Raw genomic sequence first — 144179 nt, forward strand, 5'->3', positions numbered from 1 at the left:
GCAGCTCTGCCCTCTGTGAAACTCCTGCCCTGTGCCTCACGGAGCAGCTCTGCCCTCGGTGAAACTCCTGCCCTGTGCCCCACGGAGCAGCTCTGCCCTCGGTGAAACTCCTGCCCTGTGCCCCACGGAGCAGCTCTTCTCTCGGTGAAACTCCTGCCCTGTGCACCACGGAGCAGCTCTGCCCTTTATGAAACTCCTGCCCTGTGCCCCACGGAGCAGCTCTGCCCTTTATGAAACTCCTGCCCTGTGCCCCACGGAGCAGCTCTTCTCTCGGTGAAACTCCTGCCCTGTGCCCCACGGAGCAGCTCTTCTCTCGGTGAAACTCCTGCCCTGTGCCCCACGGAGCAGCTCTTCTCTCTGTGAAACTCCTGCCCTGTGCCCCCTGGAGCAGCTCTGCCCTTTATGAAACTCCTGCCCTGTGCCCCACGGAGCAGCTCTGCCCTCGGTGAAACTCCTGCCCTGTGCCCCACGGAGCAGCTCTGCCCTCGGTGAAACTCCTGCCCTGTGCCCCACGGAGCAGCTCTGCCCTCGGTGAAACTCCTGCCCTGTGCCCCACGGAGCAGCTCTTCTCTCGGTGAAACTCCTGCCCTGTGCCCCACGGAGCAGCTCTGTCCTCTGAAATTCCTGCCTTGTGCCCCACGGAGCAGCTCTGCCCTTTGAGAAGGACTTGTCGAAGTGCTGGGGGACTTAGCCACCTCCTCTCCACCTCCCTGCGAGAGCCTCAGCAACCCACAGCACTCCCTCCCTGACTGAGACTGAAAGAGAAAATAAAACCAGTCCGTCCAACTTCGGTCAGCTTTCTGGAGCAGAGTGTGTTGGTTTTTCAATCTCTCAGTAGCATGACACTGCTAAAGTGCAGTGGTAAGATGTCTCTCAAAGAGGTGGTACAAAAATGAGTCTCCCAATTCTCATCTGGATGCTTGTAGGCACCAGTCTATTAATGGTGTCTTGTGTAAAGAGGATGCTGTGGAAACATTGCAAGGAGCCAGCTACACAGGGAGACAAAAGTGTTGTATAACTTGATAAATATAGTTCTGATGCTATCTTTGAAATATTTAGGCTGAGCAAAAAATCCGAAGTAAAAACGTCTGCTGTTTTGAAATGCAGCACTAGAATGGAGTGGAAGGGAGCTGGCAAAGGGGATTTATGTCTCTTCTACAGGAACAATGTCCTAGTATAAATCCCTTGTATTGTGTGTAATCACATAGGTTACACCTTTTGGTGGCCAAAGCATCCAGAATTCAGTTTTATCACTGCTCATCATAAGAGACTGAAAGGACAAAGCTACATAAAGAAGCTGGCTGCCACCAGACCACTGCACTGACAGTAAAACTAACAGCACTTTCTCCTCTCCAGTTTTGAGCTGGCTTAAGGAAACAAACCAAAACCAAATATTGGTTATTGGCAAAATTCAACTATGACATTTTCAAATATGCTCACTCGGTTTTGCACTGCACATCAATAATTGCTTCTTAATTCTGCTCAAATTATGCTTTCCAAAGTGAACTGCTTACACTTTTCTGAGAAGAAATCATAACATATTTGATAACTTTTCTTAAATTACAAGAAGGAAGACAAAGTGATCTGAGATATTTTTAGCTTAATGTATTGATGAATGGAAATGTAAAACCAAGTGGATTGAAACGAGCTATAATTAAATTGTATTTAGGAATTTTACTGCATGCTATTTTCCTTCAGATGAAACTGAATAAATACAAAAGGAAGAGATAAAGCCATATGGAAATTCAAAATAAAGCTGATTGAAAAATAAGGGGCTTATAAGAAAACACACTCTTGGTACAGGGATGGCTCCTGTGTTCCATCAGAACCTTATTTTTTTCATGAAATGTCGTCACCAGCTGAAATCCAGAGACAGGCATATGAAGGGAAGAAAGCTTAGGGCAACATTTGAAAGAAAATTTCACTATGAGTAACAAAAGCTTTGTCCAGAAATTAAGCCTTATTTGGGAACATATGAAGCCTCAGTGAGAGTTGGTGTGGTGGGCAGGGCTGGTGTGATGAACAGGTGATCAGGGCATGGCATTTGGGTGTGCAATAAACAGCCTGAAGCAAAGCAGCCAGCATTTACTCAACAGTGGCAACTTGAGAAAAGACCTACAGACCCAGCCCCATGGATCTTTACAGCCTGGATACTGTTTTGAGGCCTGGAAAATAAAGATATGCTTTGCTTGTTATGTTCAAAAAGAAAACAACACATAATGAAGGGAAAGTGTGAAGCAAAGGCAGCACATACATGATTTTTAACTCTTTCATCATCATTTGGATTTCCCCAAATCTCAAGACAAACAAAGGCTCTTTTGGCCTCCTGGCCTTACACACTCCCATATTTCTCATGGCAATGAAAGCTGAAGTGCTATTGATTCCGAATAATTACTAAATTATTAATGTGGTCATTTGTGTCCAACAGCTGAGTTTAAAGACAGTCAGAATTAGGTATGTTGAACGAATTAAGAGATTTGGGAAGACTAGAAACATAGCATGTGGGCATGAACAGATAATGTAACTGCATTGCACAGCTGACCTGCCTGTTATGCTTAAGGAATAGAATTGAATGCAGGACTAGGAAGGAATGAGTTTAAATATTAAAGAGAGGCCAAAAAGACTCATTAAAATATGAACAATTTTTATTACACATTTGCTAGTAATCCAGCCTACTTTTAATGAACAGATACAGCAAATTGCTGACAATGTTCAATAAAATACAAAATACAATTTTTATGGCATTGATAGCAGTTTTTTATAAAAGCAAGTCACTGTTGGTATATTTTCGAGTACAATCTTCATAATATTCAGAACAACACTTTTATAAAGCATTTTCTCATTGCTGAGGGCTATAGTAAAATTTGTATGAGTATTGCTTATGTGTGTGCAATTCTGAACTGTGATAAGTAGGATCAGATATCAAACTCAACTATGCTAATTTATATCCACTGGAGGTCAGATCTAGAAGCAGCTATCCTCCCACCCTCATTGAATTCCCCATATTATTAATTTAATAATTGCACTTCTTCAGCAGTCTAAGCACATAGGGTTTTTTCAATGCACTTATGAAAACACAAGTTGTATTCCAGCTGTGTGTGACAACTGTGCACAAGGTTCTCTGCTTTTTGGATTTTGACTAGTCCTACAGTTATTAAATTCTTGCAGATTCTTAATGCCTTTTTCACAGGATCCAAAGTTGCAGAAAGCACTGAGTATTGGCCTGGGTTCTCCTCCTTATTAAGGCTCAGTCTCCTCTCAGTGTTTAGCAGAACAACCTGGCCTGATCTCCTCACCTACCTGAAACAACAAACCAACTTATCAAACACTACACTTGCTTTTCATCTGTCAGCACTTTTCTTCTGCATGTGTTTTCCACCAAATCCTTTCCCAGAGCTGTGAAGACCCTGTTTCTCTACTTCCACAGCTGCCACCTTGCTGATTTCAATCTGGATTTGGTCATTGCAGATCTCCCTGAGCTTCCTCCTCAGAAAGTCACTGCCCTCTCACACACTTTCCCTCTCTTGCCTCATCCCACTGTTCCACAGGCCTTCCTCCAGAAGCAGCCATCAGCAGCTCCACCTTCTCCTCCTCACTGAGCAGGCTCTTGCCCCTCCTTCTCAAGAAGGTTGCCTATGGATTGCATTACGCCTTAATTCTGCATCAAAGTATTTGCATGAATCATGTGAAAGATGGGTATTATTATTTTGTTTCATAGGCGATAGCTCAGTCAGCTGAATCCAGCACCATTTGGATTATGAATAGCACAACCATTAATACACTGTGGTATATGCTCCAACATCCGTTTTTTTCCAAAACAAATATTACTTGATTTCTGGTCTGATGCTTCATGTAATGACATACCAATTGGATAAGGAGTTTGTCTGATGTTTTTAAACCCTTGGCATTTTCCCCACCAAAAACTGTATTGTGGCTGTGAAGATACAGAGAGGCAGTTACAAAGACTGAATTTTCATTGTCCTTTATTTTGCTAACCACTACAAAATTTTAAGCTTTTCTGCAAAAAGAAAATTTATTGTGCCCATAGAATCAAAATGAGTGTGCTGCTGACTGAGTGAGCATTTGATCGATGCAACACAGCAAAGCTAAAGAGACAGGCTGAGCAAGAGGTACAACGTTTTAAACCAAGGCAGTAACATTGTTATGCTTACTTTGTGAGGCACTATTTTATATAACAGATCCTAATTCCACTCTAGATGGGTAACTACTGTGAATTATAATTTTATTTTCCACTTAGTGGAGCCTATTGACTTGGACTAGCTCTTGCCAGAGAACCAGTTTTGTAATAAAGGCAGTAAATTCTGATTTTGTGCTTGTTTGATAATTGATAGTGAGGTGTCAGCAGCAGGAAAAAATTAAAGTTTTTTTTTCCTCTGCAAGTTATAAAAGATGGGTTGTAAGACAATGACTTTATGCTGAGTGTCTAAGGCATCTTTTACTAAAATGAGTTCAGCGACTCAGTGGAGGTTCTGCTCTGTTTGGGAAAGGTACGTGTGCAAGGCACGCCTGTTAACCAAGCATCCTTGGCCCCAGGCATAAATACAGAGATAGTTATTACACCGGCAAGGATTTTTCCCTCCCAGTGGAGACACAGTTTTTTAGCAACACCAATTTTCCCTTATTGCTAAGACAGTGGGAAAAATAGGTGTCCATGGGTGTCAGTACACATGCTAGTTATAAATATATATGTTTATTATACTTGGAAAAAAGAGGCACAGTAATGAAAATGCCATGTAAACTTGACACTATTGAAGTATTTGTTTATCAACATCTTCCTGTATTTAACAAGGATTAAAATACAAACAATAGCCTTGGCCTTAACTAAGCTAGAGCCACAGCTCTAACAGATGGCTGTGCCAGACAGGCTTTCAGCACAGACCAGACCTGAGCACCTCACAGCAGATGATGTGGGAGCCCTCACGACAACCCACCAAGATCAGCAAGGGGAATTGCCCATGTGTAACCATGAAGCAGGGAGTGGAAACACAATCCAGCCGAGTAGCTGTGTGCTCACAGAAGACAAGGCTACCTCCTTTGAAGTGCCTTACAGAAATACATAGAGGATTAGGCCCAAAATTTAGTGAGATGTCAGAGGATGTCATGTTTCACTCTTGTGCCTTCTGCTGGACCAAATCTCCCAAAATGATCTGTAGCAGAGCCAGGAGGTGAACCTAAGTACCACTGTGACTTTCCCTTTAAGGTCAACTTCCAGCACAGATTCTGTGAACTGGATGAACAAAATGAGCTCCAACTGCAAGAAGTCATACTAGTTCAACCATTTCCCAGTCCAGGGGTTTCTGTACATCCCATTTCAGAGTACTTGTGCCATTGTGACATGCCAAATGTCCTAGCCATTCTGTTATTTTTCTTTGATTATTCAGAAAATAATAATTTGACAAATGGGAATTGTATGACCCATACAGCAAATAGCTAACTGTGAAATTTCTATGGCTAATTGGCATCTGTTGTTAAAGTGCCAAATGCATATTTGCTCTCTGTAGGCCTTCCCACCTGTTACTCCATGGACCATCATACCATTTATATGCTGCCAACAAAGGGAAAGCTTCACTTTCAGGGTGATTTGGCTTTGTCAGAAAATTAAGGTATTAATTATTAAATGAATTTGTTACCCTAGTGAAAATTATGGCAGCAGAACAAGAGGATTGTGTTAAGGCCTGTTTTGTGCTACCTGCATGTTAGCTCCCACCTCCCCTAGGCTGCAGTAAAAGAACCATGAAGAAACGTCTTGAGTTTGCAGCACTTCCAATCCTTTGTCATCCTCCCAATGTCTTTCATTTCCTGTCCCTTCTTGCTCAGCCCTGTCATCCCAGGCTCACCACTGCTCTACCTCAGGAGAAACAGTACACAGAAGGCTTCAGGTTTTGGCTTTTTTTCTCTGATTCTGCCCACAGAGTACATCCACCACATAATGTCTAGGAATTATTTATGGGTTGTACTCCCAACTCCAAGATCATCCAAGAAACCTGGCTACTGCATCTGAATGCAATTCACTGACTTCCAAGGGTATAAGATGCCCAGGTGTTTTCTAAAATCTGCTGATATATGGAAGAGAGAATTTGAAAGAAGGTTAACAGACGTCAGTGGACTCTAAGGAGATTTCCTATAAACCACTGGCAATCAGGTTGGAGAGAAGGGGAGAGAGGAGGAGGAAGAGAGAGACAGGAGGGAGCAGGCAGGCAAGCTTGGTGACTTTGTTATTTATTTTCATCCTTTAAAAAAAATTGCAAAATTAAAGAAGAAAATACTTAGAAGGCAAGGTTTCCATAGGAAAAAAATATTTTTTTTTTTTTAAGAACAAATTCAGTTTGAAACAGACGTGGAATGTGGTTTTCATAATTTTCATTTTCTGGGAACTAATTGTAATGTGGAACTAAAGCAGATTTCAAACTTATGACCGGCTACTTTAATATAGAATGAAACAAACCAAAAAATAAAATTAAAAAAAAAGAAAAAGAAAGAAGAAATTATTTATAACTCAAGCATAATACTGTGTTACTTACAAACTGAACAAAGAAATTCTTAAATAAATATTCATGGTACACAATTTCAGCACAAATATGCGGCAATTTGGCAACCTTTTATATAATTTTTTCCTCAATACAGTGCAAAGGGGAATGACACTGCCTTTAAACAAGCTGTAGCTAAATACATTGCAAAATTCAAATTTTATACAAAACATCTTGCTCAGACTTTATAAAAAACCAACATTGCTCTATATACACAATCTGGTTAAGAAAAGCCTTTTTTATCTTGTTTTCATGTGGGTTTTTAAATTATTTAAAAATGTGAATAAGGCTACTGTAACACCCCAAATCCATATACAGTAAATCTGAACCTATTTACAGCATCTTCACTTAGACATGATGGTGCAAATTCCAATTTGGGTGACTAGGGATGATCATACAAGCAAGGCATTTACAGTAACTTTTCAAAGCTGGACCAACGTCAAAGAAGGGAACAGTTGGTAGATTGTCATAATTCTGCACCAGACACAAAACAGACGCACAGTACATTTTTTTTTCAATTGGTTGCAGGTTGCTCTTGAGCAATTAGTCTGATTTTTTTTTCACAGTTTAGTATATAACTAGAATGTAGCCAACTGATGAAGCATAGATATGATTTAATAAAAATAAGAATCAGTAAGCCCATCTTTTCCCTTCCCCTCCCCCAAAATAAAATCTTAATGACTTACAAGAGAACCTTGTATGGATGGATTCATAGAAAAGAAGGGTTGTTGAAAAGAATTACATATGTACTGTAGTTAGTCACCATGGTAACCTTCCACAGAACCATGGGTTGTAATTTTTTTTGTTTTTTTTGTTTCTCTCTTTTGGACGAACATCCCAACATTATCTTCAGGTTCAGAAAACAAAGAGAGTGATCATTTCTATGACAGATATTTTTATTTTTTCTTATTTTTTAAATTTTTTTTTCTTTTCTTGCAGGTGCTCACCAGAGGTCTGAGAACCCTAAAATGCTGTTGCTACATTTTCTTTCCAAATCAGAAAGCGAAGTGTTACCATAGTAACATGACTATGTTAGAAATGTCTATTTGCATAGCACATATAAAAGTAGAGGTTTTTTTTTTTTATCTCCTCCCTAGGGTGGGAGCTTTAGGGGAATAGCCATGCTAAAGAGAAAACTTTAACCTGAAACCCCCCTCTATGAACCTCAACAAAATCTACAGAACACATCAGCCTGTAAGGCAAGGGAAAACACAACACAGAAAATAAATGCCGGCACATCTTGTTGCTGTTAAATACGTGATGCAGTAACACTGAATTCCTGATATTTTGGACCTTATATTTTCTACTTTCCTCTTACAAGATGCTTTGGAATTTTTTTAAACTATGTTCTCACTGGTGGTTTAGGATAGCTGATTTTTTTTTCCAGAAGTATTTTATTTTTTAAAAAAATATGCGCATATGCATACATACATATACCTACGTATGCATATATACTTATATATGTGTGTATATACATAGACACACACACACACACATATATGTAAAATGATGACGAGTTAAGACTATGCGATTGCCGCAAATGAATTTCACATCTTCTGGTGTAGATTCTGTGCAATCTCAAAATATATATTAGTAAAAAAATCCAAACCAAAAGTAAGAAAGAATGAACAAAAGAAAAACTCTCACTTTATATCCCTTGTGTTCTATACACCTATTATAAATAAGACATATTTTCCTTCTCCATCTCAGTGTCATAATTTATTTTACTCTTACAGACTGCCAGAGGTTTGCCATATGTGCTTTAACATTGCAACAGAGCACCAATGAACTGCTGTGTCAGCCAGTACCTACACTCACTGTGCAGGGACAGCACTACAATAAGCCGAAGTGCCTAATGGGTCAGTCACAAAGAAATTCTGCCTTACTTTCAGAGATTAACAAGGTTCTGTGGTTTGTTGTTTTGTTGTTTTTTTTTTTCCTCCACAACTTTATCAGTGATAGAATTATAGCTCATTTGACCCACTGGCTTATAATCATCTTGGGCACTTGGCTCTCAGTTGTTTTCTTAAATGCTTTCCCTGTGTTTAGTATAATGTGATAGTATAGCAGCTGAGTCTGCTTAAAAGTTATCCAAGGCAGACTATGTTTTTGCTACAGCTTCAAAGCTGTGTATTTTATTGCCAGTACCACAACAGCCCTGCCCCAATACCTCCTCAGTGGCCTGCTATTGTCTTGTCTTCTCCAGGCTTGTTGACTTACTAACAATACCCCTTTGTTCTACTGTATTGAAGGTACTATTTTTTTTTCTGCACACTGGTATTTGATAACTGTGAATTCCTTCAAATGCAGCCTTAATTCACTGCACATGTTATTGTGTTTCCTACTTGCCTCTTAAAACTTAGCATACCAAAGTGCTGTGCTACCTAAATGCATTTTTTTAAAATTCACAACTTCTATTTCTGAGGCAGCAATATTCAATTGCAACTTCAATTAGCCCTTCCCTCCACCACCCAGTCCTGCTCTTGACTTTGTTGACAGCCTAACTTTTTGGCTGGAAGGCTCCTTACTATCAAACACAATTTTTATAAATGCATTACCCATTTGAGTGAGGCTGCTGTAGCAGATGGATGGAGTGTGGATCTCCAAACATTAATGTTCCATTAGTGATTCAGGAGGTGGAGTGAAAGGAAATCTTATGTGAAGGATGGTAGAGCCTTGGATAACAGAAACAAATGGAACAGTGACGGACTAAAAGCAAGAGAACTTTAACAAGTCTTACTTAGACACCAAGGTCTGTGTGACAAATCCAGTACGCACTGAGAGAGACACACAAAAGTCAGAAGATTGCATTTCAAGCTTGATATATCCTAGAGCACCTTCCCAGGATGCCTAGAGCTATTAACATCCACGGACTGCTCCATCTTCCCTTGGCTTTTGTACATGCCTGAATGCCCACAGCACATGGCTTTGAGGATGATGAATGTAACAAAGTACAGCAATCAGAATGGGCATCTTCTACATGAAAGTCTTCCAGCTTTTAGTGAATACTTATTCACCGAGATAGGGATTCTACAGACTAGGTAAGCTGTCCAGCTCGCGTCGGTTCCTGGAGAAAGAGCTGTTGCCTTCTCCCCTCTGTGCTTAAGTCAATGCTAGCGCACAAGGCGTCATCACAAACCCCAACAGAAAGCATTTGACCAGTGAGTTTCCTCTACGACTCAACTGTACCACAGAGCTTGCTGTGTGTTCCTCAGACCTTGTAATAAATGTTTGCTGGACTCTGAGGAGGCATCTCTTGAACTATGTACACCGGATGTCCATAGTCGCCGCTGACCTTTTCATAGTGGGGGCAAAAGACACTGTCTGCAGTCCTTAGAGGAATGATAATGTCACTGGGCTCAGAACCATTGTTGTTGCCACTGCGTTTTGGGGTGGCTAATGTACTAAGTGATAGAGTTGTCGTGTGTTGCGGGGAATGCTTCCTGTGTCTTCTCCGGTACTTCAACAAAAGAACCACCAAAGTGATGATGATGACGATGAAAATGATGCACCCTGATGCAATCCCTGCAAATAAGGCCACCTCTGAACCCAGTATACTGGAATGCCCAGCCTTACTGCCATCTGTGCTAGATCCTGGAAAGAATGGAAATACAATAGACAAAAGTTATTGCCATCCTATGACCCATTTACGTCGCTTAAAAATGTGTAGAGTAAGCAAGACTGGAAGAATTAACTGACAGCTAAACTTTGACAAACCAATTACCCTGTTAGATAGCTAAATGCAAACAGCCGAAGTCAGCAATCGATATAAAGCAAGACTTTGTGCCTGTTGGTCTCACTTTTGTGTTGCTCCCAAACCACTCTGTTTCATACATCATCATCCATCAGTGGCAAGAACTGTCACTGACAAGGCAGCCTTTGATGCACACGGCATCTTTTAACAGATGCAGGCCAGCCCCAGGCACAAGAGAGGGGTGGGATACGACTGGAAGGGAAAATAACACAGGGAAATGACAATTCTCAGAACAACTGTTACTGTTCAGTGCCATACTGTTCCCTCTGCTATTTTATCTTTTGCATATTGACTTAAGTTAAACCATCCTTAGTGCCTCTTTACAGGGACTCCTCTCGCTTGGAAATGAAACTAAGGAGCTTGAGGCAGCATGGGAGACAGGCAGAACAGTTATGGCATGTCTGTTAGTATTAACTTACATTTACTTAAAAGAAAACAATACCACGCTTTTGGTAGTCAGGAAAAGCTCATGTGCTGAACAGCCTGTTGAATATTTGCTGCCTATCACAACATCATATTATTTATCACAAAAATTACAATTACAAAAATTACTCATTGACACTTTTTCACTTCTAAGTTTGAATGTATTTCCCTCCCTTGATGCTCATTCACAATGGAGAAATTATGCAGATGCTATATTCACATAATTGTTAATTCTCCCTATCAAAGCCTCTGCAGGGATCAGCTAAGCCACTCACTGTATCAAAGATTCATTAGCCCAGTAACTAAACACAGAGCTGGCAAGGAAAACTTGAGGCCTTTTTTGGGAAACCCAGAATCACCTGTCAGCAAAGTTTTTCTTTGTAGCATTGCTAGTAACTGAATTTTCTTCTGGACAGCTTAAGTCTTAAGAGTTAGGTTTTCTCTTGTTCACCCTATGACCTGAAGATATTTGTTTCGAAGAATCTATTTATTTTGTTTAGATAATTATTACAAAAAATAAAACCCCAAAACTTTACATTTAGTGGAAGACCAGCCATACATGTCTAGACTTCACATGGTCAGTTAAAACATCAGGACATTAATTATAGATGCCCTGAAATAAATGTTATAAATGGCTGTCAAGAACCACTTGATAATGTATTATGCGGGAAGAGAAAGAGACTCGTTCATCTGTTAGGGTACTAAATGTAAGGCAGCACTGACCACTGTAAAGTTGCTTAGCAAATGTCCTATCCAAAAATTTTCCTGTAAATGAGACATACTGTCAAAAGATGTAATTAACTTCCACAGCAGAGTGGAAGAGGGGAGAGAGCAGCTGTTGCCTAACTTGCAGCTCCCACACATTATCCACCGGAGCAATCAGAACTGGCTTTTGCTTCATCTCACAATGAAAACATTTGTTTTTCTGGCATGTTAATAGTAAACTAAAACATTTGGGGACAAAGGAGGAAAAGATGTTCCAGGACAAAGTCCTACCACACTTACCTGAGTGGTCCTTCACAAAGGGGCTGGTGGTGGAACTCTTCCCGTTGGTGCCAGCTTCCTGCTCAGGGCGCTTGGTGGGATCCGTGTGCCGGGGCTGCCCTGCTGAGTTGGGATCTGGGGAGAGAAAAGAGGACTCATGCAGCTTTGGCACTTGATGAAATGGAGCCTTACAAGCTGGCTCTAGGCACCTCGTGAGACGCAAATGGTTTACCTTTTATACAAAGAACTAGGAGATACAAGAATGTAATTTTCCTTTTAAAGCAAAATGGTTATATTAGTTATTTCAGGTTTAAATTGTTAGGCCATCTGCAGAAACTATAGGGTCTCCTGTAATTGGCAAGAAAAGCTTTGCAGATGACATTTCAGTTTAACTGAGGAAGCTGATTGACTACTAAACCAACTTCTACTTAGAAGAATAATTCTTTCTTCCTGCACAATAGGTTATCTATATGTGAAAAGAGACAATGAACAAAAACCTCTCTGTAATCAGAATTCATAACAAGCAAACTATAGACATATTAGCTTCCCTCTTTTCAAGTATTTTAAATAATTCTGAGCAGCAGAGTTGTGGCTTTTGTTTTTAAAATAAAAATAAAAATGACTGAAACACACTACTCCCAGGTGACCTTTCCTTCTAGGAATCTCTCCTATGAACAGATCTTATTACACTAACCCTCCTTCTGTAGAAATCTGTCAGTAGCTGAGGAAGAGAAAATAGGCTGTGCTTTCAGACTGTAAGGGAGGAATGACCACACTAAGCTTGACTGGCTCTCTGCTCTATACTGCTAAAAGAAGCCTGAAAACTAAAAAGGACATTGAGACCGATCAAAGCGATTTCATGAAACAGCAGATGGTCTTTACCTTGTCCAACTTTCATGAGGATCTTCATGGTTTTTGTCTGGCACACCCCTCCCTCCTGGTTATCCAGGCCCTCCAAAGACCCATTTGATGTTGCTGATTAAAAATAAAAGAAAAATAAACAAAAATAAAAATAAATAAAAATCAGGAAATCAACAGGCAAAGTGATGTGAATATGAGTGTCTGAAAGCAGGGACCTTTCAATCTACCAGGACCTGGTTTTGTTGCTCAGGCTGACCTATGGAAAGTTGTGAAATGTTGAAAGCCAAAGGAATGAATACACTGGTAAGCTGTACAATATATACAAATGGAGGAATGTGTTATCAAGGTTTCAAATTTACCCAGCAGCCTTTTATTTTCCTATGCACAATTGACTGACTGACTTGGACAAAAACACACCATCTTGCTAAAAAGGTGATGGAGTCAGCTGAAAAGGAAGCTCTGGCAGGCTCAGAGGAGAAAAGCACTGAAAAATCACCCTTTTTTTTCCCCTCCCAACAGTATCTTTATAATCACCATGTTACACCTGCTTCCTCTATTACAAATCTCCTGCTGGAATAAGTGAACACATACAAAAGACCCAGGTGAAAGCTAAGATTCTGAACTGATTGGAAAAACCATTTAATATTTTAAAGCACAAGCTCACTTTTCTCAGCATCAAGGAGCCTCTGCGGGGGCGGGTGGCGAAGGGGAGTTCGCTCTACTCTCAGGAAAACCTTTTAGCTCATACAAACAACGGGCTGCTTTCCCCTGTGTGGGGATTGTTCTTGCTTATCTAGGTGCCAGCTGGAGGCACGCGGTGCGGGCGCAGGCTGACACTCCCTTGGAGAGCCCACAGCTGAATCACGGCGCATGGGTGCGCCGCTGCTGCCCCAGCCAGCTGCTGGTTGCAAAACAGCTGCTGGCGAAGGACTCAGCAGCTCCTCAGCAGCAGGTACTGCAGCCACTGCATTGCTCTTGAGGACTCGGCAGCTCCTCAGCAGCAGGCATTGCAGCCACTGCATTGCACTGGCCACCATGAGCAGGGCACAGCTGCAAACGGTGGGCTCTGGATTCACTATGCAGGGAATGAGCCGAGGGTTTTCCTACCCTGGTCGTCCTGGGGATGGAAATTTCACTGTCATTTCTTGAGGCTGTTTATCTGAGGCCCAAAATAAACTTATGAGAGGGTGCACTGGGCCGCCAGTTGGAGAAAACAAATGGAAAATGGGATGTCAGGGAGCTCACTGCTTGGCGTGAGCGTGGTGGTGAACTGCTTAAGCAGCACATGCCTCCCTCTGCCCCTCTCCTTTCAGCTTGTGGGCTTTACACTCTTCAGGTCTTTGTTTTTAATTCTCGCTCCTTCTCTTTCACCTTCCTTGGGGATTTTCTTTCAAACGCAGTCTATGTATATTTCCTTTTTCCTTCACAATGTCTTCCTACCCCCATGGCAGTGTTTTTCTTGCTCTAATCTTCTCTCTAGCCGTAAAGATATAAACCCCATACTGCTGAGCCCTGCTTCATAGCCTTTGATCTGAGTCTTGTTTTTGTTCCACTTCTGACTCTTTTGTGACCAACTCGAATTACAGCCACCATACAAACTTCCCAAACTGTGCTTTCTTTTCCTAAGATTCCCTTCTCCTAATATGTGGTCCCTCCCAGTTCCTCTTCTTCTTGCCCCCCACCCCCGGTAAAAACATGACAATAGCTGTATGGCAAAATGACTTTTCAAAATACGAAAGAGCACGTTGACTAATTTAAGATAAAAGCTGATTTGAAATGTGTCACTGCATTGCCAGGCTTGGAAAATAATGGAGACATATAGTTTTGTTTTCTTTTGACTTTTTTTTTTCCAGAGGGGGAAAAAAAAATCAATACCAAGAACCCATCCTGGACATAAATCAAATGTGTCTTTGCTGAAAGTGTTTTTTATGATCTATTTGCCAATGTACCAGCACAAGGACATAGAGAAAAAATGCAGTAAATAGAAATACCAAAGCTGAGCACCAACTGAATGTACAAATAATAAACACTGACTTTGTCTTGTGGTTTTGTTATTTGATTCTTTTTTTAATCGAGCCAAAGGGAATCACATTTCCTTAAACACCTTCTACTTGATTTTAATTGAATGGAATGCTGCTTCTTCTGAACACCAATGCCTTTTTATTCTTTAAAGGCCTATCCACTTAACCCATGGAGCAGGAGACCTCAACAGGATGCAGAGGATGCAGTCTGACCTCAGTACAGAACAAGAAAGTAAGATGAAAAAAAAGAATGCAAAATTACTTCAAATACAGTCTGCAAATGGGAAGACCCAGATGTACAATGAGTCTGGTTGTGTGCCTACGCCAGCGCAATCCGCCTCGCTTGCTTGCTAAAAGAATGCTTTCATAGCTTTGATGTCAGATGAATGAATTTGCAGAAGTATTCACTTTTTCCACAGTTCTTCAAGGGATTTTAGGAAAGCCTACGTTGTAGCTCAGAGTACAGACTGCTACGTCCTGAGGAACAGGGAATTTTCAAAGAGAAGCATTTCAGTGACAAAGCAAGTTTCCTTCTCAGCTTTTCCTGTAATTAAACTGACAATTACCCAAGGCCACTGGAGGAAATTATTTTTCGAAATTCATTAAGACTATCGAAATACAACCTTGAGTATCCCTAGTGTACCAGGAAGAAAGTGGATAGCTTTAAACACATCGTTTTAAGCTTTGAAAAGCTTCACTGAGAAAAAGAAGTAATCTGGGACAGCAGAGAAAACACAGTTTCATAGTGCTAATGCCCCTTGACAGTGCAGTGTGCAGAAGTCAAACAAGGGAGTGAGTACAAAATATTCCTCAAACACTTGCTGCGGCCTTTCTATATTGATCTCCAAATGAAAATTACACCCACTGTCATTTCAGCTCCTCCACTGCATCCACAGCTCTGTGGGAAAGTGACCCAGAACTTGCAGCTCTGCTCACACTGAAAGGATATTAAAAAAAAAAAAAAAAAAAAAAAAAAGGCATCCCAAATACAAGTTTTGGATTTAAGCATAAATGTAACACAAGTTCCTGGTACCCAGAATGGAAATGTTATCTTCCAGTGTGTTTATATAATTAGATTTTAAACTCTCCTTCCAATTTATTGTTATATACATATATATAAAGGAATTTTAAAAAATTTTGGTCTAAATATGGATATATTTTGAAGTCAGTAACTTAGATGAGCTACCATACAAAGCCCTCTGCTAAGAAGACTAAATACTTAGATATTAACATTAATAAACATAACTAATGATTAATATGAAGTTTCTCATTAGTGTTAGTATGTTCTCAGGATCCCACACTTCACTTTCTATTAATACAGCAATACATAGGAATGTAAAAGTAAGTAAAATGTTGCTAAACAGGTAGCAAAGTATTTTTAAATCTTTTGATGGTTAAATACCTCTGATTTTCTGAGACCTGTCCCGCTCCACTGGTGTCAACTGCAAAACTAATAATTACAGCCAAAACCATATTAAATTATTCAACAGTTTGTCCACACCTAAAAATAAACACATATAATTGTGCTAAAATCTCTACTAATTTTAAGACTTTCTAACAAAATTGTAATAACTTACAGACCATTTTTACAGAAGTTTATTAGACACTGTCTGTCTGCATTCTTTGAATACAACACCAGCTGCCATTTTATAAAGAATGCAAGTTTAGCTTTTCAACATTCAGAAAACACTTATCCGTTATGAAATTATGGTTTAAGAGTCTTGCTGATACACACTTACTTTAGAGAAGCTAGTATACATTTGCAGGTTCATACTACTTGAACATATCCTCCTCCATACACATGGGAGAAACTAAATTCACACCAAAACCCCTCATTCTGATCTGCCTCCCCCTCTTTGAAATACATGAATTGTGTAAAAACAAACAAAACCCCCAACAAAACAAACAAACAAAAAAGGCTGGAACGCATGTAAATCTATGTATAATGATTTACATTTATTTGCTTTTAAAAATCCACAAGAGCTGTTTATTGTACAAAGTGCATTAGTCATAAATGCAGAGGCAGGGAGTCAGTGAGCACAGCAGAATCAGCTGACAAGAACAGTTCCTGGCTATGATTCTTATACAGTCCCCATAGAGAGGAAGTAATATTACATTTTAATATGTCTTCATTTGATTGTTATTACTCTGCCTCCCAGGAGGCTACACCACTGCATGGATCATGGCTGTTTTCAACCTACCAGGTTGGTAACATTGCTCTAATCAGACAGAGAATTAAGCTGCTGGATTTGTGCCTGTATATAGCTTTTCATTCACAAAGAGATTAGAAATGAAGGCACAGCCAAAAAAATTCAACTTCCTTCACTCCTAAAAACACACATTAGTTAAAAAATGGAAAAAAATGCCATCACAATTACTTAAAACACCAACAGACAAAAATATCAGGCTTTTAATTCTGCTACACTTATTACCCACAGTTTGATGTTTTAGGATTATGAAAAACATTACCTATTTGCAAATTAAATAACATATGCTTTGAAGAAACACAACTTTAAAACACATCTATTTCTAGAGCTTGAACATGAAATGGACTACATAGCTGATGAGAGAAATGATGATCATCATATTTAATTTTCCTGTGAAAACTAAATGGACCTTAAACCACAGACTATAGGAATAAATGAGTGATGTCTACTGATGGGCAAGGGCAAAATTGATTTTGTCCCTCCTTAGTGTCCTGGAGAAAAAAAAAAATCATATTAAAGACACGTCACTGATGAGTTCATGAAGAATTAATTGCTGCTGATGTGGATCTGTTAATAATAAATTGAGAATTACAGGTTTTTTAGGGGCAAATTAGTACTATCCAATAGTAGTGATTTTCACAGTTCTTGTTCATTAAATACTGCTTGAATTCTGCATCAGAAAATAGATTTATCAAAATCAGAATAAAAAAAAAATCAAATAATACTAGCCATTTCCATTTTTCCCCTGCTGTGCATAGCAAAAGAATGAAAAAACAGCAGCAAAAACTGCACACAAGCTTTAGATCCAACAGTTGTAAGAAGTTACGCTTAAAGCAAAGTTGCACTCCATCTCACATGCACTCTCAGGATTACCAAGTACATGTAAAGTTTTTGAGAGTTTTTTATTTTATCAATTAATAGAACACTATTTTGGCCAGGCATCACTGTTTGTGCTCTGACTGCTTTCACCTGCTTTTGGTCCTTTTAACGATTCTCTTAGTAAGGCACTGAATAAATAATTCTTTTCCATACATTTAGATAATTTATGGGAGAGGTTTAAGAAGACCAGAAATCACAAACTGCAAAATCACAAATCACTGATCACAACAGGGAGGTTGTTTCAAAACTACCCATGGATGAAATAACAAGATAGCTGAGAGAACAGAAAGAGTGTTTTAATTAAATGAAATTAAATTCTGTCCCCCAACAACAATGCCAGATCTGCATGGAAATCTGAAACAACAAAAAAAATTTGTTCAGGCTTCTCACCAAAGAACAGGTAGTTTGGCACACATTACACTGGGTGAGCTGAAGAATATTTAGAGACGGGAAGAGAAATATGCTAGTTTCAAATAGTAGCAACTAATGTTTTCCCTTTTCTGTCAAAAAAAAATAGATACTGAAACCTTCACTTTTTTAAAAAAATATTAAACTGTCTTCTGAAATTTAACCATCAGCAGTCCCAAACCTGGACTGTAAATACTAAAATGCAAATGCATTATGAATAGTTAAATGGAGTGCTCTTATGTGTTGACTGTGTTTTTAAACAACAGACAATAAAATCAAAACTTTCTACTGATCTTTTAGAGACAAAGAAATTATCTTAAAAAAAAAAAACAACAAACAAAAAACCTGCTGAATTTGCTCAATATAACTTAGGACCCCAAGACTATAATGAAAAATGTATAAAAGCAGCTTACCAATAAATTTGATTTTTTATAATGTCTGTTTTTTTTTAATTGCAAAGTCAAGATGGCAGAATTCTGAGGAGTTTTTCAGCCTAAAAAACATTAAAAAACTCTCATTCTACCTTATTCCACACATTGTTTCAAATTAAGATAATTTTTTTCCCTTAAACTAAGGCTCATGGAGTGTTTATAAATAACCCTGATGCCAGCCTTTTTTCCCCTCTATCCACAAGTGAGGCAGAACTTCAATGAGAGGGAAAGGCAAGAATTCTGTATTCTTCTTTTTCACTTTGCATTCTTGCTTTTTAAATTAAGTCCTATAACGCATGTCCCAGGATTTTTATATAAACAGGATCCACAAATTATGTTCTCTACAAGTAAGTACATAAGCAAGCAATAAACAGCAATACCCTCTCCAGTCAAGCTAAAACCAGAACAAAATAAAGTAAAATAAAAAGCAGGCCTCTTTTTGCCAGGAAGAAGCAAAGGCTCTGCAGTGAAACTCTGTAATTCACTTTTCTAACCACTGATCTGAAATGTGTCTTGTCCAACTGTGAATAGCATGACTTGTGGTACTTAGATGGGACTCATTATACGAGAGTATTTATATAATTCCTCATAATTCCCCATTCTCCACTTGTATTCATATGTTAAGAGAGGGACAGATTCTATTACTGTTTCAGGGACTTTTTGAGAGGGCAATGCAGAGGACATGATCAAGATGGAGCCAATTGGTTTTGTACTGTAATATACTTTGGTATATACCAGCTGTATGATTCCAGGGACATCTCTGGAAATCCATAGACTCTCCTTCCCACATCTCATGTCATCTAACAGCACAAAACAGGGGGAGAGTTGTAAAGTTTCCTACAATCAGAATTACTTTATTAATTCCAGGGAGACATGGGACCAAGAAAGAAAAATATACATGGTTAAAAAAAAAAAAAAGCTGCTCATGTCGACAAAGTCTTTCCATAAAGGTAAAAAGAGACAGTGAGAGAGCTGAAAAGTATAAATATAAACTGTGAATTCTCACTGGTTAATGCTGTCTATCTTTTTAAAAACACCATGATTTTCTCACTGAGTTAAGGAATACCACAGTTGAAGTGTACCGAACAGTAAACTATTTGCTGAATTCTTATCCATTACTGAAGGTCACAGGTTCCACCCACCCACAACAAAATCCCACTTGCTTCACTGCTGTCAAGTGCAGTGCCCCTTTCCAAAACTCCCTGGGAATGATTTAGAGATTATATAAAAACAAACCAGAAAAGCATGTCAGTGCTGTATCACTATGAACGACAAGTCTTTCATTACAGTTAAGCATTTCTAAAAGAATTTCAGTTCTGTATTTCACATACTCAGAAATGTTGTCAGATAATGATCCACTGCACACATGGTTGCTTCTAGTTTACATAAACAAATTATATATTTGTGAGTGCTGAAGTAACTGTGGCAGATGTAAGCCCACTAATTATGATGTATTTAGTGTATACCCAAAAGTATGCATCTAAAACAGATTACTAGTTAGTTGACTTCAGCATTCACAAACAGGTGTTTTACGCAAATTTATCCCTCTCCCAGCATGCTACTGACTAAAGCTTCTCATGGATGGGGAGAAGTGTCTCCCACCACCACAGCAAGCTTTGCTTAACAGTTCAGCTGAACAGAACTAATAGAATTAGTTAGCATTCAAGTTACACTGATTGTTGCTAATGACAAGATGGCTTGCTGGAAACAAAAGCAGAAGCTTTAACATTAAATGAGGATCTACTTTCTGTATCATACAAATTCAACTTCACTCTACAAGGATGTTCACCTGCTTTGAAAATCTCTGGTTTTTTGTCTGTGGCACTTGGGTAAGAAAGGGTTATAGTGAAAGTTCATATTAAATAAATAACAAACCTCTTGCTCATTCTACTGTCACTAATTGCATGCAATGATATTAATGACCCAGTAATTGCTATACGAGTAGCACTGAAGTGGAAAACATCATTTTGAGGCAGAGTTCATCTCTAGGTGGTAGGACTTCACCAGTGACTGAGTTAATGCCTAGTGACAGTTTAGAATATAACACTACAGATGAGAAAATGTGCCAGTCTCACGGCTATAACAGTTTAGATGGACATGATGTTATTTGCTTTGACCACACAGAGTCTAGGAGTAACCCCAATAAAGTACCACAGTCAGACTTTGCCCTGTAGATGAACCTCATTCCTTTCAGGGGAGATGCTCTGTACTATAACAATCTAGAGCAATTTTCCACATGTTTGCTTCAATAAAAGAATACCTTCATCTCCTGCTTTTACATGTAGCACAACAAAAGTGTGCTTTATTGCAAAACACAAAAAGCTATTTACATCATCTAACTATCCTTCAGCAACACAGAGTTTGGCACCTTAGTACTGAGATCAATTATGATACTATTGGATGACTGTACACTTGGCAAAGATGATCAGAAGTTAAGCACTGTTTTGACTGCAGTATGCTTATGTTTGTGTTTAAAGCTGTAAAATACCCACAAAGTAAACCTTAATGAGGGAACATTGCAGAAATAAAGTGATCTGAATTTCCATGGTTCTACAGGATCTCCTGTTCTAATACTTGCCATTAAGAAATTAAGAGGTTTAGCTTCTTTAGAAATTATCATGTAGGCACATCTTGGTTCATTTTAAGAAACTCCAGTGGGATATGCTAATTCCACCAGTGTTTGGAATTTTGAAAAAACACAACTAGACAGGCGAACTGACACTTTTAATACTTATGTTCATAGAGTTTTAAAAAATTCACTGGGGTCTTAACAGTATAACATTATTTAGGTTAATTTTTTTTTCCTGTTGCAATGAAAATTATTTTGCTAATGTCTTGATTCTGCTACCAAACCTGCTGTAGCAGCCTCTGGATGGCATGTGGAACCAACTTTCAGCAAAGGCTGGAGCCAAATACAGGGAAAGCAACTCTGCAAAAAAGCTGTGAGGGTCCTGGGGAACATCAAGTTGACCATGAGGCAGCAATGTGCCGTCGTGGCAAAGGAAGCAAACAGCTCTTGGGCTCGATCTGTAAGGGCACTGGCAGCTGGTTTGGGGAGGTGATCCTTCCACACCACTCTGAACTGGTGAGGCCACACCTGCAGAGCTGGGTGCAGTCACAGGCTCCTCACAACAAGACAGACATGGACTCACACGAGCAAGTGCAGTAAATGTTCATGAAGGTGATGAAGGAATGGGAGCACCTGCAGAGGAGGAGGGGCTGCATCCTTGGGGACACTCAAAACTCAGCTGGACACAGCTCTGGGCAACTGGCTGCAGGTGGGCTTACTTGAGCAAAGGCTTGAGCAGGGATGAGCTCCAGAGGTGCCATCCAAGCCAACCCATCCTGAAATTCTGCCATCAGCTGGGTTGTGGTAGTCTAAAACATTTATGTGCTGATATGAAATACTTGAAAAACAAATAATTTTAAGTTTTCCTGGCAGGATCTGGATTCAGAACTCAGTTTATCTCACAGCAGCCCAATGAGCACATAAGGACTACTTTACTGCTGCAGTTTAGTGATTTTTGCTGTCTTCATATACCAAAGAGAAAACAGATAAATCCTGCTAACAAAGATCCAAACACACTTTTAAAAACAAGCCTTATCAGCTTAATACGGATTCTTCTCCAAGAACAGCTAAGACTACCTTAAGCCTAATCCTGCTTTTACTTCCAGAAAAATTTGCATTATTTCCTTGGGACTGAAAAAAGAAACTGGAAGACTGCCCATTAGGGCTTAGTTTTATAGTCTGATTTATCAGAAATAAATATTCTTCATCCAAAGTTTCCAGGATGGACTGAAGTCAGGAAAGAAAATCCAAACTGACATTTAACCATGGTTTTCAACCATTCCAGCCTTTTGTTTTAATTAATGCAGTTTTCAGTCAGAAGTACATTTCCCTCCATTCCAGCTATGTAAAGACTTTAATGAGGCAAACAATTTAAAGACTTCAAAATGAGTTTTATTAAAGTCTTTATAAATCCTTATGCAGCTCCTCATCTTTAATTTTAGGACTTCAAATACTGCAATATGTAACACATATGATACAAGCAACTGTATAATCATTCCATTGATGAGCTAAATGATCATCACCAAACTTACATACAAAATAAAAATTAAATGTGTTTCAGTCTGGTAGTTCACTCTTAAGTTTCAGTTTAGACAGATATTTTCTTTATGCTTACTCATAGCAGGCCACATCTTTCCAATACACGCCCTCCTGATTTAAACAGTTACTCATATCCTGAATATAAAGGATAAAATACACACTCAGCGCATTCTTCTTGTGCATGTAGTCCTGTTAAGGATGTTTATGCAAATCTAAGAACATACACATTTTGGAGAAGATCAGGGTTTAAGCTTTTTTTTTTTTTTTTTTGCAAAGTACTATGAATACTACATACATAAAGACTTCTAAGGAGAATACTGCATCTTTCTTTGTGAATGCATTATATTTCCCATATTTGTAAACTGTTTCTGAGGAACTATGAAAGCGAGATATAAAAATAGCTACTAAAACTATTAAACAGCTTCTTATGAAATTTTAAAATCTGTTAAATTCTTAAGTACTTCCTGAATAATTTTTTGTTTCAGTCTGAACAATTATTCTTCATTTTCATCTGATGCCATATCTATTCAGAATACTTGCGGGGGTGTGGGGGAAGATAACTGTATTTTTTCCACAACATGCCATCAATTAACAAACTGAGAATTCGTATCTTTCATTTCCTTCCCTTAGGAATAGAGACATAATAACATATTTCCTGCTGAACTATCTCTGTCTACTTTAAAGGAGATAAACGATTGGTATTGCCTAGGTAATGGCACTGAATATGAACAAAGTCCATCAATATAAAATAGCCTTATTCTCTTACAAGACCTGTGTGGTCTGGGACAAAACCCCAAAGGACCATGACTCCATTAATCCTGCAGGTCTTAGACTCTGTTAGAAATCTGAAGCTGCACAGACAGTGATTTTTCTCTCTAATAATATTATTTGTATAAGCTGTATTTATATTTCATTCAACAAGAACTAAGTGGTATTGCTGATACATCCCTTAAAAGACTCTTCAGCAATGTCAAAGACTGACCTCTGGATATCATTTTACACTAAGGAGAAATTATTTATCTAATTTTCTGAGGAAGGATAATGAGAAAGGGAAGAAAAAAGTGATCTTTGTACAAATGGAATCAGAGTGACTATTATCGCACTGGCTTTCATTAACACCATCACCACAAAAAAAAAAAAAAAAACCCAAAAAAAACCCCAAACAACCCAAACCAGTAGATTTCAGGACCACAGAGTCTTTAACAGAAACCAGGAAAAATATCTTTGTTGTAAAAGTAAAGGGATTGAATTTCTGATACAGTATTTGTTCCTGTTTTGGCTAGCTTGGCATTAACAAAGGAAAACCTGTTTACTGTGTGCTTTTGGGCAGCTTTCACTAGGTGATTTGGAGGTTGCAGGGGGCTGCAGGCTGAAATCTGCCTCAGAATGTTTTCAGAATGCCCAGCCAGACAGATTAGCCAGCACTTAAACTGGTCAGAATACTAAAATAACATTTTAATATAAATCTATTTGGCCTTGCAAAGAGATTTATTCTTCCCAGCTGGGCCATATTTCAGGGCACAATCTATATTGTCCTTTAATATGTTCTTCCTCAGACAGTTATTGCCCTTTAATTGTAACAGAATGACAAAGTGAAAACATAAAAAGCCTTGTGATTTTTTTCAAACACAGCTAATGCTAAAGTTTCAGAATGACTGTTTTGATTTTAAAAGCCACAGTACTATTAAAGCAGTTATCCAAAATATAGTGCTACTAGCCAGTACAAACCTTTAAATCAGTCAGGGATCAAATATATATAAATATACGTTTTTTAATTTAAGCCAGAAGCCAATTATGTAAGTGGGTCACTTGAAAAAAAGTTGACAAAAAAACATTTAAGGAAAGCTGCATATTCAATTTTGCCAACGTCAAAGCCAATGAGCATCATCAGCTCAGCAAACTCAGCTAATGAGGTCCAGGCAGAGCAAGCCTTATAGAAGAATCTTTCAGAGAACCATTCTGTAGCGCCTTCCCAGTCCCAAGTCACTCTATTACAAATTTGGAACAGGTGAAGACTTCATTGCAGGTGACTTATTTTTTTAATGTTGATGATGTCAGCCCATAAACTTCACTTATGCAAAAGAAGAGATGGCATGAAATATGTGCTTGCTTGGCCAAACTACCTAAGGAGCTTGACGGTGGCTTGGAGGCAGGCGGCACTGCTCCCTTCCCTCTGGCAAAGCTTCCCACAGGCTTCCCCCAGCACAAACCCAGTGTATCACCAGGTGCTCTAGGCCCTCTGACTAAAGGCCAAGTTTACTGGGAAGGGTTCAGGATGACTCCTGTACACCAAGAGTAAGCACCTTTGGTATATGACATACACTTGAATTATGCTAATGCATCTCTCTCACAAACAAGAAGAATCTGCATCTTAGAGGGGTGCTGAAGCAGTGGCACCATGACCCAAGTACTTGCACATCAAGTACTGAGTATCTCCTCAGTAGTGAGAATATACTCACTGCTTTTTCTGAGCAATTCACAACAGCAGAATATTATTCCCTAACCATGCAAAGACATAAAAAGACTTTTTAATGCAAACATCACAGTTGCAAATCTTCATATCCTTCTGCTCAAATTTGCCCTTCACATGGATATTTATGTTGTTGGGCATAATGTATCTTCCTTCATGCATTTGGCTGAGGATTTCCTTAGACACTTATGGTATGTTAGCTAAATGGTTACATATTTTAGGATAATCAAACATTAATACTTCTGAGATCTCAAGTACATTTGACCTTCTCCAGTTCTGCTGAAAAGAAATCAGGTAACTAGAAAAAGGAATCTACTCATTTCCGAGGAACGAAAAATTGATGATAGTAAAGAAGGGAAAAGCAAGGACACTCTGTAACATCATTTAGTCACTTTCACAATACCATTCAGTATCGTCTTTCCAATTACTGCTGTTCATAGAATTAACTCTTTGGATACTGATAGTCATACTGAGAAATGTCTTGCCAAGAAATGGGTTGCTTTTGTTTTTATTTATTAAAGTACCGCTAAATGTAAAAACAGATATGACAAACTTACCCACACTTTTACTTTTTAAAAAATCAGGAATTGTGAAATGAGAAGATTTTATATGCCTAGGCTTAGAGAAGTACTGAATAGAAAAGATCTTCTGCTACACCTATCATGAATACATCTGGATGATATAAAAATTATGGCTTGAAGAATTCCTGTGCAATCACATGTCTCTAAAGGGCTCACGATGCTGCTTCATCTTATGTTAAAATCCATCCCAAAAGGACTAACCCCCTAATATAAATAGAGATTTTACTGTTTAATACAGCTCCACAAACCACATAGTATTACCTTAGAAAAACAAACTCTGTTTTCAAATAATGGCAAGACGATAAAGGTGCATGAAAATGCACAAAACATTTAAAGGGCTGACAACAGCTACCAGCATAAACAGCGTGAGATTAGGCTGTAGGCACAGCCACAGCAAGAGCTGCAAAGATGCTGAGCTCAGTGAGCTCTTGTGTGAGGTTTGTTTGATGCCACTTAGTTGAGGGAATGCAAGATCCTAAAATACTTCAAAATCAAAAGCTGGCACATAAAATGCATCATTGCCTTAATTTCACAGCTTTTCCACCCCTCAAAAAACCCCAACAAAACAAGCAAGGCAAAGTGCATGGACAGACGGACGGACGGAAGGAAGGAAGGAAGGGAAAGAATTACAGGTCTATAAATAGGAATATATGCTAACAATTTAAAGCCTGATTTGCATACATGACTAAGATGCATTTTATTACTTATAGAAATGACAGCAAATGTCCTGACTACCAGAACTTGCACTGACAAGGCTGTGTCATGAGCTTTTGAATACAAACTAATAAAACCCTACCTAGCTCCAGTACTCTCTCAAATGGTGTCCTAGCTGAGCACTGGCCTAGTTTTCTACGCCTCTTAGTGCTTCTGAGACCAGCATCACTGAGTTTATTATTTTCTCCTTGAATAACAGGAAGGTGAGGGTTTTAGCTTCAGGATGGCTGGGTTTTCAAAGGTGGGGTGCTTTTTTCTCCAGCCTATTAAAATGTATGGGGGTACCCTTGGCTGAAGCTCAGTCAGTATTCCAGCAACAGTGGTAAGTTAGCCATTTGTTTATGTCACAATGAGTAGGAAAAATAATACCCTGAGGCACTCCAGTATTATTGCTAGGCCAGTGTGATTTTTGAGCATTAGACTGAAGGATGAGTAAGTTCTTTCAACCAAGTTATGCTGTAATCTTCCAGGAAATGCAACGTCTATTATGTCTTATTGCTATAATGAAATAATTATACAAAACTAATGAAAATGAGACGTACTTAATAATTCTCTGGGTAAATCCATGACATAGATATGACAGAACTGACAGTGCATCAGAAAGCTCCATTTGTGCCCATAATTTTCAGATAATAATTGTAACAGTGCCATTTGTTCCACTACAGTTGGTCTTCTGTGGATGTTTTTAAAAGCAGAACTAAATAATGAGCACATTTCCTCATTTAAACCAAATATTTGGGCATGGCCATTTTTATGCTACACATTTTCATAGGAGTTATAGATAAGTATCTCTCAACATGTAAATTTGTTGCGTTCACCCTGGCAAACATCTCACTGTATTTCAGTGGGAAGTTTGTCAAAGTTAATATTGTTTAAGTGGAATCCCATTTTTATATAGTACCCAGCTAAACAGAGGAAGTACTCATATTAATCAATCTTTAAAACAAAAAATATGGTTGTTTGTATCTCTTGTAACTCTTTCCTAGAACTAGTAATTAATATTCATAATTAATATTCATAATGCACTGAATTCTTACTTAGACTTCTGTGACATACAACCTTGTTTTATACATTACCATGTACCATTATGGATATAACTGGGAAATTAGCATTAATTTATATTGAATTAATTTCCATTTCAAAAGTACTTGATCAGAGCACTTTTAAAACTGTCCATATTTTTAAATCAGAAATTAAGAAATAATTACACTGGCAGACATTACATGAAACAATTATCAATCCTCCAGTTTTCATGGAGGTGGCAGAAATGTGTTCGGGGACTAATCTTTTAGCAGGGCCTGTTGTGACAGGACATGGGTTAATGGTCTTAAAATAACAAAGGGTAGACTTAGACCAGGCATGGTGAATATATGTTTTACAATGAGTGTGTGAAACACAGGAACACGATGCCTAGAGGGTTGATGGATGCTCCATACCTGGGAACAGAGCTCTGAGCTACCTGATCTAGTTCAAGATGTCCCAGCACATTGAATGGGGCTTGGACTAGATTAGCTTTTAAAAGTCCCTTCCAACCCAAATGATTCTATGATTCTATGAAGTACGACACTCAAGTATCTAACTTCCTTGTAACTGCAGAAAAGCCAGGTATTTGCAGAATTTGATCCATCACCTAATAACAGCGGATACTTGCTCAAGACTTCAAAAGTGCCCATGGGGCTAAATGAGATCCACAGGGTATAATATTACAATGACAAAACCTAAACTAATGTAAATTGTTGTTATACTGCTGAGGTCTCAGCTTATGCTAACTCCTGATTCACATCATTAACTTCACACATCGTAAGTAATTTGAATCACTGAACGCAGTGGCTACCTCCAGACTTGCTTTTAGCCATAAATCCCCAATCAGAAACTTACATAAAGTTTGTGCTGCTGCACAGAGGCCTCTGCCATGCGTATTTGTTTAGCAAGCCAGGAACATGAAAAAGGATAAAATTCAAGACCATGCCAGTGTAGGTTTTACCCAAGAACTCTCCTAGATACTGTATGGACATAGTAGGTATGTTTTGAGGAAAGGCATGTTCAATTACAGGCCCTTGTGAGGAAACTACACTAACAAAATTGGCACCAAAGTGGCCAAAAGATGTTTCTCTGAGAGTCCCCAGAGCACGTGGAGCAATAGCTAGCCACATCACACAGGATGCCTCATCTGAGAACAGCTGGATCTCTGTACTCCTGCTCCTGCCATAAGAGAAGCCAAGGACAAGGCCAACAGTATGGCACATCACCAGGGCTGTGAGTGGAAAACATGTCACAGTTTAGCTGCACACAACTTCTAATGCAAATACAGGACACACAAACCAAGGAAAAAAGAGCCAGAGACCCTTTGGAAATCAGAAACAATACTGAAAATATACTGGCAAGAAATCATTTTCAGATAAAAATACATAAACCCATTCATATTCCTCTTAGTTTGCTTATAATACACAAGACAGCATGCAAAATAATGAACAATTATTAAAAGAATGAACAACTGAAAGTTTGAACTTACATATGACGTAATAATCTTTGTTCTTCTGAAATTCAAGGCCCCAGAGGTTAGGACTGAACTCTTGAAACTTGATGGTAAACTTAACATCTTGATCTGGCTTGGCACAGTTAAGTAGAGGTGTATTGTCCTTTTTAATAGCACAGCTATCTGCTTGGTCTTTATCAACCATGTAGACCTTATAATATTCATATTGACCAATAGTTTTAGAGTCCACCTTTGGGCATATAATATCCAGTTTGTCTCCTATTTGTGGATATAGTACCAATCCTTGTCCAGGAAGGAATCTAAAAGGAAGGAAAAAAAAAAGGGGGGGATGGGGGAAGAGAAGAAGAGATAAAATTTGAGATACTTAATATAACTGCACACAGAAAAGTAGCAACTGCAGTGAACAGACAGGAATAAACAGTTTCCAAAATCAAAATGACAGACTGAGCAAACCAAATCTTAATAGTTTGGGTTTAATTCAATATCAACAAGATGTTTATTTAGATTTTGGAAATTATAGATTGATTGACTCTTTTAGTCCTTATCCCAGTTTTGGGCACACTAGCAGATTTTACTTCTCTGGCAGGCACTGTTGTTTCTTGCGCTGCATTCAGCCATGCAGAGCAGCTAATACAATACCTGGTGAGCTATGATTCTGTTTTTCTGTTTTGCTAATATTTCTACTATTCTTGCACATATTTTGCTAATTTTGGGCATGGGAGAATGACAAAAATAATCTTTCAACCCCCTTGAACAGCCATGTGAGACAGGAAATAAATGTAAGACTTCTACAATAAATTAACATGCTGATAAATATTATGCTTACAGATCTCTGCAATTGACAGAGACCTACCTGATCCATGGATTACACATGCTTCTGGGGAAAAAAATCTTATATCCAGGGCAGTGTGACCATTCCACTACAATGATGTATTTCTCTTCACAAATTCCACCATTACTGTCATTTTTTTAGCTCTTTTTTAATTTTTTTTTTTTTTTGTGCTAGTAGTTAAAGACAGGTGTGTTGTTTTCCTTAGTATGGAAAGACTTCTTACACAAACTGGCAGCGAGCTTTAATATTTGCAGTTAGACATAGTATTTTGTCTTTCCTACTCATATTACTTAACAGGCAAACATGGACACCTCTTTATGGAAGAAAAATATAAATAATTACTTATAGTATTGATTCATATACAAAATGAGGAGTCATGTTCTCACAAGGACAAAAGCCACAGCAGGTTTGTTTGTTTCTCTCTCCATTAAGACATATTTGTTTCAATTAAGGCCAAGAAGTGCATGTTTTAGAACAACAGCCAGAAACACAACCAATGTACTCGAATGCACAGACCTAAAAGACTTTCTTGCCTCTTTTTCCTGCCTGCCAGCATTTTCCAAAGATCTTCCTTAATGGAGAATCGGCCTGAAAAACCAAGTGAAACAATTCCTGTCTAATGAACACCCTTCTCCAAGTGCTAATATTTAAACAGCACACGTAGTAAATGTAGCTTATTCACAGGCAGCCTTCCTGGAAACTTTAAATTAGAGTATCAAGGCCCACGCAGAACAAAGCTGTAGGCGTCAGTGACCTCCAACCTCTGGCTGGGTGAAAGGAGCCACCAGCCTGAAGTACTGGTAGGGAATAACCCACTAAATTAAAGTATGATGCAACACCCCAAATTTTGAATCCATCATTTACAACTGCTTGCTCCACACAATTCAAGTTTATGATCTGTGCTAATTGAGCAGGATTATTTTCACTCAGAAAGCCAGTGTAAGAATTATATTTGTTATGAAGCAGCACGTAGCAGGACAAAGACATGTAATTACAGATTTAGGGAACTAGAACAATGAAATGTTATGGCAAGAAAAGCGACTGTTGATGTATAAATCACTGTGCTCTTTTGTGCTGTGCAGTGTAATTTCCAGACTGCAGAAACTGGGCTTGGCCACGGCTGCTCAAACTGAGACTGAAGTGGAATGGAGCAAAGCTGCGCCCCCTCCTCCAGTTTTCAGACATGCCAAAGGAATGCAGCAACTACCACTTCTGGAAAGTTGAAATGGTCAAACAAATGGAAAGGTGGGAATGCATCCTTGGAGTTAGCAGTCTGGTGAAGGACAACCAGATGTGTGTGTAGATAGGGAAGTGGTTTAGTGATGAACACAGCAGTGCTGGGTTAACAGCTGGACTTGATGCTCTTACAGGTCTATTCCAATCTAAACAATTCTATGATCCTATGACTGAAGGAGAGGCCAGCTCTGCAAGGGTAACAAGAAAAGGCAGGGAGAAGGATCCCAGCCAGCAAATCAGCAAATCTTCTCAAGAGAGAAGCATGTACTCTGATTTTGGCTCTCCTTGGGAATCAACTCTAACCTGGCAAAAGCAAAGGGACAGAGTTTCCAAGCCAACCTGCGTCACCTATAACTGACTTTACCACCTTGTCTGACCACAACCAGACTTTAACTTTGCTCCTGTGCAATGCTGCTGTATCAGGAAGATGACAATCACTCATAATCCCCCATCTGCATCCCAGGATAAAGGCTGGTCACTGTACAATCCCACTGTTACAAATATTTATTCTTACTAGCAATTCTTCTTCACATAACAGGACTGTGTAATAGGAAATGTGAGATTTCAAAGGACTGAATCTTTGGTTGCAAGTTAACCAAGTCAGATTCCCATACATAACAAATATGAAATTCTTAAGGTTAGATAAATGTGCCTGTCCATCATTATCAATAATATAACCTAAAATCTGCCTGAGAAACAAAATACACTGATTCTAATTTTAAATTTTGCATATATACATATAACAGCCACAGTATGTGTTCTCCATGTAAACTCTGAACACAAACAGGATGGGTTGAGAGATGGTATGCCTGGCAATCCTCAGAAATATCTACAGGAAAGAGGGCACACTTGTGAGCCTTAGTTTCAGATAGGAATTGTCCCATAAAAGGTAGAGGACAGAACTGTCCCCAACAGACAGTTTAAACTACATTTTACAAGAGCTTTAAACGAATGCACTTGTTAGACTTTATGGCAGGGAATATTCTTGCTATGACTCTGAAGACTGTACAGTATTAGAACTAAACTCAGTAAATCTCCTTCTACTTGAGTGTCTGAACTTGTAGGAGCTAACACTGATGGGATTAGAGAAGAAAAAAGGCTTAAAATTCAAGGATTAATCTGAGAACTTGATTGTATTGAAATTTTTCCCCACTTTGCAGTTTTGATCATGACCTTTGCTATAAGAGATATTTTTCCAATTTACTTTCCTTATTTTCTTACAACAACAAAGCCCAAATATGGATGGAGTTAATGAAAGTTTCACCTCATGCATTTCAGTTCAACTACAAAACTTACAGTGGCTGATTAGTCGTAGGCATGATTATTATCCCTGCATTTGTGTAATGCTTTTGCTACTGTACTTTTTATAAAGACTTTAAATAAATAATTTGCTGGGTACTAAGCATTTTCTGAAGCTATTTATGAAATGTCAGGAGGATTAAGACTACTGTTTTATGATCCTATTTTTGAAGACCTTCTATTTGGAAAAAAAAAAAAAATAAAAGGACAATGTACATTCAGCCTTAGTGGAGGTTAAAAAAATCAGGATTAATCCTGAGTCTTCATTTCTGCAAGTGTTGATGTTGCCTTAAGTATTCCAAAGTAGCATCAAGACTGATGAAATGATGAACAGTGTCTATAAAAATTAGAGTTAACAAAATGGCTTTAAAAGTCTCATCGAAATGTGCCCTCAACTAATTAGAAAGCTTTTTTTTTTTTTCCCCATCCAAACAGAGATATAATAAAGATGAAGCAAGGTGTTTCCAGAATCCTGTGACTGATCTGGTGGAGGATGTTGCTCAAATGGTGGCTTGAGACAGTGACATGTTCTCCAAGTAGTCAGGATAGTGACAGCACTGGAACCATTGCTTTCTATAAAAACCCTTCTAACTTGCTGCATTTCAGCCCTAAGAATGATTTATTGCAAAACTTAAATATCAACACAGGTCCTTGTACCCCAACAGAAACTTAAGAGAAAAGCTTAGCAAGCTTCCCAACTCATTTCTGTCAGCAGTCAGATACAGAGAGACTCTTAGAGCATTTGAAAAATCCTGCTCACAATAAATAATCCCACTGCCTGCTGTGAGAAAGCACAGGAAAGTATATTAAGTACCATATAAGCTGTACGATGAAATTCATGCACTTTCTGTCTGGCACTTTTCGATACAGATGGCATTTTTACTGTCAGCCCAAAACTGGTGCATTGTGGGCGACATTTGACATCTGTGCAAAAGCCCATGGATGTGAATCCCTCCCACATGTCCAACTAGTAATGCAGCTCATCAAATACGTGCAGAGTTCCCAAACCTTTTTTAAAATAATTGTTGTACTTTACCAAAAAGTCACATGACACACAAACAGAAATTAGGGACAGAGTAGCTCATTCCCTGCTCACACCAATGCCTCAATGATTTTATCTACCACACTTATTTTAAGTCTCAGTAGCAGGTCCTGGCACTAATGCAACCTTACTTGTCAAGGTCCTCAATAAGTTAAATTTGATTGTGAAATTTTACATTTAAAAAGTATGTTAGTATCCAAAGAATTTCTTAAGAATCTACTTATTGTTTAGAGAAATTTAGCACATTCAACCATATTAAATTACAAAGGAATTTTGCTTAATGATAACCACTCAAGCCTGCCTAACCTCATCATAGCAAATTCTCAAAAAAAAGTAGAACTTAACCTGCCCACACTCTCATTCACTGAAAATATTCTATCATTTCTTAGTATACAGAAATTTCTGCAATTGTAAAACTATCAACAGAACAAATTCTTAGAGAAATAAATTCTTAAGAGATTTTGTTAATAGTAGTGCAACCAAGTATTTTGTCAGGGTTTTTCTAACTTGCGAAACTATACACATGCATATATGTACATATACTATGAATATATATGCACACTTAGCTTTAACTATATTCTAGTAATTATAAAATAAATATGATTTTATAAAGTGTCTTAGTACTTGATCCAAGGCTTGTATATTTAACTGGAGAGGCAGTGCCAAATTTCTGTGCTTTAATAACTTAGTCAAACTAATTGGTGTAGGCAGTTAGCTTTAAATTGATGTCACAAAAATAGTCCTAAAAATGTGAACAATCAAGATGCTTCTTAAAATGCAGCCTGAAACCTACTGTTGGGGAATCCTACCCACTTAACTTTATGAAGTTTTAACTATGAGCCTGACTATAAAGTTATTAATTTAAAAGTTTATTAAGGAAATATCATGAATACTAATAACGCAGTGTGTTAGTCCGTTACTTATAAAACTGCAAACTGAAACAGAATACAGAATTACATTCCATGTACAAGTCCTCACTGTCTAAAAAGAGTGGTTATTAAGTAGTATATATATTAATATATATTATTAAGTAGTATATATATTAATCATTAAAATATGACTTTTGAGAAAATAACAACACGTATATTTCAAGTATCACTTTGTCCACAGGAGAAATATTTAAGCAAGGCAGAAGTCCTACCAGCTTGGTGCAAAGCAAGTAGAAGTTTCAGGAAAAGACTAGTGATTTCAGTGAAGTAGCAGAAAAAGTTTCCCGATTCCCAAAAACACTGCACTGCATGAAATCCAAAAACAAAGACCACAGCTCTCTGCAAAAGCCCTAGACAAAGCTTTCACATTTTGGTCCTATTCAATACTATGTACAAAAATATGCATGTGCATATAAGGTACACACCTGGCTGTAAATGCTTTTTGTGCAGAAAAAATCAGACTCATCTCACTCCAGTTTAAACAGATTAAGTGAACATTAATTCAATGAGAACAGGATCAGTAACTGCTGTGGACAGACAGAAAAACAAGCTTCATCAAAAAAATATTAATGTGGAGTCTGTCTCAAAATATATATGTAATTTTATGAGGAAAATGCACTATGCTTCCACAAAATCTTTGCAATACCACAGTATGACACAACAAGATGACAGACTGGCTTTATACACAAACTGACAAATGAAACTTTGAGAGTAAAAAAACTATAGCATTTCATATTATTAAGATTTTTTAAGTGAGTCTTGGAAGCTACTTTTCTTTACCAGTGCAGTCTTATTAAATCATTTTAATACTACAGGAAAGCTTTACACAACATGCTAAACAGGGATGTTTTTAAATTTAAATAAAATTGAAGAAGTTTAATCTGCTAACCTTTATTTATATGTAACATTTTTCCACACAGTTAATGAAATAATTTATGTAAGGAATGGTTGCTGGCATTAATGGGACTTGCAGGCTAGAAACTAAAAGGAATTCAAACAAATAAATAAACAAATATATTCACGCTCATCCCTTAAGATCTTTAATGGCAAGTACCACATTATACAAAGCCAAATTATAACACGAATTGGTAAAGCAGCAAGTCCTGTATTTCTCACTTCTACTGTAAGGGAAAAACCTGTGTTCAGGCTCCCCTGAAATAAACCTGCAGTAAGCTCCTAAGTGCTTTGAAGCAGTTCCCTGAAACCATAGCTGATCTCCACCCTAGGATTTGGGGTACCTCATTTCCTCACTCTCCCTCACCTCTAAAGGAGCCCATCTTTCAGAAAAATGCTTGCAGTGCACTGAAAAAGTGAATGGTAAATAATTTAAGTTGTTTTAATCATAATCCTGGACACAACTTGTCAGTGGTGCCACCATTTCATGCGCCACAAGTAGCCATGCAAATGGACACTGTTCTTGGTGCCTTTTCCTGGACCTGTTCTTACTGGCATTGGTTTCAGCATTTCCATTGACTTCAGTAGGGCAAAATGATGCAGTATGCTTGCAAGTAAATTCTTAATAACCTACACAAGAATAATTCTGTAGCATTATTATGTTTTCTTAAAATTTTTAGTGGACAGGGAATTAGGAACATGTATGAAATTTTAGTCATTTCATTTATCCTTTCATTGCACTACCTTCAGCAAAATACTAGAGGAAAGCAACAAGGGATTTCTAATACGCGTAAAGAAAGGATGGGTTTAGAGTGCATATGCTTCTCCACAGACGAAATATTATTTTGCATGGACCTGCACAATTTGACAGTCAAATTGTACCATCACATCACAATTCTAAAGGCACAGAGCTTCTACTGTACAGAGATACCCACAGACACCATTCGTCTTCAAATGCATCAGAAAATGCCCCAGCTGGTCTCCTAGATCTGTCATGAGCTTTTTTCAACAAATAACTCTTATGACTAGTGCTGTTGCAGAAATACAGACACTTTTTCATTCCACTCAGTTTAGAATCATCCCAAGTCTAAAGGTGCCTTGCACTTGAGAGCACAAACTCTACAGCCAAGATCTGATATTTGGCGAAAGCATACCCCTTTCACCCTTCACCTGCAACCCAGCACCAAGCACATCTTATTGGAGACACTTGAGGAGAAAATCTGTTTCCTTAAGAGCTGTGATGTACGAGGTTACAGATGTGTTCTCGTTCTTCATAAAAAGTTAATAAGCCAAAGCAAATGCTGCAGACTCCCCTTTAAGGCTACCCCAATCCTGGGTTCCAGCAGAGGTAGGTCACTTTGCAGTCCCTCTCCAGGGAATCATTTCATCTCAGGTTGGAATTGTGGCATCTTGGAGTGACCACAAATGCAGGGGCACCAAGAGTCCCCTTTCCCCAGCCCACCACGTGGAGCCAAGGCAGCATCCTGCCATCAGCCACCTGGTGTGCAGCTGCCAGAAAGGTTCTGCTCTTAGGCAGCATATCTGTTTCAAGGGGATGTCATCTCTGCCTGCGAGAGGTGGTTCAGTTTTGCTGGCAAGTTGCCCTTTCCCTTGCTGCTTTGGCTCTCACAGAAAAAAGAAAAAAAACCTCACATAACCAAAACCTTCAGACCAACTTGTGTTTTACCCCTCCACCCCCATTAAATCCAGAAAACAAAAATGAATGCTTGTTTTTCCCCACGTAAAAGTCAGTGACGTTTTTCCCTCCCTTAAAAAACTTCTAAGAGCAAACATTTACTTGTCTTTTCCTATGCAATGGGTTTTTGCACAAGAATATGAAACCTGGCTCAGAACATTTACCACAAGGTTAAGGCCTGAAATATTGCAAAGATACACAATTCAACCTTTTACTAAATCTAATTTTTTTTTCAAAATAATATAGATTTTATATTCTGTTTTCATATATGACCTCCACATAAGGCACTATTAATAGCAATTAACTTTTTGTATTATATGCAGAAAGCCATTACTGCTCTGCTTAAAGTACTTAAAGCACTAGAGAATTCTGATCCATTTACTAAATCAATTCCTGTTACCACAAAAGAACCACTAATGTGCTTCATGACAGTCTTTTAAGTAAGGAGCAAAAAAAAAAAAAAACTATGAGTATGACCAATGTTCTATTTTAAAGTGTATTATATTAACATTTCATCAGCATTTACAGAAATATGAACCTCACAACAGTGCTGGACTTACTCAGCTTCAGCAAATGGAATCATTGCACACTTGCTCTCATACAAAGGCACAGAAACACACAGGAACATTCTTCTTCTTATTTAATTCTATTTAAACAGAAATGTGCTTTCTGTGTAGAGTTTAAAAACTGCAAGTGGCTGCAGAAGAAAGTAGCAGCCAGTCTGTATAAATGGCTTACTCTGAGAAATTTCTGAAAGCAAAAACACTCAGTAGGTGCATTGTAATTAGTTGCTCTTTCTAGTTACCTCTTGACAAATGATGCATGTGGGTCTGGATGAGAGCCCAACTCTTGACCCATGCCACCACTACACACTTTAGTACTTCAAGCAGAAACCCCTAGCCTCAGCATTCTTTTCATTTTGCTTTTTCCAGAAACATGGTGCTAAGTAATGCACAACATGAGAACCAGAGATGATTAGCAAAGCTGGAATTCTTTCAGAAGTGCTTTGTATAGCTACATCCTAAATATATCTGAGGAAAGTTTCTTGCCCTTCTTTCCAAATATGTAGCATGTTTCAGGGCTCCATTCAAGGACAGAAGTACATGGAAATACACAGGACAAACACTACTTCCATAACACTTAATGATACACTTTGGCAACATTTGTAAGATTTTTCAAACAGAAGATATTCTTGTGATCATTACTTTAATATGGGCAATTATAAGACTATTGAGAAATGCAAATTTTGCCACAAAAATATCCATAAAAATAAACATTTTTTTTTTGGATAGCACTTTACTGCCCCCTTTTGCACTTTAACATTAGAACAGGTTTCATTGTGAACATACATCTGAGGAACAGTGTGAAGATATGGGGTAAAACGATAGGACATTATGTTTAGTCACTAATACACTCTCAGGCACTGCTTTAGGGACATCTTTCACTTGCCTAGACTGCAAACAAATGAAACATCTAGCTTCCATTGTTCTTAATCTTCCATGGGAGAGATCGGTAATGGATGGTTTAAATTGCTGTCTTCCATCGCAATCTGAATGTTTATGGGCAACTGGAAAAGAGGGGGATATTGCCCATTAACAGCTGCTGTCTCTAGCATAATTTTCTATAGCAAAGATCATCTGCAACTTGAATTTGGCTTATTCATCAGGATGACAAAGAGCTTTCTAGTCTGATGCCATGCATATGTTAGCAATGCCTCAACTAAAAGGATGGGTGTATCCTTCAGAACAAAACTACACAAACTGGCAGGCAAGAATATTTCCATGAAAGGTGAAGACAAGAAGCCTAGACATTCAAATACCCTGCAAGCCTAGAGGCATAAACCTGTTCTGCAACTCCGCACTGCAATTACAGTCACTACAGAATCAATGTATGCCTGTGTGTGTCCACATAGATCTGCAAAAGGTAATAAATCTATAGTCTAGTGGCCAGTTATTTACAAAATACTAATTCATTATGACAGAGCCAGAGGGGGACCCATCCTGTACCAACCCTCAGCTTCCATTTGAAAAAGTCCATGTGCTGCTGTGTACACTTATATTTAAACTTAATCCATTTTCCTCTGTCATCCTACAATTACAATACAAGTCACAATAATATTAAATTTCAGTGCCTACAGCATTGCACAATTGAACCATTACTGTAATGAAAACTGACTCCCTTTGATATTAACACTGGTGTTTTCTCTCATTTGCTAGCCATGAAATACAGGAAGAGACCAATGTTGTTTTAATTAAAGAATTGTTGCTCAAAATATGCTACTGGGAATATTAAAGTAGTTCTTTGCTCTTATGGCAAAGATAATCAGATATTTATATGGTTTTAATTTTGGGGAAAAAACTAAAAAAGAAAGTAGAATAAAAAAAAATCTGTGCCATGAATTCAGCTCAACACAAAACCATTTGCTCTACTTGACTTGTGCTCACAGAGGCAGGATGTGCCAAACCCTAGAGATGGCACTTTATTTAAAAGCTGCAGAGCAGTAGTTAGCATGGAACAGAAAGTCAAACCAAACCATGTGTGTTTCTTACACAAGTCACTAAAGCCTTTGCTTTCAGAAAGCTAACCAAGAGCAGCTGGCATTTGCCAAAGAACTACTTTTTGAAAAGTGCAAACCAGATTGTTCTATTGCTGTGCTATTCTGTGCTCCTCTCTACTGTTCCTGTTAGAAAAACAAATGTCTTATGTCAGCCACAATATAAGGGTGCCAACCAAAGTTTGCAGTATTCCTTCTCTTTAACTACAGTTTGCTCACACCTGTACAGTCTTGTTTCAAGACACGCTCCAAGCAAAGTCTATAAAAGAGGGCGGGGACTGTCTTGTTAGTTGATGAGACATTAATAATCGGTGATTGTATCTCCAATTCAAAGACAGAATTTCATCTACTTTGCAGTTGTTAGAAAATGTATTATTGCATACCATTTGCCTGAATAAGTAAACACTGGAAGTAGAACAAATTGTTAACTCACAACCTTCAGGAAAAGTTATGCCAAATCAGTAACAGAATTGTGTAACAAACAAACTTTTTTGGCAAATCATTTTTACACCAAGAAGAAAATGTCCTTGAGCATAAATCCAAATTGGAGACCTATAATCAGTCTGCACTTGCATCTTTCCACTAAACCCAAGATTCAGCCACTTGCAAGCACAAAGATCCTATGCTATAACATGAACTACCACCTTTCCCAAGGTTTGACTGATGTGCAGAAGCAGAATAAAACCAGGCGGCCACAGCCACCTTCAAGGCAGTAATAATGTCTGACCTATGAAGAAACAGATTTTGGCCCACTGCAACATCTGAGCCTCTGAAATGAGGCTAAACTACAGCAAAGTAGTTTAAAAAATTCTGTAAACATCAAAAATGTGCATTTGACACAACTGACATCCCTGCCCCAGATGGAAGAGTCCACTGGAGGGGTTCAGCAGAAAGCTGGGGATAACAGGATATCCAGCCACTCTGTTTTAACCCACTGCCCTGCACTCATGAGATACTGCCTTTGGGTCAGCCTCTACTGCAGGGAGACTCAGCCAGTGCACCCTCACTAGGCCCTCGCTTGCAGGGGGAAACCTGGGCTCTCAGGTCACTCTCAGTCATCAGTCTGGCAGTATACCAATCAGTGAGCTAAAAAATGCACAGCAAACTCAGATGAAGCAGGGCTACCTGTGCAGCCAGACTCCAGAAGCACAGGTGATAGATCTGCTTGAGCTCCCAGCTGGCATAAGGGACACACTGACTACTGGCAAGCTATATATCTCTTTCCAAATGCAGACAGGGATGTAGCTTCTGACATCATTTTCTGATTTAAAAAAGGCAACAAAGCTTTGGAGAGATCTGTATTTGTCCAGCCCCAAAAAAACTCTTACACTGGCCTTGGTTCAAGACAGCTCATGCTTAATTCGTCCTGCTTCAGCAAAAATATTCAGCATTCAGCACATGCTCGACATGAGCTTTTCTGAATAAGGACAGTTTCCCAAGTCAGGCTGTAGGAGCACAGTGCAGTGCTGCCTGCCTTGGTGTCACACACTGATCCACAGAACGGAAGACTACAATGCGCTATAAATCTAAGATGCGGCTCTTGGTTTTCTTCAAAAAGTGTCTGAAAACAATCTGATGCAAAGAATGATTACCACTAAAAAACATCTTTTAAATATTTTTTTTTTCAAGCAGTGAAGTAATCTGTATGCCAATGTGACTTTACCTGCTCAGCTAATCTGTTCAGATCAGAAATACACCTTGGAAAAAGAAACCCCCCAAAACCTGAAGGTAAAGTGCTGTACAGTGATTAAGCTAGACTGCTTCTGAACTAAACTGAAATTAATTAAACATGAAGAAAGCAACTGAAGTGTGGACAGAGAATGTTACGGGACTGAAAATCCTCAAAAGGAGTCAAGATGTTCCAAACTCCAAATTTACACTTTCATCTAGTCAGGTATAGAAACCAACTGCTGCTCAGGCAGTAGGTAAGCAGATGGCAAGCACCAAGCAAAAATGAAACTGTGAAACGATGCACCACTGATGAGGAGTCAGAAGAAGCGCAGTTATGTGTGCTTCCACCAGCGCTCACTGCATAGGTTCCTTAAACAAACTGCTTCAAACTTGGAGAACATCAAAAGCCAGATGGGTCTTCCTGAATGAATCTGCAGGCAAGGAGCCAGGATTCCCGTTTGCTGCAGAAATAGGCCTGGACTTGATTTGAGTCTTCTTAGCTCTGACAGGCTGGGGTTCTGGCAGAACTCCCAATCCAAAATAAAACAGCATTCAAGTGATACTGGGCTTTAACTAACAATAATAATAATTAGATTTCAAATCACTCTTATTAGCTTTAAAACGCATTTCTCTTTACAGTGCAGTGTTCACCTTCCCCACTGCTGTTCTCTGGTTTAGGTATATAAATAAAAGTCCTATTCAAACAAAAGCTAAGAAAACACTGAGAAGCAATTTGCAGCATCACAAATTTTTCAGCCTAACATAATTTCACCATCTAACCGTCCTGCTCTGTAAAACAAGCCAAATAATATCTTGTTTTCCATTGACACATGTAAAACTTGACTTTCCTTTAAAGCTCTGATCCTACTAAATAAAGTTTTGTAAATCCCATTTTAGCCATCACCCAAGAGACATTTTAAAAAAACACTAGAGGCAGGAAACCCATTTTATAGTTATGTATATGTCATGCATCAGGAATGATTCACCTAGCAACACAATCCTCTACCAACCTTTATCTTTTTTGGCTTGGAACTTATGTTTAAAACCAGAAGAAAGCATAGACTATTACATCAAAGTTTAAATCAGCTGCATTATAATTATTATGCTGATACCTCAATAAACACTGGGTGTTGGCTGGCCAGGATTGCCAAAAAAGATAGATGTCCTGCCCTTATTTGCTGTCTTTGACAATGTATATAATCACATCAAAGGAAAGTTCTCTGCATCACAGGTAACAGAAAAAAAAAAATCTGTATTTTCTCTTTCCTGGAGTAAAATGATAGATTTTTTTCGTAACACGAAAAATTTAAATTTTGCCTGTAATGAAAAATAATTATAATGTAAAGCCCTTTCAGGCTTGCAGGACTTGCAGTACTCACTGAAATCACTGGAGGTATTTTAATGAAGCTGAACAGGCTCTAGATAGGCTAAGATTAAACCTGAATTTACAAGGACAAAAATAATAACAAAAACAAACAAGCAAACAAAAAAACAACCAACCAAACAAAAAACCAACCCAGATAATTCAAAATTACACTGAAGACACTTCAAGTTTAGGAAATTTCTGTGTACATATATCTTTTTGGGTCTTAAGTCTATCTGAGGGTGGAGGAGCAATGCAAAACTGTTTTTTGTTCTGCCATTTTGTTTTCATACTTGGCTTTCAGAAATACTGAGCTCAATACACATGTTTTCTCAAAGCCTGTCCACTCTTCCAGTATTGGGTTTTCTCCCCCTTGTTTAGAGAACAGGAGTGAAAATTGCAAAATCTCAGTTTCAAATACACCTTCGAGCTTCCATCAGTGAAAACTCCTTCAGGTGATGGGGACCTGGAGGGGAAAAGATTCTGGATGCAGGGAGAGCTGGGGTCACTGTCCAGGATGGGCTCCGTAGATGACTCCCCCATCTCTCCCTGTGCCCTGCCGAACCTGTCCGGCCTTATCTGGGACATTTCTGAAATGTGACAGGCAGGTTCGAAAGCTAAACGTTGGATAATGGTGGGCAAACAAAGGACATCGGTTTTTGCATTATTTCTTTAATTACTTTAACCCTTGTTCGAACAGAAAGCATAAGGCCAGAGTAATTCAGCTTCCCCCTTTGTCATTTGCCTGCCATAAATATGCACCAGTCTGCATTTGAAAAGCTGAAGGAGGCTGCAAGCTTGCTGGACATTTATCATGCTCTGTTCCCTGTTAACAAGCAAATACTTTAGTTGAATGGCCCATTAGCAATCATTGTCAAATGCAGAATGCAAGGTGCTTGAATGTGACCGGCCTGTAAATTAGATGAGGTTGCCCCTGTGCTTTGGAGAATTTCAGCAAATGAATTGGATCTTTTGCTATAGATTTGTGAAGGTTAAGTTTCAACACAGGAAACCCGTCTGAGCACTTCAGGTTCTGTGAATTCTGCCAATCCGTTCAGCTTCCTATATGCACTTGTTTATTTTTCATTTGTTAAATTACATCAGCAGCTTGACAGTTTGGGGTCTGGAGTCCCCTTTTCTGCCAGAATTGTGAAGATTTCCATCATACTATGGGATAGGGTAAGAATGATAAAGTCAAGCATGTAATTAACATCTTTATATAAAAAACCCTGGAAAGAAACAAACACCCAAAACCCAATCCACTTTTTTAAAAGTGTCCAAGCCACTGCCAAACAAACAGCATGAATTCCATTTTGCCGAACTCATCCCAGGCTCATTCCCAGTAAAGAAAGACACAACTGTTATTGTAGGCTTCAGTGTTTTTTCCCCTTGTGTCTAGACTGCGCTTAACAAATGCAGAGTGCTTTCTTCTTCCCCCCCCCCCCCCCCCCCCCCTTAGCAGACAAATGAACAGGCAATAAAGTAGATATATCTCATTTGAATCGTACCCCTGATTTGCAACGTAATGCTGACTTTAAGCTGTGGGCGTTAAGGGTTGTCATTTGGGTAGAAAATAAAGTATTAACCATTTAAAGGCTCTTTAAGAGAAAAAGCAAGAAAAAACACATCCAAGTAGCTGCACTAGGAGAGGTATATTACTACCTTACAGCTCCATATCACTTAAAATAAATGATTAAACAATAGCTATATTGTCTGTCGGCTAAACTCAAGGGGCTGACAGCAAACTCATCCCAGTGATTGTAAATTGGCTGGGGAGGAGGGGAAGGGGGGGGAAGGCAGATGCTTATCTCATTCATTTCTAGATTTCAGCCAGCCTTTCGGAAATAAACACCACCTAGAGACCGAGCCAGAGACATTTGGTTATCTGCAGCTTGACTCGTAAATAGGAATGGATGCTGGTTTGTTTGTGGTTGTTCGGTTTTTGTTTTTCAGGTTTCTTTTATATTTTTGCAGGATGGGAAACACAAGAGATGCTGAAGTATCACCTGGCCTAGGCACAGACAATGCAGCATGTTTATCTTTGCTGCTCCCATGGAGTGTGAGATGGAGACCACAAACTAAAACACAGCTGAAATCAAAAGCTCTCTGTTTTCCTTCCAGATAACCCAAATACTACCTCTCCCCTCTGTTCTCTGTGCCTTGCCAGCATGCTCCTGCCCGAAGCCCAAATAGATTAAGGCAACAAATCCCAAGTGCAGCCAATTCTTCAGAAAGGCTGCTGCTAGGGCAGGAGTTAAAAATGAGAAGCTCCCACACCTCACAACTGCAGCCATCTCAAGTTTTAATCGGCCCCCATCTCGGCAAAAAGCAGTAAACGAAATCTATCTTTACCATATTATACGCCACCAATGAGCAAGAACTGAGCAGCTTTTCTTCACCGCTCCAACCACCCCAAGCCACAAGTAGGCCTTTCATAGTTCCTAATCCCGGCCCCCAAGTTTTGTGCGGTTTTCACATAATACCTTACAGCCTGGAGCAAGGTCCTTAGTTTATAACACCCCTTTCAGAGACGTGTCATTTCTAACATCAAGCTAATCTATATGTTGCCATGGCATCACCCTTTATCTGCCTTTACATCTTATGAACTGCATGGATTTACCACATTATTTTTATCTGAAAGACAGAAAATGGTGGTTTTATTGCCATACAATCAGATTACTGCTGCTAGTTTCTCTATGCCTTTTTACCATACTTCAATCAAAAGGGATCAGTTTCTTTATACTCTGCCCTTGATTTACATTACATCTGTAAAGACCTAGTCTGGGTTGTAATCCCCTTATTAACTATGACCAGGGTTGATTTGCCTAAAAATAAAAGCAAATTGTGTCAGACCTTTTCACTTTGTTTTTGATTCGGAACTACAAAATGGATTACTAAAGAAATCTTCAGAGTTCACACGGCTGGTATAGTACTGAATTTAAAATGAGAATTAAACAAGTTAAACATGGGAGCTGTGTCAACGGTTTACATTTTCCATCATGGGAGAAAGGCTGAACTGCATTTGTCTTTGTGTTCTCTGGCTTTAAGGAGACAATGAAGCCACAGGAGATTTTTCCAAGCTCTCCTAACACTGTCCATTTGCCATCCTCCCTTCCCCTGCTTTTTCATGCAACTCCCCCACAAACTCTTCTCCCTTGCTGCTCCCTTCCCCACTCCACCAAAAAAACTTCCCCTCCCTCAAGACAACAGTGTGCTAGTTAAAAGGCTACGTACTGTGGCACTCAGTATTTTAATCAAAATATTTCAAGCAGTTTAACATTCCTATGTAAGTTTCCACAACGTCTCACAAAGAATGAGCTCATAAGCAAATCCATGTAGATGTATGATAAATGACCAGAAAAACAGGTTTCTTTATGTCAGCAGCCAAGGCAGACAGACATATTAGGCACACATGAATAACATTTTAATCACTATTTTTTTCTCAGAAGAACACTTTCTTCTCATTTGCAACAAGCAATTTCAAGTACTGCAGGTTTGCACGATGCATGAAGACCAGATCATAAAGGAAGAAAGGTCCCCAAAGGAGGCCTGCCTGTGACTGCTGCGCAGGGCTGAAAGTTCTGTCTATGCCAGCATGTCCAAGAGTCACCTCAGCTCCTCTGCTCCTGAATTCCCATGCCAGGAACCTTGGCCGAATCTGAGAGGATCCAGTGTCACACCTCAAGCAATGTGATCTCCTTACAATAAAACATGGAAGAGAAAAAAAAAAAAAAAAAAAGGAAAAAAAGGAGGAGAGGAAGGCATTGTCGTGTGTGGGAAGAGGGAGAACTTAAGTGATTTTAGCATGACTTTTAGTCACTGCTTTTCTAAAGGCAATTACTTCATTACACAAAGTGAAATAACGTAGCACAGCTTACAGATAACATGCTTTAAGATAATTACTATAAATAATATAGCAATTATACTCTACATATAACAGGCTGGGGGAACAGAAAACCAGCTCAAGAAATCGGCCTTCAGTTTATTCCGAATTTATTTTACTAATTCACCTGTGCTTTGGGGACCTGGCTACAAATGCTAGAACTATCAAATGGACTGACTGGAAGCCACCACTCACTCCATCTATTAGCATGCCAAGTGTCAACAGCTATGTTTTGGGTGCAATTTAGGAGCATGTGTTTAAACAATTTTAACCTTCCACTCCTGTTTCTTCAGCTTGAAGCTGTAATTGCATATGTTAGAAAGTGTAGTCCCACAGCACAGGACTCCCAAATAAATTCTTGTCTAGCTGAGAGCCTCCCAAGCATGTTGTGAGATATCGTTTTAGCAAGCTCTTTGTGCTCTGGCTGGCTTGCCTGTCCTGTGAAACAAGGGCTGTCCATTACCTACAGTTTATCATCCTGACAAAATGTGAGGAATGTGGATGTGAAAGCACTAACAATTCCACCCCTGGTGCTTTCTCCTTTTTTCCCCCTCTGTATTAAAACCGACAAGATTAACCCAAATGCAAACTGCAGAGCATAGTTCAAGGGGCTATTCAATCAGTAGTGAATGTGCATTTGTTTACCTACAAAAATAAGAATTTCGGATACAATAAGAAGCAGACTAGTCTATACGCTACTGAATAGAACATTTAGCAGGGTCATCAATTGTAGTTTATTTTATCAGTTTCTGACATGCTAGCATTCATTCAGAGGCAGGCTGTGAAATATCCCATATATAACTGGTTATCAGAGGGAGAAAAAACCAGCTATATAATCTAACTTAATCAGTGTCAAAGGCACCACTTATGTGGATAACCTTCCACATGTCTCAAAGGAGACCCGCCTTGATCGCTGGCCTATAGCACGCAGGGAAACAGTGACGCTTAGACATAAGCAATGCTTTTTTGAATGAGATTTCTCAACTGCTTCACTAAAAGGTGTCCCATAACATTAGCGTGGTCCTGCATGTCAAAAGCAGCACAGAGCCCTGGTGAAACGGAGGCAGTCCATGCTATCTGCATACATTGCTTGTCTTGGCAGAAACAACACATGCATAAAGTCTCCCGTTAAAAAGTGTCAACAGGAGTTAAACATAAGAGTAATTTTTCCCTCTGCGTTTGCAAGACCAGGTGATCTGAAGTTCTTCAGGTAAGTTTATAGTATGCCAAGACCATCTACAACAACGATGTTTAACCTACTAAGCAATAAAGTCAAAGGTGTAATTAATTATGTTATGGAGGTCACTTCAATCTCATGATTTGGCCAAGGCAATAAAGCAGATCTCTAAAAAGGTAAGGGGAGAATAGGGAGGGGAGCACTGTCTTCAAATAGCTACTGTATGCTCTCCATCCCAGCCACCTGCTAGAAATTATAACCTCTAGACTTCAGTGCAAAACCGATTCTGTTTATACGTTCACATTAACCTAAAATTTATTATTTCATACTTCATATTAACCTAACCACTTCTCCCATTTTAATTGCCTACCTGTTCAGCAGATTTTTGCCTTGAGACTTTCAATAGAGTTAAATGCACAGCTTCCCTGAATAAATTAACCAGCATCAAAGATAGTTATTCTTTCAAACCTGGAAAGGAGTTTTATTATTATACCATCTATTCAGCAGCTTTACTTCACAAACTACTACTCAGCTTGAATCCAGACTGAGGACAACCTTATCTAAGGAGAAATGATTCAGGATCCTTCAGGCAAACAAGTGTGAGAAGAAGCAGTAAGATATTCTGCTTGGAAAAGTAGAGCTGCCTCACCAGCAGCAGTGGCAGGAATGCATTTGCAAGCCTCCTCAAACCCCAGGCCTCCAAGAGACCTATAAATCACTAGCCCCAGCAATTGAAAAGACTAATTTTAATAGTGTACTTCTTCACTGTGGTGATTAAGCCTCAATGAATCACTCAAGAAAATTCAATTACATCAGCAACACAACCTATTTTTAAGCGTGCATTTAAGTTGAAAAAGTAATTAGATATTATCATTAGATCTACCATTAACAACATTCAAACCTTTTTTGTAATCAGTTTAGAATTAACTAAATGGAAACACAAATCGTGTTTGACAAAAGAAGCATATCCCCAGGCTCTGCGAGATGGGTTGAATTCAGCTGCTCGGATGCTTTCGTTTCAGTGATGGCTAATAAAAGCGATCAAGGTAAGTTAAAAAAGAAGCGAAAGCAGGTTGGGGCTGGCAGAGGAGAGCCCCGAGCAGCCGGCTCTTCTGCTTTGGAAGAGTGACCTCTGTAGGCATAAACCCAGCGAGGGCTGGGATGCAAAAGCATTCCCCTTCCTCCTAGGCCGAGCCAAGGCTGTTTTCCACCAGCACAGCAGGCCCACTCCTGCAATGCAACCCCGGCTCTCAGCCTTTGCTTTTCGAGAGCCTAAACAGCCTTATAAAGCCCGCTTTATTACTGCCCAGGCCGCTTTATCCTCCGAAGTGACGCCGTGCCTTTCTTAAGCCAAAGAAAGGCTTCAGCTGTGCAGCATCATGGAAGTGCTGAGCCAGTGACTGGAGGTAAATTTTAACAGGCTTCCCACCTGAAGCATACACAAAATAAGTATTTGTCAATTAATATTACAAATAAAGACTCTGAATTGAGCAGTCCAGCGTGGTCCTGCCAATTTATTTTCTTTTTTTAGTTTTTTTCTTTACGAAAGATTAGGAAACTTCTCGGTAAAGAGAAACACAGCAAGTATTAAAAAATAATGCAGGCAGAATCTACAGTGATTTTTTTCCTTTAGTGAAAGCAACAGTAGATGATGATTGTAAGGCAAGGTTACTTGGTAAGCTTGAAATGCTACTCCTAATTCAAACTTTGAAATCTTCAAACTCCTAGAGATCCTGCCACCTGCGCAGGATTAATCCCTGATCCAGGAAATACTCCATTCATACTTGTCTCATCACCACCTAACATTTCCTCTACAAACTCCCCCGGGAAAACAAGACATGTACTTACTGGAGTTAATGGGAAACGCTAAATTCAATTAACACATTGCATATGATTTAATTTTAAATATATATAACTGAAGGTGAAGCATGCATATAAGAAAAGTACTTTAACCCATTTCTTCTTTAAAATTCTCTTCATTCATTGGAGTCTACTTCTTCCTATCGTGATTTTTGTTCTCCAAACTAGTGATTCTAATCACAAAAGTTCAGAGGCTCTCACAAGTGAACAAAGCCAACTTCCATTTTGTATGTCAAAAATCCGAGGAGACAAAAGAGAAGTGTAAGTAGATTTACATCACTGCCTCAGACTTTTCTTTAGAAGAACGGCCCACTTTTCAAAAAGTTCCTCTTTCTAACAGAAATAATTTTGCAAGTTTAAGTAAAGAGGTTGCTGGGTGGGTTTTTTTGTTGTTTTTTTAAGACAACGTATTTAAGAGTGAGCTTTAAAAGTGAGGTCCTGGGAACGCATTACATTTCTGCTTGGGTTTGTTAATGAAGAATGACACTATATGGTTGTGTGATGGGTAATGCTTAGTTCATTACTCACTGACATGTGCCTCGATACCATCAACTCCACAACCAAATTTAGCCCTGTTATAAGCAGATGTAACTTCGCTGGAGTCAATGGGATGAGTTTGCATCTGCAGACGGAGAAGTTGGAGAGTATCACCCTTTCCTGGCAACTCATCGCAGCCCGGTTCCTCCGCTGCTCCAGCCCGGGCGAGCCCGGACTTTGCCCGCAGGTTTTATCCTGCTACCGCCGCACCGCTCCCCAGCCCGCTACCGGTCCGCCCTCCCGAAACCCTCCTGCCGGGGCAAGGGGCGATGGGGCAGCTCCGCCGTCACATCAAACACCCTCCCTGGGAAGGGCCGGATCTCGCCGCCAGCCACGGCCGGAGCCCCCGGCGCCGCCGCTCGGCGCTAGCGCACTCCGGCCCGGCCCCGTGTCTCCCGGCGGCCGCGGCCGACCCACGGCACCGTCCCGTCCCTCCCCCGCGCACGGAGGACAGTGCCGGCCCCCGGGGAGACGGCGAGCAGGAGCGGGATGGAGACTTACTTGGGGTTAGAGGAATTCCAATATATGGGATCTAAAACGATGGACCGCGCTAGTGCAGTTCTGCATAAAACCATCACGGCTCCCCAGCAGTACTTCCAGGCGGAGGCATCTCGCCCCCGCGCTGCCATGGTCGCAGGCGGCACCGAGTCCCTCCCCGGAGCCTCGCCAACTCCGCCGTGCGTCTTCCCACGCACCTGAGCGGCAACAGCAGGGTGGGTGCCTGGTATCCCAACAGACGGGATGATTGATAGGAAAAATAAGAATTAAAAAAAAATTAAAAATCAGTAAGAGTCGACGATGCACTTGGCGAGAGCTGTAAGCAGATCTACTGAGTCATGTATGCCACTCGCATGTAGGAATATCTCCTGTGAGGTCAGATCCAAGCTACCTCCGAAGTAACAGCAATAACAACAACAACAAAAAAAATATGCAAATGCCTTAGTCCTTCTTCTTAGTGAGGGTCTCCCGGCTGCCTTGGAAGATGCCACTCAAGCTGCCAACTCCCATTTGGATCCAGAGCGCCATACGCGTTCACAGTGTCTAAGGCCCGCGCGAAAAGGAGTAAAACAAAAAATAAATTAGGAAAACGTAAAATAAAGGGTGGCGGGGGAAAAGGACGCAGGTTCGGCGGGCGGCTCCTCCTGTATGTCTCTCACTACTCCCCGCAGTTTGCAATCCGCACGGGCACCAGCCCGGGCTGTTCCGGGCAGCTCGGAAGCAACCGCGAGTCAATAAATCCACTCCGAGTCAGCTCCGCCAGTCCCGGGGAGGCGCATCCGCAGGGCTCCGGCTTCCCCGAGGAGCACTGCTGTCCTTGTCGCCGGCAAAGACCACGGAGTGGAGCAAGGAAAGAAGCAGGGGCAGATAATAATGACTACAAAAAAAAAAAAAAAAAAAAAAAATAAAAGAGACCAAAACGGGGGGGCGGAGGGGTCGCAGCGTCAAAGCGTTCCTCTCCCGCTGCGCGACCTGCAGCGCGCGCCGCGGCGGCCGACTGAGAAGGAGGAACGACAGGCGCGGGACTCGCGCCGACGCGCAACCCGCCGCGGAGGAGAAGGAATGGAGCGAAGAGAAGCGGCGCCAGCCACTATCGCTCCCAGCGCGGCGCTTCCAACCCTCGATGCCACCGCTGCGAGTCCCCGGCGCAGGAGCGCGGCCGGCGGCAGCGCGCTGCCGTAGCCATATAAGCGCGGCCCCGCTGCCCCGCCGCCGCCGCTCATAGGGCCGCCGGCGGGCCGCCGCGCTGGTTGGGCGCCGCGCCTGTCACTTACCGCCGAGCGGCGGGCGGGGCCGCGCCGAGCCGGCCGAGCGGGCCGGCAGGTAACACCCCCGGCCCCGCCGCGGGCGGCCTCGGCCCGGCGTGCGCGGAGGGTCTGCTCGCTCTGACTCACACCGGGGCTGTGCGGGAGGCGCGGCGGGGCCAGATGGGGCGAAATCAGGGGGGAGAAATGAAATTAAATAAGCATTAAAAACCAGCCTTTGCTAAAACTGTTTCCCGAGTAGGCTGCCGTTCGCAGAGCGGGGAGCGGCGGCAGGGCCGGGAGCCCCTCACCCTGCCCCCCCGGGGGAGCGCGGCTGCAGGCGCTGCGCGGCTGCGGCCACCTCCGCGCCTCGGGGCGGGAAAGGGCCGGGCCGCGTCCCCACTGGCGCGGAGCTTCGTGCTCAACTTTCTGCGGGTTCCTTGCCGGGAAGGAGGCCTGGGGGTGCTTCCGCGCCAAGTTCCCACCGGCCCTTCCCACGGCTTCTGTGAGTTTTCTAAGTTTATCTGGTTGCACGACAATTAGCCACGGGCCGTCACTGAATAAAGAAGAGTCGGACGTGCGGAGGCTTCAGAGGGATGCAGAACGGCGGGCAGTGCGGGGCTCCCGGGCCGGCTGCGAATTCCCTTGCATTTCTCCGGCGATAGCTCAGAGACTCTTTCTTCCCCTATGTATTTTCGTGGGGAGGGGGTTCGGACACAGACGCTTCGTATCCCAACGGCACGGCACCTTGCCCTTTTATTTCATTCTGTCATTAATTTCTGGCCAGAGGGAGCTACCTGCGGGCAGCACTGGAGATGCTCTCCCCGCGGCCCCGCAGGTCCCCCGGGGGGTGCGGAGGGCGCCGGGGGGTCGCGGGTGCTCCCGACGCCGCGCTCGGAGCCCGACACGCCGCGGCTCCCGCGGCACTTCCACGGGGCCACAGCTCCCACTAGCGGCCAGCGGCTGCCCGCCGCAGGGCGAGCGGCCCCCTCGGCTGTCCCCCTCCGCCGCTACCCCGCGTTCTGCCCGCTCCGGCGCCCACACGCTTCCACCGCAAAAGTCATCGGCAAAACCCAATAGGGGCGGCGGTACCGCTGCCCCGGGAGCTGGTACCGGGCTGGGAAGGCTGCACACTGCGACAAGAGTTGTACCGACGCTAAACACGGGTGGTGTAAATGGCATAGTCGCTCCTGTGAAATTAAGGTGGTTACCGAATTTCTTCCAGGAGGGATTTCTTGCCAAGACAGTATCTGCAGAAAGGATTAAAAGTTAAATCCCAGTAAATTACCGCGCTCTTTTCTGCCATTTCCCAACCTATTAGTCGAGGCATGCAAAGAACATCCTACCAAAAACCCTAATAAAGAGCCAATTTCGCATAATTTTATGCCTGAAGAAATATGTGTATTCACTTAAAAATCGGCTTCGTAATGGTAGTCGGCCGACTTTTAGACGAACGCCAAGAAGCTCTTATAAGGAAAACAACTGGCACTGTAATTTATTTCCCGGATAAATTTTGGAACCCAGTGTTCTCTTTCGACTCCTTTTAAACTAAACGGGTGTTTTAGCCTGGCAGAGCCCGCTCTTCCCGCTCGCAACAGAGAGGAAAGAAATTGGAAGCGCGCTCGAAGCCCCATAGATTTTGAGTTAATTGTGTTCAGTAGTTCTCTAATGGAATCTACCACTCAAGAAAACAAGGAAATCAGTTTGCTTTTCACACAAAACATCGAATACGTTTTAAGTAAACTGCTTAATTAAATTTAATTTGCAGTGAGGAAGGAATTGCAGATCCGGCGACGCAATTTGGTGGAAAAGGATCTGATTCCCGGGACGGAAACTTAGCACTCAAGTGGGAGCTTAGGTATCTATGCACACCGAGGGGCATCAAAGGAGAACTTCACCAGTGAGGGGAGGAAAGTACTTAATTATTAAACTTTTAAACAAATGTGTGGTGTGTAGCCAGTCGTGAGGAGATGTAAACACGGAGCCTGATAAATGCTTCCAGCGACAGAGACGTGTAAAATAGGTCTACCTCATTTTGTGATGCTGCTGCTGCTTCTGTTTGTTTAGAAGCAAAAGGTTACGAGCGGTGTTTTGCAGAAGTGGTGAGTAAACTGTGACCTCTAACTCTTCGTATCCTTGCTTTAAGTAAACCAGAGGAAATGAAGAGCCCTGGTATTGTCTGAAAATATCCTCTTGTAGCTAAATATATCCCACGGTTCCTATTGTCCAATGCCTAATCATTTTTACGCAAATACAGCTGTTTTACTCTACTGTCCAGCATCCTACCGATGCACACTGTAAGAGTATAAAAAGCCACGTTAATAAAATATTTTTTCAGTAAAAACCAAGACAAAACTGGGCGCTAGCTTCCGAGATAACTTAATCAACAAAGATTAAGATATTCAAAGAAAGGCGGGCTCGGTGGCTACTCTGCTCAGGTCACCCTTTTTGGCCGAGGAACCGGTCGCTGCGGTTGGGTCGGGCCGCAGAGGTACTTAGGTTCCGAAGAGGGCCGGGCCGGGCCGGAGCGGGAGGCGGGTCCGGGCCGGGCGGGGCAGGCGGCGCTCGGGGCTGCGGCGGCGCGGAGCCCCTGGGCAGCCGCGCTGCCACCGCGCTCCTTCCCGCCGCCGGCTCTGCGCCCGCTGATCGGCCTCTGCCTTTCCGTCTCCCGTCCAAGAAGCGCCTCGGAGACGGGAGAAACGGGCGAGTAAAGGCTGGGGACGGGGGTTTCAAAGCGAAAAAGACGAGCGTTCGGAACTTAGAAATCGGCTTCGGCCGCCGCTTCTCTGGGGGCTGTTTCGGGAGGAGGTCCCAGCAGACATTTCGGGTTTCGCAAGGAGCGCGGTTTCCTGACAGACGAGCGCACAGGGAGCCGGCTGTGGGGGAAATCCTGCCGCGGCCTGCGGGGCGGCGCCGCGCTCCCACGGCGCCCGGGCGGCCCGGCTCGGCGGGCGCGGATGGACGCACACATGGACGGATGGGTGGATGAGCACTGCCAGCGAGCAGGTGAGACCTGCCTGTCCCTTGCCTTTACTGAAAAACTGAGACTTTGCTGTTTGTGCCGCTTAAACTTTTATTTCCTGTACCTCACGCTGGCTTAAAAATATTAAAATCTGTTCATCACTGAATAACCTCTTTCACCTTCTTTCCAACAGTGATGTCGACATTAATTATGTAGATACGGGCTCTGGTACTACAAAATCTATAATGAAGGGCAACTAATCTGAATGGGAACAGGACTGGGCCCACAATTCCTGATATTCATTTCAACATCAGCCTAAACATGAAATTTTTGAGATGGAAAAGCTCACCATAATTCATCATTACATTAAAATGTACCCATTTTGAAAGTCAAAAAATTGTATCTCAATGGATACAATTACTGCTAAAGTCAATAAAGAGAAACGATGATTGATGCTTATTCACTTAAATGAATTATCGTTTGAACAAAAGGCCAAGTGTGCCAGATACCTGCAACAGCTCTTAATATATTATTCACAATGCAACAGTGCATTTTCTGCACTTATGGTAGAGTAAGCATACATCTAGATGTTGATTTGCCTTCAGCAGGTCTGTTTAGAACTGTAGTTTCGGTCAACATATCTTAGGAAATGATCTTCCCTTCTCCCAGATACAGCCATAGAATTCAAGCAGCCTTGTAATAAAAATCAAAGACATTCATATATCCAAACCATGCATTTTAACTGTTTGATTTGACTTATGCTGATTCTCTGCACCAGTCCTTGAAAACAAAAATATTTACAGTATTCTATGGTGTGTGATATAAGGGGTAGGAAAAATGACCTGGGATCAAGCTTCTGCTACACAACAGGCCTTTTATTGTCAAAGGGGATCTATGTCATTTCAAGAAGAGCTGATGCTGAGGTAGCACAACCCTTGATTCTATGTGTCAGTCTATGGAAGATGATTGTAAGCATGAGGTTGTTTAGTACAGAATGTTGTTTAGTCAACAGAAACTCAGCACACTTCAGCAGACTAAGAAAATGGTGAGGTGGAAAGAGTGGGATAACCCTGAAATGCACACATGGCAATACCAGCATGAGAATGGAACAGATATGCATGAAAGTCATCGTTCAGCTCCTGCTAGACTGGCCCATCAGTCTGAAACGATACCAACCTGGGCACTTCAACCATATCCTCCTGCCCTGGAATGAGTCTTAGGCACACAGGCAGCTCCACAGCTCTCTTCTGAAATAAATCCCCTCTGTAACACAACCTGGAAGGTGTTTATTGACTTCAATTTCACCTGCACTTGCACCAAGTTGAGATCTAGCAATGACAGAGCTAAGGCCCCAAATGCTCTGAAAATGTTTAATGAAATACTCCATGCAGTTAAAAGTGAGTAATAACCAACATCTCCATATTTGGTGTACATGCAAAAAATGGCAGAAACTCAATCCTGAGAGCATGTTAATAGCATTGCAAAGAGGGAGAGATCAGCTTCAGGTCAGGAAGGACATTAGGGCAAGGTGTATGAGGTGGCACATAGCTCAAGAGAAAAGGAGACATCAAATGTTAAACCTTCTTTTTCAAGACAAGATAGGAATGGATGAACTGTTGATACTTTAGTGAGGTTATACATATGAATGCATTTGCTTGGCAGTTTAGACATCTAACGTAATTGTCTATGCTTTGCTAAGCTGCAAGGATGCCATCCCTCCAATACATTTCTCAGGAGTTAGCTTTCAACTTGGGCTTGGGAAAAATATGATAAATGAACATATGAAGTTCAAACGGCAGTTCAGCAAATCACCAAAGTAAGAGCACATGTTTAACGTGCTGTTCTAAGGCCTTCCATGCTCCCATCTTTGCCAGACACACTGTTTCATATTATAATAACTATTCAGGACATTTATGACCAAGTTTGGGAACACTAAGATATCTTCTGTTCCCATATAAGGGAAATCAATACTGCACAAGGCAGGTGGCAATGAAAATGCCTACCTGCCTCTCTGGGATGGTCAACAACATAGAAAACTCCAGAACAACCCAAAACTTGCCTAACCAAAATTTGAAGTTCAAACTGTAATGAAATAAAAATTAAACATTGAACACAATCACCAACAGCATTTTCTCTATGCAGACACATGCAGGTGGCTTATGGTTAAAACACTACGTGTCAGTCTGTATTTCTGCATACTTTGCATTAAAAGGATACATATCCCAAGTTCTTACCATCAAATGTCAACTTGCCCCCTTTCCAAACTATATGCATCTATAGTTTTCTAGAAATCAACAGTATCTCTGAAGTTCTACAATAATTTTAAAAAAGAAAAGCCCACAGCAATGCAAATATCACATTCACCCACACAAGGTCTACAAAGATGTAAGACAGAATGCCTTAAGTCAGCTTCTACCCCAACAGAGGAAACCAAACCAAAGACCTAACTGCTTTTCCTTTTTTTTTTTGAGGGCAGGGGAAAGAGAAACAGGTAGTGAAATGTGGAATGGCAGAAGAGGCAATCTCATGAGGAATGGGCATTTTGTCCACAAGATAGTCTGAGGTGGGACTAAAAATAACCTGGTAACTTCTAAGCCTACACAATATTAAATGCAGAGAACAAATGTTGCTCTTTAGCAGCAAATCATGTGATGCAGAACAAAATGCTTGATACCACAGCTGCATGTAAGATTATTTAGCTTCTTGCTTTTATAACAGGAAACAAAACTGCATAGGTCTGTTTTGAGTATTGACTTTTAATAGCTTGTTTCTCATAAGGGAACAGGGGATGTTTTCTGCTTTAGAAATACAGGTATCAGTTGATCTTTAAATACAGCCTGCTCCTGCCAACAGGTCATGTACATGATTTATTTGGCTTCAGCTTTTGTTTTTATGCATTAAACAACTTTCAACCTTCTTCTGTCATACAATATATTGACAAATTTAAGTACAGTAATAATGTAGGTATTTTACCATCTTCACATTTTCTTGACGTACTGGACAAAGCAATACACATCAGTCTGCTCCCATGCCCCGGTTTCATACAAAGCTTGTTGAATACTGCTTTCAGCAGCACATTCAACTTGCTCCCACATTTAATTGGCTAAAGCTACAGAAACAGACCCTTTGGGAATATCAGGAATTACTTCCAACTTTGTCCAGTGACATTCAAATGCTCAGGCAATTACTGGTAACTGTCATTTTGTGGTTACTACAGATGTTACACGCTGACAGGAAAAAGAAAGTTTTAGAACTGGACAAGCTATAGTAATCTAGGTTTTGGTAGAGGAACTACATATAAAAAGGGGGACCTAATATATATAGTTTTTAATCTGTAGTTTCATTTTTCAAAATAAAACCTGTATATATAAATGGATAAGATTCAAGATCTGTATAATAGTTGCTCTCTGGCTAAAACAATATATTTAGACAGAATCTCACTTTCTGTATTTCAGTTCAAATGTACTAGCCAGTCCAGTCCTTTGGGAGAAAAAACTTCCATTTTTAAATCCTTCAAGTTCCATCCGATTCATTATATGGTAATGACCTTAACTTATACAATAGATTATATTATGGGATGAACTGAAGGGGTTTAGATATCGGAAGTATCAATCTGGGTGCAGTAAGCCAAACAGCCATTTAAACATGATACGACAGCTGAAATAAGTCTCTGTCAGAACAAAAACCAACATTCATAAAAACAGCAGCAGCCATCAATAACATTCACAACTGCAGGGATTTTTTACTGTGTGTGATTTTGCATTTTAAGTAAAAGCCACAATAGTTTAAAGCAAAATTTAAAAAAATATCACTATAGTCCTGAATTTAATAATGTGAATTGTCACTTCTATAGCTGTTTATTGAAGTGTACTAAAAAAAATTTACTTAAACATACGTATTTAAGACTTTAACTTTATTCAGCAAATTGGTTTATTTACACAATGGGGAACGCTGGTTGAATGCTGTCAATGTAATAAAAACAAATCTAACAGAGACAATACTGAACTCTCTCTATGTATTCATAGCAGAAATGACAAACTATTTCCTTACCTGTATCAGGAACATCAAGCGCAACAACGGGACAGTATCATAGGACACTGATTTAACAATAAACCACAGAGGTCCAGTAATACTATGGCGATTTACTCATGTATTTACTGACTTTAAAATAAAAACATTAAAAGTCAGCAATACCCAGTAAAAAGTTCTGTCAATTATCAGAGTCAAACTCTGATGAGTAGGTCAGTAAAACCTTATCAGATCATCCACAGTTCATAAAGTTACATGAGTTGCTTCAGACCACCAATACAGAAACAAAATTGATGAAAACAGATTATCCTCTAAAAAGCAACGATGATCTGATAAGGGTTTAACTTAATGGAAGTTAAAAAAAAATAAGAATTGCAGAGCACAGCCCCTATTAGAACAAGCTAACTTTCATAAAAGACAAAAAAATTTGAGAGAAAGAAAAAAAACAAAAAAACACTTCAACATGAAGCTACCATACAAAGTTTTTTTTTGTTTTCCTGGTTTTTTTTTTGTTGTTTTTTTTTTGTTTATTTTTTTTCTTTTAAGAGTTCAGAGTTGAAATTTAATCCTGGCTTTTTAGGGAGAAGGACAGTTTTGGCCTAGACTTTCCTTTGCCCAGGATAATTTTTTGCTCTTCCTTTTGCTGACGCTGTCTCTCTTGTTCTAGTTTCATCCTCTCCTCATGAATCTTTCTTTGTTCTTCAACAATTTTCAATTGTTCTTCAGCCTATACAGGAAAATGGTAAAATTTAGGCCAGCATATTTTGTAGTCATAAAAGCAATTTACAAGTCTATATTAACTTCCAAACAGGTGGAATCCTGCATAAGTATGTAAGCAGTTCCACCTGAGCTGGGTGCCATAGTTGGTTTCAGTGAAACCATTTATAAAATGGTTATTTGAATTGAGTTTAAAAGAAACACTGAGAACTTACTACAGCTAGTGTATCGAAATCTGGAGTGTTTACATGCCAAGTTTTTCAACATTGCTTTGGAAACAACACATTACATTTTAATTAAGGAAGACATTAGATATATACAGAAATTGTCCCAACACTTGTCACTTGTGTAAGCTGAAGTACCATACACGCATAACGAAATCACATTATCTTCATGCTGAAGTATCTCTGCTCCAAAACCCATCTAAAAACCCCTCCTAATCCAAAACCATCTTCACTTGATTTACACCTAGTCAATCCTTACATTGACCTATGGTTCTTACAGCACTCCCAGTGGTCTTCTAAAGGTGCTTATTTAGTTCATTATATCAGTCAATACTTTAAATTTTCCATTTGTCCTGTTTCTACCAGAAGAGGTTGAGAAAAGGGTAAAACAGAAAGAAATCTAAAGTAGATGTAGCTCAAGCAGATTTAAGAAGCCTCATTTTTATATGAAAGAGGTGTAATTACTTGGGCAATTGAAACTGACAGAGTTCAATCAGGATTTAGAAGCAGCTTAGTTTGTCTTGTCATCAATTGATTAGAATCAGCTAAATCATATTGAATGTTTTCATGTGGCAAGCACCTGATTTAAAAGGGCTTAAGAAGACCAACATAAGTTAGACTTTCCTAGCTTACACATCTTAAGCTTATGCTGAAAGATCCTTTCAGCACTTCTATATCAACATTATACTTAGAATCAAATCTAGTTTGTACTTGTCTCGCTCAACAAAACAGAATTAGTCAAACAAAGCTGAACATGTTTGTAAACTTACTTCAACCCTCCCCATAAGATATAGTTAAAATGTACTTTTTAAATTCTGAAGGCAGCCATCTCTTCTCTGAATTAACTGCATCCAAACTATTTACCATCCTAGTGTTGCTGCTAAGAATCTGGTCTTTCATGCTCAGGGAAAGGACAGCAATGTTACTGAAGGAACCAGCAATACAATACACAGGCTTAACTCTAGAAAAGGTTGATTTGTTTATTTTAATTGTGTTGCAAATCTGGCAGAGACACCTGTATTTCCCTATAGAACAGTTAACAACACCTTCACATACCAGTTTAGCTTGTGCTTCTGCAATTTTTCGATTATTCTCTTCTAGTATTCGTTCTAGTTCCTCACGCTTTGCACGCTCTTCTTCCTAAAGGGGAGGACAGGGCAGGATGTTAGTAAAGTAAAATACTCATTTCTGCACGTTCACTAATCTTTCTCAGAATTCTTCTGTGAACTGACTTAAAGTGGCAGCTTTACAGCCACCTATTTTGCCTCACAACGGTAAACTGTGCAGCCACTAAAACTGGTTTCTAGCACTCAATTTAAATCATCCCGCCCAGTCCAAACAGCAACCAACTAAACCCTCCCTAATCACAGAATCCTGACAATTTATTACTAGGATTTTAATATCACACAAATCAACAAGGACAACTACAAAAACTGGATAGTATTTACCAAATTAAAAAGTAATATAGAAAATATAAATAAAGTGAATAGTTTGTCTCACCAATTAAGTATACCTACGTATTCTTTACCTATACTCCTTTAATCAGCATTAAAAGTTGAATATTTACTGTCTTGTCCAGTGTCCTGCAGAGTGTGCTCCTCGGCTGCCATACGCGCCAGCTTCCTCTTTAAAATGATTTGTACTGTTAGCTTGGCAATACCTGCATCAGCAGCTCAACCATTTATAAAGAAACAACATACAAGGAAGGCTGAGCTGAGGAATGCAGATGTTTATGGTAAGAAGGAACAAAAATATGTAAATCATTCCTAAGGCAAACAGTTAATAAGAAAAATACATTTACTGTTAGTGAAAAATACAAATGGTAATCCATACTTCATGGAGCTATGGGCTTCTTTCATGGGGAGAATGGACTTAACATTCAGTATTTTGACAATTTTAAGACAGCTGAAACTGTCTGCAGTATGAACTTGGAATTCAGGAGTCCAGGGAAGGCAAGATCAGGAAATAAAGCCTTGTAATTGTTGTTTTCTTGGTGAATTTTATGGAACTCTGTTATTCAACTCAAATATGAAGACTGCGTGAAAAATTCTGAAGTGTTTCAGTTCACATAATATATATCCAAATTATTTTTATATTTGGAGGATTTAAAGTTAGCCAGAGGTTTGTGTCTGTGTAAGAAAAAAAAGTTAATACGAACAAAGCAAGCATATGAAAACTTCTTACTATGACTAGTAACCAGCTACTAGCTAGCACACTTCACTCCAGGCATGGAGGTTCATTCTACATTACAAAGAACTGGTGGGACTTCTCCACATGACAATACCAAAAACACTTTTTTTAAAAAAACAAGTCATCCATCTGATCAAATGAAAACCTCTACATATGAAGAATTTGCTGACTATGAACATGTAAATTCAACTTAAACTCTGATATTAAAGTCTGAATTTGCGAGAAAAGTTTATAAATTATTTATTCTTTTTAGTACTTATTGTAACTCAGCATTCCATTTAATTTGATACCATGTGACTGACAAGTCACATCTAGTATGAAGGGGAAAACTGCATTGCTACTGTCTCTCCTTTCACAAGCCAATCAAAACATTAATTTAAAATAAACTGTGTAGGACGTAGAGAGTGAAAAAAGCATTTAACACTTATGACTATTTAGCACAAATTTCCTCTACGGTTTGAAGTTTGTCTTGAAATTTCTGGATCCTGGAATGATTGGTGCAGGCAGGCATCAAAGCCTTTAGTAGCAAATTACTGTCTCACAGAAAGACATTTTCAGCTTCTGCTCCAGCTGCCGATTAAAAACCAAAACAAAACAACAAAAAAAAGGCCCCAAAAACCCAAGTCACACGTTCAGCTTGACTTCAGACAAGGGCAACCTGCTCTTTTATAACTTCTAGGGAGAAAAAAAGGAGTTGTTAGTAGTTATTAAAAATGGATATAATGATTTGGACAGAGATCCTTCGTGAAGACGTGGATGGGCTTATGCTCGAAGTCCCAGAATTAGTCCAATGTATGCTCAAGGAAAATGTTCATTTTAAATGAAGAGTAAGAAACCTATTTGTTAAAGACAGGTACTGCAGCTCACTGCTGGACCCTGCTTTTTGCCTGGCTGAAGGCAAAAGCCTCTTACAGTCTAGGTAAACAAAATGAAACAAATGAAGGATACATAATAACATATTTTTTAATACCCTTCCCCAAAATGAAAGGACTGCTGATAAATCCTGCAGCCATGGCAAAAGTTTCAAACAATTCTGAAATATATGTAGGTCAGTTCCATTAAGAATCAAGTATCCTTGTTCAGGTTTTAGGAGAGTAACTGTTTAAATACCAGTGAGCTCCTCTGAATAGGCTAGAAATTAAGTTTCGCAGCAATGCAAGTTTATATGAGAAGGGAATTAGATTTGCTGTATTCCATCTCTTTCTGAACCGAACAGGAGGCACAAACCGACACTGAAAGTTTTGCCATGGACTGTCTCTACTTTCCAAACGACCGAGCGTTACCTCTCTGGCTTTTTGTGCTGCAAGTTCAGCTTGTCGCTGTCGCTCGAGTTCTTCGAGCAACTGTTTTTCCATGATGCGCTTAGCCTCCTCCACCCTGCGGAGAACCTCTCGCTCAATCTCATCCTTTCTTTTCTCCAACTCTTCTTCTACGCGTTTAGCTACAAGTTCTTCCACCCTTCGAGCAGTTTCTTCCTCTATGAGTTTCTCTTCAATTTCTTGTTGACGACTGCAAAATGCAAACATGAGGATTACATTTTTCATCAGTAACGTTGGCACTGAAACAAACTCCTTCAACACACAGAATCAGCTATGCTACTGAATACATTTAAAGAAAGTCAATCTTCAGGCAGCGCTCCTGTAACAGGGAATCCATTCAGACCATTCCATAGTTAGTATCTTTCTCTGTAACAACATACTAAATTGAAGACAACTTATCATCCTATTTCTTGATCACAATTAGAGAGGGGGAAAAAGGGAAAAACCCCAACCCATACCAAAAACTGTAACACCATGCCCCCCTCCTTCAAAAAATCCAAACCCCACCCAACTTTGACCATCATTTACCCTTCGAGAGTTTATATGGTCTCAATTTTAAGCCGCATATAGCAATAATATCCTGTAAAATCTTGCCTTAAAGCCACCACCTTAAAGGCACCAAACTATCTCCAGTATCTTAAAATAGAAGAGAGCAGTACAATTCATCTGGCATTATTATGGGCTTTGGGGAGAAGAATCTTGTTTTAAACTTGATATTGAACTTCTGTTTCAAACATTCCATGAAGTACAGAACAATCTTATGAAACTTTTCTGGCCTGTCAGCAACATAAATCCAAGATTCAGATGAACAACTACTGCTGTAGTATCTTAATATCCTGTCATTTTCAGAATGTTTGCATTTTACTATCTCATTTGGAGATATCTATCTTGTCTGAAAAACAACTAATTTAAAAAAAAAGCTACATAATTGCATAAGAAGTTACATATAACTTATAGATGACCCAAGGCACAACTTGCAAATACACAATAGATGTGAAGTATGAATTACTTATCTAGATAACCATGAGAAATACAAAGGTGAAAGCCTCCCAGTTTCTCCTAGTCATGTGTCATCTTTTCAAAACCACTGAACTACATGGATCTATTATAATTACTGAAAGAATTAGATCTCTTTCAGTAGAAAGTTTTGGAATCCTCAACTCAATCACTGGCCAAAGACCAATCTTAATGTTACAATCCTCAAGAGATAGCAAATTTAGCTAGGGTATATTAGACAAGTATTCATTTTACCAAATGGACACAAAGTATCTTGAAGTGATTTTTTTCTGATTAAAAAAAAAAAAAAAAAGAAAAAAAAAAGCCAAAGCAACATAAGGCAAACAAAAACCTAGACCACTCCCAGAAAAATGTGCCAACCCCACTCAAATAAATTATTTTATTTTAAAAGGTCTCCAGTCCCTCTTATTCACCAGCGACTACTCTCACCATCCTGAACCAATACTGTTTAGTATACTTAAGAGGCTAGAGTGCCAGAGAAATAAATTGTCATTAAGTTCATATTCTCATGTTTTATTAAATATTCATAGCTTTACATTTAACATCAGGAAATCTAGGAAAAAAGTTAGCTAATTGAATAAAGATAGTGCATAGTTACAAAAATACCATTGCATTCACGTCTGAAAAACATTTTCAAATATCCGCAGCAATTGACGATGCACTCAAATTAAGCACTGTGCCTGCACGTTTCATTCTTCTCACTCCAACAAACTCCAGTCAAATTAAATGAATGAAATGTATTTTCAGACTTATAGGCAATGACATTACAATGGCTTAGACCTTATTAAGAAAATAAAATTATAAACACAGATATAAATCTCAGTGATTTATTCTGTATCATATCAACTATTTTTCTTTTAAATCATATGAACTTACAGCATTTTATAATTTTATCATTCTGGCCTACTGAATTATGATTCCAGAGGATCAGATAAGTCACTAGTATAAAAAACTATTTTTCGTATGATCCATTTACTTCTTAAAGACTAACTGTATGAAATCTGGAGAAAAGAAACAACTTACATTTTACCAAATTTCTGAGGGGAAAAAAGTCATACATGCAAGGCAAGGAAATGAGCACTATAAGAAAAGGCTGAAGTTATGCTGTTTCTTGAGATTTGAACAAGACATGAGAAGAAGAAAGTCAGTTCCAATTTATGAACTGTCCACTAATGGATTCAGTCAGAAAGGAAGCACTTCTTTCCTTATCTCACATGAATCTACACTAAGATACGTAATACAATTTACAGATGACTTACTAAAATACCATACTTCCCTACTCGAATTTTCATTGCTTTTTCTTTTTATTATTTAAAGTGTATTGTAGAAGTATCAAAATTCTATATTCAATCTTTTCCAATAATGATTCTTCCTCTAACATCTACTATTCTGTAGCAAGTACTGTTGAAATACCATATTCCTTCTACACAGACTTCATGAGCTTTTTAAAATTTCAAAGCTAACTTCCATAGAAAATTTACACATGAACTAAACCAACTCCTAAGTACTAGAATAAACTATTAATTACATTCTCAAATTTTTAAGCACATTCCAGTTCTTCTTTGTAGATATGCACAGAATAGTTTTCTTAATTTAAGTACTGAATAAAATTCTAAACCACAAAACAAGGATCAGTATGTCAAAATATGTCAATTTTCACATGTTTGCATTACTGTGGAAGTTTCTGACTCTCAAAACTCTGAAGTTATCAAAGGTGATTATCTTCAAAGGAAAATGAAAGTGACAGTTTGGGCCCAACAAGCCCAACAACTAGTATTTCCTGAGAACGACGATATGGCTTAAGTAAAGCTCCACCTGAGAATTAACAGCACCACTTGGCTTCATATGTACAAACAAGTGCTTTTTCTGGATAAGGTGGTCCAATGAGCAAGGGTAGTGTTCAAAGTAAAAGAACCACCTGATTATAAATCATTCTTCTCTCTACTGCATAAAGGTCTATTTTATAACTTCATATGCTGCTAAACATATTCATGCATCCCCATCGTTTATTAAAATAGTATTTATATCTGCAGACTTAATAAATAACCACACTCCCCATAACATAAACTGAAAAAAGGGCAAGGTTTCAGATGAAACAAGTCACCGGATCTCACGGTCCCATTTGGCAAGAAAGTAATCCCACAGTGTTAATACAGCAGCTGCACAGTGTTCCTGGAAACCCTCACTCGAGCACCTCCAGACACCTCCGCTCGACGCGTAACCAGCTCCACGCCACGAAGGGGAGGGGCGGGCGTGCAGCAGTGCAGCACAAAGCCTCAGGGGCGCCGAGGCCTCCACCGCACAGGGAAGTTTAGGAGCAGCGCAGGAGGGAGAGACCAGCCACGGCGGACGGGAGCGGGCAGCGCCGGCCGAGGGAGGAGGCGTGCGGGCGGGAGCCGGGCTCTGAGAAACGGGCGGATGGCGGGAAAACAGGCACTGGCCCGGCCTCAGCGAGGGCCCGAGCGCCTGCAGCCAGCCCCTAGCCCACGGGGAGAGAGAGGCCCGAGCACTTCCCTTCCTCCCTCATCCCTCACCACCCCCTCATGCCCAGCGCAGGCCCGGGGCTCACATTTTCCTCTGCCGCTCGAACTCCGCTTTTTTCTCCTCCTCCTCCCGCTTCTGTTTCTCATCCAGGCTGCTGCGCTTGCTCACCGTGCGCCCGAAGATGTCGATGCGGTCGGGGGGGGAGGAGGCGCGGTCGCGGTCGCGGTCCCGGTCGCGCCGGGAGGAGGGGGCCGTATTGGAGCGCGAGCGGGAGCGCGACTCCCGGCGCCGGTTCCGCTTGCTCTCCCGGGACTTGGAGCGCTTCCTTGCCCGCTCCTTTTCTCGGGAGCGGGACCGCGATCGGCTCCGGTTCTTCTTGGCGTGCTTGGAGCTCTTGGTGTGCTTGGAGCGGGATGAGCTCCGGCTGCGGGACCGACCCATCCCGGCAGAGGAGAGAAGAGGCCGCGCCGGCGACCGCTTGACCACCCCCGCCCCCTTTGCTAGCGGCGCCCGGGAGTGGTGCGAGGAGGCTCTGCGCGCATCAGCACCGCCCTGGCGGGCCCTTCGTCTTCCCCCTTTCCACCGCTTTGCGCTGCGAGGAGAAGGAACAGGCCCCGAGAGCGGGAGAGAGTCCGGACGCAGCCAAGATGGCGGCCCTGGCTGAGCAGTGACTCTCCTCTCCCGCCCCACAATGCACCGCGCCGTGCCCGAGCCGTGCGCTCCCCTCCCCGCCGCCTCCGGCGCCGCGCCGGCGGAGCCCGAGCGCACTCGGCAATGTCCGGCAGCCAATGGCGAGCGCCGCTCGGAGCGGGCCCGCGCCGGCCGAGGGGTCGCCTCCGAGGGAATTGCAGTGTGTCCCTTGATTGAAAGTTCTCTCAAACATTGATTACTTTATTTTTATTTTGTTTTGATATGGAGAACAGAGAAAATTATCACTGCAGATTAAGGAAGTTGCGAAAAACTTCCTTAATCTTTCACTAAATTGTGAAAATGAGTTTTTGAGCACTATGAAGACCCACCCTTAAAGGGAAAGAATCACCTGAGATTCGTAGATGTTCAGTGGTCGAAAGGAACGACAAAAGTCAGAGGGCTCGCAAACAACCAGAAAGTTTTATCAGTGAATTACACACTTGGCAAAGAAGTTAGTATGTTAGTCCCTGGTCTGTTTTCCTGGTAGTTTCAGTGTGGCACAGGGAAGGGCTGTCTTGGTCGTATTTAAGTGTATTTACCTGTAGACATTATTGTCATTTGTTAGCTACAGGTGTGTAGGCATAGGGGAGTATGAGCTCAGTTGGTATCCAGGTCAGGCAGAGAGTATGAACTCGGAGGTTCTATAGCTATCTGTGTAGGATGCTTTTATCCCAGTTCTGCCACGTAATTGTTAGCCATTTCTTCTACGACAACATTTGGAACTGATGTTATTCTTTATTTCAGTAAACTGGTGCAATCTATAGATAGTTAACCTCATTCCTTACTCTGAGCCGCAATTTTAGCTCCTTCATATCTTCCACAACTTGTGTGCTTTGTTAATTTTTTTAATATCATATTTTAATAATCATATTTTTAATAGGTCTGCATTTTTTCTAAGTACTTCTACTAAACTTGCAAAATATTCGTTTAGCCACTGGACATAATCCAATCTCACTAAAAGGTCTTTTCTTCTAATTAATTTGATTGACTTGCCTTCTTTTTTCTCGAAGGAAGATGTTCTTATTTTGAAATTCAGTCTATTTAATACCAAAAAAGAAATCAAATGGAAGATGCTTTCTGACGGGTCACTGTGCAAGTAACAGCAGAGCAATGGACACGGTGAAACCTGCGCGGCCGGAATTCCAGTGCCACAGGCTCTGGGCGCTCTTGATTGTCCCTAGCCCGGGGGAAGCTTATGCAACAGGTAACTAAGGAAGTTGATAATCAGACCTTTTAGCCCCTGACCGGGTGGGTGAGTTTCTAGCTGGCACCTTTCCTGCAGCAGCTTGTCTGCAAGTGTGTACTGGAGCTTTTAAATTCACACGGTGCATCAGATTCTGGATGAAAAATGGATCATAATTTTGTTAGTACTACGTGTCATAGTGGATGTACCACACTTGACCTGAAATGTAGAAGGGAGGAAGGGGCAGAATTAATTATTTTACAGTCACTTATAACTTTAAATGAATTTTTAAAATATTTATCATAAACTGAGTTTTCTCCTTGGTAAGTCATTATTATCTGGACCTGTATTTATTATTATTTTATTCCTATTTAGTAACATTGACACATCAGAACCATAAAATGTAATATGCAATATTTTGTGAGAACAATTAATTATGATATTGTGTAGAATTAAGGAATTATATAGATTAATGCAATAATTTTCCCCAATCCATTATTGCATTGTTCCATCTCATTTTTTTAAAGTTTCAAATTAATAAGAACACAAGATTTTTAATGCCTGTAATAGCTTGAGATCATTAGTCTATTTACTTTGTTATTTATGAGGACTAAATTCTAGTATTTCTGGAAAAGCTCCTTGTCCTCTTAAAAATACATTCCTAATAGATGAAAAATTAGTAGAAGAACATTTCTATCTATGAATTCTTTTAATTTTAAAGTTTGGTAGTTGTTTGATTGCTGGGGTTTTGTTGGTTTTTGTTTGTGTGTTTGTTTTTTAATTATCCTAGCCTAATGGTAGTAATACATTTCATAATAGTAAAATATTAATATTTAGGGTTTTTTTTCCAGATATTATTACAATTGATATGGAATTGAAGTACCAAAAGGAACTTTTTACTAAATACTTAATTTAAAAACTATTTAATTACATAATTTAATTTCTTGTTTTCAATTAATTTAAAATTATGGTAATTTCACTTGTCAGTTTCCATTTGAAATTTTCAATATTTGATTAAGGTAATGCAATTTCTTTTTATTAAATATTAGAATTTTGAAGTTTTTAATCCCATGTAAGTACATTCCGTTTGCAAGACATACTGAATTTCCATGCACTCTCATGTTTTTGCATTTTTTCCCATTTTAATGTATCTCCGTATATTAAAAAGCATAATTTGCTTCTTAAAACGGTTACCTTGGAGTTGGAAAATAGCTTATTTGACAACCAAATGGTGGTGTAATTAAAACACCTCGCCCTTCTTTACCTTGGCTACTGTCATCACATGAAATCTCTCAACCATAGGCATTTGGGGGTAGCTCCATGGTGATACTGTGTTCTCATAATCTCCAAATTGTACCTGCTCTTGCTTGCACCACCACTTCTGTCATTAGCTGGGTCAAGAGGGATCTTGGGAGATTAAAGGTGGATTATTTTGGGTTCTGCTATTGTGGCACAGCTGGATGTGAGATCTTTGTAATAGGTCTAAAATAGGAGAACCTCTGGAGGGCAAGGAGGGGAAGACAGCAAAAGCATAATAGGATAAGGTGTTTGGTAATTTGCTGTCATCTGGTATAGTCTGCCTCACAATAGTAAGAGGGCAGAAGTAGCACAGAAGAGCTAAGGAAGAAAAGGTGGTTTAAATGTGTATTGGTTCTTTCAAAGTAGCTGTTTCAACCAGAGTTTATTACAAGGTCAGAAATTTTGAATACAGGTGTGGGGGGGTTAATTTTTATTTTTTTATTCCAAGTGAGTCAGCGCTGGGATTCATGTCATAGATCACAGAAGCTGTACAGGAGTAGAAGTTGTATCACTTGGTCACTTTTTAATGATTTTTTTTAATACCTAATGCTGGAGTTGCTTGTTGTGGGTATGCATTTTCTGTCAGGTGCTTTGTTTCTCTTTCAGCAGCTCTGTGGAGTTCTGAACTACTAAGCTGCAGAGGTAGGGAGATGAAGCACCTGTGAGACTGGCAGAACAGCTATGAGGAAGACATGGCAGGAGCATGGAACAGTTGGCAGAAAGAGAAATATCCTTTCTAAAACTTTAGAGAATAAGTCACCAAAACTCTGCTTCAAAGGACTGTTAAAATTCTTTAAGTGAAAGAATGTAGAGGAAATGCTGTAAAATGAGAAATTAAATAAATGGAAAGAGTTTTCACATGGTACCTATAAAAGAAACTCCAGTAGATTGTATACATAAATATAGTTATTAGGTAAAATAACTATTTTCCTCTTTTCCATATGTTCAGATGATAATCATGTCCTTGGAAATGAGCAATACTATACAGAATGCTGTTGAAAGTGTTTTGTAATTTGAATATGCAAAAAGGCACAGCTTGAGTAATCAGGACTAGTATGTGTACATACAAGATTCTAATTAATTTAAAACAATATCTGGTTTCTTTCCCACGTGGATTTAGTTTTAGAAAATAAATAAAATTGTCAAATTTAGATCAATATGTGAATTAAAAATTAATTATCAGTGTGGGAATTTAAAAATTACATTAATTATCAATGTCAGAGGAAGTTTTATTTTTTTTTATTATGTAAGCCCACTGACTACGTTTTTAAACATTTGGACTGTTTTTTTTTCTGTCTACATTGAAGAAGGGAAAGGAAGAATGGAAAGGAATGTTCATTTGCATGCTTTGTTTGCAGTTCCTGATCTATTTAGGTCCTAAACAAAAGCTCTTGAATGCTATTAGAAGTGGTGAACATAAGTTCTGATCACAACTTGAGACCCTGATCTGCAAACCATAGCAATTCATAGTAATGCACCGTTTTCTCAGTATTTTTTTTCCAATATCATTAATACCATGTGAAGTATGCACATTTAAGGCCACATATAAGAAATATATATTGACCTATGGCTTGGTCCACTGAAGTTTGGCAATAAAAGAAGTTCAACCAACCTTCCTGAGCAGCTGCATAATCATAGAGTTACTTTAACTCTTTAGGCATGCTCTTATTTATCTGAAGGATTTCATAGCAATTATAGTTCTGGTATGTGTGACTAGGGATTTAAGCCAATCAGCAATGAGTTGAGGTGTCATCTAAGCCTCATTAGGGACTGATCTAATGTGAGTACTGGGATAATGCCTTTTAAAAAACCCCAAAAACCACGAACAAAACAAACCAGAGTAGCAATGAACACTGTTATTCAAAACCAGGTTGCTGATGATTCAGTGGTTAACATAGTGGTTAGACTTGTTGGACAAGCAGGAAAATGGGATTCAGGTGTGTCCTCATTCATATCAGTGTCTCTTCCTTCCCATGACCGTATGTTAATCACCAGCCTAATGTCTAGGCTTGAGGAAGGTGAGAAGGGAGCTAGGGGCAAAGTTCCCCTCTGTGTCCTCACAGATTTCACAAAACAGAAAATGAATGTTCAGAGGCAGGAGGCAACATGTTGTAACCTAATGTCAGTGGCACTCTGGAAGCGGGCGAGCAAGTTGCTCTGGATTTAAGTCTTTTCAACAGACTGGTTTTAAATTTTGTTCCATAATCATGAGAAAAGAGACGGGGCTAACCTGAGAGCTGGATCACAAAACTTGGCAGGTGCTGTAACTGCTTAGGTGTTGTATAACATTTCCCCTCCCACGGCAGCTGTGTTTCAAAAGGACTGAGTGTGTTCTGTTCTTCAAAGACTACCGTAGGCACTGCCTTCAGGAGAGGACTCCCAGTTTTTGGCTCCTGAAGAGATGAAGATGCCACCTTTGTGGTGCTGACTCAGACACTTCAGCTTTAACACGGCGACAGCCACGCCTCCTTGTACAGCACTTCCTCTCGGCTTGGTATCTCCTAGTTAGCATGTGTATTTGATGAGTTCCTAAATTATGTTTAATTCTGAAAAAAGTATTTGGATTAAATACTGGCTGTGAAATTTTTATATCCAGAATGTTTTTCATATTTTATCTGTAACCATGATTTTTCCTGTTTTGTTTTTCCTGCTTATTTATTTTATTTCTTTAAACACACTAATATCTCTAGTAGTACCACTTTTTGTATGAAAATGACTGGGAGTGTTTACTTTTTTTTTTCTCCCAGTAGTCAAGAAGCAACTTGTTTATGATAAAAATAGGGTTACAGGTACAGAAAAACATCCTACCTACACTTCAAAATTAAGTCAATGTTACCACAATTAATGGGAATTGACCCTGAAGCATTATTTAATATTTACAACTATTCTGTTGAAATTTTATCAAAAAAAGGCCAGATTAAACCTTTTTTTTTTTTTCTTCTACTCAACATGCAAATTGATGAACTTTAAAACTTGTATGTATTAGAGTGGGCAGAAAATAACAGTTATGCTTAGTTAAAAAATATAAGACATGAGCAAGCCAGTTTAGCAGGAAGTCCTCTGAGTGCCAGTTTCTGCCTCCTGTATTCACAAAAGTAGTGCTTTGTTTTGCAAGTTGATTTGTTAATTAATTTCCCTGACTTGTTAGGTTAAAGGTTGAAGGAATAAAGTTTCGGGGCATGATGCAATTTTATTGTAGAGTTTTGTTTTAACAGAAATTTTACTTTTGAACTTTTTGAGAAAAATCTCACTAGGATGACAAAAGCTGAGACTCTGTACATGTAGATGTCTTTCTTAATGATCTGAAGAGTAATAAAATACTAAGGAGGAGAGACATTTTGAAGTCTATTCTTCTGGGGGTTTTCATTTGTGTGTCTCTTCACTCTTTTTGGAAGGCCAAAAATACTGTGCATGTGTTATTTTCCTCTAGTATTCTTCCTTATGTTTTATTCCTAAATTCTATCAGTAGTAGTTGTTTGCAGATTATTGCATATTTTTTAAACTATAGTTATAGCAATTATGCAGGTCAAACTGAATAGTATTTTCATGAGGGATCTGGCTGACTTGCCCCTGCTGATGATCTACCACAGAGCTGTAACCATAGCTGTGACCTCAGAAGTACTGGAAAAGGGCTATCTTGGTGATTTGCAAAGCTCAGGTCACTGGGCACCCTCAGCATGCATAGCATCCAACCCACTATTTAGATGGTGTCCTGCCACACTGCACACAGCTGCACACTCTGTAGTGTCTCTACACAGTCTTTTTCATCATCTGTCAGCCCAGCTGGGCACTGATTTCACAATGGGTTTGGTTCATTTGGGTCTAAGATGGCACTGTGTTAGAACAAAATCAGCTCCTAAATGCATGGAGTATCTACTGCCCAGATGTACTATTCCAGAGATACCTGGCATTCAATGTCTGTGTGGTTTCTGGTCATTGACAGTGTTTTGTGTTGACATACAAGTTTGGTAAAGTTGTTTTCACATTTCTATCACAGATGCTAATTGTGGCTTTAAGAAGTCTCGGGATATAATCTTGGTAATGTGGGAAACAAAGTAAATGTGGAATGGAAAGCACATTTCTTTATCTCTTACCTGCATTTTGAATGGATGAAACATATGCTTCTATTGTTTAAATCATTGCAATGTGTAGTGTGGTAGTATATTTGCATTTGGTCAGTTCTCTGTATTTTGCTTTGTGTCCTATTTTTTTTTAGACGAGGAAGCAGGTAAGGGAAGACAAAATGCCCATACAATATTAAGACATTTGAAGAAATACTATGTTAAACATCGCTTTTTAAAGGAAGGTATTGCTGGTTGTGAATAAGAGTGGTAGAACATGATTGTGTAGATGAAATGGTGAACAAAAATACAATAGCATTTCAGCTAGAGTAAAATCTTGGTTTTGCTGTTGAAGCAAATCTCTTAAACATCAGTTTGATTTCATTTGGATTGGGTTATTTTTGGATAAGACTAAGTCTAAAAAAAACCTGAAATATGGTATGTTCTGTTTGAACATAAGCACATTTTACTGTGAGGGTGACCCAGCAAAGGTTGTCCCAGAAGGATTTAGAGCATTCATACTTGGAGATATTCTGGGCATGGTCCTGGGCAACCTGCTGTACGTGGTCCTGCTTGAACAGGACAGACTGGACAAGGTGGCCTCCAAAGGTCCTTTTCAGCCTGAACTGTTCTGAGTTTCTGTGATATCTGATGATGTGTTCTAGAGCTCTCTTCTATTGGGGTTGCAGTCTGTAGGACTAGTCTGGAGCTAGTGGAAAGTAAAGCTCTTGCCAAAAGCAAGTCACGTGGGCATGCAGTTCTCAGCTGCCACTGTCGTAGTTCACAGGTTTTTTATTGCAAAGTGCTACTTGCCAATGTGGTAACATCATGTAGAGCTGAGTTAGCAAGTCCTTTGGTGTTGGTTTCTTTGCTTGGGAGCACATGGGGAAAAAAGACTGAAAGTTGATACAATTACTTTATATATTGGATTTGTACAGATGTAGCCCCTTAAGACATTTTTTGCAGGCTACAAGACTGTGATATTTGGCTGCCAGCACCTGAGAGATAGGCCCCAGGCCAATCTAAATGTGTATAGCATTGGAATATCTAGTTAAGCTGAGTGTATAGACATTCCTGCTAGTTGCTTGATGACTTAGCACATCCTAGACTCTCCTAATTTAGCTCCATGTTGGACAATTATGTATTCTTTATGGCTTGCCAAAGGTAAGTAGAAGAAATGAGTAGAGGAAGATAATACTGAGGCTGAATGGCACAGGAGTCATGGGGAGAGATGAAAGTATTGCACTAGATGCTGGGGGAGGATGTATGCAGCCTAGGATTGGTATGATGAAGGTTCATATGCACACTCAATTCTGGAGCTCCTGCTGTGTATATTAGGCAATGAAATAATGCACCGACATGCTCTGACTGCTCAAAACAAGACTTCCAGGGCAAAATGCCATCCATGCTTACTCACCCTGCTGGATAGCATTGTCTGCAATTTTTTCTCAGGCTGTTTCTACAGGTATTCAGTCTTGGTGGTGCAGAGAGACCTGGAATTCTCTAAGAAGCTGTACTTCAGGAAGCTTTGCTGCAAAGGTGACTTTGCTGCATCTGTATAAAAGTGCTGCTGCAAAGAGAAAATGTGAACAAAAGTCTGGAGCTTCCCTCAGGCTTGGAGCCAAGAGCAGGCTTGCAGTTGATTGTGAGACATCTGTCATCAGCAGGAGCTGCCAGTAGTGGAGCTGGGGGCTGCAAATGAGAATGACAGAAGTACATGATGACCTAGTGAAAGAAAAGGATTTTCTAGGACAAAGGGTAGTAGTTCATGATAAGAAGGCAAAATCAACCACATAGAGGATGATTAGGTGTGTGGTGGGGGGTGGAGGGGTAACTGAAGCCAACAAAACCACACCAAGATATAGACTGTGAGTGAGCAATATTGGGGGCAGATAGTAAAATGCATGGGTGAGAAAGAAAAGAGCTTGGTGGGAGAACAAATAGGAAATTAAGAGCAAAAGAGCCAAGAAATGAAGAATGCAAAATCCCTGAAAACACACTGCATTAAGGGAAGGAAAAAACCCCACAAAAATGAACATATGCTATATACATATATGTACTCTAATTTTCTTCATGGTCTCTTGCTAATGTCAGAATAAATGTTAAACAGTTCAAATGGAACAGTGTCTGAGATGAATTCTCTTCAGCTGTACGTCTCCTAGGCAAAGGTGTGAGAACTGCTGATCTGTTAATTTTGTTCAGATCACATGAATGTGAACACATTGGAGATTTGACTTGGTCTTCCTCTCTTCAAATATAGAGAGAAAAAAAAAAGGAAAGAGAGAGCCTTGCCTGGGAAGAAAGGGAGGGAACCCATTATAACTGAGAGTCATATGACAACTTTTCTGGAGATGTGTTGAAATTTCCCATGGGAGGAAGAAGAATAAACAAAGGTCGGTATTACTAATAAAAGAAAAATAGTTGGCAACCAAGGAACCAATAATTTTTTGATCACAGTGTTCTACAGAGCTAGCAACAGAAACAATACCAGTTAAAAGCAACAGGCCAGATGCATGTTACTTGCAACCCTACCTGTTGTTACACCAGGGTTGTTTGCCTGTTTGCCTTGCTGTCCTGAGAGCAGTGCTCTGCAGGAGAATAAATATGTCCTGACTTTTCACCTTTGCTGCTTTATTCCTCTTATGACCACAGTGTTCCTGAGGGTTTATTGTGTTTGACTTCTCATAGCTATTGTGCAGCAAGCAAGGAGTACCTATTATCTCTGCTTCACAAATGAGGGACAGAGCCTGCAGGAAGGCAGTGCTTGCAGCTGCACAACTTATGGCAGGCAAGGGACTTTGCAAATCACAGGCCAGTAGCTTTCTTTGCTCACTTTGTGAGCTGACAGAATCAGTAGTAGAATATTAGTACTGGGAAGGAAAGTAAAATGTTTTTTCTTGAGCAGTCAAGTTTACCTATCAGGAACTAAATGAACAAAGTTTGCTACTGAAAATGAAAACTTTAAAAAAATCTTCAAATCATCACTTCAGCATTTGCAATAGGAAATCCATATAGCCTTGAAAAATAAATTAATAATGAAATGCCCGTTTTGCATTGCAGCAAGACCCTATTTAAAAAGAATGCAATCTCATTTTAAAACTGAGAAAGCCTGTTAAGGCCAAATAGTAACAACCATTGTTATTTATTAACAGATAGGTGCATGATAAGCTTGACAAAAGGAGGTTATGCAGTGCTCTGGTCATGTTCCCAGCCCGCCTGACAATGTGGCTACAGCCCTTACTCTGTCTGCCCTTCCTCAGAAGTAATTTCACTGAATGGCACTATCTAGTTTAGCTCTGCCACGATGCAAGCAGTTGTTCTGCATTCTCATTGATCTTATCTTTACTAGCAGTGATTTGTGGGAAGGTTTGTTCCTCGATCACCAGGGCTTACATAAAAACAGCATGCTATGGCAAGTAACCTCAGTGCAATGCTGAAAGTGACTGAGAGGCAGTACTCCAGAAAGAGTCCAGGCTAATGCTGCTGGGAAGAGTTAGATTGTGTAACATGTACTCAGTTGTCTGGGCTCTAGAATGGATGGGCTGGATGTTCCCAACACAGCAATTGCTGTACTTCTATAGGGACTGTAGCACACTGCTTCTCATCTGCAGGAAAACAAAGCCCTGTGGCTAGATCTTCTTTCCTGATTGTTTTTTCATTCTTTGTTTCAGTGATGTCCATTTCTTATGTTACTACATTAGGGTATCTACAAGAGCTTCAGGGTTGTCTTTTTTTTTTTTTTTAAGTGAATTTAGAGTTTATATTCTTTTTTGTATCTGTGTTTGGCATCTCTGTTCCCCAAAAGGGTTCAGTCTCTTAAGAATGCTGTTTCTTGTTAGTTACTTCAGAGAACAGAAGAGAAAAAAAAAAAAAAACATTACTTTGAATTGTAAAACTTTTTTATTACAAAAGCATTATAAATTGAATAGTGACTTTAAGCATAGTCATCTTTTAGAACTTGCTGCATAGGAGTGAAATATGCCATGCAAATTGCTGTTTCTAATAACATATGTTGTATTTTTTTAAAGTAGGCTTGAAGCTTTATGTTAAATATGGTTTTGTTATTGAAAGAAAGCCAAACCTGAAATGGCAATGATAGCTGACAATGATAATTTTTGAGTGGTTATTGTGCTGGGACCTTTGTATGTGTCTGTGTGTGAAACTGACTGTGCTTCATTCTGTAGTGTTCCTTTATGAAAGGAATTTATACTATAAGTGAAAGTAACTCTTCTTACTTCTGACATAGCTCTGCAATGTTGATATCAGCAATATTTTTTCAAAGAGGTCATACATTTATCTTTCAGTAGACATCTGTGTGCAGCTATTTAAAAATGTCAAATTCCTGAATTATTATGAAAGCAATCAGTTGAAATATCCTATTTTTAAGAGTGATATGAAAAACAGCATGTAGAAGTGAAAATTCCCGAAATACTGTATTTACCTTTTCAGTAACAGCATTACTTGTAAGAAATAAAACACCTGCATTTTAGTTTCCTCATTTGTTTTTAACAATGCATCTCAATCTCCTTGCAATTCTTTGAAAGGAAAATGCAAGAAAATTATTGAAATATTTTATAGTACTTCTCTATGTGGTTTATTGTCCTTTGTCTAAAGAGTGCTTTTGCCTGTTTCGAAAGAGGATAAAGAGTTTTCTGTATATGTAGATACTTTGGTTAATGCTCTAGCATTGGGAAAGCCATTTTGAGGGCTCCCTGGGATGCACGCAGGGAGGCTGGCAGAAGGTTCGCGCTGCCGCGGGCGGACGCGGCCGGCGCGGCGCGGCGGTACCCGTGGTGCGCGCTCCGGGCCAGTAGAGGGCGCCCGAGGGCACCGCCCCCGCTCCGCCGCTCCGGCGGGCGGATGGAGCCGCGGGTTCCTGCCCCGACTGACTCCTTCCATGGAAAACTAACTCCTTCCCTGAGAAAACTAAGCCAGCCAAGCCGCTGAACCGGGCCTGGGCAACTAGCCTTTCACAACTGGCGCCCAGTGAGCTGTACATTACTTCTTTTCTACTCAGGACCACCAGTTTCTTTCCATTTCTCAACACTTGTTTTGCTTGTGTGTTTTTTGTTTTATTTTCCTCCAAACCACAGAATATATTAAATGAATTCATCCATTAGAATACTGCGATGAGAAGAATTGGAATAGTACAGTCAGAGGAACACTGCTTCCCATTTTGAACAAAGGCAGTGTTGACAAAAATCTACACGAGCAAGTCAACCTTTGTTGAACAATATTCCATTTCCCATTTTATAGGCACTGCAGAGCTGTCCCTTGCCTTTGATGGAAATAAACACACTGTTCGTCACTCCCAATGGAAGCAGAATTCTTGAATGAGCCTAAATTTCCCTTTTATAGGAAGGCAAGTAAGAACAATCCTTGGTGACTAGTCTGACACCTATTATTACTGGTTTATCAAAACCTCCACCCATTCCATGCGGATAATGGACTCACTCAATTCTTAACATAATTATTAGTCTAGACTGGAGTACATGTCAGGTTAATTGTTCCACAGAGAAGGGTTTTTCCCTTTAAAAGCAGATGGGAGCTTGAATCATGGGGTTAAATCTGGAACATGCTCCTGAAGACTGTGATTTTGTCCTGTTGGCAAAGATTATTATACTGGGAACCACTCCCAGAAAAGGCAAAAACATGAATCACAAATAAGATGTTTGATTCCCTGTTGAAGGGATCCAGTGAAAAAGACTCAAGAGCAGCATAGGCTAAGGTATTTTACATTAACGATGAGTTTCATTTGATGTTTGGCCTTGGCCTACTGCTGTACAGAAATTAATGTACCCACATAGATGATTAATTTCTGGAAGTGTCAGATACAGTGTCTTTTGCTAAATTTAATATAAACCATGCTTGATTTGATTAGATTGCTATTTCCCCAGCTTGTATGGGATAGATAATCTGAAACAAATTCCTTCAATTTGCCCTGAAAAGAGAATATTAACTTTGCAATTATATTTTGACTTCGGTCACCTCTTCGTAGGATAGTGTCTTGAGCAAACAAAAAAAATCCCCCACCCAAAAAAAAACTAAAAAAAAAAAAAAGGAAAAAAAGAAAAGGTGTAATTCATGCTTTTGTAGCACTTCTCATACTTCTTATGTAGCACTACTCTTACAGTAATTCCTGCTTCCAGACTATTCTGGGAAGTCAGAAAATTTGCAAGATAGGAATTTCTGTGCTTATATCTGTACTTATTTGAAAAGCTGGGAAAGGTGGTTTTTCATTTTTAGTTATGGAAGCAGAGTTTATCAAAGAAAGCTTCAGACTTTTACAGAGTGTCTGAGAGCATTTATATGTCTAGCTAGTATGGGTGAAGTAAATAGTTGGTCAGCATTTCCATTATGAACCTTCATTTTCAATATTTTGTAGTAGTGGGAATCACTATTTATTTTTTCCAAGTGGAAACCTGGCATGTAACTTCTCAGTCCAATTATTTTTGTAAATTTTGAGACAAATAAATTTGTCCATTAGTAAGTTCTCTAGGAGATCATAAATGCTTTTATGGTTTCAGGTGCCTTACTATATTCCTGTAACAGTACAGGAATTAGTTAAAAAGGAGTTTTTCATGAAAAGCTAAGTTTTCAATATATGTTATATATTTCAATATATATTATTTTTACTATAAATGTCCTTGTAAGCAATACCTGCAGAGCATTAATGTTAGAGCAGAGCCAACAGCAAGTTAACAATTCACAGCAGTAAATACTTTTTCCTTCATTGTCCACACATTATAATCCACAATTCTCTGAAAAGCATATTAACTTCCTTGATGAAGAAATAACTTCATCACTGGTTTAAATTAGTTTTCAATTTATAGAAACAAAGTGTATTTGTAATGTCAAGTAAGTCTGTCAATGCAACATCATATTTAAAATTGGCACTTTTTCCCTAATCAGTGTTTTCTTTGCCCATCCAATTTCTGTTCTTCATTTTACTAATTAGTGATAATGGTAACAGCAATGACAATGACAATAATAATGGATTTTAATAAAAATACAATGTCTCACTTCACAGAAACTTTGGAAAGCAAGTGTATTCAGTGAACACATGCAGCCTGATACTCTGTTTTATATCGCATGTGTTTTAAATGCACCTGAATCCTTGTGAAACTGGGGAACTTTGACAAAGGATGGGTCTGAAAAAGGCAGGTAAGATAGTTTGCTGTGTGCCTGTCTTATACAGGTGATGTTAATAGACTCTACAGATACAAATATCTATAGGAGTAGTATATATAGTTGCCCCTACTGAGCAGATTATTGCAGAAACCAAAGTGTACCAGCAATCCATAGTAATCCTGCTGTGGTCTAATGTCAGCAGCACACAGTAACTTTAATAATGACTCCAGCATTACTACTTCAGATGCATTTGCCTGTTCCAAACACATTATTATTATTAGGATTATCATCATTATGAAGAGTTCAAAATCAGGCCTCAGACTGTATAATCCTGACAGTTCTGAGGAAGATGTTGCAGATGAATGTCTGTGTTATTCCGTGGCTGGAGGCATCAGTGTTTTCTCTTATGCTCTTCCAACTACCCTTTTTGTTCTTATATATATAATTAGTTTAAGCTACATAGAAGAAAATGAAGCCAAGTATCTTGGGTTTAGGAAAGGCAGAGGCTGCTTTCACTAAGTCAGACCCAAAGAATATATTTTGTATAGCAGCTGAAGGGGAATCTACTTGTCCTAGTACCCGAGGACTGGATCTTCTATAAAGCTTAGTAAAATTTTCCTTTAAGTGGAATGTTTGGGTTTGTAATACATTGTCTCAGTAGCATCATTTTAATAGCATTTAAGCCTTAAATGAGCACATTTGAGCAGGAACTCTTGTGGCTCAGTGCTAACAGCATTCCTGAACCCTCTCTTGGTAATCACAACCTTTCTGCAAGTGAGAGAGGGAGAGAATCTTCACTGTGATTGACATCAAGAAGGGATCATCTCCTTGGGGCACTGACTGTGGCTGATGCCCTGTCATCCTTCCCTGCTGGACTACAAACATGTATAATAATAGAGCTCTGTGAGGGGTGAGACTTTCTGGCGGTGTTACTTGTGTCAAGCCACAGGGATTTAAGATCTTCTTGGGTCACCTTACAGGTAGTTACCTCTGAACTGCCAAACCCTAGTGGAAAAGGATTATTCCAGTGAAACGACTCCCTCATTTGTAAAAGCAAAAGTTAGAATAATGCAATGTGATTAGAGATATTATATATTTTATGTACTGATTTCCTTTAATAAGAATCATAACATAAAGCATGGAACATTTTTAAAAGCCTTTATTAAAGTCATGCTGATTTCTTGTGATGTCATGTAAAAAGAGGAACATATGACACATCAGAGAACAGACCAGTTCATTACACAGAACTTGGTTCTTGGCAGTCATCTCCGTTCAGGGAATTTGTTGTTTCTGAGGCTGACATATCAGAGATGTTTATTGCCTTATGATAACCTGCACAAGAAATTAAACCTTTCTGTGGTTTGGCTGTTATAACTACCCTTGGACCACTAGTGGTGAAAAGATGATGTAGAATTTTTCCTGAAATAATTTTGGTTTAATAGTAATAGAATATCATATTGATTTCATAGCCCTGATTTAGTGTCAAAGATTAATTAATTGGCTTTGTTTTATTGGGATATATTGTAATGCTTGTATCCTACATGAGTAATGCATTATAATAGAACTAAAAATGTCCCTTAGAATTCAAATATTCCTGAACTTTTATCTTTTTTAATATTAGTTGATTGGTGCATGTCTTAGGAGATTTAACTCTTACTTTATTCTTAGATTAGAACTTGGAATGAAGAATTCTCATATAACTTTAAGGGTAAACCAAGTCCCCTAAATAGCTGATGAGAAAAGGAGACCTGCTCAACTCCTATTTTAGCAAACGTGTGGCAGTGTAAGTGGGAACCCTTATCCCTGGCAGCTGCCTGTCTTTCTTTCGCCTGCAAGGGCTATTGCAGGGAGCTGGTGTTTACACAACTGCCTTGAGCAGGATCTTAAGCTGATGTTTTTTTGTACATTTTCCAAATGTACAAAATCTGGGAACAAGTTTAAAAACTGAAAATTAAAAAAAAAAAAAAAAGAAAAGAAATCTTGCCTCTGGGTTTTGTTGTTTTTTAAAAATTGTTTAGGATGTTTGGTTATTTTCATTGGGATATTTTGGGGGCTTGTTTGTTTGTTTTTGTTTTGTTTTGTTTTCCTCTGAATGCATGGAGTTTAGTTTTTAAATGTTTCTTAAAAGTTTCATGGGATAGAAACTTTTAAAATTTAAAATTGATGGCTGCAGTATCACAAACCTTGGGACTACACTTTCAAGAAAAAGATATTAAATACCCCATGAAGCAAGATGAAATTGTGAAGACTGTCCATACTGGAAGGCAGAGACAGCTTTTTGATTGATCATGTAACTGTGATCTGTTATTTTTTTTCCTCATTGCTATCATTCTTACTGATACTGGTGGTGTTCTCATTGCTAGTAGTAGCACATCATTGCAGACCTTATTAAGTTCAGATGCAGCTGGACTTTTTTTTTTTTTTCTGTGGCTGACTCTGCAACAAATTAGATAATGGCTGATTTGGGATAATTTTTTTTATTATTAAGCCTTGTTTAAGCCTGGAAACTATTTGTTTTGTAACCTTGAAAAGGTTAGTAGAGATGCAGTGTTACAAATTAAGTTATTTAAAGCTTTTGTCAGAATTGCTGTAGAAAAATGTTGCCCATACATAAGAGAATGAATTAAACAATAAATAAGTGCATTTAATACATTTGCAATGTAGTATTCAAAACAGTTAAACCAACTGACATGCCACCTGAAGGCCTGGCTGAAAAAGCTACTGCAGGTGTTTTTGGACTTTGAAAGTATTGTGAGGAGATATTCAGTACTACTGCTGAGAACTTGTATCATAGTTGCTGAACTATGTTTTATAGAATTAATTTGTAATTTATGACATTATTTTAAGTGCATATCTTAAAAAAGCGAATTCTTTGAAAACAAAACCAAAAAAAAAAAAAAAAAAAAAGAAAAATCAGCAAAATTCTCATTTGCTGTTGTCACTGGAGCTGAACTTCTAGTCTGGGTTAACTTCTACTCGTAGGAAACAACCTGCAGGGCATAGAGCTTTATCTCACCTCCTTAACATAATGGCATTTCCCCATTCCCTCTATTCTTGTGGAAAGCTATGACACAAGCTACCTGGCTGCTCAGTTTGTCTCTCAGCTATGATGGGAGCTGGTGGAGGAAATGTTTAGTGTTCCTGTTCCATACTGATGAAACTTCAGGCAACATTGAATTTGTCATTGATTTCTTTGGTTGATACTAGAGTTACAATCCTCCAGCGTGGGAATGCATGTGGCATGACTTCACTTGAAGGAAACACCAAAATTCAAGCAGATATAGGACTGCTCTGAGGAGTTTTCCTCAAAATTATGTATCTCCGGAGGCAAGTCTTTGTAAGAAAATTTTCATGCAGGACCTAATAAATTTTGTCCTGTGGAAATTACAAGGGGAAAGGGCAATCTGAGTTCAAATGTCATATGTCTCTGCCATTCTTTTCACCAATAACCTTAGTGCTTGATGTCTTGAGCTATGAAAAGAGAGTTGGCAAATGAAATAAAGTCAAATAACATCACATCTGTAAAAAACAAACAAAAAAACCTGGGCCAAATTACTATTCTTTGTATAGTTTTCTTAGGCAGAAAAATGGCTTTTGACAAGAAGCAGGGAGGTAATAGAAGACCAGAAGCACCTTTTGTTATCCTTTTTTTAGAGTTCTTTATGTAAAGTGTGAAGAACTCATTTGGTAGTGGTCATGCTACACTAATTTTTTTTTTTCTGAAGACAGCAAGATTGCTGATTTTTTCTGTTTAGCACTGCTGTGATTGGCTTTCTTGCTCTGCTAACTTTTAAATCTTTATTCGCTTATGCGACTGTATGTAGAACATGAACTTAATGACTTAATATGGTTTCATATTAAACATAATATTTTTTTCCAAAAAATACTGCCATATTTGTTTTGCCAAACTCAAAACCAAATAAAATTATTTTTATCCTGTAATATTTCATTTTCTAGAATGTAGAGGATGCATTGTCAGAATTTTGCAGAGGGTTTCTCAACTTCCAGGGTTGAAATTTGTTGTTCCCCTGAATGAAAAAGGACTTGTTTGCAGAAAATAAAAAAAATGAGATATTAAATATAAACCCGTGCACATACACAATTTCCACTCTTAATAATTAAGATATGAGTGTGTGGGCTTCTTTACATGGTAATGGATTAAATTAAGAATTTAGCTGTGATATATAGAAATTTCTTCCTAATTGGTGTTTGTACAGTCTCTGCAGCACTGCATACAAATGAAAAGGAAGTTAAAAAAAAGATGCTCTTAAAATAATGATAGCCTTCTTTTGTAGAGTGTAATTCTACTCAAAGATTTTTAAAAATAAAACTTGCAGTTGCAAGGAGTGAACATCACAGCTGAGAAGCTGTATAAATATTGTTTCAACCCACTTTTTCTCTCTGATTGAGTGGAAACAAAGAAATTGTTCTGGGAAAACCCTTTCCTTAGGAGAAGGCTGCAGAATATGAGCTGCCCATACTCCACTATTGTGGTGCAATAGGCTGGCAGTATCAGAAGAATTTCATACCATCACAGATGTTGTCCAGTGAGGGCCTGATTGGGAGCCAGTAGGTCACATTTAGAGCATCTTTGCACCTGGATTTTTTGTTCAGTCTTGACCATTTGGAGCAATACCATTGCTTCGCTGGTGACAGGTGTCCAGCTGCTTGGTTTACAGCGTACAACGATGTGATATGGAAGTGAAGAACTTTTCCAACTGAGGGTGGAAACTATCAGCTCTCTGGCCAAGCTGCTGTGAAACATACTCTGCCAGTGAGCTTTGGGCATAGTAGTACAGTGAAGGCCAGCACTGCTTTTTCTTTTCTTGGTAGGGATGCTATGGAGAGTGACCAGTGTTTAGAAAATCAGCCTGAAAACATGGTCCAGTCTTACCATGAGATGATCTTCTGAACTGTATTTTGTTCTGAATTGGAAAGATGAGTGCCTTGCCTTCCCTGTGGCACATAAATGAAATAAAATATATGTATTTTTTAGTTTGTTTTACTCTGTTTATGTCCAATATGTGCTATTGTCCAAGATGTAGCATAGACTGATGTGTGATATTTAAGAAAAGCTTTCTTTGGGTTGACATCTCTATGTTTTTCTTAGGTTGAAGCCCTCTTGGATTTCCACCTTCCCCCCACATCTCCCCAGTAGCATTTCAAACACTGATGAACAATAGCTCTGATTACTCCACACAGACTGTGTTCCTTAGAATGTATTATCTCAACAGGGACTTGAATGAAAGAAAGCTATTTCCTTGTTTTCTAGCAATAAGTCAATGGACTCTTAAGAGAACAAGCTTTGCCACAGATGCAATTCTTAGGCTATGAGCAAGCAGCAGATAAAAGAGATCAAAAGCTTCAAATTCTGGTGAGGGGGAAAAAGCTGCTGTTAGCAAGGGGCCAAAAACTATAGCAACACAACCATTCTCTAAGAAGTGAAAACTTAAAAGGAACTTTAAAAATGTGTATCAAACAAAATCTAGTGTATATCCTCTGTGGACAAAGGAGGATATGCAGGCTCGCCACTTTCTATCTCCCAGTGAAAGGTAAACAAAAATCTTGTTTGATTGGTCTCTTTTGTATTCGCCTGGTTACATAGAAGACAGTGGGGGAAGGAGCAGCTTAGGAGCTGGAAGGACTGTGCTCAGCAAAATGCTTTTTACTGTTCAGGGACCCGAGTTTTAACTGCTGGATGGAATTAGTGCATAAAATATAGCTTTGCAACAACTTAGCTTTTATTAGAAAATTATACTTCATTTGATCATAGTTCTCATTTAAGGGATTCACAACTTCCACTGACCTAAACAACAACTGAATCAGAGGAGACCACTAAATTATCCCTGCTACTAAAGCAGCATTCAGGCTTCCATTTAAAGTATCTCATATTTCTTTCTTGCTGTACATAAAAGGATTTACTGCAGAGGACTTTGAGGTTTGTTACATTAACAAACGTATTATGTTCTGAAGATGAAATCTATCATACTGCAAATGTAAAAGTAATTGTGTAATTAATTTACATTTAGGTATGTTATAATATATAATTTGTGACTCCTTATAGTCTTCTGTGCCTTTTGTACAAAGCAGGTTACTGTTACCTGCACCCAGGAGGTACAGTTCTCATCACGGGAAAATACGCTGTATTTCAGAGATACTGCTTCTCACACTTTTCTTGGCCACATTACAAATAAAATGTTTTAGTGCAATTGACAACAAAGAATAATTATGTGGTGTAACATTTTGTTCTTCCAAATTTTAGTTACAGTCTCATTTTCTTGGGGAGAAGTGTTGTCAGGTCGTTTTTCCATTCTGTACAAGTAAACAGGGAAGCTACTGTGCCTCTGAGGTCCTAAATTTGGAGGGAAAATTCTTCTCAATTATATTTTCACATTGACGGAAAATGCTTCCCAGTTAATTGCAGAGTTTATGGAATGGGTGCTGACTGTGGAAAAAGATACAGTCTACATGATAAGTATGTGAAAATATTATCAGAGGTTTCACAAAAAGTTCTGCTTGTTGTGCACAGAGTTGGAGAGATAGCAAGCTGTAAAATGTTATGAATCTAAACCCATATGGGTTTTTTGGATTGTTTTTTCCATCTGAACTAGGTTTGGTGATGCTGCAATTTTTTGTATCCTTTTCCTAACTTGAAATATTTAATAATGATGCATCATTTGAAACACATGTAAGTCTATACATGTTCAGATATGCAAATGTCTGAGTGAAATTTTCACCCTCACATATCCATATGTCTACCTAAAAGAGCTCACATTTTTATGTAAAACTGAATATTGTTTTATCAGATCACAAAATATTTTATTGGTCAAAAGTTCAGCATTAATAGAGTGATAGAAAGAGAATGATAAATCTCTACGTGTTTTTTTGGTTTGATTTTTTTTCCTTACTTCATTCCCTTCTAATGGCACTGGATAAATTAGGCTGCTGCTTGTCCTTTTTTTTTTTATTTTATTCATATTTAGCATACTTCATGTTCTACTACAACAATCCTGAGCAATTCCTTAAACCTTCAGAAACATAGTCAGACCTTTTACAAATACTTAACAAAGACTTTCACATAACTATCAGGGAAAGTGATCTTTTTCCCCTGTTCCCATATCTGCATGCCTTCTACAGCAGTAATCCTTTAATTTAATAAAGATAAAAATGCAATAGCTTGGTTAAGTAATACAGGACATATAACAGCATTCCTGGTTTATCTGTCTATTTAGCCTTATTGATCTAATTACAGATTAATTATCCACCTGAGTGCACTGGTCTTTTATACTGTATGTAGACTCATCTAAATCTGCATTCCATTAAAACCTTTTTAGAAAAAAAAGTGCTCATGAGTCAAATGTCTCACTAGTATTCATGGTCCAGAAATTCTTAAGTTTATTAATTACCTTGGCTCAGCATCCCATGTGGAGCAATTTCATTATGGTGATCAGCAAACAGTGCCCTGTATTAATCCTGTGTTAGCCAAATGAACTAACTCGGGAATTGGAGTCTTAGACTTTCCAACCTTTATCTTAGGCTTTAGAGTGTGCAATATTCAAGGCTGAGATGTTGGACTTGCAACATCCATCTCTAAGCTTCACATTACTTTAGCATCATCTGTATATAAATATACATTGTGGAGCCTTCTGTAGCTAGCAGTACAAATGTAGGCCAGCTTTATTTTAATCTGTTTAATATCTGTTTCAATCTCTCTAGTATTTGGGCTCTGCCCACCTTTAATAATTCATTTGATCACAGCCCTACATTTCTATGTCTTTTTTAAATGTCTCACAAAAAAAACTTAACAGTATCATTACGTGGTTTGGTGCTTCTTTTAATTTTGATCCATTTCTTTTGCATTAATAGGGAGAACATATTCCTGTGGTTTTCATCAGGATTTAAGATGATTTTATGTGGCATGCAACATTCAGCAGCACTTTCTTTAGAAACTCTTCAGTGCCTACTAACTTCCTACCTACCTTCAGTACCTAATCACCCATTATCAAATTGTCTTCAAAGCAGAAGTTTTCCTCCTCATGTAATTTTGAGTCAGGGTCTTCAAATTTGACTAAAAGCTACTGTAAAAAATTGTCATTTTGAAATAATGTTTGCTGTATTAATATTTCTTTGGTTTTGATGGCAAAAATAATTTACTTGAATTCCGACATGCTTTTCTCAGCTTTTTTGCCCCTATTTTGGTTTGGGAGTGGTCATTGCAATAAACTGGCATTATTTATGGATTTTGGAGTATGGTACAGGACATGACTAGTTGCAGCATCCTTAAAGAGAGCCAGGGACTGGAATAACAGTTAAGCAACAAGTCAGGTCTAATGCCTGGCCTTCCTCATAGCTCACCTTTATATAGCAGCATACTTCCATCCCTTGAAGGGTTTACAATATGGATGACCTTCTTGACGGTTTCCTGAAATTAGGAATTTACTGAAAATATAGCTGTTAAGAAACTTTCATAATTTATGCATGAAATCAGTCAACTAAATGGTGTGGTCCTTCCTGCTTAGAATGTGTGTGTGAATGTGTGTAACGACTGAGTTGTTAGCAAAGCATTCTCAATAATAAGGATACTTTATATTTCTCTCTGAAAAATTATGAATTTCCAACTGGTCTGCTCTTTTTCACATAGCTATAGAATTAGTGTTTTGCCTATGGGGTTATAAAATTGCATATGGTTATCCTTGGCTTGTGTACATTTCTCCTGCTGGGCTGTACTACCTCCTAGATACATTCAATTTTAACTTAAGTGTTGTGGGGATTGCAACTAAAGAAACAGGAATATTTGTCCTTTGTTTCCTCCAGTAGTTAAGTATTGCAGATGTTCTTCCTTTTCATGCTTTTTGTTCAAGTCTTCAATTCATTACTGTTTTCATCAGCTGTGTAGTTTGTTAGCCTATTCTATGTCTTATCTTTAATGTCCAAAGGCATTGTTTAACTTTTAGTACAGTTCCTGGGTTGTTACAATGCTACTGTTTGTATTTTCCAGGCTGTAGAGTTTCATATCTGTGGCTTAAATCGTGTAATGACTTATACAGTGCTTTTTATACAGTGGAAATTTTTGCCATTTCAGTGGGAACAGTCACAGTGTACTAATTTTATGGAGTGACAAAATGTTGGTAAAAGTTTGCCAATAACCAGTATTTTTCATAACAAGGCAATATATTCCTTGAGCATTGTAGCTTCAAATGCTAGAGGCACTTCTATCCTACTGTATTTGTTTTTGTTTTTGTTTTTTTTTTCTTTATCTGCAGTTGCAGATAAAGCAACAAATTTTATCCAATATATGAGTACTCCTCTGAGTGGCCATTGTTTTGGAAACACTGCAGTGGGTTTTTTATGGGACAGATAGTAAGCTTAGGCAGATGGAGAAGATTGTAGTTGTTCCACTCACTTGAGGGGAGCCAGGGCCAAGTCCCTGAACCTTAGTGTCTCATTGAAATGCTGCTGCATCTTCCTGCCCTTTGCCATTCATCAACTGCACATTCTCTAAAGCTCTCACCATCTTGTGCTGTGAACTGGGTGAGTGTCCAGCCTGTGGGTAAGTGGCTGATGTAGTTGCTGCCAAGAAAACTGGGTAATCTTTTCCCCATATTCGTTTGTACCCCTGCTCCAATTTCTAGCCATATGGTTCCACCCCTTCCCCTGTGTCGGCTTTTGCAGTAAGACAAATTCGTCTTACTAGTCTGGCAGGAAACTAGTCAGATTTTCTTCTGCTGTATTCTTCTGCCAGATTAGTAAAATGCATTGGCTTACGAAAGGATCTGATGACAGTTTACTTTCTATACTGACAACTGTCTGAGAAAAGAGCTCTGACAAACTATGCCATCTCTCTGAAGCAAACTTCCCCACAGTCCACCTTCTTCCAAGAGCTCCTGGGCTCAATTTTGGTGAACACATGCTGAATGTAAGTAGAGGCCAACAACAAGTCTGCATCTTTGAGGGTGCTATTTTCCTACTGGAGTTTCCCTTGTGGAGTGAAATCACTTTGGACAGTTGGATAATCAGGAAAAGAGGCCTCATTCATCTTGATTTGAAGGTCAGCCCCAAGAGACATATGTTGAGTCTTTAGTGCAGTTCTATATTGCTTGGAACCAAGGACTTTAGGCACTACAACACCTTTAATATTTGCAGAATATCTTTGGAGGGTCTTTTAAAAAGAGACATTTTGTAACTTTTGCTTGACTTTCCTAATCTGGTTTAGTGCAAATGAACACAGACTTGATTCTAGGTGGGCATTATTTTAGAGTGGAGGTTGCTTCGAGGAAGAGACTAATCCTGTCTACTGCTACAGGTTTTCAAGATGACTACATGAAGGTGTAGTTTGGGGCCTGGCAGTGAATGCCAGCTCCTGAGCAGTTACAAGAATAGGGGGAGAAGTGTATTTGCTCAAAAAAAAACCCCAAGGAAACAAAGACAATAGGATATTTATTACTATTATTATTATTATTATTATTATTATTATTATTATAGTTGAAGGGAGTAATGTTTCATTTTATACTTCTAATAGAAACTTCTAGAGGACTGGGATTCTCCACCATTAACTCAATTTTCTGCCCCCAGCATGCGTACGTGTGATGCTATCCCTTATTCCTTCCCAACTAAAGAGCTGTGTTTCTTCCTGCTGCTGTTATCTGCTCATATGGATCCAAAGGAGGGTTTTGACCTGGTATGGAGCACTTGTGTTGTTAGGTTCGTTCACGAGAAATCAGTAAAGCAGGAACACCATCCTCTTCAAGCTGTCTTTAGAGAAGATGAATTTGCTAATGGGAGAATACTGAGCCTGTAGAGTGACTTCTTGCTGCCTGCTCCTGTGTTGGCATGTGGATAAATATGCCTTGTGAGTAAGGAACCCAGACCAGGGCCAAAGTTTCCTCCTTTTGTTGAGAAGTGCTGCCAGTTGCTGATGTAAGTCAGACAGGGAATTTTGTGTAGGCCATGGGCATGCCAGGTTGCTGGCACGCAGATGCAGGAGAGGGGATGGGCCAGCCTGAGAAAATTTTTCTGGGCCAGAGCTAGTGGAAAAGTGCTGTCCCTCAGGGTGTACTGAGCTAGGTGTGCTCTGCCCACAGTGATCTGAAGACACTCTTAAGAGCCTGAAGTGGAAATAGTCTTCTCCATTGTAGTGCCATAACTGAGATCTTATGCAGGAATAAATCTGCTGTGGAAATGGCCAAAGAGAATAAAAAGTACATTCCCGAAAGATAAATTTTTTGGCTTTGAAGTAAATTATTTCTTAGGAATTTTCATGCAAGATGTTTTGTAGTACTCTACAGACAATGTGGACTGAGTAAAGACTGAAAAACTAAAGTTGAGACGTTTCAGGCAATGAAATGACAGTTTCAGAATATTTTTCCTTTCAGGTGATCAAACTGCCAGCTCAGGTTTAATTCCTGGGAAATGAGTCTTTTAACTGAAAAACTTATTTTGCCTATAGTTGGAGGAAGAAACTTTCCTAAATGCTGAATGTGATCTGGTTTCCTCATCTTGCTGGAATCAAACCCCTTTAGAATAGAACAAAGAGAGTTTTCATTTGAATATCATGTCATTAATATCTTGAAACTTCAGATAAACATCTTGTAACCCAAAAAGGTCACCAATTCTCATCAGAATGAGGTTGCCGTTTTTCTAATATTAGGTGACATCAGCTTTTGGTACAGAACTAACATAGCCAAAAAAAAAAAAAAAAAGATTTATTGTTTTAAAGCAATACCGCCTTTTTATTTTCTTTTGTTAATTTATCAGCAAAGCTCCCATTGTTTTTTTACTGATGATAAATTACACTTTTTTATGGAGTGCCGAGTCATAGTAATTTCCTTGTTCCAATTTCATTAACTTCCTGGTAGTATTGTCTGGAGCAACCAGATGCTGATGTGTAATCCAACTGTTTCCCTAGTATGTGGGAAGCAGTAAACTTTTTGTTTATCTCGTAAACAGTTCTGGCAATATATCTTTGGCTGTTTCTTTCCCATGGTCAGATGAAGACTGGCATAAACTGTATTCTTTTTGGCACCACAGAGTGCCTAGAAACAGGGACAAAAACATCACAGACCTATGTCATCAGTCTGGTTCACAGAAGTTGAGTGGCTTTGTTTTGTTTTTAAATCTGTCTGGGTTTTGTTATTTTTGCATATAGTCTATACACAAACAGTCTGAAAAGCTGGAACTTTAGACTTAATCATAAAATTAAATATAATTTTCTAGAAGTTTACCTAAAATCCTTTGCAAAAGAGGAATCTTAACATTTAAAACCAGTGAAAAAATAATAAACAGTATAGAAGAGAGAAATTTTCTCTGTCCTCAGAAAACAGCAATTGCAAATCCTAGAATAATAAGATTTCTAAGTGAGGATTTTAAGAAATAGTCAAATTGGAATTATTGCAAGCATTTACTGTTATAAAAGTGATTTTGGTAAGTATCAACCTAAATTGGAGTACATGTATAGATTTTATATTAAAACTGTATAATACTTTTGAAGATTAATGCTTTTGGGTTTGGACATCTCTTTCAAAAAGTTTCATAAGTGTTTTTGGACCAGTTTCAATAAGGTTTGAAGTCTTGAGTTACTGTTGTTATTGGTATAGCAAGTAATATCAAGGCCATAATTAATCACCTATGAATCATATTTGCAAGTTGCTTGAATATTTTAGGATGAAATATCTTTGTTTTCCTTAAGATTAGTTCAAAATGCACCAGCATCTGACATGGTGTTCAAGTTATTCTGTCAAAGTTGGATATTTTTTGAAAAAGCAAATATAAGTAACTATCAGCAACTATTGCAATAAGATGTGTTTTCATTTTTTAAGTGTTGAAGGGGTTACATGAAAAGGGGGAGGAGGGAGCAGGAATCAGTACATAATTCCTGGTTTGGAAGGAATGTCTTAGCTTTGTAGTTTGGCAGTGTCACTTCAATTGAGATGTTCTTGAGCATTCTTGATCTATTAATTTAAAATATGTATTTTTAGATTTCTACACTTACTAATAATGATTTTTAGAAACTAAATCAGATTTAAGTTTAGTTTTAGTTTTAACTAAACCAGTTTGAGTTTAAACTCCTGAATTGTATTTGCTGCTGTTATCTTATTCTGTAACTCTAGAGTGCCCCTTTGCTTTATTTTAACTGGCTCAGAAGTAGGCACTCTAATCTTTGTTTACAAGACCAGATTGAGATTGGCATTCAAGCTGATTATTTTTATAGAGTGTGGCACATTTATAGTGTTTCTTTTAGATGCAAAAGGATTGTGGAGTTGGCTGCAACCATACATATATATAACTATATATATAATATAACGACTTGCAGATATAGGTCCACTACTGAGGCTTAGGCACTGAAACTCTTCCCTTTTCAGGTGCCAGAATTGGAAACCTTGTATTTCTATACAATGTGCAGAGAGATTAAAGTTCCTTAGGAAGATGACTCTGGTTATGCAGTAGGGTTTCCATCACTGGCAATGAGAAAAAGGAAAAGGATGGAAGAGGGAGAATTGTCATCTATATGAAAGATCACTTTGGCAAGTGTAAGTGGGCTGTGGTGCTTGGGTATTCCAATTTGCTTGTTTAAACATTGAGAGAAGGCAAGGCTTTTCAGGGGGTTTACAGACTGTGAACTGGAAAACAGGGACTACAGTGATATATGTAAAAAACTTTATTATTTAATACCTGTTACTGGGCTGTTGGTAAGCACCTCCAGTATAAAACTGGTATTTTTGTATACAGGCCTTTGCATTGGCCTGTATTTTGCCTCAGATGCCTGCATCATCCCAAGATCCTCATTCTTAGTTTTGTATACAAAGTGTACTAAATTGTACTATAGAAAAATTGGAACAGGTTTCTCTCTGAGAGGTAATTTAGTCTAGCTGAACTATGTCCATAAGACAATAATATTTTCTCTCCTGATTTGGGTAGTCTTTTTAGAAATAGTTGTCTTTAGGTGGAACTGAGCCATAAGATTTATTCTGCTTTATCTAGAAATTTGGAAATTGGAATCAAATGCAATTCTTTCATAACATCTACAACAGTGACAAAATATCTATTATTTTGAAAGTTCAAAAGTTATGGTTGCAAAGTAGTTATTAATTTGGTTCATAAACTGTCTGCCAAAATGGGCATAGCCAATGGAAGTTTTTACTATTGTTTCTTTTTGTTCCAGCAATGAATAATAACCAAAGACAGAGAATTTAAACTTTTAATAATGCTTTGGGTTGAATTTTTCATTTAAAATATCTCTTTATAGGTAAAAAAGTCTTTTGTGTCTCATAAAAGTAGTAGTCATGAAAACCAGAGTTATATGAAGTGATGTTTCTATTCAGTTGCAGCTACTTTTACCAGTTTATTTATACACTTATTTCAGTGCATTTGGTAAAAAATGTAAGGTATTGTTTTACAAGAAACAGCAGGACATGGCAGTTCGTGCTATGGTTTCGTTGTCATGGGGGTGTTCAGTCAAAGGTTGGACCAGATTATCTGAGAGATTTTTCCAGCCCTAATGATTCCATGAGTCTATGACAATTAACCGCAATAGGGATAAAAGTATTTTAATCATGATAGAAAACATTTTATAGGAAGAAAAGTGCACATTACTTATATTAAAAAAATGACTACATTATAAGCAGATCTTTCAATTTTACTACTGGAAGGTAAAATTAGGAGATGCATACTGTAATTTCTAATCTGTTGATATTTTTCCAGAAACTTGATTAACATTAACTGAATTAGACTTTGTTCTTCTAATCAGACTGGCATTGCAGGTATTTTGAGAATTTCTAATGGTGAGAGAGTTGGTATGCACTTGCTATCTAATTTTACATTATTTTAAATAATAAATTGTCTCATGAAAATAATAACCGAAAATATTAAGCAATTGCTTTATTAAAGCTTCCTACAATAAATGCATAACAGTTTGGTCCTGTAGAAGTTTATTTGAAAATGTATAGTCTTCACTTTAAAGATGCTCCACAACATGGATCTGATTAAAGCCTAAGAACTGCCATTCTGAGTGTTTTCAAAATGTTTCTATGTACAAAACCTTCCTGCTTATAGGAAAATTATCACACTGACTGTAAAAAATTTTGATTTTGCGAAAAAACCCAGGATCAATGTATGGAGTAAATGAGACATCTCCTAATTATCTTTTTAACTAAATGCCATAGTAGGGCATAACTCAAGCATGATAGTCTGAAACAATTTATACAATCTTCCTTTTTTTTCAATATTATTGTACTCTTGAACACATGGATCTGTATGGCTCCATCTCATCTGATGTGGTGGTGTACTTTAGCATCTCTTCCAATGCTTATGGTGACCACAGAGGGAAATACTGTGGTTGAAGCCTCCTTTTTGTGAGGGAACAGTGTGGGGGAGCTGAAAGGGAAGATGGAGACATTGCTGGATTGAATGTACAAATCTCCTGAAAGTTTTGAATATACACAATACAAAGTCTTTTCCCCCCCCTCTGTTCACTGGTCACACCCTAATAGAATTTAAAAAATGAGAGTTACTTTGCATTTCTCTCAGTTGTGTGGGTTTTTTTGTTTTGTTGGGTTTTTTTTGTTTGTTTGTTTTGTTTTGTTTTAGTTTTTTTTTTTTTAGAAAGCTGTTTTGCAAACAAAAGTGGGTCAAAATAGAAAGTCATAAAGGAACTAAGGAAAGGAACTCAGAAAATGCCACTTGCTGGACAGCAGTATTGTTAATTGCCTCTCCCACTATAAAATTCTGGTGTCTGTGGAAAGCTGGAAGAGCTACAAGTAGTGTTATAATCTGTCTTCAAGCAGTGGGTGCCAGCGAGGGTAGAAGACAGCCAGCAGTATGGTTTTTGTTTTTAGACTTTCTTTTCTGACACCAGCTGGCACTGAAGCACTTGATGTGTTTAACAGGCAGGAAGGATAGCAATGAAATGGTTTAAAATAAGTTTGAAGAGTACTGAAATCTGTGTAAAAACTAAACATTTGAAAGATGTTTCTATATTTGATAGGAACTGTAGATGAAAAGCTGAGCATTTGTGATTGTTTAGAGGCTGAACATCCTCAATTTGAAGAGTCTGAATCCCTGGCCAGATTTAACTGCAATCTGGAACAAAAATCTCTAGAAAATGTGCTATTGAGCTATCCAGAATTAACCCTTGGCAAAGAAAATGCAGTTATATTCCTAGTTGGTTTGGAGAAATAATTATAATATACTCTTGTGCATTGATTGGTTTTTTGTTAATCCTTGTTCACCATCTCTAGAAAAATATGAAGGTTATTAATTACATTTGTGGAATAGCTTTATCCTTGCTTTGTTATGATGTCTTCAAACGCTGTGGAGGGTCTGTGCAAATTTACATACAGAGAAGGACTGTTTTGTTTAACAGTTTTTTTGGACTTGAATGCTTTGCTGGTGCTCTGTGCTGTCTAGCCTTTTCACTTTGAGTATGAGAAGGTTGTTCTATGAATCTAAATAAAAATTACCTCAAATGAATAGTCCCTTTTGGATGCATTCTAGTCTGGATTTTGCATTTTGTCTGCCATTGTGGTTACTTTTGTTTCTAGTACAGTTAGCTGCAAATTTTGATCCTTGTACATATGCTAGATCTCTTAGCTGCTGATATGAGGGAGACTTAATTTTTTTCTTTGAGTGATTTTCATATGTACATTTGACTGGAAGTGTGCAGGAGACATACAAAATTGAGCTTGGAGATTATTTTTTTTTGGCAGTAGCATATACTGTGCATATATATAAACTGAGATTTACATTTGTGCTGAAATAAGACATGCCCATAGTTCATATCAGAGGTAATTCCAGATTTCCATCCAAACCAATGGATTTACATAATATTTTTCTGAAAATCCAATCAAGAAGTCTAGATCTGTATCTCCAGCTTTTGGGGGAAAAAAAAAAGTTTTTTTTTTTTCTTACCTACAAACACAATAAATTTTTGTGCAATCTGCCACCATAATTAAGAGGATCACATGTAAAACTAGTCAGATAGGTGTGAAATGTACAGGTATTTGATGGTAGGCTGGACTGACAAAGCACTCCGACAGATTTTGAGCAACACTGGCAGCTTAACTGAAAAGACTAATGTGTAACTGATATTCTAGTTTGTAGTAGCTGGAAGCAGTTTTTGAAACATGCTAATTTGTTTAGACATCATGCCTGAAAGAACATCAGCAGGTGCACAGGTAAGTAACTTTCTATATGGAAGGAAAGTTATCTCATAGTGATGGATAATCCTGTACCGTCAACTTTTAAGTAGGAGATTGGAAATGTTATCACACCTCTTATATTTCTCCCAAAATTCAAAATAAGTACTCAAAAGCTAAGGAAAAGCTGAACAATTTCATGATTATTATTAAAAAAGTAAACAAAGACAAATAATATAATCAGTCATTAGCATTTCTGAGCAATAGTTTTCTAAAGGAAAATCTCAAAAAACAAATGCATTTTTTAAGTGCTTACTTTGATACTTGGTCATTCTTTTTCTGATTCTTCTTCTAAGCATATCCTGGATTAAGTTGCATTAAAGACATTCAAACAAATGCCATATTTATGCAATAAGTTATTCCCCCCAGTTCTTTCATCTGCTATGTAAATATAAATATTTGAAACAATTAAGGGATTGCTATTACGTATGCCCATAGACCTTTAGGAATCACTAATTTTACAGGCTTGTAATCATATATGGTAAAAACCTGGCTAAGAATTTTACTCTCTTTGGACTATGGCTTGGTGAAAATGACTGATCTGAAAATTGACTGGTAACTAATGGAGATTTGTCTTTTTTAGACATTCTTACTTGAATGTCATATTAAGCATTGAATGTCTTTTCATATTAAGCATTGAATGTTTTTCTCATGTTACTACAGGATGCTGTGGGATATGTGAAGAGGATGAAGACCTTATGTTTCAACCTTTCTAACATATATTATGTGTTTGTTTGCAGTGCTTTATGAGACTGCAGTCATCTTAGTAGTCTTTGGCAATACCACTGGTGTCCTGTAAAAATCTATAATTGGTTTAGAAAGAAAAATTTTGAAGAGAGAATGTTTCTAGGGAATTGAAACAATGTGCTCATCAATGGAGAGACAGCAAGAGAATATGCTGGGCCTAAAAACATGAAAAATGGAACTTGGCAAGTTGTATAAGGCCTCCGTGTGAAGTTCTAAGTAATGGCATTTGGCACTATATGTTTCAGAACTTCAGAGGAAACACTTACAAAAAGAGAAAATTACCACTTTTTGACAAGGATAGGAATTTGGACTTTGAATTAACAGTGCACTAAAGGAGGATAATAGGTGTGAATTGAAACTAATTGGTGTTTCAGATCATTGAGCTGCTTGAAAATAACATGTGGTAAGAACTACAGAAGTGAAGTCACTCTTAAATGCCTAATTAAGCACAGTTCTGTCCTGCACAGAAGAGAACATAACAAAAAAATGTTATGTCACTTACTGCTTTCTTCTCAACTGACTGATCCAAATGGACAGTCAGTCAAAAGATTTAGCTTCTGTGTGATAAAGTTCTCTTGATTAGGCTGATCCACTGGACCAAGGAGGTGTGATGCCCTGAGGCATACAGCTGTGGGCATAAAAATGGGCATAAGTATAACCCATTGTATAAATCAGAATGAGCAGGTGGTTGGCACAACTGATAAGTATTTTCAAGTGTGTGATTAATGTGAGTGCAGAAGTCCTCTAGCTCAGTGCCTAAATCAGCTCACACCCTGTGGCCTGATTTAAACACACACGTGTGAGTTAGAATATGGCAAAGATATTAAAAATAAGTTTTTTACTGGAGAAATATCCATTAACGAGCATGGAAAAACCTCACTGGAGAAATATCTCTTAAAAAGCATGGAAGACCTTCCCTTCTATTCCTTTGAAAAAAGGCTGACAGATGATTAAACTTATGTAAAATAAATCAGACAATTTGACATGTAAGATCCGTTGCTTTCTAACAAACTATTGAGTTCACTGGCTGCAATCCAACAGGGAAAACAAAATGTGCAGAATAAACACTGTCTATAGCAGGTGGAGGTAATGCCTTATTATACATAAATGCTGTTTTATGTTGTGTAACCTGGGGACAATTTAGCAGACAATTTTGTACTTAGAAAAATCATGGTTTATGCAGAAAAGGAGAACCACGGATAATGAATTGTCTACATCTGAAAATACCACACTAGATCTGAAACACATGTCCTACCACATTGTCTTATGATTTCAAAAGCAGAGGAAGGAAGAGAGATTATTAAATTTAATTTCACTGCCTCATATCACTTTAAAACAGATGTTTAAAACCAAAAACTTATCCCTTCTTTCCAGTGTTTATTCTTACATATTTCAGTACCAATGTTTTGTAATTCAAGAACAAACAGTGGCCTTTATTTATCATGCAGCTAAGAAAGAACTATTGTAATTTTGCTCGTGTAAGACTCGGGTTAATTATAAAAGTAAAATAAAGTAAGATAATAAAATAAAACGTAAACAAAATGCAAGCAAAACACAGCTATGCTGTGAGAGGCATGGGTTGTATGTGTACATGTATGTGTGCAGGTGTGGCTGCCTGGCTGCAGGGGAAGCAGATCCCCGAGGTTTACCTTCCCCAATAATTTTCTACCTTCAGTTCCACACACAGTCAAGTGCCAGTGTTTCCTAGGAGATATGGGTTAACTGAGGTGTGAATTATACTTTCAAGACTCCAGGAGTCATCTGCTGTATTTGTAAACCTGATCAAAGCACACAGTTATTTCTTGTACAGTTTAGGTGGCTGTAAACTAAGGGAAAACTTATTAAAGTTTTCAGACTTTTGATACTTTGTGCAAATGATTTGTTGTTTTCACATTCCTACAAAACTGGAAAGGCAAAATTATGTCAATACTGAGATAGGAGCATGAGTTCCAACGGCCTTAATTGGAGTACTGGAGCCTCCACCACCACATCACCAAGAACAGATTACTGCAGTTCTGCGTTTCTAACTTTGAGATGAAAAAAAGCAGAAAACAACTGTTTTTCAATGCAACATGTTTTGCTGATTTCATCCAATTTCATAATTACGAGTAATACCAAATTTTCTTCCAAGTGATTTATAAACGCTGACTAACTTGTTCTCACAATTTTCACAACAATCTGGATTTTACTCTCTCAGACTAAAAAAAATATCACTGAAGACAAGGAAACAAAATCAGTCAAATATTAATTGAAGGGTTCATTTCCTCTGTGAAGTCAGTCTCAAAATGGCATTAGATTACATCTGGAAAGTCCTTATTTCCAGTGTGGATCCAGTTACTAGGCACTTGTTCACTTGCTCATTTTCTATGAAGCTGGTTTCTCTGGAATCCTATTGCCAGAGGAAAGGAAATTAAAAGAAAAAAAAAAAAAAAGAAGCTTTCCATTGTTAATATAGCTGCTTTTGTAAGCTTACTTCAGCTTCATTCCCACCCTTTTCAGCTAATGTTTTGCTTTGCATATATTGAGGCAGAAATATTTATAGAAATGATCTTTTCTTAAAATGTATGGGATCCTCTCAAGTGTGGCATGTGTAAATATTACCCAGAACTTTTCATTCAGGCAATGCAAAATAGCTGCTTTTTTGTTCTCTGCAGCATCAAAGAAAAGAAAAACTAAGGGAGTGAAAGAGACAACGGAGTTGTGCTCATCCCAAGCCCTTATTGCTCATAAAGCTGTCCAAGGTTACCTTCCCCTTCACTGCCAGAGAGACCTGGGCTGTACATGTCAGAGGCAGAAGCTTCCCCTTTGCTTTGTCCTCCAGTGGCACAATTCTGCAGCTCCCTGAAAGGAGGTTGTGATGAGCAACCTCATCCCAGGTTGGGATGGTCTCTTCTACCATGCCTACAGTGAGAGGACTAGAGGAAATGGCCTTAAGCTGAGACAGGGAAGATTCAGATTAGATAATGGAAAAATAGTTTTCACTGTTAGGGTGGTGAGGATTGGAATAAATTGCCCAGGAACGTGGTGGAGTCACCATCTCTGGAGGTGCTTAAGAGGTGCCTGGGTCTGATGCTGGAGATGGTTTAGTGGTTTAGGGGCTGCAGTGGTAGTCCTGGGTTGATGGTTGGACTTGATGATCTTAAAGGTCTCTTCCAGCCTTGATGATTGTATGATTGTATAATTTATGGCTGCATTGTCACATGCTCCAGTTACATCTGGCTGCTCATAGAGAAGACATTCTTTGTAAGCATGGCTGGTAACAGTGGACATGAAGTGTGGTACCAGCCCCCAGAGGTCTTACCCCTTGGCACAAGATCAGCCTAATTCCCTTTGATTAGTAAAGATGCATGGAAATGTAATGTAATCTATGATGAAGATACTTAAAGTCTCAGGGAGCTTGGAGTGCTGTTCTGAAGCCCCCAAGAGAGGTACATTTTGCTCTGCCCTGTGTGTAGTGCTAATTAATTCTGTGAGTAGAGTTCCACACAAAAAATAAATACTTAAAAGCTTTTTTCCTTGGAAAATGGTTTTCAAAATGTGAACTATCTTCTGTGTGTATATCCATGTGAACACAATGGGATGTTTAGCAATGCAATTTTTCATATTGTGTTATAGTTCTCATTTAATAATCACAAAAGCTGTTGTTTTTAAACATTTGCCACTTGCTTGAATTCAAATATTAAATGTTAGTGAGGTTTTAATCTGAAAAAATGGTTTAAACAGTTCTACTTTAATTTTCCTCTAACCTTGTGTTCACCTTGCACCTATCACACAGGGAAGCCCAAAACATTATTAGTAGCTATGATTTGTGAAAAGCTTATCTCTAAAGAACATTGCATATAGTCCAAAAATGTGACTTCCTATTTTCCACAGGACAAAGACTTATACCCATTCACTGGGGCAACAGATGGAGATGGCTGTTAAATAGAAATATTTCAAGGTTTTATAAACCACATGTAAAAGATTCGAAGCAGCTAAAATTTTTAATACTTATAGGAGTTGTTCAGGACTTTTAAAATGGAAGGTGCAATTTAATCAATGGCATGCTAATGTAAATTAGGAGTTCTAAACCATCCTTCCTGAAAAATGAGATATTCTTTAAAAATTCACTGAATTCTCCAGCACCTGCCACCTCTGAGACATTGTAGGTTATTGTCAAAAGATGACCAGAATACAGAGCCACTAAATATTTCATCTTAATGATAATGTATGCTGCAGAAGGTTTGAACTTTAGATTGAGATTTGAATTGACTTTTGATAAAAGACATACTGAATTCTCTCCCTTTTTTTTCTTTTTTTTTTGCACATTAACTTTCTGTGAGGAGCAGGGGTCAAAGCTAGCATTTAAACTCAAACTTTTCTCTACTTATTGCTAGGAAAATGGGGATGTCAGGGGATTTATTTGTTTATTTTGAAATTTTTAACAGTTTTCTGGATCACGTTAAACTAATTAGATGTATTTTTAAATAGATGGACGGGATAAATGTCAAGTGTTGCAAGTCAGTTGTTTAAGTGAAGTAAGCCCTACTATGCTGACTGAAGTCAAAGGTAATTTTACCATCGCTAACACTTTGAAAATTTTGTGCTGTACTCAGCCATGCACCCAGCTGTGTCCTTCCCAACTCTGTGCATTTATTAGTCATAGAATCTTTATTAAACGCCACTGACATAAGAGCCAAATGTCTAACATAGTCAAATGTAGTCTGTAGTTCAGTACAGTTCAGAATATATTTCCTAATTCTCATGACTGACTACAACACAAAACCAGGTATTTTCCTGCATGTCTAGAGTTGTTTTTTCTTTCCTTTATTTTTCAAGGAGTTTCAGGAAAAAAAATTGTTCAAGCTTAACAAGGGCAAGTTTCACCAAGCTCTCTTTCAAGAGCATTTTACAGTCTGAATGCCATTGTCCAAAGCTGTTGCTGCATGTGAAAGAGCAATAAATATTTTGTGCATTAAGAAAAAAAAAATAAAGGTAATCTTTAGGGCTGTAGACATGTTTCTTGCTATATTTATTTTTTAACCCTTTATTTTGAACTTTCTATTGTTGAATTTAAATCTTACAAATATAAGAAGTGCTATGCATACTTTTTTTTTCAGTGTGTAAACTTTTTTCAGAATGTCCTGTTTAATCTTACAACATCGCAGTAATAACTTTACACTCACACAGTTCTCTTTTTTGGAAGGATTCCCAGGAAAATAGCTATGATTTCTATTTGCTCTTAAACTTTGTTTTAAAGAATAAGTCCTTGCATTTGCCCCAAATAAGATGGTTAATTATGAGTGTTCTAAACCATAACTGTTTTGGGGAATTTACCTTGTGACTTGTTTATAACTTAATAGAATGGAAAAATTATACTCATGTGTTGTATTACTGCAAGGTCTAAATGTTGATAATTACTTTTTAACTCATTGAACTGGCTGGTATAGATCTTCTTGTAAGACTGGCTCTGTTTGAAACAAAGAAATTAGTTCAGAGTTTAAAGAAATGGCAATTCAAGCATTTGTATTCTCCATCTCATAGCTGCATATTTTCAGAGAGCAGAATATGCTTTACTGCCACTTCCTTTAGTTACCCAAATTGGTTTTCACCAGAGTAATCAGATGAGATGGTTGTCACTTTTTGTGCCTTAACTATAGAAATATGACCATCATGCAGTCACTTGCACTCAAGAATCCATGAGAGGAAAATTCAACATCTCAGAAGTTTGGGCCTTGTGATATAGATAAAATTTGGGCTTTAATTCCACCTTCATTAAAGCAGATGTCTAATTGTTTTGATGTCTGGAGTGGTACAGGATGGCTCAGAAAGAAGTTTGCAACTGAAGGATGATTTGAAGGTCCTTGAGAGGTAAACAGGAAGTCCCAATCATGGAAAGAGAGGAGAAATGGGAAAAAAGAACCCAAACAAACAAACTCAGAAAGCACAAAATGCTGTTTGCTTTGCAATACTTAACTGAGTGAAGCTTGGAAGCTACAAATTTGCTTGATCAAGTCAGGAAAAAAAGAACAGAGAGGATGTCATAGCACATAAGCTTCAGCAGCTCAGTGGATGTGCAGCTGCAGCAATTAAACTCTTAAAGGGGCATGTGTTAAGTTGTAAAAGTTTGAAGTCAGAAATGTTTATTTTGCACACTCATTCATTGTGCTGGGTGATGAACATATGTGAACAAGTGCATTTTCTCTGTTTATCCTAAACACTCTGCTGTGGGTGTTGAATTCCTTCACTGCTCAGGGTCTGTGGGAACAGGGAATGAGGGTCCTGCCTGTTCTCTGAGTACTCAAAATGGAGTATTGCTTGTTGTTTGCACAGGAACAGAGACTACTGAGCTGCTTTCATGCATCATAATCTATTAGTTGTGTATATGCACATTATATTAAAATTGTCTTATTAACTTTAATCAATTGTGAAGTTAATGTAAAGCATTAAAGAATGCATTTAAAGCATTATTGTATAGGTTTTTTGTTCAAGTGTAAGCAGTAGAAAGGAAATGGAGGAGGAAGGCACCATCAAGGTTAAAGTCAAAACTTCATTACATGAACAAATCCTGATCTTCCAGATATTACTCAGATGTTTCATTATAACCATTGACAGAAGTCTCATTGCTTTTCTTGGGGTCATTTGTGAGTTTGAAAGTACAGCAATGAAGCATAAAGTATCAGGATGAAAAATGTAAGAAGAAAAAATAGCAGCCCATTCTTTCAGCCTTCTGGCAAATACATATTTTCTGTTGGATATATTGAGCACAGCACAAAAGTGTCTCATGAGAACTTTGTGCAAGGAAATGCACTGTGTCAGTCACTTAAAGTAAAAAAGAAACATGTCATCACTCCAAGTGGTATTGATTAAAACAATAAGGATTTCCTGGTGCCAACAGTTGAAACAACTGTGTGAAAAGTAGTGAAGAGGTATTACCATATTGTTGCAGCTTTCTCAGGAAAATTCCAAATAAACTGAAGGATTCCTGTCAATATTTGTATAAGGAAACATGCTGCTCTCTGATTTGGAAGCACTTCACACACATGCACGCGCACACACACCCCACTGCATGCAAAATTCTAGAGAAACTATTACAAGCACAAAAAAAGAAGTACACACTCAGAGTTTGGTGCACTCTTTCTCATGCTAATATTTACAACATCGATTTCTTATTGCTGGTATTTCATCTATGTTTCTCCCAGCTCTGGTCAATGGAAGGCACAGCTGCTGAATTCCCATATTGTGTAGGCAGTGTGCCTTTGTGTTTTGCAGCTGGGGAGTTCTCATGTCCACAATAGCCAATCTGAGCACACTAAATTAGGAAAGATTATTGTTTCATTTATTGACTACAGAAGTTTAAAACAGCAAGTATATAGTTTGTTTCATGTTTTATTTGTTAAGGTCATTTTCCCCAAAAGCTGGGCACATGAACACAACTATAGGGCAGCTGTACTTCCAGCCACCTCAGTAGGAAGAAAATTCCAAACATTATTGAAATGAAATTGGATGGTTAGTTTCGTTCATGTGGCACAGCCTCCCACCTGCTTTCTCCCAGCTATCCATTTGTGAAGACTTGCTGCAGCTTTTTTTCATCCTTTTGCATCAAGTTCCTTCCCCACAAAGTGTTTATCCTACAGTACAGTTCATTTTAATCAAAGCTAGTTTTACAGTGGAAGGAAAGACAAGTGAGTTCAATTTTTGAGCTCAGTTCTCCAAATGTTTCTTTCACAGAATGGTCTTTAGAAAAGGAAGGCAGCAATTTTAGCTGGAAGTAAATATCGCTTCTGTGTAACAAAAAAAGGGAGGGGAGAAGCGGGAGAAAAATCTATTTAACACTTTAGGATATAATGGTATTCAAATAATATATTTTTCTGCCATTTATTCATTTGTGAAGAAAGTCAGTGAATAGTAATAGCTGCTGTCAAAGATATTTATATTTAAAAGGGTCTTTATGTAAAATAATTTTTTTTTTTTTTTTATCAGGAGTGATTTTTCTCCAGGAGAAGTCTGCCATCTCCTAGCAACCGATATGGCTATCTTTTTTTAACAGACGCTGCAATAACAATGGGTGCCTAACCTTTATATGGAAGTATTTGCACATGTACAATCAGGCCGCTTACGAATTCAAACCGAGTTGTTAAAGTGCTCCAGGGGAGACTCTGGTTACCACTTTATCTTCTATGCATCTCATCTATCCAGGACTTTATAATGGCAGACATTTTAGCTGTAGTTGAGTACCTCCCAGAGAGCTCCAGAACTAAATCTGGAAATGACTCACACCTTCACTTCCCTCTCTCTTCTCTCATAAGAAAGGAAGGGGCTCATTTCACTATTTAGATATTATTTCCTTCTATGTCTTTCTGATTGTGTCACTCAGTTTTCAAAGCTGTAGTATCACTTAAACTTGCTGGGTAAAAATTCCTTTTAATTTAGAGCTATATACAAGAGAATACAATGACCTACATGTGCTAATGGGTAATTAATTTTGAAGGTACATGACTGTAAATTAAATACCTCTGACTAAGGGTAGGCTCTTCCACTTTTTCCACTTGTCTGGTTTTGGAGAGTGCAGATTTAGATTTAGACAAGGAGAAAACCTGGCAAACTGTAGCATGCCCAGGCTCATTTCAGTGATTCACACCTGCATGCCTGCCTGAAGACTGTTCTGGATCACGAACACCACATAAAGCCTGGGTAACACATAAAGTGTGTGTGTGGTACCCAGGTAATGTGAGATCTAGCTTCCAGGAATTCAGAACTCTCCAGCTACTGCTCAAAGGCTGTTCTGTAAAATGTTTCAGTAAGAGGTCTTCAAAATTTCCTCTTTGCAGAAATAGAAACAGCCATTGGCTGAGAAAGAGAAGGGGGCAGAGTGAATGATGCTTTGGGACATGTACCTGATACATGGTCTCTGCTCCTGCTTGTAGGGCTTTTAATATCTTTTAAGTATCTCCAAACATCCTTGAACAAAAGGTGGGAATATTGTTGGCAGGAAGCATGCTGCTGGTGATAGGAGCAAATGGAACAAGAACCCATGTCTTTCCCATCAACAGCATGCCTAAACCAATAATTTCTTATCTATAAACCACAACAATGGGTAAACCAGGTCCAAATCAGAGAGAAAATGAGGAACAATTACAAGTAAATTAAATAAAAATTTCCTTTAAAAGCTCTTATATAAATTAAATACAACTAAACATTGAACTTTATTGTCCCTGTGCCAAACCTGTAGCTCAGTCCCTTACTTAGTAAATATATAGGAAGCTGATAAATCCCCAGGTGTGATGACAAAAAGACTCTTCATTAAGCTTCAGCATCTTTCTCTGGTCAGAGTTCACCCTTCTCCATTCTTCTATCAATTTCATTCAAAGTGGTGCTTAAGCTTTCAAAGCAGCTTTCTGGATCCTTCCTTTAAGTCAGAATATAGTTTCTCTTTCTCTTTTTTACTATCTGTGTGCAGGCATTTCCAAGCTGATTTAGTGTGTTCTCTGCTTTTGCCACACATTTAATATTTTCCATTGCTGATGCTCTCTCCACTGATAAGTATGACTATTGTGCTTGTCTATCTACAACTTTAGGATTGCAATATAGATATTTGCCTAAAACTATATATGTGTGTGTGTATATATATATGTCTTTCATCATATATAGATAACTTTCAGCAGAGAGACTGGGTGATACTTCCATGGAGTAACTTGGGGATGTATCAACACACATGGGTTTTGGACCCAGCAGTTCTTACTTTCAAAATACATTTTAACTTTGACATTTTTGCATAAATACTTGATGGAAAATATATGTCACAGGAAAAAAAAGGAAAAAGAAGACTGTAAAATCTTGATATTGGAGAACTAAATAGTAGCCAGCATTCTTTGAGAGTCTGATGCATGTCATTTGAGTGCTTGACCACAAATCTTTAAATTAATCCTACTAAGAGAATTCATTAATAGTAGATGAACTTCATTCACTGCATGAGTTATAGAATAATAAAGCTTGTGAATAATTTGCAGTGGATAATTTACTTCTAAAGTGCATTTGACATATTTAGACTCTTTTTCTGTTTGTAGAATACCAAACAGTGCTGACTGGCCTCTCCATCTGGCAAGGACATGAAATGTGAAAGGATGTCCTGGGTAATGGGCAGCAGCTACAACCTCCTGGGTAACAGCTCTCTGCTGTTGCTGGAAGCCATAATTTCTTTTCCAGTTTGATCTTAGAAGTAGCTAAGATGCTATTTTACTTCTCTAGCAATTAGAAACCTCCTTCTAATTTTCCAGTCTAATTGTAACCAAGAATACTTTTTTTGATCATCCTTGGATAAATGTTGGTTTCTCAGCTTTACTAGTTCTTTGACTTCTCTAGTATATACTTGTTTCTCAGCATCTATTTTGTTAGCTTAATCAAGGCTTATCTAAATCTTCTTTTTTCTGGACCATCCTAGGAAGAACTCTTATGTTTATTTATTTAGAATTCTTACTTTTATTATTTTTTGACTTAATTCAGCTATTTTTTCTTTCTTTTTTTTTAGCTTCAGAAGTCAATTATGAGCATTCAGAAAGTTCTTAATAATCAACAGACACTGTTGATTTGTATCAAATATTGTTTTTATTCCTAATCATGCTCTAATTCTTTCTTTTTATTGTAGCTTACCTAAAATCTAATAATTTTACAGTATTCAGTGGTATGAATCCAACTCATAATGAAAGGATAGAAAATGTCTGATTGTTTTCTCTTTTGAAAAGAATACTACATGCTGAATTACCAGATTAGTAAAATTAGATAATTTTAGACCCATTTGCAGGTACTTTTTCTGGGTACCTGTCTTGCCTAGGGTTTTTACACTTGAAATCATCCTAGTTTATGATGAATTTATGATGGGTGATGATTCAAAATATATACAGTCTACCTTCTGTGTCTAGCCTGTCCTATGTCTATTAAATCTTTGTTTAATCCTTTTGCATAATTATGTTACCTGCTATAAAATTGCTAGGCAGCAATGACTAGAAGAATTATTCCTGACTGATTACAATAGTATTTTGGTTTTGTTTATAAAATTATCTTCTTTGCCCTGTTACTTGCCTGTGTAGCTGCTCTGTAATTAGCTGTTTCATTTCCAGGCATCACAAGTGTCTCTACTCAATTTCAAGTTGAGTGAGTGCAGCACCTTGTAATAAATGAGGAGAGCTGCAAAGAGGAAATGTGATTTCTAGTGGTGAGTTTGTTTTTGGTAGATAGCAGACCAAGGCATGGTTTGCATTTGGCATGTAGGGCCGCGGGACAGGAGAAGATTGTGATGCTGCAAACATGAAGTAAAGACCTAATGATGCCAGAAAATGAAGCAAAAAGCAGTTGTGTGGGCTTCTCTTGCTGTACAACATTTCTTGGGTCTCTGACTTGTTACTGGTGCTGTCACAGGTCTTTCTCTAGCTTTTTGCTGTAGTTACTTGCTGAACCAAGTTAGATGTATTTTATCAAAAGGCAAAGGTGAGAAGAGTTCATTTTTCCCCCCTATGTAATCCAACAAACAAGATATCAATGATCAAGAAAGGGGAAGATGGAATTTAAAGAAAATTATTTGGCCAGGAAATGCGAAGGTCAGACTCTGCGGGTGAGGAAATTGTAGCTTTTCCCCGCTGAAGGCGGCGGGGAAGCGAACCGCGCTGGCCGGCGGTGCGGAGCGCCGCTCCGCCGCGGCGGCTGTACCGAGAGCTCCCCCTCCCGTTCCCTGCCGCGCCCCAGCGCGGCCGCAGCTCGCACGCCCAACCCGCAGGGTCTGGCGGCTTCCTGTTCTTCCCTGCGGCGTGACATGGCACAGCAGAGGACACTTTTCAATGCCACTTAAGTTTCTACACACTTAAGCTGTAACCTCATCTAAGGGGATGGGGAAGATGCTGCCCAAAACTTTCAGCTTCCATTTATTTCACATACCACCACAGTTTTCCCATATTTGATTTTGGGTTTATGGCTTTTACTTTCCTTTTTCTGTTTTCTAACTCTAAGATGAGAATCACAAATCACTCTGTAGGGAATTTGACTAAAACGAAGGAGTCAATTTTATTGTTAATATTTCTCATTAATTTTCAGATGCAAGAAAACCTCCAAACAAAACCAAACCAAAAAACTCACAGATAAACAAGCAAACAAACCACAAGAAACACCACAAGCAAACACAAGATACTCCAGAACCCATATTTCTTAGACAATCAGATTTAGGAAACTTCCCCAAGTCATATTCAAGGAGAGCCATGGAATCCCATGAAAAACTAATCAGAGAGTATTGAAGAGGAGAAAGTTGTGACTGTGAGAGAAAGGACACCAAAAGGCTTAGAATCCATGCTGTTGGAAATTTGCAGTTGTTACCATATCCACAATATAGAAACTGAATGATATCTTCTGAGATGAAGGTAATGATATAGAATGACACATATTTTGTGGAAAACTGTTTAATTCTGAAAACAAAAGAAACAAATTAATTATATCCATGGCTGCTTAAGATGGTATTTGCTGACTTTATTTAAAGAATAAACAATAATATTTTTCATGAGCCCTTGTACTGGTGCTATATAGGCTCTTAGTGGAGAAAAATGTGTCTTGGTGAGCATCTTCTATAAAGACTTGATTTCACTGGATACTTTGCAGAAAATCAACTTCAAAGGTTGCTAAAGGAGAAGAATTTGTTGCAATCATATCAATAATTTTTTCATTTCCTTCAAACAAAATAGGCGAGTGAACAGGAGATTCCACAAATAACCTGCTGATAAAGTGAAGGGATGAAAGAAACAGATGCTCATTTTGTTGAACATTGTTCACTTTTGTGTAAGAAGTGAGGATTACACTGTTTGAATGCCAATAGAAGAAAAATCAAGATTAAATATCTTCAGACATATGTAACACTCACGTTACTTGAGGTAAGAGAACATAAGAATTTACAAAAATTCAAAGTGCTTAATCCAATGGAGTAAAATATTGCATCTCTTAGTAACAGAAAGAAACATCAGCAATTAAAAAAAAAATAGTGGCTACAGAGCTTCTAGGGTAAATAAGTACAGAGTGCTTATGATAGTTTTGTTTATACAGATAGGATAAAGCTCTGAATTGTTAATACAACATTTAGACATTGTCCTTTAAAGCTAAAAGTTGGGTTGTTATAAAAAATATTCTCTGCTATTTGATATGATATTTTATCATTTCTGCTTCCTTCTCTTTTATATTTTACTTTCTTCTGTCCCTTTACCTTTTACTCTTATCCTCAGAGATCCCCATTCTGCCTGTTTTTCGCTGCTTTCCTGCTCCTCAACATCCTCCCTCCAGGTTTGTTTTCCAAATCAAATTTCACAGTAAACACAAAGGAAATGCAGTTGAGGCAGGAGGAACGAGGCTACAATCACAAAATCTTCCTTGCTGTGTAAGATATGAAGAAAATGCATAAGAATAAATTCCCAAGAGATATAACCAGGATTAATGATGTGTTATGGATTGCCTGTTGTGTTTCATGCATCCTGGCAACCCTTTTTACCCTAATGAAGTTCTTCTAGAAAACGACTGAATTATGTCCTTATTCTAAGTAAGTAGACAATCTTTTTTTGCATGATTTTTTTTCTCAGTGAACTTCTGTGGAAGACAATGAAATGTTGAAAAATATAATTATTACTTATGTCTTAGGATTTTTAGGCATACATACGCATTTAAAGAAACTTGTGTGAACAAGAGTATGCCCCATTTCTGGCCTTCCTTAGCCTTTCTTCCTTGTATGGATTGATGCAGAACAAATAAATAGTCAAAAGGGGTTTCATTTTTTTTTTTTGGTAGGTTTATTTTGTTTGTTTGTTTGTTTGTTTAGTTTTGGTTTTATTTTTTTATTTTCAAATTTACAAACCAACAGTACTTTTCCTGTTCACCTCTGCTATACCATCTTTCATAGCCAGGCAAGAGATGGAGGCAGCCTTTGCAAAGCTGAGGGAATAGGTGGGTTGCAAGGCAAAGGTTTAGTGACATAAGAGCTCAGCAGATCGTAGTCTGAGAGCTGGGACTGAGTGCCTGTGAACCAACACTGATGTCTGGAAGGAAGCAGGGCCTCAGGAAGGGTACAATAAGGCTAGAGCTTGCAAAGCACATTGTGTGCAATTAAGATATTTCATTCATTTAAGGTTGTATTTTGTTTTGTCTGCAGAATAAAAGATTATTCATTCTGGTTTTGCTTTAGGATTGATACTTTAAGCTTGACAGTCCATGCGAATTTCTGACTCCTTCAGTGCTGTGAAGTAAATAAAATCTGAAGATGTCAGTGGATCCCAGGTGCAGGGGAACTTGAAGTCTCAGACTCTTAAAAGTGAAGGGTTTGCTTTAAAACAACCTTATTTAAGGATAATTTTACTGGTGAATCACGCAGAAAAAAGGTGTTCACATCTTCTAAATTGTCTGGCTTTTAGTTATGTTTCCCAGAGGAAGTGCTCATACATTAAATGCTGTTCTTCTCTTAGATAGTTCACCTTTTCCCTACAACTCCAGCCTACCCACAGACACTGCTGGCTCATACACAAAAAGGAGTGTTTCTGGAAGTCTCTGCTGTAAGATTGCATAATCACTCATGCAATTTAGTCAGCAGGGACAGGAGAATGGACCTTCTTCACTGCACTGTGTGTAGTATATGCAGAGGAATTATGGCTGTGTAACAGCAGCAGCAGCAGCCAATGAAACATCTACATTTGCATGGCCACTCAAATAGAAAGAGAGGACAATTTTTTCCTGCTTTTTTTACTGCTTCTTTAATGTAAGCAATTATGCATTTTATCTACTGATTGCTATGTACAGGCTACAGATAACTTGAGGCAAAAAACTGTGAGAAGTAAGAGACTGTGACGGTGGGGGAGAAATATTCTGGAAGGTAGCTTTGGGAGGATGACAAAGTGCAAAGGGAGAGTCATCCTTGAGGTCAAAGAGTTGCTCAAGACCTCTTCCTATCTGTGAGGACTAGGATAGGAAAGAGAATGTTCCTACATGTTGTCTGCTTCTTTTGGATACTTCATAATCATCTGTAATATTGGATACAGACTAGGAAATAAACTTGTATGGTTCCAAAAGCCAGAATGCAGGTGATATAACAATGGCAGCTCTTTTCAACTTTGTGTTTTTTTCATTTGAAGCAGATGACTAGAAAACTTGACTTTGGGTGTGTCAATCCTGACTCTGGTTTCTCACTGCATGTTTAATGATGTGAGTTCCACTAGGATGGACCAGACCCATCTGTGTTTCAGAGTTTTCGTGGCAGCAGAACATACTGATTTAAATTTCCTTTAGCAAGGGTGGCATTCACTTTCTAAGCACTTTAAATTTGATGCACAAATTTACATCTATTTTTTCCAATAAATATTTTATATTTTCATTTTTATTCTTGCAATTAGTCACTCTAAAAAAAGCATTTAGTTACTTTGGAAGCATCTCAAATCACTTTCAGCAATTCAGATTAACAGAATAACCACTGTGTATTACTTGAACTGAAATTCTTTATATTGAGAGTAGGGAATGGTGGTATTGAGGCTGTTCAGTTAATATGTGACTACTGTCTGTGTTTTTTTACTGTAGCTATTTTTCTTGTTATATGCAGCTGTAAATCTGGGTAGACACATATGCTTTTGTACGAATAAAAATAACCTCTTAAAACCTCTAAATTAAGTATGTTAAATGGAAAATGTTAAGCACTTGTTATATTCCATTATATTTTCCCAATACAATTCCCAGTGAAATGAAAAAAAAAAAACAGCTTTATTAATAAATTCCATGGTATTTCTGTATTATGGGAACAATATATTCTTAAGCACTCCATGCATCTGAAATTTGTCTCGATGTGGCCCATTTATTTTAATTTGGATCTGTCAGCAGTAAAAAAGAAGTAATTAAACTTGTGACTAGCATGGAGAAACATTTTACATCCTAACACTGTAGCTTGATATGCAGTAGTTTCTTTATATTTCTTCCAGTTGTCAGATCAAAGTCCCTCAAGTACTGTAACTCAGCCATGCTTTGATTAATTACTTTACACAATGAATTTGCAAATTATATTTCTGAAGTGATTTATGTACTTCTAAACTTCAATCACACACACTCTTCCTCCCCCCACCCGCATTTTGTTGTGGGTTGTGGTTTTTCTGGTTTTTTTAAATTCCAACCTTTTTCCACTAATTTAGTTAGTCCACACCTTGGAAAAATATTTCTGAAAAATAACTGTTATTGTTTTATGTTTAACAAATTGGTGTAAACACAGGTTTCCAGTAAAGAATTAAATCTTACCTGAATAGTGCAATTTAACAGAACTATATGAATCACTTAAATTGCAGTCACACACCAGCAAAACTAGCCTCAATGCTTTGTTCAGATACATGAAATTCCTCCCTAAAAATTCCCAGCTGCGGGTTTTGTTTAGGCTGGTGTTTTGTTCAGGACAGGTCTACTGGAATAGCTGAGCTAAGGCAACCTTTAAAATACATGTTCAAACCAAACATTTGGTTACTGTAGTTAGACATTGGTAAATAGAATTCGAGGCAGTAATAACTTGCCTGTGCCAGTGATGTGCTTGTCTGGGCAAAGTTTAATATTTACATTTGTGGTTTCTTTGTACAATCTCACGTGGAATACTCTTGTTCATGTTCAGCTCATTCGCACTACAGAGTGATATCTAATCTGTTCAGTGGTATTGTTTTTGTAGGTATCCATGCCTTCCCTATGGCTTGCTCTGACAAGCTTCTGAAGGAATGGTATGAGGTTATTTCTCTCCTTGCCACTATCTGATATCCTAAGTTTTGAATGTTTGAACAGGGCATTCATTCACATCCTTTAAGTAGTAATCTCGATGCTGCTGTTTTTCATTCAGGTATGAACCCAAGGCCATGTGGGTGGAGGTAAAGGAACAGAGGTAGAGTCCTGATTGCATATCTGTTTGGGACACTGTCCCAAATACTCTTGTTATTTTTCAAGGCTTCAATATCATTGATTTGTCCATTCATGTAAGGAACTGAACATATTGAAATGGGCTGAGGTCTCACAGATTGGAAGTATTTATTGACTCCCTGTCTTTCTTTTAAAGTATATTTAATAGCTCTCCTTCAGACAAAAACTTACTATAGGTTGGGGGATAGTTCACTTTGCAGGTCCTTCATTATTGGAAAAATATTATTGGGAAGGATTTCAATAAATTTTGTTATTAGATGTTCCTGGCAAGATTTTCACTTTGAAACACCCACGTCATGCCCCAGGATCTGCAACAGCTTCTTTATTAAGTCACATATAACTACTGTGCTGTGCACAGAAGTGTTGATCTCACAATTGTTTGAACTCCTTGAACTGGAATAAAACCCAACACACCAAAAATATTGTGTTCTAGAGCCACTAGCATGAGGTAGAGGGGAGACACACAGGAAATGCTATGCAGTGTTAGTGAGGCCATTTTCCTCTAGGTGGGAACAGCCAAGTAATGTATGTGAAAGGAGCTGCAGCACTTGCTCAGAGGTGAACAATCATTCCTTGGGACAGATGCATTTATCCATATAGATATAACACTGGCAGAACAAGCTTTCTGTCCTGAGTAGTATCTCCAGTGACTGCTAGTAGGGGAGGCATGATGTAATAGGTATGCATTTAATTAAATTTAGAGTGATACTTCTCCTTGTATCCCTTCCCTGTCCTACCATACTTGTGCTTTCCACATTCAATTTTAAATAGACCCATTACTTCTAGGTCTGATCTTGGATGTTGGCACAGACAGGTCTATTTCTCCTTGTCAGAAAACATTTTTCAGAAACGTTTTTATGTTCTTTCTGAAACTGTGATAGTCTAAAATTTTGTAGGAGTTTCAGAAGACTGAAACTTTTTTATGACCCCTGTGCAATCTATTTTGACAGTTTCCTATTATTTTGACATTTTTTGCTACTAAAATGCTAATTTTACCTATTAAATGAACTTAGACAATTAATTAGGAGAGTACATATATAGGAATACCTTTTACAGACTGCTTAATTTGGTCACTAAAGCATAAGGAGTGGAAATGTAGTTTCTTTAGTTTAAGTACTGCATTTTCTCCATTTAATGCTCTGTTCATAGAACTTGTCAAACTACATTTTAGTAGTAAGATGGGCTTAGCCTGTCTGCAGCTGTACAGTGTCACTACAAGATAGGGCATAGCACTGACTCAATTCTTTTAAAAGGAAACACAGCTGACTCAAACTGAATGCACATGGTCATAAAGAGCAGCCTCCATGTGCAGTTTTTTCCCGTGAATGTCCTGAAGGATGAAAAAAACCCCAACAAAACAAACAAACAAAAAAAAAAAACAACAGGCTACAAGCTTGTTTATATTTCTAAGTCCTAAATCAAAAAATAGGCAAGCATGTCAACAAGCTAAGTGCCAGATTTACATGAAGTATAGAGTCATAAGAAGGATTCTGAAAAATTGGATAGGTTGATTTTTATGTAGAGGCTATTATGAAAATTCTTTCCTTATGAAAAAAAATTAATGTCTCTGTTTCTGCATTGAGACTTGAGAAACCAGTAGACCTATCATATTAATAAGGCATTTTAGAATACACATCATTAGGATATCAATGTCCCTTGTGTACTGAAGCAGGAAATGCAAGTGTGACATTTTTCAGCACATAGAAAAGACTGCTATCATTACAGAATAAGTAAAAAAAATAAAAAAGAATGCATTCCTGGAAGGTTCTTCTGTTTTAGAAAGTAGGATGGATTCATCTTGTGTTTGTTGCTCACTGTGCTTATACATATCTGTAATAATCACTGTAAATAATCTGTTGGAAGCCTGAAATGGACTTTCTTATAAATAAAAATAAAAAAGCTCAAAAGTAATTATTTTTTTCATCTATTATTACCTTTGTGTGAGTAAATTCCTCTCTTGCTTGTTAAATATTGTCAAATCTCGCCAGATGTATTTTGTTCTGTCATCCCAATGCCCTGAATAGCCTGGTAGACATTTCATAGTAGTTTATAGTTTAGAACTTGATCTAATTTATGTTGTTGCCTCCTTTCAGTTTGCCTATTGCTTCTTAATAAAGGGAATATTTTTAATAAATGAAGAAACACCCGTCTCAAAACAAAGACACTACATTAACCCCCCAAATCTTCTTATGTAATTCAAAGAGATATTTAATCTATAAAAAAAAAATAATAGTGGCAGGAAAAACCCCATTGATATGGCCCATCACACTAGGGCAAGGAATTATGATGGCTTCTATCAACATTGGAACTGACATTAAGACTTCTATTCAAGGAGTACTTTTGTCCTCAATTTTTACAATTACAGTACTTTCGTCCTCAAGTTTTACAATTACAGTCCTTTTCCTGTAACAGAGGCCCTAGCTCAAATTTTACATGTCCAAATTTGTCTCATGGCTGTAGCATATCTGGTGACATGCATACATAAACCTCTGGAACCTGATTTCTTGATAGTGAGAATGTATTTTGATAGTTTTCAGCATGTAAAATTAAGTTCTTGTATTGATCTTCTCTGAGCTGGAGTGTGTTAACCCCAGATTAGAATTTAGCCATCTTCAGCATATAACAGCAATCTGTTGAATTCACAGATGTTTATCTTCCTCAATAAAATTTTATTTCTTGTCTTCAGAAGAGAGTCTAATGGGATACCTATTGTCCTAGATTTTATTTATTTATTTAAAATAAAACTAGATAATATTTCTTTTGAAACATTACCTAGTTGTCATTTTTGTTCAGTTAGGCCTTTCACAAGCTTTCCTTCAGCAGTACCTTCCTAACACTCTTTGGGGATTGCTACCTGATGGTGCGTAGGAACAACTCACTAGACTGGAGACCTAAGACTAATTTTTTTATTTTAATATCAACATTTAAAGGAGAAGTGGCTCCCACACTTTTACCAGCACAGTTATCAAACCTGATGCATATGGAAAATCATCTGTTTTACACATGAAGACTCTCAATTGGTTTAAGTTGACATGATAGTTCTAAATGGTTCTGTGGTGATTTAGGCAAGCTGAGAATTTGGCTGTTCTTATCTGTAAGAAGAATACAAGTTTAAAAATTAAAAATATGAGCTCACATATATTCTGAACATGTGTTTATATAGTGTGTTTCCAAAATTCTGGAGAAAGGTTTGTTGGCTTCTCCCCCTATTCCAGCCTTTAGTACACTCAAATATCGGCAGAAAATGTCTCAGGCCATAATGGAGGAAGCAACTTATTGGCAAAACATCTCTTCTCTGAAGCACCAGAGAAAATAACCCCAGAACATCTGGTTTCCCTTTAGACCGGAAGCTCAGAAAAGTTGCCTTCCACTTAAGTTTGTCATTTAGGATATGCAAGCATTTATTTGTCTGGTTTCCAAAAGAAGTGAAGATGCTGTCACTGTGTAGCCTGTCACTGTTCACTCTAATTTTTCTCTTCTTAATAACTTTGGAAACTGCTGGCTAACTTCCAAATCAGACAGAGAGGTAGGTGTATGAAAGATAAAGACTTCTTACATGGTTCTTGAAAATAAAATAAAGAATCTCCTTAATGCTCTCAGTGAAGATAAGTGATGGTGTATGAACTCGTAGAACGATCAGAGAACTTGGGACAACTGTGTTATGAATGGCATAACTGGAGGGTGGTGGTGGGAAACCCAAGGCAAATAAAAATCTTCCTAGTCATTGTTGATAACTTTTCTTAGAGATTAAGAGACTTACAAATGATGTTACTTACAGACTGATTCTATGACATCTAATAAGGCACAAACACTGACTCAAATTTTCCCCACAGTTAGGAGATATGTCTTTTTGCTACATGTATATAAGTATAAATATTTGCTACCCGGTATATAAAAAGTATATATAAAAAATAATATATTTGAATTCAGCTAAAACAAAAAAGAACTACATCTGTTGGAAACTAGGATTTTGGGATTTGGAGTCTCACATTAGATCAATCGGCAAATGTGGCTCAGTTAAAGGGGTTCCCTGCATTTGAGTATATAACCTTGCTGTATGGTCTGAGGGTTGGCCTCCATTTCCTCACTCATACTAGGAGTTTCTCTCTTTCTAATGAAAATTTAAATTTCTGGGCAAATCTGTGAACAAAGCACCTATCTCTTTTCTTTGTTTTTGAGTCCTGTTTCCCTACACCTTATTCTGCAGTTTTGAGGATTTAAGCATTCCTTACTTGACTGTCCCTGCCTTTTTATTCCTTCCATATGTTGTTCTCTGTGTTCCTCTGCTACAATTATTTATCAGGAAATGCACTAGACTAGGACAAAAGAAAAATATTTTTTCTGAGGGTTTTTGCTTTTATCTTCTAGTTTTTTCAAACCTGCATGGTTGTCTGACCTGACTCAGTGTGCCCAGCTGAAGGGACAGGCTGGGGGCAGCTTCATGTTAGGGAAGTGAAGAGACATTTAAGTATAGCTTATCTCTGGGTGGGATGTAGCCACAATGTTCGAGGAGAACACTAAGCAGTGTGTGCCTATACTTGTTGAATTTACTGAGAAAATCACTGTGAAATTTTTCCTCTCCTGTGGTGGACAGTCTTAATCTGGCCTTTATTGAACAAATGCCTGAGATTTGGAATATGTTTATATAAAAGTGAGCAAAGTGTGATTTCTTAGAAGATAATTGCAATTATTTTCTCTGCTATACATTAATCTTTAAGCTTGTCCATTTATCTGTTTTGGTGCTCATGATTAAAATAAAAAAATGGGAATAATGAGTAAAATTTCCTGTGTATGGATAATGAATACCTGCTTTGAAGAAAGACCTCTATATTCAGATCCTGTCCCCTCTGTAAAACACTCCCCATGGCATACTATTATGTTAAACCAATAAAGAGGAAAATGGTATTCCACGCACATGTGAGCTAATAACCACTGGCATGCAGAACATAAACACCACAGTGGGTCACACTAAGGCAGACTGGCAAGCTGCTGTGCTAGCTAAGTTTCCAAATGCCTGAAGATAATTGCCCCAGTATATCCATGCAAAACTTACAAAGAAAAAAATAAGATTATCCCAACCATGAAACTAACTGGAAAATTACTCAGCAGTGTTATTGAAAACTCATTTTACTTGCTGTGATATTTAGCTAATATGATTAGCAACATTAAGATGGAGACTTCTGCTATAGTTTGGAAATAAACTGCAACCTACATATCACAGTGGGAAATTTATTTTGTTCTGTAACATATCAGCACTTCCTGCCTGCATGAAATCTCTTAGACATCCACCTTTGCTTCCTTAGATCACTGGTGTCAATTCAGTACTTATTCACCAGCAATATATAGTTCAGAACCTCCACACTCAATTAGAATGGTAAGAATGGTATGAGAAGCATTATTCCAATAATTAATTGCATGGAGCAAAAGTGAAAATACTTTTAAAAATTATTTACAAGATATTTTCATGTACAAAATATTATTTTCATGTTGAGATAATTTTAAGGCTTTTGCATAGTTGAAATTTATTTTATTTATATAAACACACAGGAAATTGAAATGCTGATTCCTATATTTAGTAAGATATAAAAAGTTTGCCTTTCTTGAAGTTATTTCCTTACTCTTCTGCCCCCATTGACCATACCATCTTCCTGCTTAATTTGGTAATTACACCTTCCTCTTTCTTACAAAGCCTATAATAATTTCAATGTTTAAAATGAAATATTATCATGTAACTATAGCATCTAGGGCCCATGGCTGTAACAAAGACCTCGTATGTTGAGGTCTTTGAAAGAAAGCACAGAACAATAAATTAGTTTTCCCTTTCGGTTTCTCAAGAGAACACATTGTAAGGCAGGAGATAAGAGATAATACACACTTACGGGAGGACTGCAAGAGAGGTTATCAAGTAAGGCAGATATGTATAAAGATCAAATTATCTCTGAATGAGGCAGTGTCCACTTTGATATTTTAAGTACTGTAGTACCTACTAACTTGAAGATCCAGAGGTTAACACACCTTTTTGTAAAAGTATATTTGATATCAACCTTATAACATGTGAAAGCCTATGAATTTAGTTCACAGAAAGAAGAAACTTTTCTTCTGTTGGTATGTTTCCTTAGGAAATCTAAGGAGTAATAGGGAACAGTTCAATTAAAGCACCCAAAGACTTGAGTGGGCAGGATGTATACAGACTTGCTGTACCAAAGAATGAGAAAAATAGTCTTGCAATAGAGGGAGGAAGCTACCTGGGTAAGAAAACATAGGTAATTCTGCCTAAGTCTAACCACTTGGTAGGCTGGGGATATGTATGAAATCCCATTTACTTTTTTCTCATTTACAATTTCTAGAGATGCCCCTCTTCATTTGCAGTTTGCAGCCCAGAATGCAAGCTCTGTCTGGGAGGCAGAACACATGGCATTTTAAAAAGGAGTGGCTTGTTTGGCACTATTGTTTCTAGCAGAGCTTCAATATCTCCCTATGTGCCTGTATATACACACATATACATTGACATTTGGTTCTAGACACCATAATTCTGATCTTCTCATGTAAACCAAGAGATTCCTGAGGTCATCCTCTCCCATCCCCTTCACAAAGCAGGCTCAGTTAGATCAGCTTGCTGGGACACTTGGCCAGTAAATTTTCAGTATCTCCAAAGGCAGTGATTCCACAACTTTTTTGGGCAGCCTTCTCAGGCACCCAGTCATCTCCATGGTACCTTTTCCCCCTCTATGTCTAAAGAGAATTTCCTCTTTTCTAATGTGTGACCACAATTTCTCATGCCATCAATGCATGACATCTTTAGTCCTGTTCCACTGGCAAGAGCATGGCTCTGTTATAGATGCATCATTATATTTGGCAGCTGCAGAGAGCACTAAGATTTCCCCTTCACCTTCTCTTTAGGCTGAACAAACTCCGTTCTTTTGGCTTCTCCACATATGCCACATACTCATCTTACTAGCCATCATCTGGACTTAATCTGGTTTTTCAAAATCTTTCTTGAAGAGGTGTGCTTCCAGCTGGAAAGTGCAAATGAAGCCTCAAAAGTGCCAAATAAAGTGGAATAACCACTTTTGATCTGCTACAATTAATTATCATGCATAGTGGCACTGTTTCAACAGCAATTGATTTGAGACTAAACTTATTTTGAATAACCGGAATCCTTGTGGTTATAGTGTTGTCTGGGGGACATGATAGTTGCTGGTTTGCATTGATTCAATAAGGGAGTCATCTGAATCTCTTTTCTACATCCTGAACATTACAATCATTATGTTTTGTATTAAAGGGAGGCTTTACCCTTGGTGTGGGTCCTGATGCTGACCGGGGATACTAGGTGTGGTCTGAGAATGCTTATTGGATCATGGTGTCAAAACAGGGGGAGAAGCATCTATTGTTTTTATACTGATTAGGTTTAGGTAAGAGAAATGTATTTGTTGGTTTAGGCAGAGATACCTCTGTGTATTCTGGACTACAACAAAAGTCCAGGGATTTACCAAAGGAGCCTCAGTAGCTCCAGGATTAGGCAGGATCTGAAAAGTCTATTCAGACACCCCTTTGTCATATATACCTAAATTATGCTTAAATCTTATTCTTGAGCTACCTGTGATTGCTTTCAGCTTGCACTGCCTTCAGGGATATCTCAAAACACAGCTCATACACAGGCACAAGCTTTCTCCCAAACAGAGTGAGAGACTGAAGACTGACTCTACCAAATAATCAATATATTCAAAAGGACAGGCAAGTAAAATGCAGTATTTGATGTACCTTGAGGTTTTCCAATATTTTATGTCACTAGACAACATCTTTCCGAGTGCTTCTTGATAGTAAGCTCCCCGTTAATTTTTTAATGTATTGGATTCCATCCTTAGCTGGTTTCTGTCTGGTTCTCTCCTTTCCACATGGAGCAGATGTACTTGTGCCTACTGAAGCAATGTGCTGTTGCCAGTGTGTTGCAGGAGAAAAAAAATTAATCTAATCTCCAGTTTAATACTCCCAATTTTGCAATTCCTTCCTTCAAAGCAGGGATGGTCCCCTGCTGGCACATGCAGAGCCCAAGGCAGGGTTAAAAGTAATGGCAGTGGTGCCTTGGGCACACGTTGCTGTGGCTGGGGAGCCTGCTGAGCTTTGGCAAGCTGAGCCATTCACAGAGCAGGTGCTTAGAGGGGCACTTGAGCCAAGGGCTCTGAGATACTTCGGCTAGGCAAGTTGCTATGGCATTTAATGCGAGGTCAAATAGCCTCTTTCAGAGCCAGGATTTTATCAGTCCCACAGTCTTGCTCTCAGTCAAACTCTCTCATGGGTATGATTGATTTTCCTTTGGAATAAATCAGCTTTGACTTCAGTCACACGTTTTTAATTTACCTAAGTCTTTATCAATGTTATCAGCTTAAAAATAAAGGCATGTTTTGGTATGAAATTGCACACAATTTAGTCTTTTATCTCTGCTCCAATGAAAGTACTGACTAAACAGAAACACGGGACAAGAGTACATGAGACTCCTGTTGCTTATTTGTTGCATTTGTATGTTACTGTCTGGGAAGATTTGAAGGGTGGACCTCCTCTTATCCCTCTGCTTCAGCTACAGGCAGGAAAGTGCTTCAGCAGTAAGTCACGTTTCTCTTGTTTACTCGCATCAAGACCTTTGTGTTGTGTAATTCTTTTGTTTTCCACTGTTGTAATCTCTGATGCACACGGATCCCAGACAATGTAGATGACCCGTGTGGGATGCATGAGGTTCCCTGTCAAGATATTGTTGTTCCTCTCTGGCTGGCATCCAGGTTTAGTACTAACTAAGATGAAAAAAAAAATAGAAAAAAAAAGAACAATGGAGATAAATTTAGATGCTGTTGGGAAAAAGAATCTAGGACACTGTCCATCCCAGCCCTTTGAAGCAACACCCACAAAGCAGTTTCCTGACTTTTTCAGGGATTCCCAGATTTTCACAGCAATTTATGCAACCAAAGCTGACACCACCTGACTAACATTTGGCTAACCTTTTGCAAACTCATTCCAAATGCAAGCTAAGAAACAGAGCCTGGTGTCCTAAATTAGAGCCTGTGTGCAGACTGTGCACAACTGGAAAGAGCTGGAGCATGGATCCTGGTACCAGAAGTGCCCAGGCAAATCCACTGCACTGATTTAATGAAGGCCATTACCAGCCATGCTCTGCAGGCAACAGAGCACTAGGCCTGATTTTAATTTTACTAGACAAGCGCCTACTCTAAGACTGAAATCCCTGCTACTAGGTCCTCTAAAATACTGTTAATCACTGACTTTCTACACCTATTCATTATTTTGATATATAGCTTAGGTATATGATTGTGTTTCAAAGGCCTCATTGAAGTATTACTAGCTAAAGTGATCACTAATTCCAATTCTATAATATTGCTGTTTCTATGTAGATGTGATGTTTAATTGTTTAAAAGAGTTGGACACCATATGTGCCCTAAACCAGTTTCTCAAGTCGAATTCCAGGGGGTGGGGAAGGCCTTGCCCCTTCTATAGATAGTGGTTTGCATTTTTCTTGAATAGCTTCTTTTTTAGAGAGTTCTTTCCCTATGTTTTGAATATTCACATTCAGCCATTGATGAAATGTTTTCCAGTGCAATATGCATTTACACAGCAGTTTGTATCCAAAAGGATGCCGTGACAAATTTGATCTGCTGGCAGGGGTAGCTGATTGTAATGTTTACCAATGTAATGCAATACTTTAGCTCAATTTTTTAAAGTTGAAAAGTTTCACAGAATGTTGCATTGGGTCACACCTTGTAAATTTTTGTCTCATTAGTTAATTTGTTTTTTTCTAAAATAATATAATTTTCTACAAGATAACTTTCATTTTAACATCGTGTAATTTAAATGTTTAGTTTTTAAATTTCAAATAATATTTTGGTAAAAAGGTTATCTTTGAGATTTTTTTAAATGAAGTCACTATATTTCATGTAAAAAAAACCCAATCCAATTGCAGCTCATTTTATTTTTCATGTCATCACATATAAAAATGAATGATAAGTAGGTCATAAATTTTCTCTACTGATGTAACCAGGTAACAAAAACAAAACAAAACAAAACAAAACAAAACAAAAGAACAAACAACCCCACAAACCTACTCTCACCAGTTCAGTCATAATTAATTTGTTAATATACACTTTCTCTATGGAAAAAATCTTTGAATTTGCATGATCAGATTTAATATTGTGGGTTTGAAGGCAGGTCATGTTTTTCGCTCTTCCTCATTATGATGTCAAACCATATCACAAACCTTTTTTACACCATTAATGTAAAGATATTGGGGTGGAGTGTTAAAATTAAGTGCATGAATGGCCTTTCACTTGGAAAGTGAGCAAATTGGTTATCAGAAGGATTTTAGCTAGAGTTCCAAGCTGGAAAGCTATTTCAGCATACACTAATCTTCAAGGATTTCAACAGTACCACGAGACTCTCAAAATTATTTGATACATATTTCCTTTGGAGATGTTTTGATTACCTGACTATAATAATTCTTTGACCTCAACCTAGGTAAATAGGCATTGTATGTTTCTAATTAGTGTGTGCTTATGCTGTTTCCGTTTTATTTTCAATTTGAATGCTGTCATTTAATAAAAACTTATGTCTTTAAAGTACCAAACTTTATTAATCCACTTAAAGGCTTAAATGTCTATAAAAATGTACTATGTAAATTGGACTTCTCCCCTTCTTCAGTCATCACGGCCAAGCACATAAAGCTTGGGGAAATTTATGCATTTTGACCATCTCTAAATCGTTAGAGGCCAAACCAATTTAAATAGCAATCAGTGACCAAGAACACCCTTTGCTCTCTGAAGGTTTGTTTTTTTTCCTTGGTATTCTAATTATTTAATTCAATCTTGTTAGGTTCAGCTCTGCTGGATGCTTTGCAGTCTGAATTCATTCTACTTTGTTTAATTTGCCTTTTTTCCTTTGCCATTAGATTGCTAGCTCTCAAGATGAGAACAGAGAACTAACTCACTATTGCATAATATGAACAGAAGCTGTTTCTAAATTATCAAAAAAGATAGGATGATCCTTTGGATTTGACACTTGGGACAGAGTTTTTGTGCCTTTTTAATTGCTTTCCAGTCTGGGATCATTATCCTTAGGATTTCCCACTTGTAAGACTGAACTCCTCCCATTTTATAATGTGTTTAAATGTCTTAAAAAACCCCAGACTAACATATGAAGTTTCCTTATATTATTTTTTCACTGACCTCGGCGGAGTCAAAGTTTGTCTCTGAGATATCTGGAGGTGATAACAATGGAAATGGGAAGGAACTCACAACAGGTTATTTTCAGAAGTGGCATCTCAGAGTGGGCTGGAGGGACAAGCATATTATTCTCAAAATCTGTAAGAAACTCAGCTCAGTGAAAGGTAGCATTTTACCCCAAGCTTGTAATAGCCTAACACTTTGGAAATTGCACAGGTTTATACCCTCCCCATCATGTTTATTCTGTTTGAAACGTTGACAGAGGCAGAGGTATTTAACTCTGGTGTGGCTTTTACTATCAATTATTATGTCCTTTATGTAAGATCTGGTCTCTGAAGTCATCACTGGGAAGAGGCAGAAAAAATCTAACAGTGGGCAGATTTTTTATGTCTGTGTCACTCAGATTTATGATATTACAGCTTCTATATGCAAAAGATGCATCTTTTATGGCAAGATAGCTCTTCTAATGTCTTGAAGTGTCCTGAACTCATTACAGCTTTTGACTTGTTCCAGCCTTCAGATTAAAATGGTTCAGGTTACATCATTTTAAACTGCACAAAGGGTCAAGAGACCGTATCATTTCAATGAGGCCACAGTTCATTTGCTTTGGCTCAGGAAAGCCACAGGATGAAATACATATTAATTCTCACAGTTTGAAAGAAGGATTGCAGCCTTGGTATTGCAATGAGATGAAACATTTCATACATGATGCAGCAAAACAGTCACTAGATTTTTGCCAGTTTGAATGAGATGGAGAGGAAGAGACAATGTAAGAAAAATAATTAAAAAATGCACCTGGTACCTAATTTTTTAAAAAAAGTTTTCATTATGGGGAAGAGCAATATTTGCTTTTTGCTTCATGGAGTTGAAATCAGTCCATTAAGAGGGTGGGAGAAAAGATTAATAGATAAATTCAACATACTGACTCCTTCACATAGTTAATGTGCTTCATTTTACCTAGGTGATGAGCTGCCTTTACACTGACAATGAGTGGAAAGGGAGGAAGAGAGGTTAAATATGTGGTATGGTGAACAAAGTTAATGAAAGCATATTGCAGGATTTTACAAAAACCATATATTACTGTTCATTTAATATAGTCCTTGGGACAAATACATCTCTGGTGTAATCTCATTAAGCTAATGAGATCACATCAGTGATAAATTTGGCTCTTGTATTTTAAGTTTTAAAATGGTGGTGGTATCATAATTTTCTTCTCTGTTTAGAATGTGAATGAGCATTGGAAGCCTGAGAAAAAAAGAGAACTTTTAAGGGTGACGGAGACCAGTGAGATAGGGAGGATGGAAAGTAGAATATTGAGCTAATTAATTTTTAGCTCTCATTGTCCTTGTACAAATATTTAAAGTTTCAAGCTTTGCACTTCTGTATGTGAAGGAACCGTTGTCATCTGAAATCCAGAATCTTAAAGATGTAAAGCACCTGCCTTTCTCTAATTAGTACTGAGGTTCATATTTAGCCATGACAGACATCTTCAAAGTCATCCTCAGCTTCTGATCTTAACTGAGCTTTAATACCTTGTCACCATTTGAGTGTCTAAGATGCACACAGTTTAGATGGTGCCTCAGGTAGCCACTGTGACTGCTGACCATCCTGACCATCCCACAGCAGGTTTCCTAAGTTAAACAAATTCTTCCCATCCTCAAAAGTATGGCTACTCAGATGCACCATTCATCTACTTATGTCTCCTGGGAATGAAATATTATACACATAGCATACTCTTCCTCTGTTGATTCCTGGTCTTTGTCCTTGACAGTGGCATGTTCAGCAGTAACAAGCTGTATCCAAGTCCTTTTTGGACTTCAAACTGAATGTTGTGAGAGCTTCAGCCTTTAAGCTGTTGGATTTTTATTTCATGTAATTGATAAGCAATTGTTGGGGCAGTTATTGGAGCTGAGACTTGCACCAGTATCTCGTGTGTTAAGAACTGGGGGACAGCAGCTCCTTCTATCTGTGGTCTAATGGTGAGCAAAACAAATTCCTCTAACTGGGAAAATGACTTGGACCAGTAACATAATGTTCAATGACAAACTGCTAAGGGTAATCTCTCTAAAGTGAGTTCAGATTACTGCCTCTCTGAAGTTACAAGAGAGATTAGATTCGAGTCTCTTAAAGCACAGGTGAATAACCCAAGAAAGCATCTCCTTGATGGTTTCTCTGTCTTCCTGTGGCTTCTCACTGACATAGAAAACTAGACAAAAATGCCCTTAGAGAAAATTCATGGCTGACAATCTGTCTCACTGCAAAGGATCATCTACCCTGTGCTTCACATGGATCATGTCAGTGTGACAGGAGCATCAGCACTGATTTTCAGTATTACTCTGTAAAATTGTGCATAGTTCTGCTTAGCTAGTTTTTGAGGTATCTGGCTATCCACATGTTCAAGAGAAAAGAGAATTTATTTGCAGTGTAGCAATTCTCTGATTATTCCTGTTTGCCAGAATCAAGAAACAATCCAGAGATTTCTAAGAGTTATGCCAGCAAATCAAACCTAGCTTTGGAGTGAGCTCAGTAAGATTCCATATAAAATAAATTACACTTCTGTGAAATTTATCTTAAAACCTGCACAGTAATAATTATTCACTTTTTAAAAATTACCCTACCTTTTTCCTTTTTTTCTCAGTGAACTTTTAATGGCTTAAAAATAGCTATTGGGTTTTTCTTCCCCTCTAATATTTTCCCTTAAATATTTACAGGAATTTTCCAGTTGAGATATGATAACATTATATATATAACATTATTTTCTTCTATCCTACCTTCTTCTTCTACTCCAGCAGTCTCCTAATGAGCTTGCTCTCAGAATGCACACCCAGCTGCACTTTCCTTTATTACTTACGACAATCTTCAGAGTGCACAGGAGATTTTTATTTTTGCTAGGCCTTATTCTTCACTCATCATGACAATAACACAACGCTCAAGACCTTAATACTCTTATGTAATTTCATTTTTGCTATCAATAATAGATCAGACACAGTCTCTCCCCCTTCCACACTGCCCTCACTAAGGTGCATTTGAATTTTTCAATAAGATATGTAAAAAGGTAATTATGCTGATTATTTTACCTGTTATTATAATTACATGATGTTAATTTCTGTTTCACTTTAGTGCCTCTGCTGTCATAGTGAAGTAGGTTATGTTATGTATTTATATCTACACAATCTGTCTCCTATTTTTCTGTTCAGCTGTATTTTGGTCTAGAGTGAGGCTGATTAAACTTGTAATGTCTATTCCTTGGCAAATGCTGAGATAGAATTTTATTTTATTATTAATTCCAAAATTTACTGAAGCTTTTACCAAATATTTGGAGGCTGATGGATATGCTCTACCTAAAGATCATTGAAATATTGTGCTCTGATTCAGACTTGTAATTTTTTATTCTGCTTTTAACTAAAAAAACTTTAGAAATTAAATACAGTTCTGAGATAATCAATATTTTCTATCAGAATTTTTAAAACAAAACTCTCTCTACCAGGGCATTTCCTCATTTTTTTTTCCCCATAGAAACAATATTTTCTAATGTAAGAACATAATTATTGGAAGCTTCTTATTCTACAACAGAGCTGGTATGGTCTTGTAAGGTATAGAATTCAGCTGAAATCAAAGATGATCTGAACAGTTTCAGGAAGAACCTTGGTCTCAGGGAAAACTGCAGGGACAAAAGCAGGGAAACCTTGGTGCTCCTGTGCAAGCAGAAAGGTCCTGCTGGACCTGAGTGGTATCCCACCAGCTCTTCCCTCCTGAGCACTATATCAGGTTTAAGGTACTTAAGTAAAAGAAACAAACAGAAAAAGAAGTAAAAGGGCATTCTTGGAGCTCAGATAGTGATGAGAAGGGAAAAAGCAGGCTATCACATTCCTGAGGGAGATATATGATTACCCAAAGGTGGAGGTAAACAAAAAGCCTGGGTGAAATTTGTCTCTTTGAAATGTGTTTCTTCCTTTTTTCCGTTTTGTTTTTTTTTTTTTTTTTTTTTTTTTTTTCATTTTGACATAGGGGCCAGGGAGTTAAGAGCATGGGAACACTTTATTTTGTCTTATTGAATTCAGCAGTGTTTGTGAGTTTAATTTCTTCACATAATGGATGTTCCATTTTAAATGCTTTAACATCTACAAGGATCTAAATGTAGATGAATGAACACTGCTATCACTCCAAGCACATCACTTTTATATCTTGTCAGATGGTTACAATTATTAACAACAGCATTTAAAATTCACTTTCTTCCTTGAAGAAAGCTCCAGCTATAAGACAGAACAAATTACAAGTAGTATGTATAGTGAAGCAGTGCTAAAACTGCTGTCAGCATCCCAACGTGGCCATATGTCTGACATAAAGTACACAAAAGAAAGTGTTGAGGATTGGAGCACAGGCTAATGATAAGTAGGCTGGTTAAACAATAAGCCTCTCAAGTGAGCAATATACATTCTGTTCTGTTTTTCTTACTTTGTGCTGCTTTAAATCAAAGTCCACAGGTCTGCTATTGCTGGGAGGTTGGACATGTTGTCTGCCAGTAAATAGGCCCTCTGCCAAGAAACTAGAGCTCACTCTTGGTAAAGGAAGAACATTGTTCACTAAAATAGTTTGTCTTTTGATGCCAAAGGAAATCAAATTGTAATCAAGGGCTGAGAACGGACTGAAGTCATAAAGGCTGGCTTGCCTCAGACTTTGGCAGCTTCGCTTGTTCCCAGGCATATTAAATATAATTTACGTTTGCAGAGGGGAGAGGCTTTATTGCACTGGAAATTTGTTTTAAATAACACTTAAGTGAAACACTGTCAGAGACAGCCAGGGTTACACTTCTACTGTCATTTAGACCCCGAAAATCCAGAATATGTTCATGGCCTTCACTAGATTTGTTCTGAACTTACATGTGTGTAAATTGATATTTTTGATCAATGTTGATGAAACAATCACATTTCCTTCATTCTGGTCACCCATACTGAGTGGAAAGTTCATTATGAAAGGCTTACCTCAGTTAAAGAAAATATTTATATATTTTTATTCTATTTTATAATGCATGTGAAAATTCAGATTAACCATAAATAACAATATTTGGATGAAAATAAATGAATGCATATAGGACAGTTGAATTGATTATATCCTTGATCAGCAATATATGGAGTGAAATAAATTTTGCTTATAATTCATGTTTTAAACAGTTAAAGGTTAAAATATGTACTTTCTGATTTCAGAAATTAACTTAGGAACACTTCAAAATAAAATAAAAAGATGGCTTTAATTTACCTTTTGGAACAGTAAAATTAGCTTTTATTTCACCATGGATTTAAAAACTAATTTAAAAATAGCTTCTCCCAAGAAGTGATAATTTTACTTTTCAGCATCTTGTTCATAAGTAGCCAAGCTAATGGAAAATGTTGTTTTAATTTTTTGCATACTTTTGGATGAGATATTTTTCTTCTAACCTGACATCATAATGTAGGTTACATCTGAAATGTATTTTACAGATTTGTACTGAGTCAAAGCAATGGAATCTGCCAACTAAAAAGTCTTCTATGAAGATCTCATTTACAATTACATTCACTTCTTTGTTTTGCAGCTTTGTCACACTGCATGTAGCATATGTCAGCAAAATAGTTTTAGTTGCATATGTACTATGTAAAGGGGAACTTGGCCCTAGGGAAATCATAAAGTATAATTAAACTACAAAAGAAATGGTTGAGTAGCTGCTTCTTTAAAATGTAGGGATTTTTTTCTTTTGCTGTTTCAATCTTTCTGCTGGCAATACTGTTTTAACAGTACACTTCTCCTTAGAATGGAAATATTTAGATAAGTTTGAACAGCTTACCTCTCTCCAAGCAACAATTGACATTTGAAGCAATTTAGGGTTAATTTGTCAAAAGACTAGGACAGATCATTCACCTAGACAACCAGTTTGAAGGGCTAACACTATGCCTTGGTGCTTGAGGAACCAAATAGGCGCCTGTCTGATATGTTCCTTAAAGCTCTGTCCCTGTCTGTGTATGTATTTACCTAAGCTTTGATGATGCCAAATAAACCACTAGTTTAATGCCCAAAATCTGTCATCTCAGAGTAACCTAAAGCTTCATGACTAAGTTTTTTCTGGAGGTTCTTTTGAAAGTGTGTGTTGTTCAATGTCTTTTGTATAAGATAGCTAATTTAATTTGACTCAGGGCAGTGGGGTTTAATAAGAGGCAAGGTGTTTAGGAAATGTGACCTGCATTTCTCACCATTGCCTGAGTCTGTTTGTGAGTCTAACCTAAGGCACTTAAAAATAACTTTGTGGAAATTTAAACAAAGGTGTCTTTTCCTGAAGATGGGACTCTCCCTTTTCCAGAAAAAGAAGTGATAAAATTTAAATACTTTATTTTCTGAACAAAATTACTTAGACTATACTATTGATTTTCAACCATTTTACAGCAAAATATTAGTTTGTTTTGTTTTTTTTAGTAAAGAAATGAGACTAAATTACAGAAGTTCTGGGAGTACCCTTACTTATGATATCAATGGTTACATTTTACATTGCAGCATAAAAATACCAGACCTATCAGCTGTAACCCATGTCAGCCCTTTTCCTCAGCTGTAATACACTTTTAGAAGATATATGATGAGGGCCAAGAAACTAAGAAAGACAGAAGAGTGACTGAAGAAGTAAAATGCTATGACACTCAGACATTAACTAAGTTTCCTGGCACTTTTGGCAGCCACAGACACCCCCGAGGGTTTGACAAATTGGTGGGTGCTTTTATCTAGTCCATGTCAGTGAACAATACCATGTGATATCTGAGCATGGGCTTTTGAGACTAATTAAAGCAGGGCCTTGCTACCAAATACAATCAGACTAGGAGGTCATTCTAAGAAGTAACTGGGGAGACCTCGGTACCTGCGCTCCCTTGAGTGCATGCAGAAATTACGGTGCTACGTGAGCTTGCACCTGTGGTTCCTGTGGAGAGCTGCAGCCCAGGTTCTCTCTGAAGTCACACAGATGCTCTGAGACAGCCCTGTGCTCTCTGAAGAAGTCCACATAAGGAATCTTCCACAAAATTGCTTCAGGATTCAAGCCTGCCTGCAATATTCCCTTCCCTAGCACAACACAATCCTGTATCATACTTTTCAAGTGTTCTTTCTGTTGCTTTTTTCCCTTCCCTTTCAGTCAATGTGACATGGTATATTCAGAAGTTAACAGGACCATTTGTGTATTTCATGAAATAGGTAGAATTAGACTACTTTAAAAGCTTTTATATCTAGATAGGTATGTAAATACATAGATAGGCATAGAGATATTTATACTTTGGTTATATTTTCTGCTTTCCCTTTGTATTGTCTTGTAAACACGTCATAGACATGATCCTTCATTTTTGAAAACAATAGGAGCTGGAAGATTAATTCAGGGAAAGCAAATTAAAGACTCATCTCTATTGTTTCAGTTTTCTTAAAAAAAGGTTTATGCTTTTAAAAATCTTTGAAATACACATTGAAAATAAATTAGGAGCAGAAAGAATATTTCTGTGCCTGAACTATCCCATCCACTCATAACCAGGCTAACACTATAAAACTGGCAGACAGATATAAAGACAGCTCAGCTGAGTGTGAAAACAAAAATGTGCAAGAGGTTTGAAGCTTGCAGCCTGATACTCCCCCTGTCTCACCATTACCTTGTCTGTAGATGCTCACTGGCAAATCAACTAGCAATAGCCCATCATTTGTTTGGGAACTGAGTGACTTATGATGCTTCTGCAGTAGGAAATTGGTCCTACTACTGCTGAAGAGACTGGGCAGCCCAATTTCTATTGCCTTACACTCTTCTGTTGGGCTTTTCCTTTTTCTTCTCAGTAGATCCAAAGCCAGAGAGGTCAAAGTTAGCAGCTGTTGAAATTGCTACATGCTTTTTAGAGACACAAAAATGTGTGCCAGAATTTTGGCTGAGATTGTGATGACCACATTTTGACAGAGAGATCCTCCCCCTAAACTTATTTCACATGCTAAGAGTTAACAATATGAGGAAAGAGGGATGAAGGGGATAGATTTATTAGCCTGTCACCTTAACAAAGACTTTTTGAAGTGCATTACCTCCTTGGGAACGGATTATCCTTAATGAGGTTTAGTGTCAGATAAAGTACAAAAGATGGTTAAACAGAAAAGTCTGTAAACAATAATATTTTAAGATTTGCAACAGTCATATTCATTATTCTATATCTCTAAATCAATCATCATTCCTAAGTGAAGAAACAATTTTTCAGCAATCAGGAAATCAGGTGACACAGGCCCTGTAGTCATCTCTAATTAAAACCATCCAAAATTCCTGTGTGGATATATATTGGTGTAGATGGGCATATATCTGTATTGTGCCTAAAATTAAACATCTCTCTTTATAAACATCAAGTATAATTGAATAATTTTTCTTAATTAAAATACCATTCAGACAAAACAAATGTCTGTTATTTCTGCTGCAGGAGCAAACACTTTCCTTGTGTTTGTCTGAGTTGGAATTAAGTGAAATACAGCATCTCAAATATGATGCACTGCAAGTAACCAGTTCATACAATGTATTGAAACCATAAGAAGGCAAATTTTGATTTTCATATACTGAAAACCCAATGCCATGAAATAGTGAAAAAAAAACAGCCTTACCATTCAATAATACAGGAAGTAGTCATCTTGATCAGTGATGTAAAAAATGGCATGATTTCAGCCAAAGTAAATTTAAACAAACAAATAATCAACTCAAGTTTAAAAAACCTTACTCCAGATCAGGTTCTTGTTCAAGGAATGTCAGAAACCATGTCAGACAAAGCATAAAAAATTCAGGAGACTAATTTTGGAATATGCTGTCAAAAGCAAATATGAAAGACTATTCAAAGGCAAACATATCTGTTCACTATGATGCATTATAATACTGGCTATTCAATTTCTTGGCCAAGTTCAAAGGCCCTAAAATAAATGCGTAAACTCAATGCTGACTTCTTTGCCCACAAACATACAAATAACTTTAAAGATACATATTGTACTCATCCAATCACTTTCCCATTAATATTTTCATTTTTAAACACTATTGTTTGATTGCTAACTCCTCAAATGTGATGAATCTGGGTGAAAAATAGAAGTCTACAAAAAAGGGAAATTTTAGCAAATTTGTCCACTTTTGCATTTACAAAATATAAATAATATTAAAAATCCTTTAAAAAACCCTCTAACAATAAATCCTGTGATCCAAATGATAATGAACAATGAATGGTAGCAGTTTTAGGATACTAGAGTGAAATTCTTGAATGATATCAACAGATATTTTTTGCCTTTCTCCTATCTCTATGATAATATAGACTTTTGAATATCTTCTTATTGTGTAGAAGACATTTATAGTTTGCCTCATGCACTACAGTTCCACAAGAAGACACAAGGAAAAACAAGCTCAAAATTCAAAGAAAAAGCATAGTATGTTTTTCTACTTTATCAAGAAAGGATGAATAACTGTTGTGTACCTAATATGCAGAGATATCTTAGTATAACAAGATACAGCTTAACTCCTAGAGTCCTTGTTATTTAATCCATTTAGTTCTGCCCAGGGATCACATGAATTTATGGAAACCCCCTGCTACCCTCTTTGTTGACTTCCATCCCTGCTGGGAGATCCCCATCTGCTGGGAAGCAAAAGTCTGTTCTGAACTTTACCTCATTTAACAGAGTGCCACATGTAAATCCAACTTCTTCATTTATTACTTTGACAGAGCAGATGGCAATGGGCTTTTAAAATACTGTAATGTTGCTTAAAACTAGCTATATTTGTAGAAATAATAGTTTTAGCTGCTTGGATTCTAGTGCCTGATTTTTAAGAAGAGAATCTGACACAGACAATTAAATTTTTGAGCCATCAGTACTTAGTGATGCATCATAATTTAGCTGTTTTCAGAAAATCATATTGTGACCAAATAATCATTCATTAAGACAGAAAATACTTTTTTAATGGAAATTTGAGACTCGTGTTTGATGGCTGATATGAGTGACTAGTTTTCTAATAGCCTTAATCACTGGAGTATTTCTTTACTTGTTCATTTAAGCCCATTAATGGAAACGTATGATGTTAAGTCTAATATCTACTAACCCTTGATGACTGTTTTGACTTCCAGCATTGTCCTATAAATAACTGTGAATGACATGCACTGAAAATCAAAGAGTATTATTTCACTATGATTAAAGAGAACAGGTTCACCCAAGACTTCCTTTTCATCCAGTAAGACGACAGAGAAATTCATTGTTAGTTTGACTCAGATGTAATGTACTTCAAAATGTCTTGTCCTTAAAAATCGTACCCTAAATGCATAATGCAGACTTTAAAAATAACTTGAAAACTCAATTACAGCCACTGAGTTTTATTGTAGGAGGCACATAATGGGATAGGGAACATCAAGCACAATCATAGCACCCTGAGCTTGAAGACTACAAATAATATAAATTACTTGTCCTCAAGATCCAGTCTAGTGGTTTGTGTGTTTGTCTGTTTGTTTATAATTGTTGGCATCTGAAAATTTTTTAAGCCCTGAAAAAGGGAAGTAAACCTTACATGTCCAGTGCTTTTCTAACTGAGAATATCAGCTAACTTGATGCTCTGTGAAATCCAAAGAGCCTGTATTCATCGGATACAGCTGGGATCTTTGGTCATGTTCATGTTGGCTATGAACCTTCTGATCACATTATAGGTATTATGGCCAAAGGGTGCTGGTTGTTGACATGACATTTGTGGTCTGTCATGCAATCATGTCATCTTGCGTGACTGCTTCAGCGTGAGATCTCATATGAAGTGAGCAATCTGTGTTCGTTGCTCTAAATGGAACAAGTACCTCTAATATGCACTTCCTTAGTTCAATGTCAGGTGTTTAAAAGTAATTCTTTCTTGTGCATATGCTTAGGCCCTAATGTCAGATACCATGATTCATAATATTTTTTTGCTTTTCTGATGATAAATAACACTGTTTAGAAACAAGGCTGTCTGTCCCCCAAGGGCTTTTATAATGAACTGCACAGGCCTCCTCTGCTACTATGCTGGCTAAACTACTGGGATACAACACACGGCTTTTATTGATCATCTGGAGAACATTATACCAGAAGGGGTTTGCCTCTCAGTGTAATTTCCTTTGATATATAATGTACCATATTTAAAATTTTAGTTCAGATAATGGAACTTTCTTTAGCTTTACTATCATGCTTGATTTTTTCTTGTTTAGTTGCAGATAACTTTTAAGACTCTTGAATTAAAGTTTAAAACCTAAGGCTCATCTTCTGCATGAAAAAGCCCTGGAAAATACCCCTGGTGGCAAATTCCTTTGCAATTATTTTCTGCAATGAGATATGCAGAAAAATTATGCATCAAAGTAAAAGCCAGGGAGCCTCTGTCCTTATTTGATAAATCTAAGGAAAATTGGGGTCAGATGTGGTTATTCCTGCTTTGGCTATAACCTCAGGAATACACCTTACTCTTTTTATGCAGCTCCAATGGAAAAGAACAGCAGTGATCTTCTCTGCCAATAAATGTAATAAGAAATCACAGGATAATTAGTAGCTCTGTATAGCATAATCCAGTTGAGAAACTGGGCTGCTTTGGGGGCAGTTTAGTTGTCTCTTTCTTTGTAATTAGTACTTAAAGCAAATTAAAAAAAACCTAAAATATATTCTAGACATAAAAAGATTATAATCACACATGAAAATTAACACTGCATGGAATTTAAAGAAAAAAGTAAGAAAAATCCCCAATGTTGTTGCACAAGAATTTGAAAAAAGCCCCATGTTGGTAAGCCAGATGCTTCCTTTTTCCAAAGGTTGTGTGTAGGCAGTTTATGGTATTTCGGTGATTCTGACCTTTGTCTGACTATGTGGCTGTGTGTGAATAGAAGTCTAAACAAGGAAAGCAATCACTCTGTGTACAAGTGGTTAAAATTCATGGCTAGCAGGGAGCAGATTGCAACAGGAAAGCCCCCAGCCTGTCCATCTACCAGTACCCTACCACCAGCAGTGCTCCTTTTATCCCAGCTTCTCCCTATGGTTGCCTTCAATTCTTTTGCAAATCTTTCTCTCCCCTCACAAATTTATAGCCCATTGATGCCTTTCTGTGGCTGGCTTGAAACATCTGGATAACAATCTTGCAGTCTGTGTCCTGCACCCTTCCCTGGAACAATGGTGGGTGCAGGGCTGCCATCAAACCCAAAGGAAGAATGGAGCTGGTTAACTTGTACATGCACTGCCCACCCCCGGTTTGGGGGCGAGGGGACGTGGAGGAGCTCAGGGCTTTGCTTTGTCAGTCTCTGAAAAGTAGTTCCAGTGATTGTTACATCGTGTTTGGTGTTTCCTTAGGTTAATTCAGTTTGTGTGATGCTGATTTCCTCCTCCTGGATGTCAGCCCCTTCGCTACCAGCAGCAACTCTCACAGGAGGTTTTGCAGTAGGTTCAGTCTGAGGTGGTTGAACTCACACATTTCCAGTCTCTCAGTGTGGCAGAGCAGGAAACGTCTCAAAAGGGCACACACAATTAACTTACGGGAGTTTTACATTTAAATTAATTTAGTGGGTTTTAATAGACAGTACAGCTTTCCCCCAGAGTTTTAAAAGAATTAGATAGCTGGGATCAAGCTCTCTATTTTACTCTAAATTACAATATTTTAGAAGAAATGTCTGTATTTAATTTGTCAGAAAATCTGTGTAATTTATTAGAGTTTGTTGTTGTTGTTGTTGTTGTTGTTGTTGTTGTTGTTGTTGCTGTTGTTGTTTTGTTTTGTTTTGTTTTGTTTTGTTTAGGATAACCAGGAGAGAGAAGAAAGAGTGGAAAGAACATTTCCTCACTTTTTTCTTGGTAGTACAATCATTCTAGGAGATTAAATTAGGAGTTTGCAGTTGCAATAAATATTGTTTGGGGTTTCCTTGTGGTTTTGTTACCCTTAAATGAGGGTATCTGAGGGTTCAGTGACAGGCAAAGAAAGAGCATATTCTTCCTTTGCATTTATGTTATTCAGTGTGTAGGCATGTGTTGCTAAATGATACAAGCCAAGTCAGAGTTACTTAGCTATTTAACTGAGATCTCTTGAACCGCACTGATGTTTGTTTAACTTTCTCATTATTAGACCAGCCAAGTACTGCATGCCATGTTCTTCCTTGCAACCTGCAAGGACAGGAAGTGCCACAACTTACAGACCTTGGTAAATTCTCAGAAAAATTTTACTCCTGATCTAGACTAATACTCCCATTGTTGTATGTCAGAGTTAGGCACTTAATTTCCATAAATTATGTTGGTTTTGTTGACATTATGTTCTATTTTATAGCCACTATCTTAATTTTTGGAAATTTTGTGCAGATATATAGACTCAAGACAAAGACTGAAAGATATCAAGCAACTTATCAAAATTTGCTCATGCAGATGGGTTCTCTGATACCTTTTCTGCAACTTCCACTCTTCAACCAAAAAAAAAAAAAAAAAGAAAAAAGAAAAAAGAAAAAAGAAAGAAGAAAAACAACAAAAAGCTGTATCTCTCACTGTATTTGATTGCATTGGCCCTTGCTGAAATTTCTTCCTGGCTTAATAACACATCTACACCAGGCTGATGGGCTTCATGCTGTTGTGCTGGGATAATAGATGTGTGACCTCAAATGACACGCTTCAGATACACCCAAGTGGCAAAGCAATAGTAGGATGACATACCAATCTTTTATTACCTGCAGAACAGTAAATATGTCAGGTGATGAGGTTGATTCACGGCTGGTATGGGTGGGACATGAGCTTGTGGAAAAACATAAAAACTTGTCTGACCTATTAAGATATAGCTGCTTTTCTTCTGTGTGTGCTAAAGAACATTGATGACTATTAGTCTACTTTTATTGAGAGGACTACTGGCAGGTGCTATAAGTCTCTCCAGAGAGCCTTGATGCAAAAATGATTAACTGACTGAGACAGGAGTTTGAGCACACATACAATTAGTGTGTGTCACAGCAGTGAAGACGGTGTATATAATATTACTTGTGTTGGAGAACTGCTTAGGTATCAAGTATTAAATACTGAGAACAAAGCATTAGAACTCATTCTAAAGTGCCTTGTTTTCAGAAAGAATGATCAGTTTTCAGTCATTCTCAGAACAGAAAAATTTATTGAGAAAATTGTCTGTCTCTAAAGAAAATATGCATACACAAATGTTAAATGATGCATTACTTTGTGGAGAGTAGGATGGCATTATTATTGAACAAAATGTAAGTAATATTTAAGAACATGATAGAAATTCTGATTTTTGAAATTACTTTTTACAGAGATGTATTTTCACACTTCAATATTGTCATTATTTTGTCAAAAAACACCAAAAACAACCCAACCATGACAGGCATTTAAATTAGATTAAGTATCAATTTCCAGCCAAAACAACTCCTGTAAAAGCTTACTAGTGGTATACTTTTAGTGCTAATCAATTAATAAAAAATAGTTTTCAAGGTGATTAATTAATTTATTTAGCAGCCACAAACTTCAAATTAATGGATCCATCTATTAAGAGAAAGCAGAGGTGAATGCTTTAGTACTGTATGGAAAGTCTTCTCTAAATTCCTGTAGCATACTATTTCATTGATTGGCATCTGTCTGCACTTAAAACAAATGGGAAAACAAAGCGAAAAGAATTCTCTGTGGCTCATCCCCTGAGGACTGGGGAATTTCTTTCTTTTATCTATTGTGGATGTAAACACTACATTTCACCCTACCAAACTAAAGCTTTTGCTCCTGAAATTAGAGATGCTTTGCACTTCTTGTCACATCCCAGTTCTCTGTGAAGAGAGGTCCTCTAAGGAGCTTCTGCTTATCTTGTTTTACTTTGAAACCTGTTCAAAGGAAAGAAGAAAGATCCCACTTAGCCTAGTTAGCCTGAGACTAGATCATTCGGTTTGCTTATGGAAAGGCTTCCCTTTAAAGATAAGAGCCCTTAGAATGTATCAGATAATTTGAGTTAAACTTTTGGGTTGTATGTCTTACTGTCGGTCTAAGTACTTCCGTGGCTGTCTGCTTTAGCATGTGAGCACATCACAGTTACTCAGTTTTGTCATTATAACACCCCAGTGAGATAAGAAAATGTCTTTATTTTGTGCCTGGGGAACTGAATCACAGGGTAGGTGAATAATCTTGCCTGAAGTCAAATGGAAACACTGTGGGAAGCTCTGTGGTTGTTCCAGGGTACTAAAACTAGGTCTGGTATCCCAGAGCTGAACTGTCTCCACAAAAATAACCTTTCTCTGTAATTTTGTCAGCTGCACTAAAACTTTGTAAGTGCTTTTTTATTGAGAATTGTGATCAAATCATGCACGGACCTGAATAAGCTTCAGTGCAGGTTAGGTATACAGCATTTTAAAGACACTACTCACAGTATGTACATGCACATTTTTGTAAACTGTGCATTCATTAATAGTGTGACTACATATTTAGGACTAGACATATGAAAAAGTTGTCATGGCTTATAAGGCAAAATAAAATGATACATTCACTTAAAGTTCAGCTAAAAAATATCAACTATTTTTCAAATTTTTGAGATAAGAGTATGTAATTATTTACCACAATTAAGTGGATTCACCTAATTTACATTGCAATAATGTGATGATTACTGAATTTGCACTGTTTTAATACATTAAAATACATGGTCTCTGTATTCTGGGACCAAAGTGGAAGCATCTCCTCTAGTGAACAGGAAAAGGATTAGGAGTAATTACCCTCCCTACATACAAAGGACAGTGATAATGTGAGCCTGGAGTAACATTTAATGTACACTTAGCAAGAGCTAGTACAAGCTAGGATCAATTCTTCCACAGAGCAGATCTGGGGCTTTTTTGGTTTAAATAGGACTTGGACATAATCTATGGCAATCCTTGAATTCAGTTAAGAGAAGGTATCTGACGCAAATTCTTTGTTTCCCCAGGTCTGCTGCCTGCAGCTGCAAGTAGCAGTGGAAAAGGGAACGACAGGTTTTTTACTGAAGAGGTGACAGCAGAGCAGAAGCTTCCTGTCTGTGTAAGTGACACAGGGAGGGGGAAAGTGCAGCCTCTGTTTTCTCCTGGGGTGCACCTGGGGAGGTCACTCTTGTCTCTGTGTTACTGTGGTTACTGCTGATGTCTGTACTTGTCACACTACTTACACTAAGAGCCTGTTTGGTGGAATACACAAAGTAGTACCCAAATGTGCAGAAACCCCCGTGAAAGTGTCATCACATTGGGAGAAAGGCTTAGAAGCAAAATTAAGTACAGGTATTTCTGTTCCAGACTGGGGAAGAATTTGAAATCTCCATCGTCAGAAATTGTTGTACCATTCGATAGAATAGTGAAACTGGCTGGGGTGTGCATAGGCTTCATGTACATGTGTACATGAATGCATAATGTGTATATTTACACTCTTTTGTATATTTATAAGTATTTAAGTATGCTGAAAGGTACTTTATTTTTTTTTCTTGTACTCTTCTACACTTAGAAAAACAAATAAAAATTTGATAGGAGATTTCCACTGCCTTTGGAATCTCACTTGTTCAGGTTAAAAAAAGTTATTTCATAATAATAATAAGATGAAAATGATTTTTTCATAATAACAATAAGATAAAAGTTATTTCAATTGTAAGTGAAGGTACTTAACTTGAGGGTGTAAATGAAGCCCCTTTCCCCATTGTTTTTTCTGCCACAAGCAAATTGGTGTTTTGTGCTAGTAGACATTCCAGTTTTTTAACATCCATCAGACTGACATTGATAAAGGGTACTGTAAATTTTTGATTAATGAAATATTGCTTTCTTCGGCTATTTTTCTAACATTAGGCGATGTTGTCTTGTTTCTATCCTTGCCTGACGGCCTGAAAAATTTATTGATTTAGAATTTTGTTGTCTAGTGTCTTATGTCTCATGTCTAGTGACTCCTATGCATTTCCATCATCTTTCTGGGACAGTTAAGACGACACAAGCTGAGTTTCCTAACATGGTTCTGAACATGGCTTAAACTCAGCTGGTAATTAAGCACCACAGAAATCCCCCCTCAGTGGGATGGAGTGAGAAAATGTATGGGCCAAGATAAGTACGGTTTAATAACTTGCAATCAACAATAACAGTAAGGAAAAGAGGAAAAATAAGAAGGACAGATAAAAATAAAACCAAAGCAATACAAGTTATGCAATGAAAAGGGTTTATCACCACCAGCTGACACATGCCCAGCCAGACCCTGA

The 144179-nt window shown here is 38.2% G+C and overlaps 2 protein-coding genes and 1 long non-coding RNA gene across 3 annotated transcripts; 1 reads left to right on the plus strand and 2 right to left on the minus strand.

The window, feature by feature from the left end:
- Positions 1 to 5307: 5307 nt before the first annotated feature.
- EFNB2 (ephrin B2) lies at positions 5308 to 51239 on the minus strand. Its single transcript, XM_021530224.3, has 5 exons — positions 50361 to 51239; positions 28902 to 29185; positions 12592 to 12684; positions 11731 to 11844; positions 5308 to 10142 (listed from the first exon to the last, which is right to left on the minus strand). The coding sequence occupies exons 1-5, from the start codon at positions 50486 to 50488 to the stop codon at positions 9760 to 9762; spliced, it is 1002 nt and encodes a 333-aa protein (XP_021385899.1). The 5' UTR covers positions 50489 to 51239; the 3' UTR covers positions 5308 to 9759.
- Positions 51240 to 54166: 2927 nt separating this feature from the next.
- On the plus strand, positions 54167 to 55010 carry LOC116184295 (uncharacterized). The gene is made up of 2 exons (XR_004149058.2): positions 54167 to 54607; positions 54757 to 55010. It is a non-coding gene; the product is annotated as an uncharacterized LOC116184295 (long non-coding RNA).
- Positions 55011 to 57299: 2289 nt separating this feature from the next.
- Positions 57300 to 67234, minus strand: ARGLU1 (arginine and glutamate rich 1). Its single transcript, XM_021530223.3, has 4 exons — positions 66629 to 67234; positions 63007 to 63232; positions 60590 to 60673; positions 57300 to 59319 (listed from the first exon to the last, which is right to left on the minus strand). The coding sequence occupies exons 1-4, from the start codon at positions 66982 to 66984 to the stop codon at positions 59155 to 59157; spliced, it is 831 nt and encodes a 276-aa protein (XP_021385898.1). The 5' UTR covers positions 66985 to 67234; the 3' UTR covers positions 57300 to 59154.
- Between the last annotated feature and the right edge of the window lie 76945 nt (positions 67235 to 144179).

This window comes from Lonchura striata, chromosome 2 (genome assembly GCF_046129695.1).
Source record: "Lonchura striata isolate bLonStr1 chromosome 2, bLonStr1.mat, whole genome shotgun sequence".
Taxonomy (NCBI): domain Eukaryota; kingdom Metazoa; phylum Chordata; class Aves; order Passeriformes; family Estrildidae; genus Lonchura; species Lonchura striata.

Coding starts and splice junctions, on each gene's coding strand:
- EFNB2 (XM_021530224.3), bottom strand. CDS start 50,488: ATGGCAGCGCGGGGGCGAGATGCCTCCGCCTGGAAGTACTGCTGGGGA. Junction 29,186..50,360: donor TGGAATTCCTCTAACCCCAA/GTAAGTCTCCAT, acceptor CCTTCCTTTTAG/ATTCCTTCCTGGACAAGGAT. Junction 12,685..28,901: donor CAAAGATTATTACGTCATAT/GTAAGTTCAAAC, acceptor ATTTTTAATCAG/CAACATCAAATGGGTCTTTG.
- ARGLU1 (XM_021530223.3), bottom strand. CDS start 66,984: ATGGGTCGGTCCCGCAGCCGGAGCTCATCCCGCTCCAAGCACACCAAG. Junction 63,233..66,628: donor TTCGAGCGGCAGAGGAAAAT/GTGAGCCCCGGG, acceptor TGCATTTTGCAG/TCGTCAACAAGAAATTGAAG. Junction 59,320..60,589: donor CAGAAGCACAAGCTAAACTG/GTATGTGAAGGT, acceptor TTTCCTGTATAG/GCTGAAGAACAATTGAAAAT.